General features: G+C 39.1%; 2 protein-coding genes and 1 long non-coding RNA gene across 3 annotated transcripts; 1 reads left to right on the forward strand and 2 right to left on the reverse strand.

The window, feature by feature from the left end:
• Positions 1–46,291: 46,291 nt before the first annotated feature.
• On the reverse strand, positions 46,292–112,597 carry FAM194C (family with sequence similarity 149 member C). The gene is made up of 15 exons (XM_087708213.1): positions 112,000–112,597; positions 108,643–108,750; positions 103,198–103,326; positions 101,283–101,403; positions 98,196–98,387; positions 96,032–96,181; positions 93,367–93,487; positions 91,965–92,096; positions 86,507–86,627; positions 84,219–84,414; positions 80,014–80,326; positions 78,465–78,572; positions 68,468–68,610; positions 50,721–50,768; positions 46,292–47,702 (listed from the first exon to the last, which is right to left on the reverse strand). Exons 1-15 carry the CDS (start codon positions 112,595–112,597, stop codon positions 47,582–47,584), a joined length of 2,601 nt encoding a protein of 866 aa, XP_087564339.1. The 3' UTR covers positions 46,292–47,581.
• A 6,575-nt stretch (positions 112,598–119,172) lies between these two features.
• LOC148047980 (uncharacterized) lies at positions 119,173–120,200 on the forward strand. The gene is made up of 2 exons (XR_015695884.1): positions 119,173–119,382; positions 120,160–120,200. It is a non-coding gene; the product is annotated as an uncharacterized LOC148047980 (long non-coding RNA).
• Positions 120,201–121,574: 1,374 nt separating this feature from the next.
• CCDC174 (coiled-coil domain containing 174) lies at positions 121,575–133,422 on the reverse strand. Its single transcript, XM_087708943.1, has 11 exons — positions 133,264–133,422; positions 132,772–132,876; positions 132,202–132,302; positions 131,328–131,386; positions 129,638–129,818; positions 129,290–129,385; positions 128,329–128,465; positions 126,712–126,806; positions 124,830–124,953; positions 123,873–124,025; positions 121,575–122,039 (listed from the first exon to the last, which is right to left on the reverse strand). The coding sequence occupies exons 1-11, from the start codon at positions 133,303–133,305 to the stop codon at positions 121,714–121,716; spliced, it is 1,419 nt and encodes a 472-aa protein (XP_087565069.1). The 5' UTR covers positions 133,306–133,422; the 3' UTR covers positions 121,575–121,713.
• Between the last annotated feature and the right edge of the window lie 10,757 nt (positions 133,423–144,179).

Here is a 144,179-nt window from a genome sequence, read left to right on the forward strand (position 1 = left end):
TTTTATCAGAAGGGAAAGCTGGGTGTAACTACTTTGAGCTAGATTCTAAATTAACGTTAGCATAAATTTGATAGTGGTAAATATCAGACAAGCAAGGGATGAGGGTAAAATTTACGTTGTTTAAAGTTTATTAGAACAGAAAGCCGGTTGGGATTATCTTAAGATAAATGTAAAAAGAATGTGGAATGATTTATGTTGTTTAAACTTTGTTAGATGGGATTATTTTAAAATAGAAGGTTAACTGACTTTTGCTGAAAGTATTATTTGAATATGTGGAATGATCCATGCTATTTAACTTTTTTTGGAAGGGTAAATTGGTTGAAATCGCTCTGAGTTACATTTTAAACAAATGCTAGTATAAATTTGATAGTGGTAAATATCAGACAAGTAAGGGATGAGGGTAAAATGCATGTGGAATGAACTATGTTATTTGTGGTAAACATCAGACAAGCAAGGGATGAGGGTAAAATTTACGTTGTTTAAAGCTTATTAGAACAGAAAGCCGGTTGGGATTATCTTAAGATAAGTGTAAAAAGAATGCGGAATGATTTATGTTGTTTAAACTTTGTTAGAAGGGATTACTTTAAAATAGAAGGTTAACTGACTCTTGCTGAAAGTATTATTTGAATATGTGGAATGATCCATGCTACTTAACTTTTATTTGAAGGGAAAGTTGGTTGAAACCGCTCTGAGTTATATTTTAAACAAATGCTAATATAAATTTGATAGTGGTAAATATCAGACAAATGAGGGATGAGGGTAAAATGCATGTGGAATGACCTACGTTATTCAAATCCTATTAGAAGAGGAAGTCGGTTGGAATTATCTTAAGATAGAAATTGATTCCTGTGTAAAGTAATATTTGATCTACGCTGTTTAATTTTACTAAGAAGGGGATTTTGAATTACTGTTTGAAAAGGGGGTAAAGAAAGATCATTTACGCTGTTTAAATTTTACTAGAAGGGAAAGTTTGATTACTTGTCTGTAAAGTTATATTTGAATATATGGCATGAACCACGTTGCTTAAATTTTATCGGAAGGGATCATGAGGTTTAGGAAGAGGAACGAGAGAATCTACAGAAGGTTGGGGTAAATAGCAAAGAAGTAAGAGACGAGAATAAAATATAGATAGAATGATTTATACTATTTAAGCATAGATAAAGATGGGGGGCTGAGATCAACACAAAGAGTGGTTTCTTTTTTTTCTTTTTTTTTCTTTTTTCTTTTTTCTCTTTTCTCTTCTCTTTTTTTTTTCTTTTTTCTCTGTTTTTCTTTTTTCTTTTGATATATTACTTTTATTTTTTAATCCATATGTATACAAGATATTTTAGACAGAGGTAGTGCCAGGTGTGGGCCCTGGGAAGTCGGGAGGATTAGGGATGGGGATTTGTGGGGGGTGGGGTGGGGGGGTGTTAACATAGTCTTAATAAGAACAAGAATGTATTTATATACGGTGGTTCTTTTTTTTTTTTCCTTTTTTTTATTTCTTTTTTTTCCTTGGTTCATTTTACTTTGATCAGATCAAACAACACTCGAATAAAGGCATACACCAAGGAGGGAGGTAGAGGGAAAGAAGAGGGAGGAGTAAGGAAGGAGTAAGGGGAATGTAAGGAGGGTGTCCGGGGAGTAAGGGGAGAAGGAAGGTTTGAGGGGAAAGGGAAGTAGGAGGGGAGTGTTAGAGGGAGAAAGGAAAGTTGGAGGGGGTAGATGGGGTGTATGGAGGATGAAAGGGTTAGGTGGGGTTGTGAATGATGAGTTGTGTTTCCTTTTTATTTGTTCGTTTTATTCCCTTTTTCTTTTTTTTCTTTTCTTATAGTAAATACCCTGTATATAAATGATTGCAAATGGAATGTGAAAATTGAATAAAATATATTTAAAAAAAAAAAAAAAAAAGGATACCCTGGATAATGGGGTTAATTTTGCAAGAAATGTTCTATGTATCCTATATATTGGAGGAAGCAGCAAAAACAGTACCTTAGCATTCCATTTAATTATATGGTGTTTCTAATGGCGATAAACAGTGTAATAAAGTATATGAGACAAAAAGGGATGTAGCACCTTGGAGACTAAACAGATGAACTGAGGCATGAATGTCCATATTTTTGTCTTACTTCATTCAATGCTTGAAAAGTTCCAATTTCATGTTTTATTGCCATGAAAAAGAGGTGAATTACTCCACTTCTTCAAGCAGAAACAAAAATTACTTTGCATTTGCAATGAGAGTTCATGGAAGGCTTACACTATGTTAATGCTATTTGCTTTTATTTACAAATATAAAGCATGGCTTTATATTGGGACTTAGTGGATTCTTAAAACATGCAGCCCAACTGCTAATCATATTAAATTACAGTACTCAAGAGAGAAAGCACAACCTCTCTAAGGTTATTTCCACTTTAACTAACTGGAGTTAAACTCCAGTCTTAAGTATTCAGGCTTCTTTAACCAAAATTAAAATTGCAACCGAGAATTCTCTATTCTTCTTACTTGTTAAATGAAGAGAGTTCCAGCCATTAAGGCAGCCTATTGTCTTTTAAACAAATAAATAAATAAGGAAAATACAGTCATGTCCTGATCCACATAAGCATTTTTTACCGGAGATATTATTCAGCAGGTTCTGACCAGTTCTGGAGAGCCGGTAGCGGGAATTTTGAGTAGTTTGACGAACTAGTAAATACCACCTCTGACTGGCCCTCCCCATATCTATTCTCTGCCTCCTGAGTCCCAGCTGATCGGGAGGAAATGGGGATTTTGCAGTAACTTTCCCCTACTACGCCCACCAAGCCATGACCACAGAACCAATAGTAAAAAAAATTGAATCCTACCACTGATTTTTACCATGATAAAATGGCATAATTTATTATGGTTACTCATCTTTTTCCCATTCTTCCTTTTCTGGAATTAAAATATAAAGGGGGGTTCAAGGATTTGCCTTAAAGAAACCCAGAATACACTCTCTTGCAATGCAGTTTGAATCCCAATTGCATTAATGAGTATCTTTTATCTTTAAAGGGATGCTAATCTTACTACAGTGATTATATATTATTTACTATCATTGCAACATTATACATGTTACAAGAGAATGTAGCAAGCACGCTGTCACGAGGATGATCAAGTTATTTAATTTCAAGGCAGAGTTGGCAGATGGAACAATTAATTGCTCAGCCACTATAATGATGATCATGTCAAGGCTGCCATAGTTTACTATGTTTTGGTGCCACGGCGAAGGACATGACAGCATCAGACTTTTTATTATGATTATTGGTGACATCTTGTAGCAATGTCAAAAATGAGGCCATATGGATTGTAATGTTGGAAATTAATCAGCAATATGTCTCTGGTTTATGATGGCCGGAATACCTTGAACCGTGCGGGAAATGTGAAGCCAAAGAGGTGCGGCTTAACTATGTCAAAAGTAAAGGTTAATATTCAAAAGACAGGATAGTTGATTGCTTTGCGCATAATAATTTCCTTGCTTCAATCTTTAGATCTTTTACTTCTCCCCCTCTTTCCTTTCTTCCCACTTTGCTGAAAATCTTTTGAAGCCCTGATTTTGGAGAAAACAGCCAGTGGCTCCTCTTTGCTTTGAGAGGATAATGCTGATGCTATCTCTTTCTCCTTACACCCACTTCCTCTGCCTGTCAGGCTTAATATGTTCCCTGAAGGAAACTGCCATGTACAGAGAGGAGCAATTGTGTATGACCTGATTCCTTCGTTGCAAATGAGTTACTATTTCCCAGGTAGTTTTTCCCTCACTCCATTCCCATTGGGGAAGCTGCCTTTTGGGTCATGCTTGAAAGAATTCCTGGCACACTGATAAATCTTCTGGAAGGTTGTTGCCATCCAGCCTATGTTCTTTGTAGCTACCAGGTGTTTGTGGGGGGGACAAAAGCAGATGAATGAAACTACATATATCTGACCTGAAGGCAAAACAAGTCCAGCATCACTGTAACAGAGACAGTGGATCACATCGGGGTTGCCAAGCCTTTCCGATGATACTGTAATTATGACATTTCAAATGCTGCTGCCATTAAAGCAATCCACAGAGAAGAGCAGGACAAAGGTTTTCATTTCCTTTTATCTCAGTTTCTTCTTTGTAAGTTCTGTTTCTCCCATTACACTTCCACTGACAGGCCTTTGTTCAGCAAAGTTTGCATTTTTAGGGAGGTCTGTGTGTGTGTGGCTTTTTCCTTTTGACATGAAGTTTTACTTAATGTGTACATTTTAATACTTTTATCCCCTAGCAACTTGCTCCTGGCAAAGTCTGTTTCCCCACAGAGTGCTGCTTTGAATACTGTTTTTATTCATGCACATCTCTGTTAGCATACAGATCTTTGTCAGCATTTCTTTAATTAGTATCGCAAAATCTGAGGAAAGTGCATTTCAGAGGGTTTGTGTATAAATTCCACTGTGCAAAATTAGGAAGTTTCAAAATCACAGGTCAGCTGAAAGCACCCTCTTTCCTTTTGCCATCTCACTATCGGTGGACAAGAACCCTTAGTCCTTGTGCCAGTTTGCTTCTCTACTCTGAAGTTTCTCATAGGTTGTCACTTTCAATTAGTTGGAGCTCCGCACTGCTACCTAAAGTAGCTTTCCCCAACTTGGCAGCTTTTAGGTTTGTAGACTTCATTTCTCACCATTCCTGACTCTAGCATGGCCATCACTGAGAATTCTGGGATTTGAACTCCAGTTAGCTGAGATCTTTAGAAGGCCAGATCCTCTTTAGAAGGCCAGATCCTGAAGATGAAACTCAAATACTTTGGCCACCAAATGAGAAAGAAGGACTGGAGAAAAGCCTAATGCTGGGAAAGATTGAGGGCAAAAGAAGTCGGGGACAACAGATAATGATGTGCCTGGATGGAGTCATTGGAGCTGTAGGCGTGAGCTTAAACAGAGTCCAGAGGATGGTAGAGGGCAGGAAGACCTGAAGGAACATTGTCCATGGGTTTGCAATGAGTCAGACATGACTTCGCAACTAACAACAACAACTAGCTGAGATCACTTTGGAGAAAAGCAACCTAAAGCAACAAATTGCCCTTATATTAGCAATTATTAACTCCTTTGTTCTAGTTCTAATTTCAAATTGACTATATGGACAATCTATAGCTTTGATCATGATCCTGTCTTCACATTATATGTTAGATTTAGCAGGCTACTCTTTCCAATATAACATTGAAGAGAACAGGTGGGGAGAGGAGTAGAAGATTATATTATCATTTTACGTGTTGCTGATAACAAAGTGTTGAGCTGCCATTGCTTAATGAGCCTATAAACGCATACATGTTTTGTAATGTTTGGGCATATGGCTTCCAATTTATTATTGCCCAGAACATTTGGAAAACTCCAGGCTATCTTGCACTGTCCCAACAGATGGACATATTGGGGGCTAAGCTCATGCTTATGTGAAAGAATCCAAGCACCTTCATCTTCCGAAAATGCATTGGTTGGAAACAGTTTCTTCTAGGAGCAGGAAACCATGCTTGTCAAAGCTTGTAGTTCAGGCAACTGCTACAAAGTATGTTAAAAACTCAGGCCTTCATCCCACCATCCAGATGGTGGGATGAACTCACTGCTGTTTCAGGAGTTTTACTGAGTTTTGCTATGGGGAAAGCTTTGGAAGGTAAAAGGCTTTTGATTTTTTTATATTGCTGGTCTCCACTGCTGCAGCAATACTAATCCACCATCACAAAAACAAGCAGCATTTGTTTTCTCCAGCATGTGGTGTTATTTTGTTGGCAACAACACTGGCTGTAAAGAAAATCATGGAGGTTGTTAAGGTTTTGTGAGGCTACCAATGTTTCCCCTAAATGTACTAGAATGGTATTGGTGGCCTACATTGCCATCCTGGTTGGTTCCTTAATTAAATTGGACCTTAGCATTCTAGGGCAAAGATATAGAATATTTTAGAAAAGCGCAACTGCGAGATCAAAAGACTGGACATTAAGGCTTGAAAAGAGAAGATTGAGCGGGAATATGATAGTAGATAGCAGTCCTCAAATATCCAAAAGGATATCATGCACAAGCTGTACCATGAGACCTTTCTCCTTTTAGGTTGGGCTCAAGGGATCAGGTGGGATTGCTGTTGCTGTACCAACCTCCCTGCTACATGGCAGCTTCCCTACCTGAGCTCCTGGACCTCACCCCAGGGTTGGCGGTGGGGTTCCCCAGGATTATAGTGCTGGAGGACCTCAACCTGCCATCTCTGGGTAGCCGGAGATTTCATAGAAACCACGACATCCGTGAGCCGATCCCAGATCATCTAGGGCCCAATTAGGAATAGTAGTCACTCACCCAGTTTGGTGTTCTTGTCGGAGCAATGCCTTTGTGACCTGGAATTGGTGGACTTGTCTTTGTTGTCCTGTCATGGTCAGATCACAGTCTGGTGACAATTGGTTTCTTGAGAGCTCCCTATTTTTATAGTCATATAAGCAGAATATAACAGACCTCCCTGTTTTTATATTTGTGTAAGTCTCCATGGGTGAGTAGGCAGCAATCTAAATTTTCCTTTAAAAAAAAAAGCTCAAAGCCTGTTTCCCACAGTTCCACATGTAGCACACTTCAGCTACACTAAGGCAGAGGTGGGTTCCTACCAGTTCGGACTGGTTTGGCTGAACTGGTAGTGGTTTGTCGGCTTGGGTCACCAGAACTGGCAGCGACTCAGGCCTGCCACGTCTCTGAACCGGTTCCCCAGTTGGCGCGGCATGGTTTGTTTTTTTTTCATTTTTAAATGTTCAGTGCATGTGCAGACCTATTTATGGGCAACTGAGCATGTGCGCGAGTGAAGTGAGCATGCACAAAAGTGTGCGCGCACTGAACCAGCAGTAATACCGGCAGCAACCCACCCTAGCACTAAGGCATATTTTAACTGCTATATTTATGTAATAGAATTCTTCCTCACACTCAAAGCAGTTCATCAAACTAACAGTAGGCTTTCACACACTAGAAGTATTCAGGCAGAGATCTTGAGGATGTGAGTTCTCCCGCTCACAGAGGCTTTGACTCAATGATTCAACAGCCTTTCCAGCTGTATGATTCTATCATTTGTTAGAGGCCCCATTTCCTTGAGGTTAATCGTGTCTGTGGCACCAGTGGATGGGGCCACCAATTTTCTCTTTTGCCACCACTATTCGCTCTGCCTTTTGCTTAGCTTAGCCTTAACTCCTATTCATTTTCATCCAATATTTATGAAAGGGTTAGTTGTAAAAGTTTTAGTCTGCCTACTGAAAAGTAAGTTTTGTTAAATTCTGTAAGAACATCTTCCCAAATACAATGACATAGGATTTCAATTGTAAAGTTTTGGGTGAGAATGTTTGCCCCATAACAGCGTATTGAGCATGGGGGTGTCTTTAATGACCATTTGAAAACTGCAGTTGTTACAAAAGGCAATGGTCTGTGAACTAATTGACACTACACAACATGAACATATTAAACCTTGCTGAAGACACAGCCACCAATAGTGTCCAGATGAAATTTAAAATGCTGCTATTAACCTACAAAGCCCTGTATGGATTGCTGCCAAGGTAGCAACAGGGCCCTCTCCTTCAACCAGGGTCAACCCATTTGACACAAAGATCTCAAGGAAAAATGGTTGATAACCCCTAACTCACAGGGTAGTAGAAAGGCCAAAGCAAGAAGGAAGTGTTCTCTATTATGTTGCTTGTATTGTAAAATAACTCACCGATGGGAATTAGACTTGCCCTAACCTTTGCAACCCTCCAGAAATGGGTGAAAAGTGAGCTTTTCCAAAGGGCTTTTTTAATTAGTGGAGATAGTGTCTTAGGTAGTACATTTTTTTGACTATGGTTTAAGATACTTTCAAATATTTGTCTGATTGTGATATACCACTGATAGAAAAGAATGTTTGTAGCTCAGGGTTCAATTGTGGGGTCTGTGGTGCTCTCTGAGCTTGGTAGCTTTCTTACAGATATTTCATTACCAAACTTGGTACCGTGTTTCCCCCAAAATAAGACAGAGTCTTATTTTCTTTTGACCCCCAAAATAAGCGCTTGGCCTTATTTCCGGGGAGGATTATTTTTGAGGTGCAGGAGGCCCCTTATCCTCGGCCCATGGCTCATGGCTCAGCTGATCCAGAGAAGGCCAGAAGTTCTGTCTATGTTTCTGCCACTCTCTTGCCAGCCCTAGCATCGCTGGGCCTGCCACTCTTTTTGAGGCTGCCACTAAGAGAAGAAACGTGGTAGCTAGGATTTGCAGGAACAACCTCCGCGAGGCCATTCTGTGTGAATGGCAGGTGCATGTGTGGCACGTGGGGCATGTTCCCCCCTTCCCCCCAGGAAATGGTGGGAACCAGCTGTGCATGCAGTTAAGGGCTTATTTTCAGGGGTGGGCTTATTTTAGCGCATGTGCTTAAAAGCCCAATTGGGCTTATTATCCGGGGAGGCCTTATTTTCGGGAAAACAGGGTAACTATCCTCAGTGCTGGAAGGGAGGCATTGATGTTACCTGGTTTGATAATGAAATGTCTTGAAGAAAACCACTAAGTTCAGAGAGAGCATCAATAGCCCCACTGTACCAGTGTGTTTCCAATTGCAATTTGTAATCTTTCTATGACCCAGGAGCTGGGTGTTTATGAGAATAAAGCAGAGAATGATTGCTGAAAGTCTCCATTGGGAGATGCAATGCAAAGGAATGGAAAGGGGAGGGCATAACCTGTGAGGAGTCTCCTCCTTTTTGGCATGTCGTGTCCTTCAAGGCAAGAGTAGCTTCCACTCTCATAGCCCTCTGAAGATGGCTATTTTGGAGAGCCTTGAGAGACTGAGTAATTATAATTCATTAACCCAGGTAAAAAGCTGTTGCTCTTCTTATACATGAACTAATTTATTACAAACTGTTTATTAACCATGGCAGAACAAAAAGCTAGCAAGTAGATTGGTACTCTGATAAGTGGACCAAAAGTGGTATGTGATGGAAATATCATGTCTCTTAGACTAAATAGAATGCTTTGTGAATGCTTCAGCGTAGCCCAGGGAGTAAGTCAAGGACCGTGATGTTCACTTGGTTATTTACTGCATTTAGTATGAATAAATATATGGTGATTGTGTTGACCTAAAAACTGTGGTTGGGTATTTGAATGTATGTGTGTACTGAAGTATGCAGATGATGCCAAAGTTTTGCCTAAGGACCTTAATGATAAGCAATGAAGGTAGATAGACCATAAGATGCAATGACGAATATGAATCAGAAAATAAAAATATCAAAACTCAAAGCATTTGTGCTTAGAAGGAGAAATAGAGTGGATTGCACATTACATACTTTGATAGATTATGTGGAAATGGGTAAATGCTAAAATAGGCAACTATTGGGTTAAAAAGTAGTGGTGAGAATTGGACCTTTTGAGAGGAACAAAGGTTTATTCAAAGAAGCTAGGAATAAAACTGTACTTGTGTATATCTGGATATACAGTATGAAAGGAAGAGTTCAATGCACATTTAATGCAGTGGGAATGAGGTATCAACTCTCAAAACGACTCTAGCTGAAGCCATATTTTTCTTTCTTTGTTTCTTAGTTTCTATATTTATGGGGGAGAAGGGGGACTTATGGAATGTGGAATGTTTTCCTCCAATGTGCCAAATAACAATGATAAGGCTCCCGAGAACCATAGCCAAATCAGCATGCCTAGCAATGGTAGGAAGGGGTGCTGAGAAGTTTATCACCTACTTGGTTGGCTAACATAACCTGAAACACAAGGGGGGGGGGGTTGGATAGTATCTATCCTTTAATTATACCAAAAACATGGGAATTAGTGTTGGTTTTTACCTCTGACCGTGCTGATATGATGTATCCAATAAAGAAGGATTTTTGAGGAAGCTAAGGCCCCATAGTCTTGAATTGTTTGGGAGCATTACTCAGAACCATGACATGGAGTACAGAAGAAGAATGTGTAGTAAAAACAACTGATGTAGTGTGATGAATGAATGCAGGTCCAAAACAGGAATGAAACAAGGAAGTATGCTCAGATAATTAACATGCAACTACATATCTGAAAGAAGAGTGAGTTATTTCAAAGAAAGGAGAGAGATTAAAAAAGATGTAGTTTGGAGAAGTTGATGAAATTCCAAAAGTGAAAGAGATGAGAATTTTAATGAACAAAAGGGAATATATGAGTTGACATATGGATGTATAGTGCCAATTATATTTCCTTTACCTTTCTGATCTCATGGCTCTTGACTCCCCACTGCTTTGAAAATGGTACTCATCCCAAAGGAGAGTAGCACAGGAAGTAGATATGCATATGCAAACTTATCAATGTAGCTTGGGGAGTATTTGTGTGAAATATTAAATCCACATTTTCAGAGACAAGGTTTATTATTTATTTTTCCAAGGAACTATGAAGGGCATTTTCCCTTGGTGTGACAGAGATCTGTCCTTGTGTGGTCATTACTACTTGTTAATTAAATTGGCAGGTTCTGAGTTAATGTTGCATGTTTCATCCATCCACAGCAATAAAACATATTTATTTGCTCACCTTCTGCCCTATCAAAAGGTAAGCCTCGCCCATATACAGAGAACACCATGGGCTAGAATTGCTCCACATTTATATGGCTGAGAAGGGTTCTGTTTTACAAATCACTGCATTCTAATTTGATGTGTTGGACAATTGCCAGAAGTCACACTGCCAACAAGCTGCTTAATTTATAAGGGAGGAAATGGCTTGTAGGATGATTGTGAAAAATAACCTTAGTAATAACCTCCCTTCTGCTGGAGGTCAGCCTATTGCTTTCTAATAAAGACTCTCCATTTTCCACAGATCTTTCAATGCACAGTTTAAGGCATCTTCGTTTTCTGATTTCTGGTTCACAGAGACAATCCTACAGCATCAAGGAATATTATGATGTGCAAATCAGTCAGCAAATTCCAGAGGCAGCGTGTTCTTAACATCTGATTTCTTCTATGCTTTCTTATGAAGGTTGATCACGTGTTCAAAGGCAAATATCCAGTGTTAATGAGCAAACTGATGTGGTAAAATCTCCAGAATGCTAATCAAAGCAAAGCATTAAAATAAAGATTTTTTAAAACATGGTCATTGGCCATTAATTATCCTGCTAAAATGATGATAAATGGGAAGCTGTGAATTTGCTCAGGGTGGGATAGGGGCTGCAGAGTTTTAAAATATTTGCATATTTCATTGTTGCAGGGATAAAACCACATGCCATAACATCCATTCAACTGGCATTGACTATCCTTGTCCCCAAAGTCCAACCTTCTTCAACAAGGAAAAAGAAATGTGGAATCAGCCCTGAGAAAACACAAGACTTCTAAAGTATTATAATGTTTGCATTCCTTCCTTCTCCTCTTTTCCACCCTTTGTCCAACTGGTTGAAATGTATTTATTCATTCATTTGTTTTCATCTTTTTAGATTGCCCAATCTAACTCACAATGGAGAATATCCCATAATAACATTCTCATTTGGAAACAGTCCTAACCTTTAGCTGGAAACTCTCAGAATGGAGGCTGCATATGTCCATATGGATTAATTACAATACAATACAATAGCAGAGTTGGAAGGGACATTGAAGGTCTTCTAGTCCAACCCCCTGCCTAGGCAGAAACCCTATACCATTTCAGACAAATGGCTATCCAACATCTTCTTAAAAACTTCCAGTGTTGGGGCATTTACAACTTCTGGAGGCAAGTTGTTCCACTGATTAATTGTTCTAACTGTCAGGAAATTTCTCCTCAGTTCTAAGTTGCTTCTCTCTTTGATTAGTTTCCACCCATTGCTTCTTGTTTTACCCTCAGGTGCCTTGGAGAATAGTTTGACTATTCTTTGTGGCAACCCCTGAGATATTGGAACACTGCTATCATGTCTCCCCTAATCCTTCTTTCTATTAAACTAGACATACCCAGTTCCCATTCTTCATATGTTTCAGTCTCTAGTCTCCTAATCATCTTTCTTCCTTTTCTCTGAACTCTTTCTAGAGTCTCCACATCTTTTCTACATCGTGGCGACCAACACTGAATGCAGTATTCCAAGTGTGGCTTTACCAAGGCATTATAAAGTGGTATTAAAACTTCACGTGATCTTGATTCTATCCCTCTGTTTATGCAGCCTAGAACTGTGTTGGCTTTTTTGGCAGCTGCTGCACACTGCTGGCTCACATTTAAATGGTTGTCCACTAGGACTCCAAGATCCCTCTCACAGTTACTACTATTGAGCAAGGTATCACCTATACTGTACCTGTGCATTTCATTTTTCTTGCCTAAATGTAGAACCTTACTCTTTTCACCATTGAATTTCATTGTTCATTAATTGTTTTCACTTTCTTAAAAAAACAACAATAGATGTAAGCTTTAGTCTTCATGATTGGGAAAATATATTGAAAGACCTGAATTGTATCTAGATTTACTCATATTAATTGGATTTAAAGGTGGATATGATTAAATCAATAGGCTGCTTACATTTTAATCATGAGAATCCAAGTCAGGAACTGTAAAATAAGTTTTTGGAGGGTTCTTTCCATCAGATTGTATCATTGCAGTTGGCCATTCCCTAAGTCCATCTACTCCTTCTCTTTTCTATCTGAAACATGGACTGTATTATCCACTGCCTGAGCTAGAAAAGAATTCCATATGCTCCTCAATTGTTCCCAACAATGGAAATCTCCCTTGGCTTGGAATTCTGGTATGATTAAAAAATTATGAATTGATACATTAAAAATGGAGTTTCTAGAGTTTCTAAGGATAAATAACTTGGTGCTCTCCAGATGTTTTAGACTTTAATGGGAGGCAATTATAGAACTTGCAAAATAAACCATCAGGCTGCCTTGCATTATTGCATTCCCAATGGGTATTTCCCCCATTTCTACCCCTACTCTGTGCTTTGTGCTCCTTGCTCATTCTATTTTTCTGTCTGCTGTCTTTTTTGCCACGTGCCAAAAATGGCTCTGACTTTATAGTGAATTAATGAAGCTTCTTTGATGATTTTATCAACTGACTGTTCACCAACTGACTCAGAGTGTCTAATAAGGGTTAAAAACGTCCAGTAGCAAAGAAAATAATAACAATAAAACATAATAAAACATATTGCGCCAGTGACAAGTACACTACTCACATTGCACATAGCTGGTCCATCTAACTACCTGGCCCAGTGCCTCTGGCAAATTAAAGCTGCCATTTAAAGCTGCCAGTCACAGTTCAGAAGTAATGTTTCTGAACTGCCCTCTGGTCTCTCCGTCAGAGCTTTGTTCACTAATATCTACTGATTTTTTTTTTGCCATATAAACTCACATCTGGCTACTTTATTTCTGTGTTTTAAGGACATCTCTGCAATTTTTCTTTTGAGATGGGTCTCTGATAGTTTGGATACCTATTGAGGAGAAAGACAAGACAGATCTAATTTTAGTTATGTCTGTTGTTCTCATGTACCCTAGAGATCCTTTTACAATTTCCCCACAGTCATTAGATTAGAGGATATTATAGCTCAAGTTCTTTCACAAATATGTTCATCATGTAGGATTATTAGGGGGGGTCAAACTGCAAAGGAGCAGCAATGTTTTTAATCGTTTCTGAATAATTTGTCAGGTAATTCATTGGTTTATTTTCTGGTAGTTTGCATTTCAACCTGAGTTTGTCCTCTTCCAGAAACAGAAAAACCCTGTGGTGGTGGTGGTTGAATCATCTGATTCAAATGTTTCTCCCAAATTTCAACTTGAATTCCATCTGTTGCTACTTGATACTTACAAGACAACCTCTTTTTAAATCAAAGTCACATAATTTGCTTTTTCTTGGCCTGATTTTTTTTTCTTCTCCCTTAGTCCTTATTGTTGTTGGTCTCAAAGGTGGCCTTTAACTGCAGTCCAAGCTTTTAAAAAAATGACTGGATAAAGCACCAGAAAATGAACAGATAAAAAAGACTCAGATGGTCACAGCAATTGTCCTCAGCTGCATAAAGTTCTTCGTTGCTTTTTCAAGAGGAGCTTCTTCCATTTTTTCCCCAAAATTAGAGTGACCTATTCATCACAGACAGATACACCATGGGATTTCCAACGGATGGATTGAGAAAACTAATTTTCTCCATCTAAAGTGACCTTTTGTAATAGTTACACAGCTGGATCCAGGGAGTGTTTAGTAGTAAGAAGGAACAGGTTTTTCCCTTTCAAAAATCACACTGGGTTAAAAATCAAATGGTTCTACACCTATCAATGTAGAAAGCTCTTTTCTTCCTGTTGCAAAATTAGATTTCTCTCTTCTTCTAGCCTTGTATTGTTAGGAGATAGTTACATACAAAATGTATCATGATAGCTTTGCTTTGATGCAGTTTTTATGGTTGGTCACACAATATCCCAGATATTTCAACAGGATTTGGAGTTCTTGCCCACTTATCAAATCTTTCCCAAGGACCAGGGCTGTCCGATCTTTGAAAATCTCCAGTGCTGACATCTTCATGATTCTTTCACAACTTAATAGCTCTGGCAGTCAAGAAATTCCTCATGTTTTGACTGTGAAATGTTCACCAGCCATCATGAGCACTGTTTGCCTTCAGTTATACTTGCAATGATATTAAAGATCGGATTTACCAGTTATCTCCCAGCAAAAAGAAATGAGTTCAGGTGTCATTGCTATTGGGCTTTCTTATAACAATTGGCAGTGTTTGGTTAGTATGCTTAACCAAATCAGTTATAGTCCTGGCCTATTGTGTGAACTTGGAAGCTGAGGTAACTCCAGATTAAGAAGGAATTTTACTCTACACTCCCACTCATACTTCCCTTGTACCAAATGATGGAATATTTGCATAGTTTTACCTCAACTTAACACAGGCTTCTGAATCAGAACAAGAAAATTGATTGACCCTTTGTTCCATTCTCTGGCATAGAGATGAGGCTTGAAATGGTCTCGCAAAATGAAAGAACTCCAGTATGTCCAGTGTTCCCTCTTTTTCTCTTTCTTCATACTCCTCCTTTGCATATACAGTGCACTTGTAAAACAGGGATGAGAAAGGGAGCAAGGAAGACACGTCTTCAATATTATAAGTTAAATTTGTTTATTTTTTGTTTCTTTTTTTTCAAAGGGAAAAGGGAAAAAAGCTTGGCAGCTACTTTAGCTGTCTGAGATGGCTGCTTCTCAATATAGTCAGGGCAACCCTTATATACTTCTGTTTTCTGGTGCTGGGCCACTAGTTAAATGAACTAATCATGATTCAGCCTCAGACCAAATCAGGCATGTCATATAAGATTCCAGTTCTCTTGGAGTGTGCTTTAAAAATGGTGTGCAATATTCATTTCAAGCCGGAAAGTCCAGAATACATTTTAAAAAATCCACCTTGGATTTCTGTGGATAAGTATGTGTGAGAGGAGCCAATAACACTTGATGCTGCCACAGCACAGATGGCATCATTGAAATCCACACAGTCAGATTTTCTCACCAAAACATCCCATCCTGTTTGTTTGTCGATTAATCTATCACCCGCTCCTCTCAGACATAGATACCCACTACACACATACCTTGGTTTCGACATTTAAAAAAGGACAGTTACTTTAAAAAATAAAAGAACTCGCATTAGGGAAATTTATATTTTAAAAGCCAGCTCTGGGAAAATTAAATTGCATAAAAAAATAATGACACCAGAGAAATTTGCATTAAAATGGTTTCCTGGGGAATTTATTTTCAAGATTACATTTATCAGGGGTGATTGCCAAAGCACTGTATCTTAGGGGAAACTGCATATACAAAAATAGATGCGGATTTTACTGTTGTAACAAATATCTTTGGGTTTTTATTTTTATTTTTTGTGTGAAAAAAGGATACCTAGGATGCTATTTTCAACAACTGAGAGGCTGTCCCTGTAAAAGAGTTAAAATGACTAGTCTTGGCTGCATTTCATTTTATATAGCTCCACTGGAAACAATGAAGGTGTCCGCATCTTCCTATATCCGCTGATCATCTCTGCATCTGGTGGTAGGAAATGAAACAACTCTGACCAGGACAGTCTCGCTCTGGATATATCATAATGACAGAAACCTTCTGAAACTGACTTTGAAGTGTCAGAATTTTAATAAGATTTAGCTTGTCATTCCACAAGGCTGTGTTTCTAACTTCCTAAACTTTTTTTTATTTTCTCCTCCACTGTTTCTTTTTATTCCCTTCAACCCAAGTGCATGTGTATGAAAATGTGCCAGATCTATCCAGGGTTGTAGAGGAAATCATTCGAGAAAATGTGTTAGGTTCTAGGAGACACCATTGGGCAACAATGCAAAAAGTGGCCGACTCTTCATTCTAAGCCCCTTCCTTTCCTCATAGTCACATGGTCTAGTTGGGAACATATGCAGCACTCATTCATACAAAGCACACTCAGACTCAACACAAGGAGATAGGACAAAAACACATCCAGAGAGGTATGATCAGTGCAGCTACCATGATTAGGCCTTCACACACTCACACTCTCTCACACACACACAAATACTGTATATGCACCTGCCATGGTTAGATTATCGTTCACTCTTATACACACATTGTCAGAGCATAGACCATGATTAATTCTTGGAGAGAAAGAGCACATACAATTGGGCCATGAGCCATGGTGGCACAGTGGTTAGAATGCAGTATTTCAGGCTAACTCTGTCCACTGCCGGGAGTTTCATCCTGACTGACTCAAGTTGACTTATCCTTCCATTCTTCTGTTCCAAGGTCAATAAAATGTGGATCCAGATTGTTGGAGGCAATATGCCGACTCTGTAAACTGCTTAGAGAGTGCTATAAAGCAATATGAAGTGGTACATAAGTCTAAGCACCATTGCTATGATACAATACCTCCTATTGATAAAGGAAACTATTTGTATCTCAGAGTTGAAATGAGGGGTCCTTGGTGCTCTCTGAGCTTGGTTGTTTTCTTATAGACATTTCATTATCCAAACTAACATCATCAGTGCTATGAAATATCACCAAGGACCCCTCAATGCCTCTTACGGCCACTAGTGGCAAAGGGATTGGAAAGAACTTCAGAAGTGGTGCTCTGTAGGCTTTCCCTGCCTTGTTATTTTGTAGGTAAACATGCATGTTAGAATCATACAGCTGGAAAGAAATATTTAGGCCACATTCATCCAGCCTGTGGCCTACAGGTCTATGCAGCCTTGGACAGCTTGCAATGTGACTCCACAAGATCATAAACATTTAGCATTATTACAGTATGTGATTTCTAGCACTATTTATATACTGTACATCAACTATGCTATATATTTTATATGAAGCCCAAGACAATTCCTCTTCACTTATTGTGGCCCAGGTAAGCCAAAAGGTTGGACACCCAGGATTTAGGCCACTCCTTTGCTCCAAAGAAGAATGTCAGACTTGGAAGCCATCTTTGACATTTGGGCTTTCAGGCCTGCCACATTTTCTACTGTGGGAAAATGGGAGGGGGAATTATATGGAGTATGAGTGATATATAGTCAAATAACATTCTTTTCCAGAGAGTCAAAGCCACCTTGCCTTGCAGCTGCAATAAGGTGACTGGGAGGCATCTCCAGCTTTGGATGGTGCCTAATTGGGCCATGTGATGGACATGTGGGTGCTGGGCAGGGACTTGAACTTTCTTTTGGGTGGGAAAAACCTACAAACTTTCAGATTCAGGTTTTCCCAGATGTGCCAATATGACATCTCTAATAAAATGGAGCTTTGGGAAAACTCAAGCCTCGCAGCCTTCTTTCATTGGGGGTGTTACTTGGAACCCTGACAAAGAATCCAAATTAAAATATCCTATCCAGAGGTGGTTTCTCCCGGTTCGACTTGCATCGGGCAAACTGGTAGTAGTGGTGGTGGGAGGCTCTGCCCACCCGTCTCGATGCTTCTGTGCAGAAGCATCATGCACACGTGTGAGCGAACCAGTAGTAAAAAAAAAAATGGAAACCCACCACTGATCCTGTCTACTAGTCTATGCTTGAACATACCCAGTGGGGTATGTTCACTGGGTAGTTGGTTCCATTGGCAAAATGCTGCAACTTTTAGAACAATGTCCTTAATATTAAACTAGGATTTGCTTTCCTATAGCTTAGCTATGTCATTTTGGGCTTTGACCTTCTTCTGTATGATATCCTTTTAGGAATTTTGAAAATGCTATCCTGTTCCCTTTAGTCTTTCCTGCATCAAGAAAAACATTCCCGGTTCCTTCAAGCTGTCTTAGCATGGCTTAATTTCTAGCAGCCTGGTCAGCTTTTTGCCTTTCTCTGACATTGTTTCAGTTTGTCTGAATTCTTCATGTCTGCCCACTACTGGACATCATATTTAGGGTGGGACCTGATTAATGTAGAATGCAATGAAACCATTCCTTTCTGTTATTTAGAATTTTGATGTCTTTTCATACAGCCTAATTTGCACTGGCTTTTTTTTTTTTTTACCATCACTTCATGGTGCTGACTCAAATTCAGTTTGTAATTAACAAGTACAGTATGTCAAGATGTTTTTTTCTGTAAATACCATTGTGGGAATACATACAGTATTCCCCATTCCCCATTTTAATTCTTCTTCCACGGAGTACAATTCTGTGAACTTTCAGTCTGTTGTTATTACCTTCTTCTCTAAAATTTCAAGCTCATTTTGGATAATATTTTTGTCTTCCTGAGCTTCTGGTAGCATCTAGCTGACCTTGGCTGATCTTGAAAGATCAGACATAGTTAGTACTTGGAGGAGGGAATCACCAGGAAATATCAGAATTGTAGGTTAGATTTTCTAGAAAAAGGCAATGGTATATGAATTTCTGCATCAGGAAAACTACGTAGACATTTGGCTGTGTGAAATTTTCAAAAGTCCTTTGCAATATGTGAGAATATGTACAAATCTCCTCTTTCAAACTATTCTAGCAGCTAGTTGATTTGCAAGACTTGTGTGGTACTTTGTAAACTACTCAGCTATCTTTTCATTTGCATGGAAAATGTAATTCTCATTTTTTTTTGCTGTTACTTTGCATATTGGGAAGGCTTTACATAGCCTGAATTGATATGTCAGAAAGTCACCAGGACTGAATTCAACTTTTGTAGAATCTGCAATTTTGGTTAAGATCCTCTCCACTTCCTCATCCAAGTAATTAATAAAAACATTGAAGAGTATGATGTCCAAGGCTCCTCATTCCAGTTTAATAAGGAACCATTGATCAGTGTTTTTTGACTGAATTTCAAGCCAGCTAGGCATCTACTTAATTATCATGCTGTCCGGCCCACGCTCAATTACCTTACTAATCAGAATGTCATGGGCACTTTGTCAAATGCATTGCTGACATCAAAATATATGATATTTACAGCATTCCCACAATCTATCAAGAATGTTACTTGAAATAGAAAATCAAGTCAGGCTGAAAAGTTTTGTTCTTGAAAAAAAACATTCTTTTTTTCAGGGGCTTATAGTTCAATTGATTTTTAATTTACTTTAGTATTTTCCCTTGATAACTGTATCAGGTTTAGATAACCCATAAATCCCTGGATTTTTCTCTTCCCCAACCCCATCCCATTGAAAATCAGAACAATATTCATGACTTATTTCAACTTACTTAAAAATAATACATAAAAATTGACTAATTAGCAAGTTTCTTCAGAAGTCAAGAATGCAATTTATCTGAATATTAAAATTCATTCAAAGGTAACTGATATTCCCTGGCATGCTGCAGTCATTCTTGGGATTCAACTCCGCCCTGCTTACAATGGATTCGTTACAACTGGTCTCAGATGAAAATATACAGAGATAGGGAAAGCAAGGTCTGCTGATTGAAAGTCAGTATTCATCTGTAAAGGTAATTCCTACACCAGGAATCTTTTAGAGCAGGGTTTCCCAAACTTGGTTACTTTAAAATATGTGAACTTCAACTCCTAGAATCTGAATTTTGGAAGTATCGAGAAATCAAACAATCTATATTATTGGTATAAGGAGATTGAAGACCTCAGTCACTTTCAGGAACTGAGTGTGAAACAAATCATGAGACCCTCAAGTTAAACTAAAGTGGAAAAGCAAAAACAATCAGTTCCCACACTATGATCTTGAGGATATTAATTGATTATGTGCAATCAAGGTGCTGACAACTCTTCGTAACCACAAACATCTTACACAAGATGATTGATCTCCATCCTGGCCTCTCGGGTCTTTGATGCTGTACCCATCACTGCTGTACCTGTGTCTTTGCTGTTGGACTCTGTTCTTTCCTTCTTCACCATAATGGACTGCACAAAGGAACTAAGTAACATGATAACCTAAGCCTGGTTATTTGTGCCTTAACTCAGAATTCTGGCTTAATTTGTTTTATGATCCAGGCATTTCTTTTCTTGGTATTGTAGGAAGTTAGCATCCACCCCTCTCCTGGAAGAATGAAATATCCTAGGAAATATTAAAAAAGGCAGAATATTATATTTCCCTGGATAAAAAAATGGAGAAACATGTTTTAGGCAGGAAACAGACTCACTCTTGATAGCCCCCACCTTTGTCAATGGGCCATTAAAGGCCTGAGCCAGTGTATTCTACATAACAAAGATCTTTCAGGCAGAAACTCACCACATGGCATCTGGGAACTCAACCAAGCTTGGGACTCAAAAGACAGACAGCCTGCAAAGGTAACTAAGACCTCCACCCCTAGGAGTCTGACAAGCAATCAGAATACATTTTTTTGCACAGGAACAGGAAACAGAGAGGTGGGGGCCGAACAGAGGGCATAAAAAATCTCAGGCTCAGCAAGGCCCTTTCCCTTTTTTTCCTTCACTCAACATCTTTGAGGCATGGATCTCAAACCACATAGTCCTGTCCACCATTAAAACCATCTTTCCAAGCGGCCTCTGTGTTTCCAGTGTCTTTCCCCCCTCTTGGAGCTGAACCCAGAAGGACATTTCTTCCAACAGTATTCATAGGATTCTTCTCATATGTCAGTGTCAATACTCTTTCATTTCTACCTGTTGAAGTCCAACTTTTGCTCCCATAGAGTGTGGGAGGGAAAATAGGGGAGATTTTCCATAGAGGGAAAATGATTGCCTGCACAATTTGGATCTTTGTAGGTAGGTTCACATCTCAATATCTTCTCAAAGACCTTCATCACTATAAAGTGCTAGTCTTTGGAATATTTCTTGACTGATCATTCCTTTATTATTAACAGTCAATCCTAAAAGGTCAGAGTTATTCACCTCTTCAAAAATCTTCATTGTCAATTCTAAGGCTGTTTGCTGCACCTAGTGTCATTAATTTAGTCTTAGAGGAATAATGCACGTCTGGCAACACATGACTGAGATGTATAAAATCATGATAAAGTCTCTCCCATCTTATTCAGCTTATTGAAATCTATTACCTATTGCACACCTTGCTCAGGCTGTATTTAAGAAAGCTGTGGCCAAGGTTAAACATAGTGCATTTGATTTAGATTTACAAAATGATATGTCTAAAACATAATTTCACCCTTGATGTCCTTATGTGCACTCCTTATATTATCTTCAAAAAATCTTTATTACATTTCCACAGAGAAGAACCTTTATTCTGGTGAGATTTTAACCTTACCCTCAAAGGTGAGGGAGGAAATATTTCAAACTTCCTCTTATCAAGAACATTCCAGCTACAGAGCCAACCTCCTTTGCTTCTCTGACTTGCACTGTGTACCACACCTCATGCCTAATATTAATCTCCCCGGTAAGGGACTAGTTTAGAGAAAAGTCTAAGAAAGTTGTGTAAAGATTTATACCATAGCAACTATGATTGCAACATGATTGCTACCTAGAATTAGGTATATCCACAATATTGCCACATTGTCTTATGGTGTTCAGCAAGTTTTTGTTACTTTCTACTAGTATTCTTACTAATGCCACTATATTTTCATTTTCTCCTTTTCTTTTGATACTCACTTCTTAATCTTCTGCTATTTGTTTTATCCGCTTTGTTTAATTTCTAATTGTTCCTTTGACTCATGACTATAAGATGCTAAAATATAAGCTATTATTTACAACCCATGGTGTCAGGGCTCAGGCAACATGTAAAGCCAAAACTAGACAAATCATATAATGGCATAAAAAGATAAAGGTTCCCCTCACACCAGGGGTGGGTTCCTGCCAGTTCTAACTGGTTCGGTAGAAGAGGTTCATCAAATCTACCGTACCGGTTAGAAGAGGTTCCACCAGTGGACCTGGAAGTAAGTTCCAGAACGCCTGCCCCGGTCCTGTTGCTTGTTCACCCCGCCCATTCCATCGCAGCTCGCTCGCTCCCCCGCCCATCCACACTAAACTAGCCCAGCTTGCCGCTCACTGATTGGCTGGAGTCCAGCCAATCAGTGAGCAGGCTGGAGTCAACCCACTCAGCTCTAACACCCATTTAAAAGCGCGGTGCCAATGGCCAACATTCCTCTTTTGAAAAGAGTCTTTCCCACTCCCGAGCTGCTGTCGCATCACGCTTCACCTCCCTTTGCTTCACCTTCCAGCAGCTTGCTGCTTCCCTCAGGTAAGCAACTAAGCACGAGAGGGTGCGGCGGCAGTGGAAGTCTAGTGCACATCAGCTTGCAGCTTTTGCGGGGGAAGGTCCTCAGGCCTTCCCTCATGAAAGCCACGAGCTGGCATATGCCGCGTGGCCGAAAGGGTATATGCCAGCATGCAGCCAAAAGGGGGTGGGCGGTGGTCGTGCAGCAGGAGGCTAGCGTATGCCAGTTCGTGGCTTTCGCAAGAGAAGGCCTTCAGGCCTTCCCTTGTGAAAGACATAAGCTGGCGTATGGCGCATGGCCGAAAGGGGGTTTCCTGCTCCCCCCCGCCCTCCAGTCCCCAGCCTCGCCTGGCTGGCTAAGCCTACCAGGCGGCTGGCCTAGCTGACCCGGTTGTCCCTTGTCCCTTCAGTTCAGCTTACCTGCTGCCTTGTCACCTGCCTGCTCCCTGCTGCATCCATCACATCGGAGAGCTGCTGATTCTGCCTGCTGGTATGTTTTTTAAAGAATATTTTATTTATTGTATATAGAATTTTAAAATTATTTTATTTAAAAGTATTCAGTATAGAATTTTTTAAAATGGTTTATTTTAATTTATTGTTATAGAACCTTTCTTTTAAATTGTCTTAGACTATTTAAAAAAAGATTCTATCAACAATAAATTAAAAAAACATTTTTAAAAAATCTATACTCAATACTTTTAAATGTATTGGGTATAGAATTTTTTAAAATTGTTTTATTTAAAAGTATTGAGTATAGAATTTTTTAAAATGGTTTATTTTAATTTATTGGGTGTAGAATACTTTTAACCGATTTTATTTTAAATTATTGTGTGTAGAATACTTTAAAATGGTTTTACTTTAAATTATTGTGTGTAGACTGCTTTAAAATGGTTTTATTTTAAATTATTGTTGGTAGAATCTTTTTTTAAATTGTCTTAGACTATTTATTAGACATTTAAAAGTATTGTGGATTTTTAAATGATTTATTTTAATTTATTGTGTATAGAATATTTTAATGGTTTTATTTTAATTTATTGTGTATAGAATATTTTAATGGTTTTTAAGGATTTTTAAAAAATTATTTATAGAATATCTTTTTAAAAAAATATTTTAGGGAATTTTTATTTATTGTTTATAGAATATGTTTATTACAAGAAATGTTATTCCTTTTTGCAAATGTTTTATTTGTGATGCAATATGTTGCCTTTAAGTGTGCAAGTTGGTATATGGTTTATGTGTCTCAAAGTGGCTGCTGTTCTATAGGCAGGCCAGGTTGGTGCAAGGAAGCTTTGTCAAATTTTGTGTGTTTCTGTGTGATACATGGTTGTTTAGGTAATTGTGAGGTGGTTCCTGGTTCTGTGAGCTTCCTGGCACTGTCCTTTATAATTTCCCACAATGCCTTGATGGTTTTTATTCCAGTGATTTTGTCTTTCCTGTCCTTAGGGTTAGGGAAAAAATCTGCAATCTTTTTGGGGAAAATTGTTATTTTGGGGTGTTTTCCTGGCACTGTCATAGTTTGTGTGTGTGTGTGTGTGTGTATGTGTGTGTGTGTTTGTGTGTGTGTGTGTAATGTCCCACAGGTATCTTACACATTAATAATGATCAAGTACTAATAATATTTCCTTATACATTTTTGTGACCTTTCTTTACATAATTGGTGTTTTCTTTCATACTTTTAGATTTCTAATTTCTGTTTGTTAGTTAGCAATTGATAAAACAAATCCCACATGAAAAAATATTCAAAGCCTTCTTGATTTTAATTGTCAATTTATTCATTCCTGCACATTCTAATATTTTACTCATTTTCATATCTTTGTTTTTCCGCTGTTGTGCAAACACAATTCCAGCAGCTGTTAACATGTGTAAAATTAAATATGCATTGTATTCCCTTTGAAATACACAACAAAATATTACTGGTTTTAAATCCATATCTTGCTTTACCATTGCTTCTAACCATGACATCGCTAACTCTTGAATAGCTACTTGGTCTGTCCTAAGTACTGAACCTAATTCATATACTCCTGTTTTTTGAACTGAGGAATAAATTTCAGAAAATTTTTGAAACCCACCACTGCCTCACACATATGTGCTAGTCATTCCTGACTCTAGGGGGAGGTTCTCATCTCCGTTTCAAAGACAAAGAGTCTGCGCTTTCCGAAGACGTCTCCATGGTCATGTGGTTGGCATGACTAAATGGCGAAGGCGCATGGAACATTGTTACCTTCCCACCAAAGGTGGTCCCTATTTTTCTACTTGCATTTGTACGTGCTTTCGAACTTCTAGGTTGGCAGAAGCTGGTACAAGTAACAGAAGCTCAACCTATTATGCGGTTCTAGGTATTCAAACCACCGAACTGCTGTCCTTTCAATCGGCAAGCTCAGCAGCTTAGTCACTGAGCCACCGCGTCCCATCATAAATAATCATACTTCACCCCTTCTGTGCTGTGGCTATCGGAAACAACTCTAGGAAGAAAGGGAGGCTTTAAAATAGCCACCATTAAAATAATTTGGAGAGCCAGTTTGGTGTGGTCATTAAGCCATAAGGCTAGAAACTGTAAGTTCTTGAGTTTTAGTCCTGCCTTAGGCACAAAACCAACTGTGTAACCTTGGGCCAGTCATGCTCTCTCAGCCCGAGGAAGGAGGCAATGGCAAACCACTTCTAAAAACCTTGCTGACAAATACTAATGGTATTTGTTCAGGTGGTCTTTGAGAATCAGGCACAATTGAACAGAATGTGGGGGGGGGGACGATCATTGGAGCCTATTTTTAAATTTTCAAGTAGAAAACTTTATATAATGAGAAATTAGAGGCTTTCCCATTTTTGCTTGGAAAGACTAGTATTCTTGTGAGAAGGAGATCACAGATTGCCAAATGAGGTATTACCATAATGGATAGTATTAGCCATAAAACATAATTAAGCATGTGATTAAAAGCATTTGTATCATGCAGTCCCTGATAAACGTAGCATCATTCTGGAATACAAATGGAATAGATCTGGTGACCTCCACCCAGAAAAAGGGGTGTGGGGAGTGGCGGCAGCAGAAGATATTAAAAGACGCTTCCCCACTGGAGCCGTTTCCCTTAAATGGTGAGAGAAAAATATGATATTTGAAATATGTCTATTGAGATATTGGCTGCATACCTCTCTAAGTTTCTGCAAAACTGACGAAGCAGTATCCTGTCTTGGCAATTGTGCAATGTAAAAATGAGAAAGAAAAACAGTAGCAACAAGAAGTTATGTCTAATTTGGACAACTTAATTTCATATCTGAGATTCTAGCCCCTGCTAATGTTTGTCCCCATATTCAAAATGGCTGCCCCCTCCTCACTCATACCTGAAGGAAAACTAGGGGTTAATGTATTTTCCTGTAATTTCAGAGTGGCTGATATTTTTTCAGCAGACACACCTATAGAACATGTCCCAGGCTTTTTCCTATTCTCCAAAGCCAACCAAGATTTTCCCCATTCCCATTCAAGCACAAATTTTACGTTAACCTCATCACAAAACCACCGAAGGAGCTGTTGATATGTTTGTCTATGATTAGAACTTCCTTCTGCAACGTGCGTTGAATTCATAATACCAATCAATGAAATATTTAAGAGGCTGCATTGAGTGGAGTCAGTGGTGGCTGGAGATTATTTTAGTTGGCCCTAGTGTGCACTTCACAAGCTTTATTTTTGCTTTTCTGAAGTGAGCTTAGTCTGTCCTGAGGGACCAAAAAGATCACAGCAGGTTGCGCCGATCATTAGGAAACAGAGTGCAAGAAACATACGTTGGTTTCCATGGAGCTCAAGTCTACTCAGTGCCTTGTTTTTTTTGTTTTTGTTTTTTTACTTCTAGTCTGGTTTATTCTAATACCAAAATCAATATATGTCGTGTATGGTTAGCTTCTCTCAAGATTTCTAATCCTTTTTTGGATACATTTGCTTTTAATAACGTCTACAGATAGATTTGTACGATTTTCTGAATTTTGAAACCTAAAGGCTTAATGACCTAGGAAAACTCAAAATGAGGCAGAGTTTTCAAATGCCTGCAGGATCATGTGGCAATGAAGGGTTCTGTAAAATTTTCTCTCTTTTCTTTCTTTCTTCTCTGTGTATTTTCTTAATTTTTCTTAATTTTTCTTAATTTTTTTTTACTTTTGACCCTTTTTTGTTTTTCTTTTCTTTCATCTTACTTTATATTATTTCATGTTTATCTTTTGGTTTTGTAAAAGCTTGACATTTTTTTAAAAAAAATATGGTACTGAGAAAGAATGAGTCTTCTTTCGAATGAGCGATGGCTTCCTGCAACCCTCTGCCAGCAAAAACGGAGCTTGCGGCCCTCCCGAGCTCCATTTTTGGTGGTAGAGCAGTGATGGGTTTCAAATTTTTTTTACTACGGATGCGCAGAAGTGTCCAGGCAGGTGGGCGGAGCCTCCCACTACAGCCGCTGCTACCGGTTCACCCGATCCGGGCCAAACAAGGAGCAACCCACTTCTGTAGCAGAGGCACCGTGGGCCAGTTCTTCGCCCCCTGTGAGCCAGATCTAAGCATCCCATGGGCCAGATCCAGCCTGGAGGCCTTTGGTTTGATACCCCTGCTATTTATTTATTTATTTATTTATTTATTTATTTATTTATTTATTCATTCATTCATTCATTCATTCATTCATTCATTCATTCATCAATCCATCCATTCATTCATACATTCATCCATCCATCCATCCATCCATCCATTCATTCATTCATTCATTCAATTTATAAGGCATCCTTTTCACTGTTGACCAACATATGAAGAAGCTGTTGCCTAAGCAAAAGGGCTGAAGCGTTTTTTAAGTTCCAAATCCAAATAACGTTCAGAAGTGGCTCAAACAGATGCCTCTCTAATTGACTGAATTATAGGAAGGGAAATGTACAGTATAATCACAGAATTTGCAAGATTCTGTTATTATAGACAATCTCAATAAATGTAACGTTAGCCTTTCTGCGGAGCTGATTTCATGATCTGCTCTTCTTACTGGAGCTGACAGATACGCATAGCTTAGAAGCCAAAGAGAATGTTCATACACAAATTAACCACATATACTTTCTTTGCTAATAATGTATAAATAGCCCAATTAACATCTTAAGAAATGTGAGAGAAGTTGAACAAATGTATCAGTTAAAGCAGTGATGGCGAACCTATGACACGCGTGTCAGTGCTGACACGCGTAGCCATTTGGGGTGACACGCACAGGATTTCATGCGATTCATCCTCAGCTCCTGCACGGCCGCCGAGGATGAAAGAATCTGTGCTGGAGGAACGGGGGGGGGGAACGACGTGTGATCTCCCCCGCCCACACTCACTTACTGTATTGCCGCTGCCCCTTTCTGAGCGCAGGGGCTGCTGGTAAGGCGTGTGTGCCGTGCGCACACACGTCATCAGCGCGGCAAGGGAGGACCCGCAGGAGAGGAGCGCGGGAACAGTGCGCTGTTTATTTATGAAAGGCTCTACAAATTTAAACTCTGCAAGTTTGAGCATTGCTCACTCCATAGCTCAGCATGCAAAAGCGCTTAATGAGGGAGAATTTATTAAAGAAACTCTCCTAAGATGTGCGCCAGTTCTATTTCACGATATGCAGAATAAAGATGCAATTATTAAGAGAATATCTGAGTTCTCTTGGGGCAGGCTGGAGCGGCATGTTGATGAGGACGTGGAGCTGGAAGCAGCCGACTCCACAGCCCTGGTTCACGGCACCCCAAACAAGTTCAATAATATCAAGGGCAACATACGAAATCGACTGATGAACAAAGAAGTTACTAAGCAGGTATGTTAAATAATTTGTTTTTGGTTTATTAAATACAATTATATATTGCAATTATACATTTTTGTAGTTTAAACTATAAATTGCGCAAAATTATGTTTTTGTCGAAGTGACACACAACGCGAGTTATGCTGGATTTTTTGCCGATTTTTGACACACCACGCCAAAAAGGTTGCCCATCACTGAGTTAAAGGCTTTCTTTCTAGGAAGGAAGAAGATATGAATTAGACATGATCTTTCCTAATTCATTTTCTTTGCAAATAAATGAAATGAATGGATACAATTATATGATCATTGTATGCTAGATATGTTTAGCATGAATTACTAACACAAAAATTGTGGGCTATAGAGTTAGGCATCTATAATATATACTTAGGTAGGCAGCTACAGAAAAGTATTCAAGAAATGACAATATTATGCAAGGAAGTAGAGTAAAAAAATCATTGTTATTGCAAATATACTGATTTTTCATTCATGAAAATCACATATTCAGGTCGTACCTGCACTTACTATCCTATCACACATTAGTCATTATGCAATCCTATGCATTAATATACATTTTGGAATGCATTTTTCCATAATCATCCACAGAATGGGATTAAAAAAATATTGATCTGCAACGTATTTGACTGCTTTCTGAAATATGAACACAGGTAACTAAGAAACAGGGAAAGGCAAGGTGAAAAGATCAATTAAAATGCAGTTTTGACATATTCTTTTTAAAACACACACACAGTTTTTCAATAGACAGAGCATTATTATTCAGCTTGTGCTTTAATTGCAAGTTCTTTATAATGTCAGATCTCAAAGGGCAACTCCCTTAATCTTACCTGGAGGCCTGAACTGAAAAAAAAGTGGGTGGGTGGGTTTCATATGACACATATAAACAGCACAAGCATATCTAATAGAATGAAGGTGCTGAAAAGGTTGCTTCTCAGTCTTCCCCTATTCGTTCTTTTCTTCTTGTTTCTCCCCCTTTCCAATTTTTCCTAGCTTTCTCCAATTGCTCTTCTGAATCTTCCATCCTCCAAATAATGAAAACATTTTGAATGATAGCTAGTAGGTTACAGTCTGAACAGTCTCCTTTATCCTATAGGTTTTTACAAAGAAAACAGTTTATTTGATAAATAACAAAATATGATTCATAAAAATATCATTGTTAATCACCAGGAGCCAAGAGGTAGAAGAGGCAGCACCTCTGTAAAGTTTTCCTGAAATTTCTTTATTATATAGCTCATGGTGAGAAATAAGGCTTCTGTTAATTTGGGGGGGGGGGGACAGGTTGCCTTCAAGTCAGTCTAGTCTTCATTCCTGGCAAAGGCCTGGGGAACTCCCTGAAGTTTTCTTGGCAAGGTTTTTCAGAAATAGTTTGCCATTGCCTCCTTCCTAGGGCTGAGAGAAAGTGACTGGCCCAAGGCAAGAAGCAGTGGATGGAAACTAATCAAAGAGAGAAGCAACCTGAAATGAAGGAGAAATTTTCTCAGAGTGAGGAACAATTAACCAGTGGAATGGCTTGCCTTCAGAAGTTGTGAGTGCTTCATCACTGGAAGTCTTTAAGAAAAGACTGGATAGTCACACTGAAATAGTATAGGGTCTCCTGCTTGAACAAGGGGTTGGACTAGGAGGTCCCTTACAGCTCTCTTATGATTAAGATCACCCAGGCAGGATTATAATTCATGATATTCTGGGGACCTTGAATGTCTAAACCAGGGGTGAAATCCTTCTGATTCGGCTGATCTGGTAGGGACAATTGTCCTTGGTTCTGCAAACTGGTAGTAAAACAAAAGCTTCCAAGGATCATGCAGCTCAGCTGTGAGCTGTGTGATTGTCAGAAGCTCTTTTTTCTGCTTTTTAAAGCATTTTTCCCTACCAGCAGGGAAAAATGCTTTAAAAAGCTTAAAAAAAATAGCTGAAAGTAAAAAAAAAAGTTGGCCATACCCATCCAGTCACATGACATACCCCACCAAACTACACCCACAGAACTGTGGGAGGGAGAGGGATTAGATTTCACCACTGGTATAAACCAAACTGGCTCTCTTCTATTATACTGTTTTTACCCTAAGCTGTAGTTCCCACATCTTATTCATTGACACAGAGAAATGAGTATCTGTGTGAATACACTTCCAGAATCACAGGTTTCCTGTTTATTTATTAAATTTATATACAATACAATACAATAGCAGAGTTGGAAGGGACCTTGGAGGTCTTCTAGTCCAACCACATACCTAGGCAGGAAACCCTATACCATTTCAGACAAATGGCTATCCAACATCTTCTTAAAGACTTCCAGTGTTGGGGCATTCACAACTTCTGGAGGCAAGTTGTTCCACTGATTAATTGTTCTAACTGTCAGGAAATTTCTCCTCAGTTCTAAGTTGCTTCTCTCCTTGATTAGTTTCCACCCATTGCTTCTTGTTCTGCCCTCAGGTGCTTTGGAGAATAGTTTGACTCCTTCTTCTTTGTGGCAACCCCTGAGATATTGGAACACTGCTATCATGTCTCCCCTAGTCCTTTTTTTCATTAAACTAGACATACCCAGTTCCTGCAACCATTCCTCATATGTTTTAGCCTCAAGTCCCCTAATCATCTTTGTTGCTCTTCTCTGCACTCTTTCTAGAGTCTCCACATCTTTTTTACATCGTGGCGACCAACACTGAATGCAGTATTCCAAGTGTGGCTTTACCAAGGCATTATAAAGTGGTATTAACACTTCATGTGATCTTGATTCTATCCCTCTGTTTATGCAGCCTAGAACTGTGTTGGCTTTTTTGGCAGCTGCTGCACACTGCTGGCTCATATTTAAATGGTTGTCCACTAGGACTCCAAGATCCCTCTCACAGTTATTACTATTGAGCAAGGTACCACCTATACTGTACCTGTGCATTTTGTTTTTCTTGCCTAAATGTAGAACCTTACTCTTTTCACCATTGAATTTCATTTTATTAGATAGTGCCAATGTTCAAGTTTCTCAAGATCCTTCTGTATCTTAAGCCTATCTTTTGGAGTGTTGGCTATTCCTGCCATCTTGGTGTCATCTGCAAATTTGATGAGTTCCCCATTTTTTCCCTCATACAAATAATTGATGATGATGTTGAAGAGTACTGGGCCCAAAACAGAGCCTTGGGGTACTCCACTGCATCCCTCCCTCCATGCAGTTCCATTGAGGACTACAAGTTGAGTGCAGTTGGTCAGCCAGTTACAAATCCATCTGAAGGTGATGCTGTCCAATCCACATTCTTCTACTTTATCTAGTAGTAGGTTATGGTCTACCTTATCAAATGCCTTACTGAAGTCCAAGTAAACTATATCGATGGCATTCCTCTGGTCCACAAATTTGGTAACTTTGTCAAAGAATGCAATAAGATTAGTCTGGCATGATCTGTTTTTGACAAACCCATGTTGGCTTTTGGCTATTACTTTGTTTACTTCTAGGTGTTCACTAATTCATTGCTTGATTATCTTTTCCAGAATCTTCCCTGGTATTGAGGTCAGGCTGATAGTCTATAGTTTCCTGGATCTATTTTTTTTCCTTTTTTGAAGATGGGAACTACATCAGCTTTTTTCTGTCCTCTGGCAGTTCCCCGGTTCTCCAGGATCTCTGGAAGATATAGTTCAGTGGTTCTGAGATATCGTCTGCCAGTTCATTCAGAACCCTGGGGTGTAATCCATCCGGTCTTGGTGATTTGAACTTGTCTAGGGTAGACAGGTGCTCACTTACCATTTTCTTCCCTATTTCAACTTGTGTTTCTAATCTCATTTTTTTGGTGCTGTTTTTGATAGGTTGAACTGTTTTTTCCCTTTATGTAAAGACGGATGCAAAAAATGAATTAAATAGTTCTGCTTTCTCCCTGTTGCTTGTCACTTTCTTCCAGCAATGGACCAATTGTTTCCTTAACTTTTTTCTTGTTTTTAACATGTTGGAAGAAGCTTTTTTGTTATTTTTTACTTTTGTGGCAAGCGTTTCTTCATTGTGAGCCTTAGCTTTCCTCACTTCATCTTTACAGGCTCGGGCTATTTGCTGATATTCTGCCTTAGTTATTTTTCTTCTTCATTGGTATTGTGCTAGACTGGGCTTTTGTAATCTCATTTTTCAAAATTTCCCAAGCTTCTTGAGTTGTTTTCCCCTTGAGGATTCTCATCCATGAAATCCTTCCCAAGCTCTCTTTAAGTTTATTGAAATTAGCTCTCTTAAAGTCCAATACTCTAGTTTGACTTTGTTCTACTACTTGTGTTTGCATAATGCTGAATTCCAGTATTGCATGATCGCTTGCCCCCAAGGTTCCTGTAGCTTCAACACCTTCTATCATTTCCTCTCTGTTAGTGAGAATTAAGTCAAATATGGCTGATCCCCTTGTTTCCTTCTCTACCTTTTGGGAAACAAAGTTGTCTGCTAGGTTTGTTAGGAACCTGTTGGATCTTCCATTTGGTGCAGAGTTTGTTTTCCAGTTGATGTCAGGGTAGTTAAAATCCCCAATTACTATTGTGGTGTGCTTCTTACATACCTTGGTCTATTTATTTTAAATAATTTAAATCCTTCTAGCTGTATGTTCCATTTGTGGGTTTCATCCCACCAAGTTTCTGTAATGGCAACAATATTGTATCTGCCCTCGTTTACTTGAATTTCTAATTCACCATTAGAAGCTACACATCTCACCAATAAGACATCTCTGAGTTGTCTGGGTGGTTTACAAAATGATAATAAAGATAAATATAGAAAAAATTTAAATGTAAAAAGTTACATAAGAGTTAAGACCAAGGAGATAGATGGCAATTTAGCAATTTTAGCAATTTAATAAATTTGTATGCCGCCCAATCCCGTAGGACTCTGGGCGGCTTACAGAAAGATAAAAATAAAAGTTAAAAAGTAACATGAGATACAATTTAAAAACAACACACCATACATTCCAATTTAAGTAGGGCTGGACCATGTTCAACAGCCCCAGGCCTGCCGGAACAGCCAGGTTTTAGTAGCTTTTCGGAAGGTCGAGAGAGTGGGAAGGGTCCGGATCTCTACGGGTAGATCGTTCCACAGGGTCGGAGCAGCTACAGAGAAGGTCCTCCCCTGAGGAGCTGCCAGCCAGCATTGTCCAGTCGACGGCACTCGGAGAAGGCCCAACCTGTGAGATCTTATTGGTCGTTGGGAGGTATGTGGCAGGAGGCGGTCTCTCAGATATCCAGGTCCTAAGCCATGTAGGGCTTTAAAAGTAATGATTAGCACCTTGAAGCGCGTTCGGAGACCAATAGGAAGCCAGTGCAGCTCGCGGAGGATTGGTGTAACATGGGTGTACCTAGGTACACCTGATATCGCTCGCGCGGCTGCATTCTGGACCAACTGAAGTCTCTGAACACTTTTCAGGGGCACTTTTCAGATGGCATGGAAGTGAGGTCTTCTTATTATGTCAACCATCCCCATCAGGACCCAGGCCAACTGGTAAAGCCAGTGAAACGCCAGGAGGGTGAGAGCAGATCTCAGCACCAACAGTAGACTATTCCACAGTGTGAGGGTCTCAGCAGAAAAAGCTCTTCTCCTTGACTCTGTCAGCCAAAATTCCTTAGCAGACAGGATCTGCAGCTCTGGACTGACCATGGAAGGCTAATCCCATTGGGGTGAGATAGCTCCTCAGATTCCCCATTGTTATTTTTGGTGACTAACATTAAGTATCAGAGGTTCATGTGTTCCTGAGAGCTATTTTGTCATTGTTTCCCATGTACTGTGATGAATAAAGGTAAAGGTGCCCCTCACACATATGTGCTAGTTGTTCCTGACTCTAGGGGGCAGTGCTCATCTCTGTTTCAAAGCCTAAGAGCCAACGCCATCCAAAGACATCCAAAGAGCCAAGGTGGCACAGTGGTTAAATGCAGCACTGCAGGCTACTGCTAGATCAGCAGTTCAGCGGTTCAAATCTCACCGGCTCAGGGTTGACTCAGCCTTCCATCCTTCCGAGGTGGGTAAAATGAGGACCCAGATTGTTGGGGGCAATATGCTGACTCTCTGTAAACCGCTTAGAGAGGGCTGAAAGCCCTATGAAGCGGTATATAAGTCTACTGCTATTGGTCATGTGGCTGGCATGACTAAGTGCCGAAGGCGCACAGAACACTGTTACCTTCCCACCAAAGGTAGTTCCTATTTTTCCACTTGCATTTTTACATGCTTTCGAACTGCTAGGTTGGCAGAAGCTGGAACAAGTAACAGGAACTCACTCCATTATGCGACGCTAGGGATTTGAACCGTCAAACTGCCAACCTTTCTGATTGACAAGCTCAGCATCTTAGCCCCTGAGCCACTGTGTCCTGGCTGTGATGAATAGCCCAGCCTAAAGAAATACTCCAGCTCTGCTCTCATACTGAAAGATGAAAACATTTTCCCTTTTATTTGAGGCATGCTAACCACTGTCCACAGATTCTACAGCCTATCCACACTCTCTGCTAACCACAATAGTTAACAATAGCTATATGTCAATTGACAGTGCAATATAATTTCAATTAAAAATGCAGTAAAACAACCATAATGTCAAATTAAAATATGTAAAATAAAACAGAACCAGTTTATAGCAAATAAACCAGTGCTATTTTACATCCTCCATCAGCTCTCCATAATCATTTAAATGCTACCTACCCAGTAGAGTTACATTCATCTAGTTTATTCTTTCTTTTTTCCATTCTTCCTCCTCCTTTCCTCCTCTGTATTCCATGTTCATTAAAATTTCATAGGTAGCTTTATGCGCTCTGGCTGAGAACAGCATCCGGTCAATGTGTATTAGAGATAGAATGGGGAGAGCCAGTGAGAGACGGGCGGATCTCAAGTGGAAGGCATTTATGCAACAAATAACCTTTCTTGGGACAGCTCAGGAGGGAATTAGCTATTTATCCTTTAAATTTTTTATGCCTTGCAGCATTGTCTGTGTGAGGAATCGGAACAGAGGCTCTGACAATAACCTCCAATGCAAAGCCAGTCTGATGATGTAAGGACTCATCCAGTTTGCAGGAACCTGAGGGCCACTGAGATATTTTTAAGTCAGATGTGACTAAATTGGACTTTCCCAGCTAGTATTTATTGGTGCGTATGGTGAAGATCACTGTTTCCATTGGTTAAATATTATTTTGATCTTCAACAGGATTCTCTGCACAACTAAGTCCCACATTGAGGCTCTCATTTTGACTCCCAAGTCTGGCTATTGCAAGGTACAATTTTCAAGATATCTGAATATAGGTAGTCCTTGAATTATGACCATAATTGAGCCCAACATTTCTGTTGTTATTTGTTAAATGAGTTTTGTCTCATTTTATGACCTTTCTTGCCCCAGTTGTTAAGTGAATTACTCAGTGGATAGGTTAGTAATATGGTTGTTAAGTGAATCCATGTTCTCCATTGACTTTGCTTGTCAGAAGGTCGTAAAAGGGGATCAAATGACCCCGGGACATAGCACAGATCATAAATATGAACCAGTTGCCAAGCATCTGAATTTTGATCACATGATCATGGGGATGCTGTAAAGGTCGTAAATGCGAAAAACAGCCATAAGTCACTTTTATCAGTGTCGTTGAACCCTCACTAAACGAACTGTTGTAAGTCAAGGACTACATGTATTTGGTCACATCCAGAACATGAATTTGCCCAATCTAGGTAAATAGGATTAAAGTGGACCATTACTACTATAGTTTCTTTTTCAGACATTTCTCTAATTTTCCATGTGTAGATCAGTTTTAGCTTCTCAATCTGGGGAGCAATAGCTTATCATAGAACTAATTTGTTTTGGATGATTGCTGTGACTACTAATAGAAAGGGTTGGTTCCATTTATATCTTTATTGGTTGACTAAAATAATTTCCTAGACTTTTTATTTGTTCTTATAACTCAAACTATATGAAAAGTTGCCCATTGTGAGTGAAGGTTTTCTTTCTTCTAAGTAGAAGGCTAGTATGCCATTGTCTCTGGCTTTCTGGTTTGGCTCTTCAGGCATTTGGGAGTTGGATAAGTTTTGCTTCTACTACCACTGCTTGACACTTCTGTATTTGGAGGTTCCTTGCTCAATAGTAGTAACTGTGAGACGGGTCTTGGAGTCCTAGTAGACAACCATTTAAATATGAGCCAGCAGTATACAGCAGCTGCCAAAAAAAGCCAACACAGTTCTAGGCTACATAAACAGAGCGATATAATCAAGATCATATGAAGTGTTAATACCACTTTATAATGCCTTGGTAAGGCCACACGGAATACTGCATTCAGGTTTGGTCGCCATGATATAAAAAAGATGTGGAGACTCTAGAAAGAGTGCAGAGAAGAGCAACAAAGATGATTAGAGGACTTGAGGCTAAAACATATGAAGAACGGATGCAGGAATTGGGTATGTCTAGTTTAATGAAAAGAAGGCGTAGACATGATAGCAGAATTCCAATATCTCAGGGGTTGCCAGGGACTCAAACTATTTTCCAAGGCACCTGAGGGTAGAACAAGAAACAATGGGTGGAATCTAATCAAGGAGAGAATCAACTTAGACCTAAGAAAAAATTTCCTGGCAGTTAGAACAATAAATCAGTGGAACAACTTGCCTCCAGAAGTTGTAAATGCTCCGAAACTGGAAGTTTTTAAGAAGAGATTGGATAACCATTTGTCTGAAGTGGTGGCCAGAAGCAGGGCAGAATTCCCTTCAAATAATCTAAAAGATAGGATTGATGAAGTGATAAAACTCATCAATGGACTACTCAGTCATCATATTTTTTAAACCACTTTCTCCTTTATTCATATATGGCAAGAAAGAAACTCTGTGCAGAAAGCACTAAAAAGTCTATCAAATCCGGTTAACAGCGGCTAGAATTGTATTTGCAAAAAATTGGAAAAATGAGAAAACACGAACTCAAGGAGGAAGTTATTCAGAAAATAATGGAATTTGCCAAAATGAGCAAATTGATGTTTGAAATCAGAAAAAAAGAAGATAAACAATTATATAAGATATCGGACTTATTTTATCAATGGTTAGATTAAAAAATATGGAAATGAAATATACTAGAGAATCTTACAATACAAAGATAATGGAATGATACAGAATACAATATAAAGATGTACTACCATTGGATGGATTTAGGATGATGTAATGAAATGTCATAATATAAATTAATTCAAAATTCAGAATATCTCGCATAAAATGAAGTAATATTAGATATAGTCAAATAAATGATTTATTTGTTATAAATTTATTATTTAGCTGATAAGGAGGAGAACCTTGTGGCTTAGTGGTTAACACAACTGCTTAATATGTAATACAGCACAGGTTCAAATCCCAGTAAGGGTATATGGCTAGCTGATGAGAGCTAAATAGCTTGAAATAGATTTATACTAGTCTCCCTTTATTTATTTATTTATCAGCACAAATTATATATATAAAAAAACTATTTAAAAAAGTCTATCAAATCCATGAATTACCTTTGAATTGTTTCCAAAACGTTCTGAAGGTGCCTGATTCCATCTGACAATTCAGTCTGAAAATCTGATTCGTGTGTGTGTGTGTGTGTTAATCAATCAAATCTCCTTTGTTCTTATCTATATATATGGATATCTCTAAGAAAGATTTCAGATTCCTTTAAGCTTCTAGCTGAGCCTTGAATGGGTAAAATGTTTCAAGGAACAAAGAAGGGTGCTGTATTTATTTAATTTTGCCAGTAGCTTTCCAAATCTCTTCTTGTGCACACTGCCAACTATTTATATGTTGTCATTTCTTCTTAGTGTACTAGCTAAATTGTAAGTTAAGTGGGTTATTGCAACCCTAGGGTACCATTCAACACAACATTTTTCTGTGCACGTTCCATTAAGATGAATAGGAATTATGCAAGTGCATTAATCTTTATATTAAAGTAATTATCATTCCTACAAATACGCCTGACAAGTTATAGCACTGCATATTATCATTCCAAAGCCTATATTTACTGTAATATAAGAATCTTCCACAAATCCAGAGCTTTCATAAGAGACAATAAATCTCCTAGCTCTCAAACGGGCCCAGGAACGTACAAACATAGTTCATGTTTAAAAAATTATTTCATCACATATGTGTTTTTGCTTCTGCCTCAATATTTTAAGCCTTGATGCTTTTGCTGATTGTATAGGAAGTTACGAAAGCCACAAAATCTAACCACTAACCACAAAATCAGAGCAAAGTGCAACCAATCAATTCTTCATGACCAGATACAGGTTCTACCTGAATGAAAACTAAGAAACTAATAGCAACAAGGATGGAGATTGCTTTGATTAGCGAAATGCGGGGGGTGGGGTGGTGGATCTTCTACCAATTCTCATTGAATTTGATGAAAAAAATGTGTTTTAAAAATATATTTTTATAAAAATAATTATGATCCAAAATTATGGCTACTGCATTGTCTGAGTAATGTCCTTTTTATCTTCTTTCTGATAGGTGTGGCCTTAAAATCAAATATTGTCCAACTTCTTAAGTGTCTTTTTATTGTTTTCACAACAGCATTCATTCAAATATTTTGAATAAATCGCCTGCCTTTTTCCTTCCTTTGTCCCTCAACAGCTTAGATTTACATTCCAGATTCCATCAATCAACCTCAACCCAATCTCTTCAAATCTGTGATCTGAAAAATCACATCATTTGTCTGCGGTGAAATTTTTAAAAGCATGTCATTGTTGATTGTATAGCATTGCTTGCATATATTTTTGAAAATAAAGACTTGTTGAAACAATATTGCAATTTTAAAAAAACAGTCTTTCTGAAAAAAATAATTTCATATACACATAGGCTAAGGGGTTTGGGGGGCGTTGTTGCTGTTTTGTTTTGTTGTTTTGCTGTTTTTCACTATAATTTTTGCAGCAAATGCCAAGGAAATTAAAAAGTTAATTTGATGTTAAATGATTCTCCCGCCTCCCCCATTGTTCTTCTTTCCAGTTGTTCATGATCTCCTTTGCCTGTTCAGATATTGGGTGATCCTATCCAAAATATGTGTGCATTTTTCACTGTGCAATAGGCCATAATTGATTCAAACTGAAGATGCAAATCCAATAGCGATGTCCGTTTTGCTCAGCGAATTCATGGAGAGCTAACCCTAACCCTAAGTGCAATATTCCCCAAAGGGATTTCCCCGTGTATTTTGCCAGGAAATGTATATAAGGTGGGCTAAAAAGATGTGCTCCCTCCTAACCATACTGATGGGCTCCAAATCCAATGGCGGTGCCCATTTTGCTCTGCGAATTCATGGAGAGCTAACCCTAACCCTAAGTGGAATTTTCCCCAATGGCATTCCCCATGTATTTTACTAGGAAATATACATAAGTCTGGTTAAAAAGTCGTGCTCCCTCCTAACCATACTGATGGGCTCCAAATCCAATAGAGATGTCCGTTTTGCTCTGCGAATTCATGGAGAGCTAACCCTAACCCTAAATGGAATTTTCCCCAAAGGCATTTCCCCGTGTATTTTACTAGGAAATATACAAAAATCTGGTTAAAAAGTCATGCTCCCTCCTAACCATACTGATGGGCTCCAAATCCAATGGCGATGTCCATTTTGCTCTGCGAATTCATGGAGAGCTAACCCTAACCCTAAGTGGAATTTACCCCAAAGACATTTCCCCGTGCATTTTGCCAGGAAATGTATATAAGGCCGGCTAAAAAGTCGTGCTCCCTCCTAACCATACTGATGATCTCCAAATCCAATGGAAATGTCCATTTTGCTCTGCGAATTCATGGAGAGCTAACCCTAACCCTAAGTGGAATTTTCCCAATTGCATTCCCCATGTATTTTACTAGGAAATATACATAAGTCTGGTTAAAAAGTTGTGCTCCCTCCTAACCATACTGATGGGCTCCAAATCCAATATCGATGTTGGTTTTGCTCTGCGAATTCATGGAGACCTAACCCTAACCCTAAGTGGAATTTTCCCCAAAGGCATTTCCCCGTGTATTTTGCCAGGAAATGTATATAAGGCCGTCTAAAAAGTCGGGCTCCCTCCTAACCATATTGATGGGCTCCAAATCCAATGGCGATGTCCATTTTGCTCTGCAAATTCATGGAGAGCTAACCCTAACCCTAAGTGGAATTTTCCCCAAAGGCATTTCCCTGTGTATTTTACTAGGAAATATACATGTCTCGTTAAAAAGTCATGCTCCCTCCTACCCATACTGATGGGCTCCAAATCCAATGGCGATGTCCATTTTGCTCTGCGAATTCATGGGGAGCTAACCCTAACCCTAAGTGGAATTTTCCCCATTGGCATTCCCCATGTATTTTACTAGGAAATATATATAAGTCTGGTTAAAAAGTCGTGCTCCCTCCTACCCATACTGATGGGCTCCAAATCCAATGGCGATGTCTGTTTTGCTCTGCGAATTCATGGAGAGCTAACCCTAACCCTAAGTGGAATTTTCCCCAAAGGCATTTCCCCGTGTATTTTACTAGGAAATATACATAAGTCTCATTAAAAAGTCGTGCTCCCTCCTAACCATACTGATGGGCTCCAAATCCAATAGCGATGTCCGTTTTGCTCTGCGAATTCATGGAGAGCTAACCCTAACCCTAAGTGGAATTTTCCCCAAGTGCATTTTCCCATGTATTTTGCCAAGAAATGTACCTAAGGCGGGCTAAAAAGGCGTTCCCCCTCCTAACCATACTGATGGGCTCTGAATCCAGTGGCGATGTCCATATTGCTCTGCGAATTCATGGAGAGCTAACGCTTATCCTAAGTGAAATTTTCCCCAGTGATATTTCCCGCATGTATTTCCCGAGGAAATGTACATAAAGCCGGCTCAAAGGCATGATTCTCCGTAACAATACTGATTCCACTTAGAGTTAGGGTTAGCTCTACATATATTCGCAGAGCAAAACGGACATCACCATTGGATTTGGAGCCTGTCCGTATGGTTAGGAGGGAGCACGCCTTTTCAGTCAGCCTTATGTACATTTTCTTGCAAAATACAAGGGGAAATGCCATTGGGGAAAACTCCACTTAGGTTAAGGGTTAATTTTCCATGAATTTGCAGAACAAATTGGACATCACCATTGGATTCCAAGCCCGTCTGTATGGTTAGGAGGGAGCACACCTTTTGAGATGTTGTTATGTACATTTCCTGTCAAAATAAATGGGGAAATGCCATTGTGGAAAAGCCATTTAGGGTTAGGGTTTGGTCTCCATGAATTTCCAGTGCAAAATGGACATCACCATTGTTTTCGGAGCCCATCAGTATGGTTGAGAGGGAGCACACCTTTCGAGCTGGCCTTATGTACATTTCCTGTCAAAATACATGAGGATATATAATGTACTAATACAGATGGATTCGGAAATGGAATTAGTTAAAGATTGTATGATAAAGTGGGCTCAAAATATTGAAGAACCAATAATGTTGGACACATGGGAAAGAATATGGGTAAGAAATGTGAAATTCACACAAGCACAAAACCTGAGAGAAAATTTTTATAAGATGTTTTATAGATGGCACTTAGATCCTAGAAAGCTGGCTTCTATGTATCCGAATGTACAGCCTAAATGTTGGAGATGTGGTTCTCTCGATGCTACATATTTTCATATATGGTGGACTTGTCAAAAGGTTAAGGCATTTTGGATAAAAATGTGGTGGATTATGCAAAATATCTTTAAAAGAAGGATAAAGTTTACTCCTCAGTTATTTTTACTAGGTATATGTACTGACTTTACAGCGGTAGAGACTAATTTGGTTCTGCACCTAATAACGGCAGCAAGACTGTTGGTGGCGCAATACTGGAAGAAGGAAGACTTGCCTACAACTCAAGAATGGACATTGAAAGTTACAAACCTAGCCGAGATGGCTAAAATATCAGCATATCTTAAAGACCATTCAAATGAGAGATATAAACAAGACTGGAAAAAATGGATTGACTATACACAAAACAAATATGGGACTAAGAAATTACAGATAGCCTATGCTTAAGATTAGGAACAATCTAAACTGCTCAAAGTTAGTGTAACAGGAAGAAGCTGAGTTAAATGCAGAGATGTTATTAACTTCTTTCTTTTTTATTTCCTTTGTCTTAATATATTTTAGACTGTGTTTGTTAAAAATCTATACCGTGTATGGGCTCTGGGAAGTCCGGGGGGGGGGGGGGGGGAAGGGAGGTGGGGTGTTAGGGGGGAGGGGGGATATATAGTATGTGTTAGATTTTAAAGTAACGTGACTGCACTTGTATACTGTTGCTCTTTAATTCCACTGTAAAAATAGGATAAGCTGAATGTATTAATAGATAGTAGAAATACACCGAAGGGAGGAGTAGAGGGATAGAAGAAAGAGAGAGGGTGGGAGAGAGGACTGGAGGGAGGGTGAGAAGGAAGGGAGGGAGTGTACCGGGAGAGGGGAGTGGTAGAGGGGGAGGGGAAGTAGGGTAGAGGGGAATGATGGAGGGAAGATGGAAAGTTGGAGGGGGCGAAAGAAAGGGTGTATAGAGGGTCGAAGAGGTACATTGGATTTCTATTTTGGGGGGTTTTGTTGACAAGAGGAATGGCTGTGTTTATTGTTTAAAGTTATATGACCCCGGTTATGCATAGTATATATGTGACTGTACGAAAATGAAAATGGAAAATAAAAAACACATTTACCAAAAAAAAAAAAATACATGGGGAAATGCCATTGGGGAAAATCCATTTAGGTTTAGGTCTCCCTGAATTTGCAGAGGAAGCAGCATGACTTTTGAGCCAGCCTTATATACATTTCCTCTTAAAATACATGGGGAAATGCCATTGGGGAAAAATTCCATGTAGGGTTAGGGTTATCTCTCCATGAATTCACAGAGCAAAACGGACATCGCCAATGGATTCGGAGCCCGTCAGTATGGTTAGGAGGGAGCACGCCTTTTGAGCTGGCCTTATGTACATCTCCTGGCAAAATACATGGGCAAATGCCATTGGGGAAAATCCATTTAGGGTTAGGGTTTGCTCTCCCTGAATTTGCAGAGCAAAACGGACATCGTCATTGGATTCGGAGCCCATCAGTATGGTTAGGAGGGGGAACACAGCCTTATGTACATTTCCCTCTACAATTAATTCATATCCCAGGCACAGTGTTTGAGTTTGGTTTTAAACGAGCAAGTTTTTAGTCATTAGCAGGATTGTCACATTCAGCTGCGTTTCATTTGCTTTTGTATTTGTTTTAATTGTCTGATTCTAGCAGGAGCAACCTGCATATAGTGGTTCATTCTAAAGCCTAAAATAAAGGTAGTTTGGTATGATGTGTGAATCTGTCCCACTGAAATTATTCCATAATGTTGATTTGAGAATGGTTAAGAGCACAAGATTGCCAACGTCTGATGAGAGATATGGAAGAAGAAGAGGAGGAGGAGGAGGGGGGGGGAAGGGGAGGACAACACAAAGTAGCCAAAATGAATTTTAATGCACTGAGAAGAAAAACACTAGTTGGAAGGAGGGAAACCAAGAAGTAGTAAAATATTTGGAAAAAGAATTTTAAAGAAGACATAGTTGTTTATCCAGCAGCTAAAACAAATAACTAAATTAACTCAACAATTGCATCAATTCAGCAAACATCTTTTAGATGCTTTTTCTGTTGTCAGAAATGAGGGCTAAAATTAGTTATACACCATAGACTTTTTAATGAATTAATTCATGCTGTCTTTGCAGAAACCATATGGCCAGGCCAAGATCCAGATGGATTTGGACTGCTGAGGTAGTAAGTTACAATCACTCTGCCAGAATGAGGTCCCAATTACAAAGACTAAGTTACCAGGTAGAACAGGTTGTAGAAGTCCCTGCTAGGGAAAAGGGATGTGGCATTCCACTGCCATGGTTAATATATTCTGTCCCCCCTTCCCTAATAGCAGCATATGGAAAAAATTGTAATGCCATTTCTTCCACATTCATCCCTTGGGTTCATGAAGCATTTTCTGTTCACTGTAAGCCTTTTTAATATGAGCGATTTATCTCTGATAGCCTAATTTTTGTTACCATATATATTCATGGATAAACTGAATTTTAGGTTCCAAAATACACCCACCCACCCACCAAGTGGGTCATTTTATTCACAAATAGACTTACCAATGTGAATATAGTTGAGTTTTCCACCAGCTTTTTAAAAGTACCCATATACCCCACATATACTTGTGGATAAGTCTATCTGTGGATAAATCCAAAAATTTCACCTGCAGATAAAAATTAAAACATACAAAATTTTTGAGGGTTGGCTTATCTGTAAGTATTGCATTTTCATGCTATTTTGATTTAAAAATTGAGGGTTTGCTCATTTGCAGATGGGCTTATCTTCAAGTATATACAGTCCTCCACTAAGGGTGGGCAGGCAGGCACTGATGAAAGCCCCAAAATGCACAAAGCCGCAGCTTCTGATTTGTGGATCAGTTGAGGTTAAGACTTCAAGCATGTTCTACCATGGACAGCTCCCCACCCAACCTGAGCACATATCAGTATGTGGGTAAATTCACCATTTCATGAACAGGAGAAACTTGACACAAATCTCAGTTTATGTGGTGGCAACTTCTTCCCAGTCGGTTAATGATGGAAAACAAGTCCAGAAGATACTTGTTTATGAACATTTTAAGTTCTGACATCATCCTAAACAATATCTAGTTCGGTTCTGACTTTGTATATTTTTCTCGATCTATCCTTTGTGGTTTGTATACTATGTTTATGGTTTAATATGTGAACTCGTCTCAGCAATTTTTTAAATAATCTCTGTGTATTTTTTTTATTGTATAATGATAGCATAACTGAATGTCTCAGAAATATCTGGATGACCAAAAGTCATAATTGATAAATTTGGTGTAGTTTATTTTGTATGCATAGCATTATTCTTCTGTTTTTCTCTCACAATAGCCCTTTACATTTAGTCATGGTGGAAGATAATGACTGGTTCAAAATCTTCCAAAACTTTATGGTTGAGTGAGGATTTGTATTTGGATCTTCCTTGATCAGCCCCCTAACCTGCACACTGCAATGTCCTTCTAATAGTAGTCTGCCTTAGCAAGGTCATTCTAGTATTGCCATCAGGCATGTCTTAGTCTGTAGGATTTGATGATGGGCTTCTAAGAGAAAGCAATGCAAAATAAAGCAAACATACATATTCTCCCATGATCTAATACAGCCATATAGTCTTCTTGCTAATTTTATTTCTTTACAGAATTCACATGTCAAATTCATGCAGTGTTTTCTAGATAATGAGAATGTGCCTATCTGGGAGAAGACAGAAAACAAGTCTAGTAAAATGTCACTTTAACTCTGGCAATTTTCAGACCCATATTAATTTATGACAGCCTCTAGGGGACATTTGGTTTCGAAGCTATTACATCCAACACTTGCTTGCTTTATTGAAAGGTGATGAACTGAAAAACAAAATAGAAAAACCCAACAACTCCCCATACACATAAATCTCTAGGGTTTGGGGTGGGGGGAGAGAAATCAAAACCATACTAATTTACAACGTAACAGAAAATGTGAATGTAATTAAATGGAAATATTATAAAAAATATTTTTCTGCCTGCCATTGTACAAATAATCATCTTTATTGTAGAACGTACTGAAGATGAAATGTTTCTTTCCAAAAACTAAGTTCTTTTGTTTATTTATTCAATTTCTATTGACATCCAACTCAACCTAGTGACTATGGGAAGTTTTGGAAGTATAGTGAATCAATTGTAACATAATCTATACCTTTCACTTTGAATTTAAACTGGAGATTTTTAATCAGAAAAAACTCTTTGGCACATTCAAGTCAGGAAGATACTAAAACTGTCCTACCCCTTTCTGGATAACTTGGTATACCAGTTTCTTGTTAAATAAGTTATTTGCTAGATCTGACTTCAGTTGATCTCTAAAAAAATTCATCCTATTGTTAATATGAGGTCATGATCTCTTCTACTTCAATGAACATCTTCCCTAGTAACAAATTAGTTTGACTAAATGTAACGTGATAATTGACATTGCCTACTGGATAATTTGTATATCTATTGTTTCTGATGGTTAAGATGCCAGCATTGATCAAAGGATTTGGATAAACACATTAATACCCTTTTACTTTCTAGACATTACTACATAAAGAGTAAATTCAATGATATGTTGCATGCTATTATTTGTTCCATGTATGATATTGCTAATGAGAAATGAGATATGGAGGAGAAATTGAACCTACACAGTGGCCAATATCAGATTATATATTTATTTATCACATACTGTATGTACTTTAGCATAGATTTCTTACACTATATACTTGTTTAAGGTGAAAGGTGAGTCATAATCTCACTTTATTATCAGATAGAAGTACAAGGTCTCCATTGGGTGTCACAGCTGAGTCTGGTCAAATCTAGCCCTCATATCTGAGTCAGGGATGCAGCATTGTGGCCTTCCAAATATTGTTCAACTCCCATCAGCCTTAGTCAGTTCTACTTATATTTAGGATGTGGACAGTTGCTGCTGCATGATGTACAGAAGGCTATAGGTGTCCAGAATTTAGCAGGGGATTTTAAGATTCCAAGTGAAAACTGTAGTTTTAGTATTGTATATACTAATGCCTAGAATGTCTCAGGTTTCAGTCAGAATTCCGTTTTTCTTCTTCAGTTCTGTTCTAAGCATCTATATGGATGTGATTGTTCTTTACTAGATATTTTCCCATGTTAATCTGATCTCTTAAAAAACACCAGTGTTTCACAAATTTTGAAAACATATTGCTTTTGAAAAGATTAAGGCTTCTTGCTGGAAGATCAATGTATAAGGAAGGATGGTATTTTTTTCCAAGTGCTGGACATCATTGTATGGTTTTGAAGGAGGTTGTGGGTGCCAAAAACTAAAATAATAATAATAATCCATGTCTTAATTTCACTCTTACTATTTCATATCATCTGTCAAATGCTTAAACAACCCTTCAAGCAAAATAACCCCTTAATATATAAAAAATATTGGTATTCTTTCTATATTGCTGCTAGAAATCCCATAAGAGCTCATATAAGAATACCATGAATGTGGTGGTGGTGATAATTTAACTAATTCCATTTTCAATTATCTCTAATGGCCTTTCATTTCATTTGTTTATTTGCTGTATCCCATCTTAGCTGTCCTTTCCTCTCTGCCCTATCAACTCACCAAACTTGCTATGCTTCCTGCACATCAGTCCGACCACAACTATTGTTTTCTTTCCAAAGTCTTGAGATGTTTTATTTCTGTAGAACAAGGTAAGGAGATCTGCAATATTTGCTGGGAATGGATCTCCAGATGTTTTAGAAAGATAAGATGTTTTATGGAAAGAAAGAAGTTCCTTTATGGGACGGATGATGATAATAAGGCAGATACTTTTGGGATGTGGTTTGCTGTATAATGGACGCAATCCACTTGGCTATATCTGTATTGAGCATCTGCAACGGCATTAGATTCAGACCACCATGAATATTTGTGCTAAATAAACAAACAAATAACAATAACCTTCCAATCTCATTATACTATTTCTTTGTTTTCTTCTTTCCACGGCCAGCACTTTTTTTCTTCTCTTCTACTTCTATCTTCTCTTCAACAACAGGCTCTTGCTCTTCTTCACATTCCTTAATACTGGTAACATAAAGACTGGATATGGAGAAAAATCAAAGAGAAGTTTGCACTGTAGATTGATTAGCAAAGTCATAGATAATCACAACTCATATGGACACTAACATCCATTTAAAGACCATACTCTGTACGGAGCTTAGCAGAGCTTTTTATTAGATACCAGAATTTCTTCTCCTAATCATTCTAGGGGTCAATCCACTGATGTGCAAAGATTTTTAAACATTGGGGAATGGAGGGAGGAGAAACCACATTAAAATAGTATGTATTATATCCAAGTATTAAAGTGGAAGGGAAGGGAGAAAGGAAGGAAGTGAAAGAAACTCTGAAATTCCATAAATCTATGGATATGGTAAAATGACAACTAAGAAAGAAATCACAAGCTAGAATTTCAGAATATTTTTTAAAACCGGGGGGGGGGGGGATAAATAGAAACTTTGTTTTAAAAACAAAGAAAGTTATAAAAAATAGATATGCAATGACTGATTAAATGTTTTTAAAATGGAAGCTGGATGGGCTACATTTCAATTAACAAGTGATAATAATGCCCTTTAAAGCTTGTGAAAAGCCAAAGTGTTCTATTTGATAGCCTCTTTCAACAAATGCCTGTCTCAGCAGCAAAATGCCTTATGAAAAGCAGGTAGATACAAATTTAATTTGCATAATTTACTATGAATGCATAACCTGAGTTTTGCTAGAAAGTGCAAGCGACACTATATTCAAAGGGCATTCAGCAGATTTAAGTCGGAAGTTCTATACATTTAGCTTGGAAAAAAAGTCCATTAATTTAATAGAATTGCTTTCTGAGAATCTAATTATGGATACAGTATATTTCAGATTATTACACTTCCAAAAGCAATTCTTAGGTCAAGAATGATCAAACTTTCAGGTACCACTGAAACTGAAATACTTAAGCATCAAAATAATTTTGAAGATTACTGCATCGCTTATTTCTGTGAAAAATTCTGAGGGAAACAAATGGACTTGTTCTGACTTCCCATAGCTTCTTGTGGCCACAATCCTGGAAGCTGTTAAGTAGTATTTCATATGTAACATAAACATTTGGTGTTTCAAATTGGAATGTTTTGGTTCAGGATCCTAAACAAAGGATATTCTTATTGCCATTAACACTATTCACCATTTGCCTGTTTAGTTTAGTTTTCGATTTATGGACATTTTTATTATTTATTTATTAAACTTGTATGCCATCTCACTCTTTAAGGTGACCGGGCGGTTTACAATATAAGAAGTGACAGAAAAGGTTCGTCTCTTGATAGGGTCTGAGGGGGCCCCTTCTGTCAGAATGAGTGGGGAGAACCAGTTCCCTTGGGGAAAGGCGGTTCCTCAGATATCCTGGACTCATGCCATAGAACAGGAGGTGCAGAACAATGGTCCCTTTATGACTTGTGGACTTCAACTCCCAGAATTCCTGAGCCAGCATTGGCACCACAAGTCATAAAAAGGCCATTGTTCCCCACCTCTGCCATAGAGTGTTTTAAAAGTGATGATCAACAACTTGAATTGAACCTTTTTATGATTCTTAGTGACTCTATAAAGAATTGAGAAGCATATATATTTAAAAATATATACATACACATTAAAATAAAATAAAAATAAATAAATAAATAAATAAAATAAAATATTTTTAATTTCCTTTGAAAGCAAATACAACCTATTGGTTTCAAAGATGGGCCAATTTTTGGGGGAGAAATTCTCAAACAGGGCGTGAATTTGAATGACTGTTCCTACTTAGCATCTGCTCTACAGGGCACGCTATATTGCCTCTGTACCAGAGATTTCTCAGGAAAGGCAGTATTTGATTCAGCTTGCTACAATTTGGTCACTGGTTAAGAAACACATCTCTAGGAATGTGACGCATCTTATCTTCTTTTTAGCCACTTGAATGATTGCTCTTCGATCCCTCTAGTTAATTCATTGAAAAGATTCACCCTTTATCCTCTCCCTTAAACAATCTCAACAACAATGTGCCAACTGTGGCAGTCCTATTTACTAATGCCATATATGCATTCAGTATTAAATACATCGATTGGATTTTGTCATCTGTGTGTGATCTTCAGACTCTCTGCATCTAATTGTCAGCTTCATTCTGAACTGAACTGACTTTTCAGAAAAGTCAGGAAGAGCAAAGAAGGAAAAGATGGATAAGAAAAAAAAATTATGGAAAGCTGCTTTAAAAAAAAATCTTTTCAATTGTCATTAATTAAAAGGTAGTAAATACCAACAAAGAAAAAAGGGGTATAAAAATACTACACCCTATATCCACCCACCTCTACACTGTAGAATTAAAGGACCTTTTAGGTCCTTTTAGACAAAGAGTGTCAAACTTGCATCATCATGGCGGCATCATGTGACATATCGTGACTTTTCCCCCTTCTGCTAAACTGTGCATGGGTGTAGCCAGCACATGACACATCTGGCCCATGGGCCGCGAGTTTGACAGCCCTGTTTTAGACTATAGACTGTAATTTAGGTCCTTTTCTCTTCTATGTAGCATAGTAAGAGGCAACCTGGTGCATCTAGATATTCTGGGCTATTCCTTTCCTGCACCTCCTGCGTGAGCCAATAAAACTCAAGGCCTAAAATCATCTGGAGGTTGTCTGATTGCCTGCACTGTCTAATGTGATGCTTGTTCTACTTTTTTTCCTTTTAAGCCAGTGCAAAACCTCCTTGTTCACAAAACAGATGAAATGTGTGTGTTTTTTCCTAATGTCAGATGGTCTCAAGGGGGAGCTGAAGCAAAACAATTTTTGTTCCCGGAAACCACTGCAACCTGTCAAAGTATCATATATTGAGCTAGAACGACAATAGGTTTCTTGGCATCAGGAAACGTATATTGATTAAAAATCTCTTAGTTATACACATTTGTCACTATGTTTATATTATATATTTATCTATTAATATTATGTATTGATAAATTTATAAGCTACTTCAGTCCAGGCTAGTCTCAGCATTATATAAAACCCACAGCCACAACCAATGCCATAATGTTAATTTCCCATGCTATTTAATCACACTGACCTTTCTAAACTTTGATAAGAGGGTTTCTTCGGAGGTTCAGCAATAGGACTGGGGAAAAAGAACAAATCTCTTTTGAGGAACGTGCAAAGTCATTTTGTTCCACCCATTATACATTCCTGCAATGAACTGCTCAAATGCTTATTAAGTATCTCGCCTTAAAACAAAGTTGCAAATAGCACAAACTAAGAATACATAAACAAAGCAGCTGGGATTGCCATGCAGCAGAGTGTTTAAGACGGCAGCACCTTCTGGTTCTTATAATTGGAAAACGATTGGGACTCGTGTTCCAGCACCCAATGCTCTGGCATCACTATACCCCTTGCCATCCCTGGGGATACCATAGGTTCAAGTGTTCCATTTAAGACTAAGAACATCTAGATTCAAGTCCACAGTCAACTCTGGATGGTCCCTTTAGGTCTGATAGCTCAAACAGCTTCTAAGAAAGGGCAAGGGGTAGAATGGGGAAAATATGCTCAACCCCTCCCCATTGTCATGGATACCATAAGTACGTATACATCAAGAAGAAGAGAATGAAAGCTTGAACATTAATGCACTTGGGGGTGGGGTTGTAGAAAATGAATTAATTTTCCTCTGTTGTTATCACACTCTTTCTCTCACACACAGCTCACCAACATTTTATCAGTTGTAATATTTTTTCTATGAAATGTTGTAGCAGTGAGAATACTGGACTGGAATCCCAAAACCAAGGACCTACTTGACCACAGAACACAGTAAGTGACAGATCAGTCATTTTTCTCAACCCATCCTATCTCATAGAGTACGAACACAAATTACTATAAGCTCCTTAGAAGAAAGGTAGCATGTGGGACATTAATATTGTATTTTATTCCATTCCTATCTCCATTTTAACTTCACAACAATGCTGCAAATTACATTAGGTGGAATTACTATTAAATTTTAATTTTTTAATTTTAATTTTGTCTGTATCCCCCCCTTCCCTGGTTGAGTTGTGAGCCGCCCTGAGTCCCCTTCGGGGGAAAAGGGCAGCATATAAATAAAATCAACATTCAACATTCAACATTACATGAATGCTCCCTCAACTCCATAGATGAAGACTAAAGATCTGAACTCAAACCCAACGACTGAATCACTATCTTGCTCTGCATTCCCCCATAATAACTTCAGAATTAAGTAACACGTATCCATTATTAAAACTATTCCAAAATCAGAGTCCATGAGAAAGAAGATCTACTCCAAAAGCAACATATGTACAATGAATTACAACTTGATACTCATACTAGAAAAATATCCCTGTCCCTACTGTAATTACATGTCACATTTTTTCCACTTAGATCACAGGCTAAATGTTCCCACAATATATGTTTTAAAAACCTGTATTGCTTTTAAGTGCCAAGAGATGAAGAATCCAAGTCTACAAAGAGTTAAATAATTTTACCAGAGAACATTTGTGAAAATCGTACCTCGCCTGCTAAAGATTTCAGAGAAGTAAAACAACTTTATCATGTGAAATTCATGGCTTGATCACTTAATTATTTTTTAATTTGAAAATTTAATCAACACAAGGACTAGGAAATAGATGATCTACAGTAAACATTATTTTAATTAGCTAGAATGAATGACAATAGGTTGTTGCTTGGTTCCTTTCTGCTCTAGCCACGTAAACACAGAAATTGGATTGCTAAGAGTCAAATGCTTATAACTTCCCATATATAAGATTTCAAGTTTCCTTTAGTTTGGGAATTCTAAAAATCTTACAAACTACTGACATTTTTTCTGAAATTCTGATAGCTTCACATAAAAGTGGAGGTAGTTTTTTATCATGTGCTAAGATGTGTGCGCAGTGGTGAAATTCAAATAATTTAACAACCGGTCCTCTGCCCCAATGATTTCTTCCAATAACCAGTTCACCAAACTTCTCAGAAAGTCAACAACTAGTTCTCCCGAAATGGTGCGAACTGGCTGAATCCCACCACTGTATGGTATCTGCACCAGAGGTGGGTTCCTACCGGCTTGGACTGGTTCAGCCAAGTAGGTAGTAACTTGGCTGGCCATACTCCTGAACTGGTTCTATCAGTGGAGCCATAGGCGGCACCATCTTGTTTTTTGCTTCTGCACATGTGCAGAAGCCATTTTTTATTACTGTGCATGTGCGCATAGCATGCATCAAGCACACAAAGCACGTCCCTGAGCGAACCGGCAGAAAACTGAAGCCGGAATCCACCCCTGATCTGTACATGTGCATCATGGCATGGATTTGTATGCTGATGCTTGAAAAGGCTACCACTCCCCAAATTAAAGTCAGAGAATGCAAGAGTTAAAATGAACCTTGGTGATCATTTAGTGGATCATTTAATTTGGACCTTTGGCCCAAATTAAATGATGCTTTTATTTTGCAAAGTTTAGTTCTATATAGTTATGAAATGGGATGGTCGTATCCAACAAAGGATATATTTCCTGCAGATGTGAAGGTTGCAGAGCAGGTCAGATTTTTGTTCAACACGTGCAATGATAATTGCAGAAAGTCATTGAAATTCTTGTTTCCAAACAGATGTAGATTCTCTGTTCCAAGCAGCATAAATAAGTCTTTTTCTGTTAGGATGGTCTATCTATATCAGCAAACTAGATGAGCTGCATAGGGCAATGAGTTAAGTAGAGCACCAAATATTTTTTGGGGAAAAATCCAAATAAAATAAGTTACAACTTTTGTGGTGATGTGGATACTAATTGCATGGTTTGTCTAGGGCAGATATTTCAAACTCTATTTCACTGAGGGTTGTGTTTGATCTCAGGGGGACGGGATGGACATGGCCAGGGTGGGTGTGGTCACTTTAACATCACTCCTGTGGTAGCCAAGTACTAAGGCTTGACTTCCCTCAGATCCTAGCTCACCCTCATTATAATATCCTTCTTTCCTTCCTTCCTTCCTCTCTTCTTCTTCTTTTTCCTTCTCTCTTCCTTCTTCCTTCCCCTCTTTCCTTCTTTTTCTTTTTCTTTCCTTTTTCCCTTTCTCCTTTCCTGTCCCTTCTTGCATGCTCAAATGCAAAAGGAGAAACATTTCTCCTTTTGTTTTTAGCTTGTCTTGCTAGTCCTCTACCATCAAAAATGGACACACACTGCTCCATTTTTGCTGGCAGAGAGCTGCAAGAGGGCTGTGCAGGCTGGATTCATGGCCCTTCAGTTTGACACCCCTGGTCTAGGGCATCTAGCCTAGTGCAACTACTGTTTCTTTGAATTCACTCAACTAGTTCTGATCAAGGAAAAAATAAAATAGAAACTGTTATCTACCATCATAGGAAGCCGCTGGGCATTCAGGTAAAAACACACTTACATAGCAAGACCTTTGTTTATCCTTGTATTTGCTATTTCCCAATTAAAATGGAGAGAGCATAATCAACACTCCTTTTCTCCCTTCAGATTTGTGCCTCTGTGACTGCAATGAATGAATGAAAGTAGAGGAATTGCATCTTGATCTAAAGAGACATCATCAATTTCTTTTTCTCATCCCTGCACAAAATCTAAGGAAGATTTAGTTTACAGTTGGGCCAGATAAGGACCAGAACAAATCCCAGAGGGTCAGCAAAGTAATTCACTCCTATGACCCATCTTCTCTAAACCTCAGGGGCCTTGCTGTAGAAAAGAAAATGCCTTTCACAAAGACCAGCTTATTGGATGCTTTGTTAAGTGAAGTTATGGCTATAGCAGCAAATACACCCTGGCAATAAAAGCATGGTATTTTGCTCTTTATTCATGTGGTTTTGAGACAGAGGTTGACACAAAACATTTAGTTTTGAATTTTACCAGCATGAACTTGGCTCTCACTGAGGAGGTCATTAACAGTAAAAAGAATAAAAGACCCCAGATTTTCTGTGTATTCGTACTATAGTGAGATGAATTTGTAAGAGAAAAAGTATGGGTTTTTTTCCAAGTATTTCTTAGGTTCCTTTGCTTTAAGGTGGATTTACATTTATATGTGTGTGTGTGTATACCTACCTACCTACCTACCTACCTACCTACCTACCTACACACACACACACACACTCATCATCATCAGTATCACCAAACATTCCTTCACAAATACATCTATTATTATGAACAAGCCAAAAGGTATCACATGGTATTCAGTCTAATCAGGAATACAGAAGCAAGCTACATCTGTTCAAATATACAAAATCAAACATGCAAGAGAAAGGAATGGCTTTGTTTATAGGACAAAGAGCAAATGCCATATCTATGGCTATTGTGCATTAGAAATACTGAAAACTAAAATGCCAAGAACCCTCGCTTATTTATGAAAATGATATCGAAAAATGAAACGTCAAGGCCAACTGAAACCCAAGATTTGTAGTCCTTAAAATCTATCCCTTATATTAAAAATTGAAAAGAACCCACCATTCCATACAGACAGTGGTGGGATTCAAATAATGTAACAACCGGTTCTCTGCCCTAATGATTTCTTCAAACAACAAGTTCACCAAACTGCTCAGAAAGTTAACAACCGGTTCTCCCAAAGTGGTGCAAATTGGTTGAATCCCACCATTGCATACAGACCCTATGATTAAAAATATTGCTTCTTTTCCTTCTTGACTACACTAACCTTCTTCCCTGGTCTCCATTTGTTTCTTGGGGTTATTTTACTCTGTATAAAATTATTCACTCACTACTCAAAACATGTGACAGTCAGCCTATTTCCTCACTCTGTTCATCAATGAATTTAAAGTTCTCCATTTGCTTTTGATTTTAGGCCACTTTTTGCTAATCCTCCTCCTCTAAGTTCAAGGTTTAATCTGTGTTTTCATCCCATTTGAAATGAAGTCAATGCTAGTATTTGACCAGAAATGCAATCCCACCCAGAAGATCTCAATTGCAAGAGATGGAACCATCCTGTCACCCAGCAAGTTCCCACAGAAGTTTTTATCCCTATTCCTCCTTATCGCTTTTCAAAGGGAGACTACACTGTGCTGCCCAGATTTGTTTCAATCAAGAAAGAGAGCTAGGTTCTGCCAGCCATGTGATCTACTTCTGTTACCCCTGGGTTGATGACATGAAGGATAGAGTTTCCTGCCATTTCACCCTTTTTTCTATGCCCATGACTTGTCACACTGCACTACAAAAAAGATATTGAGACTCTAGATAAAGTGCAGAGAAGAGCAACCAGGATGATTAGGGGATTGGAGACTAAATATTTGAAAAACAGTTACAGGAACTAGGCATGGTTGGTCTAGAGAAGAGAAGGACCAGGGGAGACATGATAGCAGTGTTCCAATAATTGCAGGGCTGCCATAGAGAGGAGGGGGTCATGTTATTTTCCAAGGCACCTGAAGGCCATACAAAGAATAATGGATGGAAACTGACCAAGGAGAGATTCAACCTAGAAATAAGGAGGAACTTTCTGACAATGAGAGCAATCAACCAATGGAACAGCTTGCCTTCAGAGGTTGTGGGGGCTTCATTACTTGAACTTTTAAGAAGAGATTGGACTGCCATTTGTCAGAAATGGTGCAGGGTCTCCTGCTTGAGCAGAGGGGGGGTGTTGGACCAGATGACCTATAAGGTCCCTTCCAACTCTGTTAATCTGTTAAAAGATGTAATTTTTGGGACATGGGTTTAATGCTTTTTCAGAATAATGCTAGACCCACGGTCAGAAAACAGCCCAAATGACACATCACAGGTGCAGAGACGTTCCATAACCATATTAGTCAGGCAACAGATGGCTATATCTACTGTTCCAAACACCCAAATACTCACCTAACCACCTCCAAATTCATTTTGTTTTCCTGCTGGCAGGCATGTTAGATGGGAGGAGAAATATAGCTGGTGAAACACTGTATTGAATCAGTAATTACAACATGACTTGCTAGCTTCATTACTATGGCCAGGTGGAATTGGCAACCAGGGCAGCAACTGATATATTGGATCAGGGACTGAAAGATAGCATTTTAACATCATTATCTGGCTGTGCCCCTTATACAGTCACTGCTTGGCATAATATTTGCATAATAACAGAAACATTTCCATCTAGAAAATCCATTTTAATCAAGGCTGGATGAGAAAGAATAATGAGTAAGTACACTAGTAATGTGAAAACTTAACTGTGTTAATCCATTGTGATGGATTTACTGAATATTACATCGGGAACTTTCTTTATATCATTCATAATATCTTAAGAGTGTTGTTACTGTTCTTTGTATTAGAAAGATATATTCTTCACAGAAAAGGAAGTATTAAGAGAAAGGTGCATCAGAAAATACAATACGACTTGTAAAAATGGAACAACTAAGACAAGAAAGACAAATCTAAGGCTCATGAACCATCAGTTTTCCCTAAATACTTTCTTTTATGGTTCGTAGACTTAACACTTTTTTTTCTCATCTCAAGATAAATAACACAGCTTTGCAAGAAAACTAATTTCGAAGGGATAAAGTGAAGAGGAGCACTTCATTATAGTAGGCTGGGATTATGGCTTTGTCTAATGAAATGATCAGCAGGACCTATTATGAAGACCATCTGAACACAGTTTTCTTGTTAAGGCCCAATGCCATCTTGTCATTTCCTCTTATTTTAGCCTCATTCTTTTTCATTCTTAGTCATTTGGGAGTGGAAAGGTAAATTAAATCATCAACACTTACCTAACTGCAGATTGCAATTTTAAAGTATTTACTGGAACTGCTAAATATGCATCATACTTATCCAAGGTGCATCACTGTGCTGAGACATTTAGTTTATTGTGTCATATCAACAAAACAGGCTCAAGAAAAGGTAGTCTTTGACTTACAACCATTTGCTTAGTGACTATTCAAAGTTGCAACAGTGAATAAAAATGACTTATGACTGTTTTTCCCACTTATGACTGTTGTAGCATCCCCCTGATCACATGATCAAAATTCAGATGCTTGGCAACTGACTCATAAATATCATAAATATGTTGCAGTGTTCTTGAGCCATGTGAGCACCTTTTGTGACCTTCTGACCAGCAAAGTCAATGCGGAAGCCAGGTTCACTTAACAACTGAGTTTTTGGGGGCTTAGACAACTTGTGGTCTAAGTCAAGATCAACCTGTACGCAACTGGAGGAATAGAATTTGAAAAATGAGGGCTCTTTCTCTTATGTGTAGATAAAAATGCATGCACCACTCTTATGCTCAAAATCCTTTTCCTCGAATTGCCTTTAAAATAATAGCCACAGGACTTTGATTACACATAGATTCTCATAAGGTGGCAATTATACCTAAGGATTCTCTTCCTTTACTGAACAGTACTTCCATTTTTCAAACTCTAGGAACGAAACAGGTAGGACTCCCCATCATGTATAAATATGGTTTCTCAGCCAATTCCCCAGGGGTGGCTTTTACTTACCTTCCCTACTGGTTTGCAAATGTCCACGCATGCACCTGACCTTCCGTGCATGTCCTTTGCTAAAGAAAGTCCCTAAATAGGATGAAATAGAGGCAGGGCAGATGGGCAAGCCCAGCCGCGATTTCCACTAGCAGTTCGGGTGAACTGGTCCGAACCGGCAGAATATCACCTCTGCAACTCCCCCTTTCTGCCTCTCCTCCCAGTACAACAGTTGGCTAGAAAATAAATGCCATGAGCAGATTATGAGCAGGGGTGGGTTCCGGCTTCTTTTACTGCTGGTTCGCTTAGGGACACACTTCAGGAGCGTGTGTGCTTTGCATGCACATGCACAGTAGTGAAAAAATCAAAAAAATAAGATGGCGCCTTCTATGGTGCCGCTGATAGAACCGGTTCGGGGGCGTGGGTGGCCATGTTACTATCTACTTGGCTGAACTGGGGCAATCCGGCAGGAATCCACCTCTGATTATGAGGGTCAACAAATGCACACCTTGTAATTCAGGAAAATGATTTTAATGAACTCAGTAACAATAACTATAAGAAAAAGCCTAATAGGAATTATGCAGGAGTTCTTTAAAAAGGAGAGTCAAAAAGGAGAGAATCATAAGCAATTTCCCAAATGTAAAACTGTAATAGAAGTTATTATGGTTGTACAAACATTTTAGTGACAATGTAGGTGTTGGAAAGAAGAACAAATTGGTAAGAAAGCGTACAGGCCAGCAGTCATGTTATCAGGAAAGTGGAAAGCCCAATGAGTTTTAGACTAAGGACACAGAAAATAACAAAAGCAATCTTCTTCTGAAACATTCAAAATAAAGGAGGGAAGCATACCAGCTGCTGCAACTTCACCTGTATAGTAGCTGAGCTAGCAATAAATTAGCTCAGCTCCCAGCTACAGCTAATCAGGCAAACCCAAAGCTGATTTTGAACTGACGCAAAATCTCTGTGAAGTCCTCTCAGTCTTCCCTGAAAAGAGGATATGCATTTCCTTGGGCAAATTTGAAGTGCTGGTTGAAGGGGTTGAGTACAATTCAGCTGGTAGTGCCGGCAGCGGAAGGCTTGGCAAGGCATTAGCACCGCCGGCAGGAGGCTCCACCCACCTGTCCAGATGTCATCATGTCCCAGTTTTGACCCTCTGCGCATGCACAGAAGGCTTTGTGCATGTGCATATGATGGCGACTGCGAGCACATTTGCAAGCCAGTAGGGAAGGTAAGTGAATTTCACCCCGGTACGAACTTAAGCATGGAAGAAAAACATGATGAAAATATCTGCTGACCTTGAATGAATTCAATACTATAAAACCAGGTGGATTTTATCCTACATGATCTCACTATCACAAGACCTACTGACCACACAAAGCCCTTATAAGCAGAAGAACCCCAATATGGCAGTGGTCCCCAACCTTTTTATCGCCGCGGACCAGTCAGCCTTTGATAATTTTACCGTGGCCCGCTGAGCGCGCGCAGGGGTGGGGGGGCGAAAATGGGGGAATACAAACATACTTTTTAAATCCACCTTCCCAATTCAACACCTGAATCATATCCCACCTTCCATTTTGTATGTAGATTTTAAGGAATAAACAGCTGAATTAATCAAGGTCAAAGATAAAAAGAGCAAGGGCAAAATTAAATAAGCCAGAGGATAGCAATGTAAAAAGAATACAGTATTAAGCCCATTCACTCTATCTAAGCCCCCCCCCCCAACCTCACAAGGTTGTCGTGGGGGAAATAGGGGGTGGGAGTATTAGGTATCTTCACTACCATATATAAAAGGAGATACTATCTTAAATAACAAAGTGGGCCCCCACCTCCAAAATATACTAAAAGAAAAAAGATTCCATGTGCTCAACTATTTTTTTTTTAAATCATCACTATATTATGGACTACAGACATATATATATATATATATATATATATATATATATATATATATATATATATATATATATATATATATATATATATATATATATATATATACACACATACATACATACATACATACATACATACATGCATGCATACATGCATATATACATACCGTACGTATGTACGTACGTATATATATAATGTCCAAATAACAGGAAAAGCGCTTCAAGGACCAAAGTATATTCCTTTTTTGCAGCCTTAAGAGAACTCTAGTTTTTTGAGGCTCAGAACCAGGCATTCTCGTGGGCTGCAAAAAGGAAACGCGACCCGGGAGCGCAGCCTCCAAGAGTCCATATCGCCAATAACTACGCGTGGGGGGAAAGGAAATGTGTTTTGTGAGGAAGAGAAAGAGCGCGCTTCACCGATGCCCGTTGGCGAAATTTTGGAAGAGAGGCAAGAGACTTCAGGCACCGAGCCCCCACCCCTGGCTGCGGCAATTGGAGCGGGCGGGAGGCAGGGAAGGGGTGGGCAATAGCGCTGCAATAGTGGCAGCGGCGGCCTGAATCTGGCGCCAAAATCGCGCACCCCCCATCTCCCCTCAAAAGACCCCCCCTGCCCTTGGCTGCCCGACGTTCTCTCTCTCTCTCTCCCGCCGTTCCTTCTCACAAGCCAAGGCCGGGCGGGAAAAAGAAGAGAGCGGCCTCCAAGGGCTCCGCTTCCAGCGCATGGTCCGCCCCCTCCTCGCCTCGCTTCCAGGTGAGCCGACTGAGGCAAGAAAGGAGAAAGAGGCGGAGGCGTTCACTGAGGGGACGGCTGACTTGGGGAGGGGGCGGAGGTGGTGTAGTAGCGGGGGATTCTTCCTCCTCGCCTCACTTGCTCCTGTGCTTCCGCGCAGCTCCCCCCCTCCAGCGACGGCGCTGCATGAGTGAAGAGTCGGCCGTTGCATGGCCCCCGGCCGCTGCGCGGCCCGGTGCCAGGTACTCCACAGCCCGGCACCGGTCCACGGACCGGGGGTTGGGGATCACTGCAATATGGATATCCCCTAAATTCTGCTGAAGATGTTATCTAATCTGATAACAAAACATTTGGAAACCGACCCACAAGCTTAGAGAACCAACCTCCACCCTTAATTTACTCAAATATACAGTGGCCAGATCAGCAACTTTCTTTAATATTGTAGGATAAAATCCACAAAACCTAGCTGGTGCAAAAAGATGAGACATAGTGCCTTTGTGGTATTGCTTTTCTGTCAAATGCTATGATTTTCATACTGTAATTACAGCAGTTTAAATGCTATCCCATTTTTAAGAGACACTAACTTCATGCAGGGGAAGTCTCCAAAAGGAATTTGTGTCAAAGTTTATTTTAACAACCTCCAAACTGCCCACAACAAAGACTCAAATATCTTGGGCCTGGCTATGATTTACAAACAATGTTGCTGTTCTTTCCATTATTTGCTTTTATTAAAAAAATTCTAGCATGTGTCACCACACTCAGTTATTCATAGCAATGGATAGAGATGTTGACCATTCAGAAGCATGAATGTAATTTAGGGATGTGCAATGTCAGTTCCCCAATTATTTATTCTGGATGATTATGCAGATGAAGAGAACGTTGGGAAATTACTTATAATAAATTCACAGCCAATAATCCATCAAATCCATCAAACAAAATATATACCACATATGCCCAGATCCTTAGGGTTTGGGGGATTAAAATTTCTATTATCAAGGTGATTTTGTTTCTCTTTAATTCAGCTATTCCAGAATAATTAAGATCACAAACACACATCTCTTTCTACATAGACAGGAAAAAAAGCTAAATTCCAGCACACCAGAAAGGTATATTCGCTCTATGACAATTTGAGGTTGACATTTTCTTGAAGTCCACCATTAATTTTAAAAAGATTTCTAGTAGACTTGCTAGCATCCACCTACATAACACACAATCTCCCTCCTTCCCTCTCTCTCTCATCTAATGATTATGGAATTATAAATTAGAGTATGTAACTGGATCCAAGTTTCATATTAGCTGCAAATTAGCTAACTTCATTGTGGTTTCTGTTTGTTCATTTGCCTGCAATGATTACAGTGCTCTTGCAACTGGGAAACTTATATTATCTTAGTGCTATGGATCTGGAATGTATCTTTAAAAGTTAAAATGGTCCAGATCAATGCCTCCAGCAAGAAAGGACTATATAAACATCCATATCCAATATTCTAATAGTATGGATGTATCTTGAGGTAGTCATAATAGCAGTAGCATTTAGACTTATATACCGCTTCACAGTACTTTTACAGCTCTCTCTAAGTGGTTTACTAGAATCGATATATTGATCTCAACAATCTGGGTTCTCTTAAGGAGGTTTACATAAAACATAGCATTGGGATGGAAATCTCTAATAAGAGAAAATATACTGAAACACCCCATGGTTAAGTAAAAAGTGAAAAAATTCAGGGGATAAAACATACCAGCTAATTTGAGGGAAATTGAAAACCTAGGAAGAGGGGAATGAAATAGAATAATTTACAGGATGACATGATTAATCTGAACATGTTTATCATTTAGTCATCGCCTTGGGTTTTGCCTATTTTATTTCCAATTAAATGTTTGTGGGTGCATCTCTCCTAACTCCTGTGATCTGCCTTGTTTTAGCAAGAAGGATATTAATTATGCACCAGAAACATTGAATCGTCTAAGCAAACAACAGGTTGTGGAATATATTTATTTCTTAAAGCTGCCCTCCCTGTAACAGATTCAACCACCTTCAACTTTTCCTGAAAGGTGATGTGAGAGATTTGTCTTGCTGACCTTTGAATGCACATACTTTACCTTCTGCTGCTTTCTAGAATTCCTTTGCTATGTCAAGTGCACACTATCTATCAGGTCTGAATCCTGCCCTGAATCTCAGGCAGCTCACATTGGAAAGCAGCAAATGTAGCTGCTGCATTTACATGTGCTTCAGAGTCACTGGTCAAAGGGAGACCATTACTCTCAACCTAAGTTGGGCCATGTTAATGAAGAGGGATTCACAAGATGCTAATTGATTACTCTGATTTTTTCCTACTCCTCTTGGGTTTTGTTTTGTTTTTTAAAAATCCTTAACACACTTCTCTTTGATGGATCATATAATTGAAGTTATATCCGATTCTCAGCTCAATAAAAGCATTAACTTCCAAAAACATTAACTTAAATCCTGCAAGTCATTCACTGTTGCTCTCCCATTGCCAGTTCTGTTTCATTAGTATCTCTACAAAGGAGGAAGCATAAATGATCGTAGTAAGAAGTGAAACAATTCAGGGGATAAAACATACCAGCTAATTTGAGGGAAACCCTATATATATGCAAATTTTCCCAACAACTCTTTATTCATTCTTTGTCCTACACAGATATGGATACTTATGGCCATCTCTAATTTCGGCCAAGTGCTTGGCTCCAGGATCCATTCCATACACAAAGTCTGTTCCAGTTTAAGTTCAGAATCATTCCTTCTTCCTACATCCCTGTAAACTGAATTGATTAACTTGGTGCTACAGAAGAAAATCAGCAGAGATAGTTTGCAGCATTTCTTCCTGAGCTGAGAATTGGCAAATTGAGGCTAAATCAGTACTGGGTTCCTCCTGGTTCGGACCAGTTCAGCCGAACCAGTGGTGGTTTGATGGCCTGGGTTGCTGGAACCGGCAGTGACCCAGACCTGCCACACCCCCAAACCAGTTTTCCTATGGTGGCACCATCTTGATTTTCGGTTCAGCACGTGCGCAGAACAATTTTCATTGCACATTTTTTTATATTTTTTTTCACATTTTGTGCATGCACAGACCTGTTTAGAGCAAATGTGCACATGTACGGAGCGCATATCTGAGCAAAGTGAGTGTGCGCATGCAAACTGTTTGCGTGCACTGAACTGGCAGTAACACCGGGAGCAACCCACCCCTGGGCTAAATCATGGTTGGAAGTGTCTATGCCAGGTTAATGTGTGCTGTATTAAACTGAGGCCCCTGCCATACTTCAACTGGCACTTCTTAAATTAGCATTACAAACCAAAATGTCAAAACATTTGATAATGGTCATCAGATTCAGTGCCTAGAAGGAAATTTACAAACTCTACTTTATACTAAGTAGATCATTCTAGCATCTCTGTGAGTGGTACAGTGGCCTAGAGGAGCTCTTGCCTCATAATCAGGAGGCTGTGAGTTCAATCCTAGGTAGAGGCAGTTATTTCTCTCTCTGGGAACACTGAGAATATATCTGCTGAATATAACTCCACATGGGTGACAGGAAGGGCATCCAGCCAATAAACACTCAGCTCCACTCAGTTGCCCAGACTCCACCTCGCAAGGGATTATGGGGTTGTTAAAAGAGGGGGATGATTCTAGCATCTATGTTGTGTATTTGACTACTTAAATTACTTTTAGAAACAAGATCAGTCTGGTAGCATCTGTTTTTAAATGTTAACCAGCCAACCAGATTCTCAGCCCTAAAAGTTTTTATTTAAAAAGCTTTGAGAACTAGTAACTTATTAAAATGCCAGCAAGAAAAGCCATCAATTCCGCCCTCCTTTTTTTTTTTTTTTTTTGCACTGAGACTATTGCACAGAGAGAATGAATATGTGGCAACCAAGGGTACTGAAATGCTTCCTGGTTTCCTAGTTATTTAGATGTCCTCCATCAATAAATGTTAGCAAAATCACAAGCAAGTTCCGGTGACACATAAAATGCTTCCTCTTTTCTCTAGTTCACACTGAGGAATCTTGTTATCAGCAGAGAATTTACTGATTCCTGGAATTTTTGACTCAGTCAGTAATAACAATCATAAGAGTTAGTAATAACAACATTCTACTAAAAAAATAAAAACAGAACTCATATGACTCACAGCATCATGCCCACAAACTAACCTTTTTCCTGAGTTCTGTGTGTCCTGCCTACAAATACCTACTTTCCAGTATATGAGATCAACACTATATTCAGAGTGAATGGAACAAAATGGTGGGGCTCCTCTCTTAATTATGAAGTTCTCACTTTTCAAATTCCTATGTGACATCAGTTTCAGACAGCACTTGTTGCCATCTGATTAATACTGTACTAAGCAGGGGCGTGCAGTCAGGAGAGGCAGGGCCTCACCAGTGTCATGAGGAAAAGAAAATTAAATTAAAAGGAAAAAGGCTAAGGTAGTTGCTGCCAGAATGACTCTGCATAGTGCTAACTGCAGGGGGAGGCGAGAGAACTACGGGCCTCCTTTGCATAAGGAATTTTTCGCCTTTAAAAAAAATTCCTTATGCAAAGGAGGCACGTGGTTGTCTGCCTCCTGGTCTGGGAGCAGCAGGTCTTGCCTAAGTTGCCTTTTTTTTTTTACATTTTCATCATGGTGGACAAGAGGAGAGTTGAAATGATCCTCTGACACAGCTGGAAAAGGTGGGTCCGAGGGAGGAGGCAGGGTGGAGAAATTCAAAATTCCAATCTTCTATCCCCTATAATATGCAGCTATAAAGTGATATTTGATGTTTGACCGAGTATATAAGTGTAGTAATATGGGACATCATTTTGAAATGGTCAGTTTCCTATAGAAAATTATAGTTATTCTTGAACACTTCCCAAAATTCACTGCAACATGTATGGTTCACCAGTTGAAACAGAAATATTTAAAGTGGTAAAAAGAAGCTGACTTCTTCAAATGAGGGGCCTGGATGAGGCTGGAGCGAGAGCCGCGGAGGCGAAAGGCGAAGAGGGGGGGTCGTGTTCCAAGAGGCCCCTCCCCTTTTTGCACTCCACAAGCCAGGCCCACAGCGGCACGAGGCTCAGCTCTGCTTCTATCACCCCGCCCTCCACTTCAGAGAAGCCGGCCGTGGGCGAGTCTCCGCAGCCCCGGTTCCGTCTCCAAGCAGCCCCGGGAGGAAATGAGCCAGCCCTGCTTCTCTCCCCGGACTTTCCAGGAGCGGAGGACCCGCATTCCACTCCCCCTTCCAAGCCCTGAGTGGCCAGCCTTTCGCCTCTGCGGCTCTTGCTCCAGCCTCGTCCGGGCTCCTCCTTGGCTGGCCTGCCGGAGCTCTGGGAGAAACAGTGCTCATCTCCGTTTCAAAGACAAAGAGCCAGCACTGTCTGAAGATGCCTCCGTGGTTATGTGGCCAGCATGACTAGACATCAAAGGTGCATGGAACAATGTTACCTTCCCACCAAAGGTGGTTCCTATTTTTCTACTTGCATTTTTACGTGCTTTCAAACTGCTAGGTTGGCAGAAGCTGAGACAAGTAACTCTATTACACGGTTCTAGGGATTCAAACTACAGAACTGGTGACTTTTCTGATCAACAAGCTCAGCGTCTTAGCCACTGACCCACTGACCCACCACGTCCCTTGAAGTATTTATCCCTAAAGAAACATTAAGTATTGAAAGGGAACTCAATAAACACACAAAAAAATTTGCTTGCAGCAGATAAGAGACAAGTTTAGGGGTTTTCCCACTGTCTTGTTCCCCTTTTATTTCCTTACCCATAAAATCTCTGTTGTTTGACCACAGTGAGGAAAACTCTTTGGCTTCTCTTTCTTTCTCAGATACATTTTATATTTCTAAGTTAAAGCTCCTGCCATTTAAATGTGATTTTTGTAGATGACAAAGCTAACCTAAATGTTAATTACATTGCAGGTGCCCCATCAAGTTGGATCAGGGGGGCAAAGGAATGGTATTGGTATGAAAGAGAGTAAGAACGTGGGTGAGGGACACCTAAAACGCTGTCTCATCATCCTGACTATATCAACATGGGGATGGTTGTGCGAAACTATCCTGCTCAATGAAAATAATAAGATAGCTGTGCTATTAGAGTGATACTACGGTAGTGAGGCAAGCACAAGACTTTTTTGATCTCTATTTTAGAAGGATGCCTTCCTCAGGAATGCACTATTTCCATGGCTATGTTGACCCCACTAGGTTAATATTCTATATAGGGGTGGGGGGAACAGATTGTGGAAGGTTTATAGGCAATTTCTCTCACAATCAAGGGGAAATGGCAAGTCACTATATCCAGGGATTGGAGGGAGGGAAGCCAGCCTGCAGCAGATTTGCCAGTTAAATAGGAGCAGATACCTGTCCTTAACTGCATCTTCCCCAGGTTCAGGGGTATCCATGGAGGTAAAATAAAAGTCAAAATGACAGCTGCAACTGCAACTTTACCCCATATGCTTTGCTTTTCTCTATCTTAGTCATACATAGTAGTGAGATATTAAAGAATCCAGGGCTGCCGTGGCTCACGTGGTAAGATGTTGAGCCTGCGCTCTGTTGAAGTCAGCAGCTCGATTCCCATGAGCAAATAAACCGCATAGGGACAGGAAAGGAGCCTTCCCTGATTGCCTACTGGCATTAAGTCACCTTTGGGTGAGATAACACTGCCCAAAAAATTGCTTTCACAGAGGCAGGCAGCCACCTTGATGATCCCTGGCTAACACATGCCATATGCTTAAAATAATGAATTAATTAATTAACGAATCAAATTGAATAGTAGTTTGGATATGAAGGTTATAAGCATTAGTACCCAAGAAAAAATGTGTTGCAAATAATCTCTTACATTCCATGAGTGTTGAAAAGTTGTACGGCTGCTGGTGTAACTGGTATAATTGGTGTAGTTTGAAAATAAGGATACGGGTTGTCTCATGAACTGTGCACATTGCTTTTTACTTTTTATTTATTGTATCTCACCCTTATACTCACTGGAGAAGAGCCTAATGCTGGGAAAGATTGAGGGCAAAAGAGGAAAGGGACAACAGAGAATGAGATGGCTGGATGGAGTCACTGAAGCAGTAGGTGTGAGCTTAAATGGACTCCAGAGGATGGTAGAAGACAGGAAGGCCTGGATGAACGTTGTCCATGAGGTCATGATGGGTTGAACACGACTTCACAACTAACAACATCATCCTTATTGTTTTTACAAATAATTCAAGGTGGCGAACATATCCCACACTTCCTCCTCCTCCTATTTTCCCCACAACCAGAACCTTCTAAAGTCGGCTGGACTAAGAGAGAGTGACTGTTTCAAGGTTACTCAGATGGCTTTCATGGCTAAAGCAGGACTCACAGTCGTTTGATTTCTAGCCGGGTGTCTTAAACAATGTATATGAATATTGTTTCTGCGCCATGTGACTATAACAATGCAATTATTATTCCCTAGGCAAAGAGGAAATGCAGCCAGAGTAGATATAAAAGGTATAGGGGGATCACTTCAAGAAGTCTGCTTGGGAAAAAGATTTGACAAAATTGTAAATTAAATGACGCAAAAAGTAACAATAGGAATATTCTTATAAATTAAGTTCCGAATATGTTCAGAGTCCAATTTTTTAAACCATTAACCATAACAAAAATGAATATGCTAGCAAATTACTACTACTGTTATTTCCCCTCCTCCTCTTCTACTCCTGGTAACTCACCCCACAGTGAGTTTATGGAATTTCATTCCTTCATTGCAACACATTCTTGTCAAATTAATGTTGTAAACACACATCTCAGCATGATAATTTCCTTCCCTCTCCCCATTCTTACTTTCCTCCTCAATTTTCTGTTTTACCTAAATTTGAAGCTCTGTGGCAGGAAGTGACCTCTTTTGCAGTCAAGGCAAACTTGGTTGATCTGTTTCATCAGGTCCTTCTTACTGAAGCTGTATCCGTTGAAAACACAGCTCCCAAAGAGCAGCTTCCCTCCGGCATACATCTGTTGACAAACAGACAGGAAAGAGAGGAACAAAAATGCTTTGCAACCAAAAAAATAATAATAATAAAGTTGAGTTTGAAGACTTGGACCAAATGGTTTCCTTTTCCTGTTTTGTATTGGAGCTTTAAATGTTTTCACTCAGACATAAAGGTCTCTGACAGCTGTGTGTGTGTGTGTGTGTGTGCGCGCGCATACACACACAGAGTCTTCCTTTACGTCATTTAATACTACTAATGCTGAGTATTTTAATACTACTTTAAAACTCATACAAGCTACATCAACATTCTCAAGAAATAAATTTAACTTTTATATTTTAAAATGATCCGTTCACTTCGCTAGTTAAAAGGGGGCATTGGTTCTATTTTATCAATTCAATCCTAATTGTGACTATTCAGAAATCAGCTCCATTTAGTTCAGTAACACTTACTTTCAGGGAAGGTTATGTGATTCAGTAAAACTATACAATGTCAGTTGAATGTAAGATGTGAAGTACGGCTAATAAACAAACAGAGAGCCTGACTGTAAACTTATATTTCAATACCAAGGATCAGTTGCTGATATAAAACAGCCTTTCCATATGTTTGAACCACCTCTATTTTTACTTTGCAAGCAACTGGATCGAATGCTGACTACTTAAAACTATTCTTTGAAAAGAGTTATCCTATTGTAGAAGATTGCTCTTTCAATTAATCAAGGTATGCAGACTGTACCAGGACTATAGTTCTATGCCTTTAAAATGCACAAATAACAAGATATACTGCATATACATATATACATACACACATGCATACATACGCATACATACACACATACCCTATTAGAAGTTCTTATTACTATAGAGAGTTCAGTTTGTCTTGTCATCTGACCATCGTTGGTAGGATAAGTAAAAAATACCCAGTTTTTTGTGTTACTGTATTATCCATCTTTGTTATCACATGTAATAGTACATTTCATATCATGGACGTGTTGCTGAGATTTGGGATTCAGTACAATCCATTGCTGATAGTTGTCATGTCCTCTGGTCTTAAAAAAAATCTGCCCCAGCACTCTAAGCAGTATTGGGAACCTAAGTCTAGCTGACACAGTAATTTTCTACAATGACTCATCTGTAACAAAATTCTGAGGTGTTATGGGAAATTACAGTGGTGGTACAGTGAGAGCAGAATTCCAGTTGTACAGAGGGACACTTGTCAAAGGAAATTTCCTGCCCTGTAGAGCAATATTTTACAGTAATTTATCAGAGAAATAATCATATATCCTAAAGAATGGTAATAGGCTCCTTTAATTGAAAAGGCATAAGTTATGGGGCATTGTAAAAGTCTTATAGATGATTCTGATTGGGTAAAAGAAAGAGTTATACTGCAGCACAAGAAAGACCTTTCAGATTTCCTTTTCCTGTGCAGAATCAGAATAATGTATGCCTGTCACTACCACATCCGTGTGTGTTTACTTTGTCTCTTGAATATCTGCATAATACGTGTATAATGTGCAATGCTACAAAATAGATAAAAAGCAATTGAAAGAGTAGATAGTGAGGTTCAAAGAATGGGTGGGCATAAAATCAGAACAAAGGAGAGAGTAGAAAAGCCGATTGGCCAGGAAGGCATAAAACAGTGTGGTACACCTATTTGAATCATCACAATGAAGTGGAGAGTAGAAGGCATAAAGTGGGGAAAGGGTGGAGGTGCAGAAGTAAGGAGAGAAAAGTAGGAGACATTTGGGAAAACAAGATTGAGAGCAGGGAGAAAGGTTTGTAGGGGTGAGGTTATAGGGGAACGTGTGGGGGGGGGGGAGTGTAAGGAGACTCATTGGAAATGAGTAACTGGCAACCACTTGCTCACCCTGTTGATTTCACACAAGGAAGAAGCAGTGCATTTTGCAGCCAAAGAACTTGGCTATTTTCACTGCTCAGTGACACTGCTGGCTCTCTTCAGAGAGCCAGCAGTTCCCTCTAGTGGGCTTCAGATATAAATATGAAAGACAAATAGCTGCAAGACTTGTGAAACCAATCCTTTTTACAATCCCTCTCAAAAAATGTTATTAAAACTATGTTTGTTCAGGCAGCAGTGAAAGTGCCAAAGGTAATATCTATAATTTTCCCAGATTTCTGAAGAAATGATTTCATCCCTATTGCTAGTAAGATTTTACAATTTATTAATAATCAATAGCTCTCTGGAAAGTTTAGGTCTGACAGAATCAGTTGTGAAAACAAAAATGTAACTTCCTTCACTTGATCTTAATCATCTTACTTCTTTATTCCAACAGACCTAAACTTCAGCATTCTAAAACACCATTTCTAAAATTCCGCAACATTAAGATGTGTGGACTTCAGCTCCTATAATTCTCCTAGCCAGCATGCTGGCTGACCTGTATTTGACATTCTTTAATGCTGCAATCCTTCAATCTTGGGTAAAAGGTGAGTCAAAACCAACCTCCCCCAGTCTGATGTCTTCAGCATCTGTCAGATTACAACTCTCACTGCTGTAAGCCATGGAAGTCAAGGAATAGCTATTTCCTGAAATGAATTCAGAACTCCAGGATAAAACAAATTGAATTCTAACATCCTGAATGAAAGAAATTGTGGGTATCGTTCTTGAAAAATCACTGAGAAGGGGTGAAATTCTAGAGGATGGGAGGAAGCCAGATAGTTACCCTACTTTTTTTAAGATAATCAAAGCCAGTGTGAATTGAGAAAATTATAAAGCAGATAAAAAAACAATCATTATACTGTACAAATGTCTTTAAAACAATGTGATGATTACTAGACGTTAGAGTATAGTTATCAATAATAAATCTTGCGCTAGATTAATTTTTTGTTAATTTTTAAATGAGGAACTTTCTTAGTACCGTAGATTGTGGGAACAATAGCATTCGTCAAAACAGTGACATTCTAATTAATACACTACTTAAATATGAATTTGGTGGCATGGCAATTCAATGGATCGAAGAAAATATCTGTAACTCAGAGTTGAATGTGAAATTCTTTATCTTTTCTGAACTTGGTTTTTGCTTGCAGATGTTTCATTGCTTAACTAGGAAATACCATCAATGTGAAACACCAATATCGTTTGGAATGCAACAAGGTCAGTCTTCATCAGTCTTCGATTCTTCTATTAAATTAGGGCTGGGTACAATAGTTAAACTAATATCTTTCAACAATAAAAGATTCTAAAGATATTTCATCTGTGGACCTTATCCTGTCTGTCTCTTTCTTATGTTGTTTTTTTTAAATCTTGACTTCAGATTTAATTGTAAAGCTGTGAACTTACATGAGTTAGGTAATAATAATAACAATAACAACAACAACCACCTGGCTATCAAAACTACACAGCTATGGATGAAGCATGTAACAGTGATACCCATTGTCATTGGGACACTTGGCACCATGTCCAAGAATTTTACAAGATATATCAACAAATTGCAGCTTCCTGCAATAACACCAGCGGAACTGCAAAAAACTGTGCTACTCGGAACATCTTATATTTTAAGAAGGTACGTGGTTGATACCTAGGACGCTGGCAGCAAACCGTATCAACCATTAGCACCAGTCACTGGTATTTGTAATGCATTTTTGAATGTTCAGTTGACTGAGTTTCATGTTTAATGAATAAAGTATATAATAAATAGTCAATGGTATTTGTAATGCATTTTTGAATGTTCAGGCTGAGTTTCATGTTTAATGAATAAAGTATATAATAATAAAAAATCAGGTTTTTTTTCCTGCTGTAGTGATAGTCTAACTATACCAGTGGTCCCCAACTTTTGCGGCCTGGCTGGGGAGGAAAGGGGGGAAGCTGGGCCACATGCGTAAATGGCAGGCCAGGGTCTATAAACAGGCCAGGATACCACAGTCTGCATGGTACACAGAAAAACAGATTGCCTCGGATGGGTAAAGAAATGAGACAAGGATGTACAATCTCCCCTTATTTATTCAATCCTTATGCTCAGTTTATATTAAGAGAAGCTTAATTGGAAGATGAGTGTGATTTTAACACTCGAGGATAAAAAATCAATAACCTGTGTTATGCTGATAACACTACTGTGAAATGAAAATATGCTGCTAACTCTGTAATGAAAATTAAAGAACATAGCGAAAAAAGGGATTGAATTAAAATATATAGAAGGCCAACTAATCTAAACAGATACGCAACCAGCCTCAGAATTGTTCATGAGAATATTAAAGTGGTGAATAGCTTTTACCATTTACAATTCACTATAAACAGTAAAGGAACCAGCACTCAAGATATATGAAATAGAGTAACACTTGATAAGATAGCAGTGAAGGCCTTGGAAAACATATTCAAACACCAGGATGTGGCCGTACCTACAAAAATCCGAATTATGCAGATCATGGTATTCCCATGACCCTATATAGAAGTGAAAGCCAGACTTGAAGAAGCAGGATAGAAAATTATTAATGTTTTTGAACTTTGGTGTTGGATAATACTTCTAACAATACCTGGACAGGTAAGGAAATAAATATATAATAAAAAAATCACTCCAGAATTTTTATTCAAGGGATGTATGACCAGGATCAAGGTATCATATTTTGGAGATAGTAAGTGAAGATGTTTAATAGCTCTTTGGAGAAGTCTATAAATCTGAGAAAGATGGAAGGACAAAAAAGAAGAGGACAACCAGCAACAAGGTAGATGGAGTCAATTACAGTGGCAATGGCTACACTGTTAGAAGACCTCAAAGGACCAAGTTGGAGAAAGATCATCCTAGAGAAAATATATCTATGTGATCCCTAACAGTTGACACTGATATGACAACACATAATCAAAGTTACTGTAGTCAATCTTTATGTGTTTGGATTTCTCTCTTGAAAGAGTTCAAGTTGACATTTAGAGGAAGAAAAGGGAAGCTGAAATGCCTGATTACCCCATAGGGAAATTATATTTTCATCTTACTGATTTTTTTTGTGCCAATAACATTGCTGGAGTCACTTTATGAATTGTCAAAGGTGTAGATGGGGGATGATACAAGGAAGCAACTTAACTGTGTTTGAGGAATTGACATATTTACCAAACTTTTTATTACTGAAGATATATCTCCAAATTGTTTAAATTCTTGGAAATTCTGCTTTTGTGTAAGCAGGTTGTAACTTTATAACTCATTTTTAAAAGAGTTTAACTATGATTTGGGTTTAATATTGTTTGGCATTAAGGATTTTTATGACATTAGCAGAAGAAAAAATCTAGGATTTATGGTATGCATGTCTCTCTGTGTTTAAATAATAAATAACTACATTTTAATTCATGGAAAAGCACTTTAAACTTTCAGTCCAAAGCAATTTTAACTAGGAGCATCTCCTCAACACATTACCAGGAGTTATTTCCATGTAATCATGCAGGCTGTTAGTTAATTTTGCCCACTGTAGAAAGCTGAATTGTTCTTCTAAGTTTGAATGATTACTATTGCTTGCTAGTGGCTATTCCAACAGCCTGAACAGAACACCCTGTGTTTCAATGGCTGAACAAGCAATCATTGGTTAACATCAAGGGACAGATGTCTTGACTTTTGCAAAATCAGCACTGATGAACCTTGAGTTTGCAGCTAACTTTGCTCAGTTCAGGATCATTTGAAAATCCCTTTGTGCAGCAGTTTTGCTCTCAAACCAGACACTGCATCATTATTTTGATCACCTTGTAGGATGCTTGTGTAGTTTTCAGCAGAATGATTTATTATTCTCTGAATGCTAAAGTCTGCTAGAGCCAGCAAGGCAACCTCTCATAAGCTGGCTAGCTTGCTGGTATGCCTATTGATATATAGTGAACAGAAATTAATTAATCTGCCATAATTAATTTGTTGCTGTGTACTATGGTTGGCAATTGACTCTGTGTACTTAATTTATGGATAAAGATATTACCAGTAACTGCTTTCGCTATTTTTTAAATGCAGGATGGACAAATTTAAGTCCATGATACACTCAGTAAGTTTTTGAAGTGACTTTTTTTCCAGTTAATGCTAATTATAACCATAAGCAATGGTTATATGCAATATTTTGAATATGATTGGGCAGAGTTCAGATTTGTTAATTCGATTTTGTTTTATGTTAGACTGCCAGAAAACATTCCCAAAGATTTCCATCCTTTCACAGACAAAACTATTCCAGGTACTCCCATGGTATTTTAATTTCAGCAGCACGTCTACTATTGTTGAACAACTGGATGTTAGATGTCCTTGCTAATCTATGTCATATCCCAGCCTGGCTTTTTCTCCACACCTAAATGGCCATGTAAACATTTCATACATGCTATTTTCATATCAAGACTACACTCACCAGACAAGAAAAGTCCTTCACTCTCACATCTTTAGAAAGATATTTTCACTGAAAACCATGAAAGATAATATAGAACCTTGTGTTGCTAGCCTGACCTCCACATTATTAATTGTCCCTGTCACATACACTATTATGGCTGAATTTCCATATGTTAATGATATTTATTTAAAAATCAAGTCACATAATTCAAAAAAGATATGTAAATAAGGGGTCCTTAGTGCTCTCTGAGGTTGCTTGTTTTCTTGCAGACGTTTCATTACCTTAACTAAGTAACATCATCAGTGCTAATAAGGAGTGCTGTTCGCTGTCAGTTTATATTCTGGTGACTTGCCCATCAGTGTTCGTGGTGGTGGTCTTGTAAAGAAACAGGCTAAACTCTTAAAAAGCTGTTGCAGTTTAAAATTCAAGGTAATTAAAATTGGGAAATGGGACTACAGGCATCTATGAAAAAGCTGAAAAATAACACTGTCAGTAGAAATATAAAAGTAACCCACCATGAAATTCTATGGAAGCAGATTTTTAAGGACTGGCAGAATGAACTCTAATGTATATTGGACAGCCACAGCACTGAATGGATCCAGTAGCATTTGTTTTTCTTTTTTAGTAAAAAAAATTCTCGCTAGAAAAAAAATGTGTAAAAAAAGCCTAGAAAGCATAAATTTCTGAAAGCTGCTTTCAAAAACATATCTTGGGAGTGAAAAAATGTAAGATGTAAAATAATAGTAATAAAAATATGTGTTAAATTACGCATTAAAAAGTTAAGAGCTAAAACTTATATCAAAAATAATAAGTGTTAGGGAAAGTCACACACTAAACTTCCATAAGGTAAACTGGATAAATGTGGATTTAAAAAGGAGCTGATAAATAATGACCTTCACAGGTCTAGATGTTATTTTAATATAATCCTTGCAATATTTAATTCTGAAAGTGAAATCCATCTGTACATTTTATAATTTGATCTATTAGTTTCTTTCCAAATAGGTGTGAGGGTTGTTGTTGTTTTGCTAAAATAAACAGAAACAGATTAACAGTTGGAAGGGACCTTGTAGGTCATCTAGTCCAACCTCCATCCCCGCCCAAGCAGGAGACCCTACACCATTTCTGACAGATGGCAGTCCAATCTCTTCTTGAAAGCCTTCCGCAATGAGGCTCCCACAACTTGCAAAGACAAACTGTTCCATTGGTTAATTGTTCTCACTGTCAGAAAATGTGTCCTTATTTCTAGGTTGATTCTCCTTGTTCAGTTTCCATCCATTATTCCTTGTCTGGCCTTCGGGTACCTTGGAAAATAGCTTGACCCTATATAACAGTTCTTTCAAGGAACACAAATCCTTTCCTCATTTTCAAAAATATCAGCTGCATTTCCCTCATAACATTTCAATACCAAGTGGTACCCAATAGCTTCTGATATGCTGAAAGTAAAATGCTGTTTCTACAGCAGCAGAATCCTTAGAAATGCTGAATATGCCCTACCCAAGGCATTACCCCTCCAGACTGAGGGATTCACAGGCAATTAAAAAAAAAAGCAGTACTGGAACACAAAAAGACTGTGTTCACTAGAAGTCTCTGTTTTATCTGAGTAGGTGCCTCTGTCAATGAACGTGAACCATGAATAACTCCCTTTGTGTGCCAAAGACCCTAAAATAAGTTTAATGTACTCCAGGCATAACTAGAACCCTGTATTATTTAGCACAACTGTGTGATTTTGGCACATGGCATGAGATTCGGGGCAGTGAATAGGATTCCAATCTCAGACATTCACTTACTGCATGTTTATATATATGAAGAAGACCTTTTCTTGATGCTTCAATTTTCCTGTAGTTTAAACTGAGATCAGGATGTTAATTTCACAGATCAGGAAAATAGATTAAATCAGAAAGAGACTGAGAATTAAGTCTTTTCTTAAAAAGGAAATAAATAAGTCAAATTTTTCACAACTTATGTGTGAATGTTAAAAGTCTGTAGAGATTCTCAGTCATCCAGGTCATGGTTGTCCTAAAGGTGCTTTTTCAGGAAACAACTGGATTTCCTTGTTTTTTCTTTTGAAGATGTTTTGTTTCTCATCCAAGAAGCTTGTTTAGCTCTAAGATGATTAGAGCTTTAAAAGCTGAAGAAGCTTCTTGGATGAGAAGCAGTGATGGGTTGCAGGCGGTACGCCCTGGTACGGGCATACCGGTGCCTGGCCAGAGCACTGGATACTGTTCCGGTACGGTGCTCCAGAGCGCCCACCTGCCTGCCCGTTGTCCTTACCTGTCCTTAAAGTCTTCGGCGCTTCCGCACATGGCTTATACATTGCCTAAACGGTGCTCCACCAAGCAGCTGGAGCGTCACAGAGGCGTCGCTGAAGGGTAAGTCACATGTGCATGCTACGTGCATGTGTGCACATGCTGTGCACGTTCATGTGGAGGATGCTGGGCCCCGTTGCAACCGTACTGGCTGCAACGGAATCCGGAACCCACCATTGATGAGAAGCGAAATGTCTTCCAAAAAACAAGAAACTCTAGTTGCCTCCTGAAAAAGCACCTTTGGGATAAACCTGGTTAATTAACAATATTGAATCAGTGAGACAAATGTATCATCATATGGAATTATTTTTTTTAATTTAATCACAAAAAACATGACCTATCTAAATGTTAATTGCAACATCAGAGAAGTTTTGTTGAGACTTTGGAGTAAAGGAATAAAGGGAAATTTCTTCACACTCACCAACCCCTTGTTCCCAAAGTTAACTACAATTCTCCATGTGTTTTCTTTATAACAAAAGAAGTATTGCATACTATTGTCAGAAATGCAATTAGTGTCTGCCTCAGCAAGAGAGTACAGCACCTGACTGACTTTGTCTAGATAGTAATTTTAAAGAGCTGAACCAAGACTGAGCTTGGTTAATTCTTGCCCAACAGGATATCACAAAATCTCTGAAAACTAGACCAGGAAGTTTAAAAAAAAACATCCCAGAAGAATTCTTTTTTACCATTTAAGAAAGCAGCCAAGGTGCTGTTTGTTGCTTTGAGCCTACATGGTAGTAATAAGGACAGTACAGGAGAATTATTTCTATATACTTGTTGCACCTGTGACATAATAGTCAGAAGCATTTAGATAAGCCCAGACTCTATTAGCAAAAACCTGGCCAGAAGGTCAGTCAATAAAGCATATTCATATCACTCGAACCTGCTCTGAGCTGCAATCTCAAGTTTTGTTTCTTAAATTGTGGCTCTCAAGAGTGGACAGGTTTGAAGAAATCTCTGCCACATGTAAACCTCATCATTGCTCACCTGGTTGATTCAAACTGCCAGAAAGGGAACAAATATCCAAGTCTAGACAGTAGAGTTTAAAGTTAAAGAAATATATTTGGCTGTTTCTATCACTGTCCATTCGCAGAATGCATGGTACTTTCTCAATGTTTTAGACTCTCAACACTCATATCTTCTGATCAGCACATGCAGTTGTGGATTATAAAGTTATCTGGAAAGTATCGGGTTATGGAAAATTGCCTCAATGCATTATTAGGAAAGAATGAAATGAAATGAAAAGGTCAATAGGCTTTGCAAGAAACCCATCAAATACTTGCCACCACCATTCCAGGAACGACACCATGTTTCTGCACCAGAAGAGGAGGCGTTTTATTCAGTGGATTCTCTAGATCATATTTCAGGAAACGGTAGGAATCATGCTTGCTCTGTAAAGGCAGTAAATTATTATATCATTTTATGGAAATGTCCTGGGTGCTTGTCTCATAAACATTTTTTCTCAAATGGAGAAACAATGCTTCACTATGCAGACAGGGTGAATTGGATATTGCTAAAGCTCTTTCTGATTACAGGTGGGAGACTTATTTTTCTGTCTCCATCACCTCAGTCAAAACTTGTCAGATTTACATTCTGGCTGTGTGCATGGTCAGAGCCTAAAACTGGTGGAAGTGGATAGTTTGTCAAATCTAAAGTCCATGGATACCGAATCCTTTTTTCACTGTATTCCTATGTGAGAAATTAAGATGGCAGCTAAAACTAGTTGCCAGATCAAAAGTTAAAGCTATGGAAAAAGAACCCCAAAAATAAAAACCAAAACATGGATACAATTAAAATCCCAGATAGCCCATCATTTTTCCTCTTAAAAAAAACAGAAGCTGAGGTCAGATGTCTGAAATAAACATAAAAAGTAACTGGAGATAATTATCTCATCTGCCCTTAAAATATAATCTTTTTGTTATGTTAATGTATTTTAAGAGGATGATGAAATTCTCTGGGGAGACATCTATAACTGTTTAATGACCATAACAGCTAAATTAAACTTTGATATTCAGAACAAATATAAACCCCAAGATCCTGAGTTCAAACAAGAGTCAGCAAAATGGCCACTGTCAGAAAAAAAATGGTGGAGCAGATAATTCTTGCCTTCATCTGCTAAGTCAATTCTACTTTAATTAACAGTGATAACAAGATATTTATAATATATAATTTACAACAAATCCCACCAATTTTGTTTTGTGGGGAAAAAAACCAAATGAGAAAATGGATTCAGTGGAGGAGTGTATATTCCTTTTTTCATAATCTGACAGCTAATCAGATTTGTTGTGAATAAATTATGGAAATAAAATAAAATTCTGTGATTTAATAATCTTTCATAATTTACAATGCAATATTATGAACATTTATTCCATGATAATTTCTGTCATGGCTGTTAAGATCTGGCTTATACTGTGTATGTAGTAAACAGCTGATCCTTTTATTTATTCTTGTTTTCTTTATTGTACACATACATGGCCTCAATCTGGGTTGAAACCATTATAATTCAGATGGGAGAGGCTGCTTTATCACATTTATTTTATTTTTGAAACTTTTTGCTCCTCCCACTGTCCATCTTACAGGAGTTAAAAGAAAACAAAATTCTCTACTAATGAAAAACAAATCATGTAAATTTGATTAAATAAATAAACAGGCTGCTTCTAATTCTTTTCCGAATCACAAAATAATAAGCCTGAGCCAAATTCTGTGATTAATGAACTCCCTATTCTTAAATTACTATTTCAGCTCCATAAAATAGAAATAGTGATTATCTAGCTAAAAAGTATGAACCTGCTTTGGGAAAACCCATGTATAAAGCATCAACATTTAGTTTACCTGAATACAAGGTGAGGGACGGCCATGCTGCAACTTTATGTACAGCTGTTCAACAGACCACTCAAAGAAAGGAGAGAAGGAATGTTTTTGTGGTGACAACACACATATCACAATGACTTGTTGAGGGTGTCTTGGGGCAGTGATAAACTTTTCAAATTCCAAATCTGTAATTAATGGGATTTTTACTACACATTTGCAACCTAAGCCGTCATTAGTTTTGGTCAGAACTTTGCGCAGCACAATTGGACACTCCATAGGAAAAATTGCCCACGGTTCAGGGGTAGGGCTTACATCTGGTCTCTCTTCTTTGGCTCTGTGTGAAGCAAGCAAAGAGGTTAGAAAGAAAAGAATGAGAAAAAAGGAATGGAAAATTAAACAGGTAGATAATATTTGAAGCACAAGACCTGGAAAGCACTCATGTCAATGCTGTGTGCATTTTTTAATTCTCTATTCAAAGTATTAATCCGTATTAGAGGTACAGTATATGTGGAACATAGTAAATGAAAAGCAGTTGGTATCTAGACTCTACTCAAATCTTACCTGGACCCTGATTTTTTTTAGCTTCAAATTAGACCCCCCTCCTACTGTCATTAAGACATCTACCATTCTTGTTACCTCTTCTGGTATTTTCTTTACAATGATTATCTGGCTAGTTAAGTGGGATTATGCAATGCTACATAGTCAAGAGGGATTTATAACAAAAGAAAGAGACATTGAAGCTTATATAGAGAAGATACTGGGACATTTGTTCTGTGCATTTGCTTTAGGAAAAAAATTAGGGAAAGAATCCTGTCATTTCACAAAATGCCTGTAAAAGACTAGCTTTGCTACAATGACTGTTTCGATGTACAGGTAGTTCTTGACTTATGATTAATCAAAATTATAACAGACTTCATACTTACTGTATGACCTAGATTTGAGATTCTGATGGCCAAGCCTCCCTGCTGCATGGTCACATGATCACATTTGGGTGCTTGGCAACCTGCCTGCATTTGCAGTCATTTGCTGCACCTTCCAGTCACATGACCACAATTTACAATGGTTTTTTTGGTCGGAAACCACAGTTTACTTTCAGTTTCTCACAAAAAATGCCCATTAGAAACAATGGATTCCTTAATAATAAATTCACTTCATGACTGCCACAAAATAAAGCATAGAATTGGCCATGGCCATGTGGTGACTTCCTTAATGACTGCCATGACTTTTGACCATAATTCCAGGCTCAATTATGGTAGTAAGTTGAGGACTACCTGTGCTATAATGGAGGGTTACCTTTGAAAATAGACCAAATATATCAGTGGGTTCAGACCAGTGGTGGGTTTCAAAAATTTTTAGAACCTTTTCTGTAGGTGTGGCCTGCATTGTGGGAGTGGCTTGCTGCCCATGTGACTGGGTGGGAGGGGCTTGCCAGCCATGTAACCGAGTAGGAGTGGTTTGGCAGTCATGTCACTGGGTGGGCGTGGCCAACTTGTAAAATGTGGTGAAACTCACTTAACAATGCTCGTGCTTAGCAACCAAAATGTTGTCTTAAAGCTGTCAAGTTACAAGACCCTTGCACTCCAACCTTTTAGAAAAAAAACCCAGGGATGTTCAAACTTGACAGCTTTAAAACTTTAAGGTTTAGATAGGACTCTTAGAGGCGGGCGGGGCAATTGGTGAGCCAGCCAATCAGTGAGCAGCAGGCAGGGCAAGTGTGGTGCAGACAGGCGGGAGGGGGGGAGCTGGAACCAGTTCTAAATGGCATGATAGATTTGTGGAACCTCTTCTATAGAAGAGGTTAGAACTGGCAGGAACCCACCCCTGGTTCAGACTCAGTCAATCAAATTTCTTTTCTACTGGAATCAAATTTCAGGTTATTAAATAGCTAGGACTACGGAATATGATATGAGCATATGCAACCCATATTTTCCATATGAACTTGCTGCCAAACTGTTTCCATGTTAAATTCAAAATGATGGTATTAATGTTTCAAGTCCTAAATGGTTGGACTTATATCCTTTAAAGTAATTCTTCCTTCTACAATAACTTTGGATATTTTACCCTGATGCCCATACTGAATAAGGGTAGCCATGGCTGACAGACAAGGCCTTATCTGTCTTTGAAATATTCTGCCCAGAGAATCAACATCAGACAAAGCTTTCCCCTTTCTTGATATTTTTTTAATATTAAGCTATTTTAGAGGTTTTTAAAATTGCTTTACTTTTATCAGTGCTTGTGTTGCTCATATTTTATATACTGGTCTTATTACTTTTCGGAATCTAATATAGACCCCAAGCAGTTATAAAATGATTGGATATAAAAACAGTTCTACCACTCACTAATTCAAGTCAAATTTTATAGTGATAATTATCAGCGAGAGGTAATGTAATGGATAGGTCATATTATGTTTAAGTTTTCACTATGACTTTATTTTTATAGTATTAAATTATTGTAACCATCCAGGGCATATTTATTATAAAGTGTAGCATAAAACATATTGCCCTTCAACCATACCACTCCAGTAATTACAAAAATAGTCATAGCTAAAAAAACAAAACTTATGCTCTTACTGACCAATATCTTAGAACTGTCAGGCAGCTTTAGGGCTTACAAAAGGGAAATAAAAGTTATATGAGGCATTTCTAGGGAGAAAATGCCCTATAATTAGGATGCCATTAGTGAAAAGGTTCGCTGAAACCCCGAAGACAACAACCACAACAGATTCACTCTTATCCACTCTTATCTTAAGCCACAACTCTGCCTTATTTTGGACTGCTTGCCAATGCACAATGACTCCAGAGCTAAACTGAACAGGGCACTTTTTATTTTTCTGAACACTGTCTCTTCTCTCTTTCCATTTTTAATTCAATGTGAGAAGCTGCCAGAGAAAAGGCAGATGAATCTAAATTAATTAAGAGTCGTGATGGTGCAGTGGTTAGAGTGCAGTATTGCAGGCTGTTTCTGATGACTGCGGGCTGCTTGCAATTTGCCAGTTCCAATCTTACCAGGCTCAAGGTTGACTCAGCCTTCCATCCTTCTGAGGTTGGTAAAATGAGGATCCAAATTGTTGGGGGCGATATGCTGACTCTGTAAACTGCTTAGAGAGGACTGTAAAGCACTGTGAAGCAGTATATAAGTGCTATTGCTATTGCTATTAATGCCTTGCTGTAAAGTCAAAGGGTTGTATGTGGTCCTAAGTCCTAAGAAAATAGTTTGTAAAATTCTACTCTAGTATTTGTAGTTTCTTTTTATTTTCATTGATCTGATCTATCTAATTTGGAGTACTTATCCACTTTTGAATTTGTCTACTTATACATTACAAGCTTAAGACCAGGATATGTTGCTGCTCTCAATGTTGCTTCAAAGGATAAAAAGATATTCCTTTCCCATAACATATACAATCAGATCAGAATTGGAAGATTTCTTCAATGTCCAGTGAATAGATAACATTTTCCACTACACTACGTAGCAGCAGGCTGGCTTAGAGGACAACATGCAGGTGATATAGAAATGACACATCTGTCTTTCAGCAGCTCACCATCATTTTGCAATTCAATGGCACTAATATCAATATGTATAACTTGAGTAAAGCAAAATATATATAGCTCGATCTGTCTGTCTATATGCCAGTTTGCTCAGAAACATGGAAAGAAATAAAAAAAGAGGCTCAGCAGGAAGGATGGATCCAATTACAGTGAAAATGGGTAACTATTGAAAGGTCTGAAAGATCAGGTCGGTGACAGATGATCTTACAGAAAATCTATGTGGCTTTTAAAATTCAATGGCAACTTGATGGCACGTAATCAAGGCAAGTTAGGTGCAGAAGTAAATAAAGCAGCAAGCCACAGGTACAAAGTAAGCAAGCACGGTCACCGTTGATATGTCTTCTGAGGAGCATGAAAAGCACCTGAAGTCCAGATGCACCTCTGAGACATTTTTAGTAACATCTGCAGAATCCAGCACTTTTGTCATTGAGACAAAAGCAGCATCTCACCATTGCAGTACAAACTTGCCCCCCACTCCCTTGTAAATGCCTGCCACATCAAGACACAAAAGGTACAAAAAGAATGGAACATCATGATGCTTCTTGTATTATTTGGCCCTTGTCACCCTCTCAATTAGCCTTTTGTGATTGACTCCAGTGTTTCTTTTTTACAAGGAGCATATTGTTATCCCACCTATTTAATCTTGTTTTTTCAGAGAATTCCCTCCTCCAAAAGACTTACCGTGAGGGAGGCCTAAATTTTCTTTTAATTGGGCGATAACTAGTTGGCCTGACAGCTCGTTTCTCTTTTGGTTTTGAAGCTGAAGCCATAGCTTCTTCTCTTAGCTTTCGATTCCAGGTCTGTAGTGGCGAGTCTGCTTTTTTACACTTCACAGGTTGTGTCCGAAACTCAGGTGGATAGTCTATGCAGCATATCCCTGCCAATCAACAGATCATCGGGCAGATTATCAAGATTATATTACATTTTAAAAATTATTGTAAAGGTAATAACAATCTGATAAAAATAACAATGGTAGCAATAATGATCAATTACTTTTTAAGATATACAGGGTAGTATAGAGGTTAGTAAAAGTAAATAATCCTTTGCATGTTATTACCACAAAAGATTGTTCTTTTAAAAGTCCTTCTCGAGCTTTCAAAGAATTTGATTGTGCTTTCTCTGATCTAAACTCATCTTGGCAAATAGTTAAGTACCATATTTTCCCAGCTATATGAATACAAAGAAGCTAATTTTGTATAAATGTCTTCCTGGATATATACCTCTACATAACAATATATACCTATATATAAAATGCTGCACGCATGTGTTACATATCTAACACATGTATAAGAGTCTACTAACCAAGTTCCAGACATCCATGCTTGTGACACAAGGATGCCAGTCACTGAATATACTAAGTGAATGTCAATCTCTCTATCTAGTCTAATGCTATATACAACAGTTCTTACTAAATTGATGCCTTCCATATGACCATACAGGATACGGCCGCTTGGCATTTCAATCACCTAAGGCAGGGGTCTCCAAAACTTGGTCCATGGACCAGTATTAATCCATGGCCCTTTGGAACCGGGTTGTGCAAGATGCAGGTGAGCGTGTGAAGCTTCATTTGCTCATGCACAGGATTAGATTGCTTGTGCAAAACCATCCTCTCCCTCCCATCGCTACCACTGCTGGTTTATGGAGCCAAAAAGGTTGGGGATCGCTGACACAGTATAAGGGACACCTAATAAAGAAATGCTGGTCTATAAGAGCCGAGGTGGCGCAGTGGTTAAATGCAGCACTGCAGGCTACTTCATCTGACTGCAGTTCTGCAGTTCGGCTGTTCAAATCTCACCGGCTCAGGGTTGACTCAGCCTTCCATCCTTCCGAGGTGGGTAAAATGAGGACCCGGATTGTTGTTGGGGGCAATATGCTGACTCTGTATACCGCTTAGAGAGGGCTGAAAGCCCTATGAAGCGGTATATAAGTCTAACTGCTATTGCTATTGCTATTGAGAAGTAATAGCTTCAGGACTTTATGAGTTATACCAAGAAATGCTAAAGAATGATTTTAGACTTTAGATGTTTATGTCAATCTATGCTGTAACATTGAACTGTGGTCCCACCCCAAACAGCAAAGTATGCTTTCGAGTACAAAGAATATTCGTATACCAGATATTTGCAAAAACTCCTTAAAACAATGATGTTTTTCTGGGATAATCTGGGATGTGGTTTAAGGAGTTGCAAGCAGGTTCACCATCATGTATACGCTCAAGATGTACCTTATATAAGGTGCATTTCTAACTTTTCACAATAAATATTATTTCTAGGAAAATATGCCTACAACTGTCTTATTATCAAAGTTATAACAATTACATAAGCAGGATTTCCACTGTTCTTGCCAGAAAGATCTGAGAGACAATGCATCCTAACTCTCAAGAAAAATATTTTAGCAAGAAGGAATCTAGCTTGTCCATTGGATAAAGAAGCTATAGATGTATATTATCTATCATCCATATGAGAAAGAACATTAACATCTCATCTAGTATTCTTTTTCCCACTTTCCTTCCTTACAATGCTTATTTATATTCTATGTGAAAACTAGGTTGGTCCTGCAATTAATGTTTACAAGCCTTTTCCAGCTGAAGGAGGAGGACTACAAAAATATCTACTTTTTTAGTCATTCTTACTTCCTGCAGCAACAATACAAATGTTATAAGAACAATTCAAGCACAAAACCCTGAAGGAATCTGTTTAGTAGTTCTCAATGTTACTTCAGATAAACAGTTTGGAATGCAGAATTTGACCCCTGGTCATATTTCTTCACAACATTTATCTGTGTCATTTTATCATTTCTGAAATTTTGAAAATTAAGATAATTTCATATTTGTACCCTTATTCATTTCATTTCAAATTTAATTTTTATCACCACTCTGTGTTATTATGAAGGAGGGTGTATATATTTGTATGAGACAGCACATGACTATACACATTAATTAATAAAGCATAAATTCAGCATAATGACAATACCTGAAATCATCAAAACACTGTTTATAAATTGCTTTATAGTTTTCTCAAACCTCCTCTTAATGTCAATAAGGCTTCTTCTCCAATGTTCTTTCTCATTAGCTTCAATGTTTTTTAAAGTCAACTTTGGAAAGGAAAAAGGGACATGAGAATTATTTTTAAAAATACTGCATTATGGCATCTGGAAATCTAAGCAGCCATCATTGTACAATAGCAGAATTGGGTGACTTTTCAGACCAAGGTTTGGATTGCATTCATTTTTTCTTAGCTATGACATCATATGAGGTAAGACTCACCCATGAAGAGAGAAGAGAGAGAAGAGAAGAGAAAAGTCAATTTATTTCCTTACGTTAATAAGAAAATATTCTAACCACTGCACCAACACGGCTTTTAGTAGTACTATTAATTGATCATTAAAAGACTTAATTTACTTTCCCTATAGATCCAAAGTTATCTCTCTAATTCCTGGTGCTGGACTAAATTAAATAATTCTGTGCTAGAAGAAGCGTGAAAGAGTCTTGCCTATTTTGTGCAATAAATCTGTGACAAACAATAGCAAAAGAACTGTTATGCAGCTGTCACACTGAGCAAAAAGGTATCTGTTCTGAAATCCTTATTGAGTTTTAAAAAAATCACCTTTATTTACATTCTTCAAAAAACAAAACCCTATAAACTGTGTGCTTCAGCTACAAACTGTCTAGTATAGGAACAGGGAAACTTCTCTTTTTTTAAATAGCAGCTTGCTTGATAGCAGCGTTTTCCCTCCACTGAAAAGGTGTATTCAGGAGCAGTGGCGGGATATGACTGGTACGCCCCGGTACGGGCGTACTGGTACCGGCTGGGACCATTCCGGTACGGTGCTCTGGAGGGCCCGCCCGCCCACTGTCCTTACTTGTATTTGAGCCAATCGGGGCTTCCACACATGCACATGGAGCATACGGCGCCTGCATGACGCGTCACTGAGCAGCTGGCGCGTCACAGACAGTAAGTAAGCATGCGCGTGCTGCAAGCGTACATGTGGTGGACGCCCGGCCCCATTGCACTGTACTGGTTGCACCAGGATCCAGAACCCACCACTGATCAGGAGTGAAATGGTACCGGTTTGCATCAGTTCGCCTGAGCTGGTAGTAAAAAATGCTACTGGTTTGCCCAAACAATCAGCTGTGTGCTGCTGATTGTCACGCAGCTGATTGTCGGAACTACCGGTTCACGCGAACCGGTAGCATTTCTTTACTACTGGTTTGGGCGAATGACACACACGTGCGCAAAGCGCATGTGCACATCGAAGCAAACTGGTAGCAAAGCAAACTGGTAGCAGACTTCAGAGCATTTCACCCCTGGTGTACATATTTGGAGGGTCGAGACCAATTTTCAAGGAGAAAAGTCTCTCATAAACATCCCACACCTTTTCTTTCACTGTACTTTTTAGTAAGGAACAAGAGAGAGGATTAGAAGATAGTAAGAATGGGGAAAAATGGAAAGAGCTATTACGGGGCCACTTGCACACGCATACATTGCCTACGTACGGATTTCATCTTCAAACCATTGTTCATTTCATTGCTCGGACCCATAGCTTTTCTTTGTTTCTGCTTAACAAAAACCATTTAAAATGTATGTTTTGTAGTGTGTCTGTTTGCATGTCTGGGTGGGGGATAAATATAAAAGCAGTAGGAGATGGAGAAGGAAATGACAAGCGACGATGACTTCTTAATCTAAAGAATGGGCCAATTAGCACCACGTGGCTGATAAATATGTCATTCAGCCGCCCTGTGAAGGCAACCAGTGGAGTCATAAAACATTTTAATGCAAAGGTTGTCTTTCCACAAAAGTGCATTCACAGTATAAATATTTGGGGGGAAGGGACGTAGCAATTTCCTTCTGGAAAGAAAGTTGTCCTTACTGCCGGTTTCGACAAAATTCCTGGGAGTGTTCTTTCAAAGGTCAATGGAACTCCAGGGAAGCAATTTGAAAAGAGCCAAGTGCAGTGTGCAGTGTGTGTATGGAGGAGTTTTAAGGGGAGAAGGGAACAAGATAGAATGTGGTATAATTTGTCTATAGCTTTTACTGCAGAATTTAATTTTGCCGGTAAGCAGAAAAACTGGGTATAAGGTTATAAGGGTATGATACTGTAATGCAATGTGTTTTATTCAAGCATTTGGAGAGAGAAATCACTTATGATACCCAGCCATGCTTTTTATTATCTGTTAGCGTTACTGCCCTCTTCATTTCGAAAACTTGATGTAGTATACACAGTACAGGCAGTCCTCAACTTATGAACACAACCGAGCCTGAAATGCCTGTTAACATTTGTTAATTTTGAATTTTGCCTCATTTTATTATCTTTCTTAACACAGTTGTTAAGGGAATCATTGCAATTCTTAAATTAGTAATATAGTTGTTAAGTGAATCTGGCTTTTTCACTGACTTTCCTTGTCAGAAGGTTGCAAAAGGTGATCGCATGACCCCGGGACGGTCAGTATGAATATTTTTTAAAAAATCTTTAGATATTTTATTGTGCATACAGTAAGGATCTTTCTTAAATAACAACTTTATTTCCAAGATGGGTCTATGAGATCACATCCTATTCTACCAAATGCACCAATTGAGCACCTTGACAAAATATGCACAACAGCATATAGTAAGAGTTGATGGAAAGTTAAGTTAAAAGTTGATGGAAAAAAATTTTTACTTCCCAAAATCAAAGCCACCAGTATCACTGTCTTTCAACAGAAAAGAACTTGGAACATGGAAGCAGCAAAAAGCAACTGAATATACAGTTGGGATAAGGTCAGAAAGAATAAAAATAAATTGGACCACTTTTTAAAGTTTCCACGTGAGCAATATAGAGGAAAAATGCATTTCTCTATGGAGAAATAGTGGTACTTTCAAACTTTCAAATGCCCACTGCCGCTATATACAAAACTTTCAAAAGTCCACTGCCACTTGTTTCAGTGATGTCAACTGTTCTCTCTTTTGAGAGAGAAATTTCACACTTTTAATGCAGAATGTTCTTCTACTGAAGTTAATATTATAGGAACATCAGAAGATATGGGGACATCAGCTCCTGAACTGAGATTTTGTAAAGAGCAATGTTCAAATCAGGCTTTGAACTTATATATCTATAGTTTATAATAGTATATACAAATCTGTCACCTATATAGCTTTTTCACATATCCACAATTTATTGATTTTTTTATAAGGACAGTGCAAAAAACTCCAAAGGAATCCCAATTATGTGTTTTAGAAATGATAAGAAAAAAACATATTGGCAACATTCAGCAATAAGACTTGTGGATTTTACAGTTGGCATATATATGACACACATAATACTTAACTTACAGTTATCACATGGTCTAAGTTTGAGCAAGATTTGACTGTGATAACAAACCTAACTTTTAAAATCCCCATTTATTCCAGCCTGTCTTCCAAAATTGAAATGGCTGACAACCGTATGAATTTTGATTACACGACGATGGGACTGTTGCAATAGTCCTAAGTGTGAAAAAATGGTTGTGACTCACTTTCTCAGTGCTGCTGTAACTTTGAACAATCACCAGGTGAATTGTTGTTAAGTCGAGGTCTGCCTGCACTCTTCCCTCCCCCCCTTTCCCTACAAACCCATCGTGTGAGATAGGCTGGCTGAGAAATACAACATGGCCTAAAGTCACCCAAGGACCATTCATAACTGACGGTGAATTTGAACTAGAATGTGTTCTGATCCAGCCTTAACAAGTAAAGATAAGCTGCTTACTCACGAGTAAAAACAAACCCCTTTTCAAACAGGGTAGGAACAGTTTTTTTTTATTCACGTGGATAAACAAAAAGCAAACGTAATTAGTCCCAACATACCTGGTTCCGGCCAAGGAATCTGAATTTGCTTGCTGTGTACTAGAAAGCGAACGGTTGTCTGGGACAACAGGCCACTCCCAAACCCCTAATTTTTATTTCCCAGGCAGGGAGGGGCTGGCTGGCGTCCACTTCTGCTTTTCCCTGAAAGCCAGCTCACTGCTTTCCTCTCCTTTCCTCTCTGCACATACGTGCATCTGGGATGGGGCCTATCTGTTCCTCCCCTTCACTCAGCTCAGGCCCCAAAGACAGCTGCCTCTCCACCTGGGGGAGGACGGAAGGCCCCTGCTGGGCCTGCGTCTCTGATGCTGTTTCCTTATCAGAGCCTTCCAAAGCCTACGAAGCTGGCCCAGGTTTCTCCCTCCACTTCCTCCTTGTCTCACTCTGCAGCTAGCTCTGTTGGCAGCCAATGGGCCACAACAGACTCTTCCCAATGCTACTGAAGGAGTACATGAATCAATTATTGGCTATTTGCTTTTATCATGAATTGCTTATGTTACTATATAATTGTTACTGATTAAACCAACATTTGCTCTTTGCTTCTGATATGTTATACTGCTAGAAATTATTTATCAAGAATTAAGCTTCTGCTTATATTATTGTATGTTGTCAGAAGTTAGTTGCTTTCTAGCCCAACAAGTTGTAACCTTAATACTGGATGGCATTACTGCAAATGTTATCTCACTGCTGCGTCTCGCTTTTATTCTTGGCTTCAAAGCTAGACACCTTCTTGAAATCATAGAAAAAATTGTTACAGGGGAATATCAGGCCGCATAGATAAAGGAACCAAACTAGGGAGTTTTCCTGGCTCATAAATCCTTAAAGCAGTGGTTATCGACTTTCCCAATGCCGTGACCCTTTAATACAGTTCCACATGTTGTGGTGACCCCCAACCATAAAATTGGTGTCTTGGTTCCTAAGACCATCGAAAATATGTGTTTTCCAATGGTCTTAGGCGACCCCTGTGAAAGGTTCGTTCGACCCCCAAAGGGGTCCCGACCCACAGGTTGAGAACCACTGCCTTAAAGCATTCTGCCTGGAAAAACAACTTGGCAAATGGGGGCTACCACCCCCTACACAAGGCTATAGGAATACTCCATAGATAAGGTAGACAGAGACAGGAGCTTGAACAAAAGAATGCTTTAAAGGTCACATTGGTAATGACTCTTTGTCTCTGATTGGATAAACTTTGTTTCTATCTGCCTAAAATGTATATAATACTCTGAGCCACTCTTGCAGGGGGTGGCTATTCCTTTCATGCAATTGTTTGTATGTTTTGAATATAGTTTTGTCACCCAGACTTTGCTATGGCCATAAATAAAAGCTGATACTTTTTGCAAGCCTCGTCTCAAGTCTCACTCTCTTTGGCATTTCAGTGGCTTGGGGAAACTGCTGGAACCTAACACTACCTCAATGCTTTCTCAACTTTACCACACTGGCTATCTCCTAGTGGGTCATGAGACACACAACATGGCAAGCACAAATTCTTCTGACTTTTAATTAGGGTTACAGAATGCAGAGAGATCTCTTTATTGTGCCAGCCCTTTATTGGAAATCAGCCCTCTGTTTAAAAACAACAACAACAATAAACACTGGGGGGGGGGGTGCTTAGTACCTGCTTATCAGCCTTGCATACATGCAGACATCCAGGTCTTATCAAAGATAAGGTGATGGTTTCATTCAAGGCAGCAAAAGTAATGGTCATGGAATTTTGGCTGAGAACCTTTAATTTTAAATGTTCATTTATCTAAGAAATAAAAACAAAACAAAAGATAAATCAGAGTCATGGGGCAGATCCAATCAGAACTGATATTTTCCCACTGTTTTCATGTCTGACAGTCTTTTTAACTGGACTAGCAAAGATGCAGATAGGCTGAAACTAACACATGGGTATACATCCACAGCAAACACAATCTGAGACAAATGGAAACTCTGAGTCTATACCAGAGGTGGTATTCAGCCAGTTCTGGAGAACCGGTAGCGGAAATTTTGAGAGTGGGGAGGGAATGGGGACTTTGCAGTATCCTTCCCTTGCCACACCCACAAAGCCACGCCCACAGAACCGGTAGTAAAAAAAAATAGAATCCCACCACTGATCTACTAGATATTATATTAATTATATTGAGGGTGGTTTTACCTGGCCAACTTTGTCTAGACTGGAAACCTAAGCAGCAGTGTACCTGGTTAGTATTTCAGTGGGGAAAATCTAGGAAATATATTTTAGACTGAGATGATAATGATGATGATCTACATCCTGAAAAGGAGAAAGTGGCAAACTCCTTCTAAACTACTGTGAAGAAATTGCACTGCTGTGTTCACGTGGTTAACCAGGAATGGACCATGGCTTGAGAAAATGTTAAAACTTTTTAATTAATGGATGACAATGACTGTGAAGACGTTCTTTACAGTGTACAAAAAGCTCTCATTGATATCAATAGAGGCTTTGAAATAAAAACAATAATTTCTCTTCTCAATTTCATATTCATATTAGAAATGTCAGGAAGCAAAAGTAAACATCACATAATCCTACGGAGCACTTTGCTTTTTTATCACTACTTGTACCATGGGTAGCATTGGGAAAGGAAGAATAAATCTCTGGCTCCCATAGGCCTGCAAAAATCCAAATGAGAACTAATTAGCAGCAAAAAATGAGGATGTTCTGTAACTCTGGTCACCTAGGAAAACCATTTTATTTCACTGTAACCTACTGTCTGCCTGTTTTGTCAATGGATTTTTTATAAGAGTGTAATCCTTGTGAACATGTATTACCATATGTTATTACCTTATGTATGATAAGTACACATATTTTAAAAACACGTTTCAGTGCCTGGTGGCAATGCATGAGGGTATAAAATGTGAAAGTAGTTACCACAAGGAATCAATCTGAATACATCTCTCTGGTATTTGTAGAACCTGAACCCAACTGAAGAAATGACTGACCTAAAATTGTAGAGTAATTGTTAAAAAGTGCCCAAAACAATGGTGGTGTCTCATTAAGCAAGAGTCCAAATTCATACCTGAAAATCTAATGACTGAAGAACTTCTTTTCGGGAATACCAGCTCCAGCGGTGGGTTAAATGGCCATATTTGTCTCTAACTATCCCACCTTCCTGATTCATCAGTAACGCCACAGAAAAGCTGAGTAAGGGGGAAAACAGTCAAGTCACAGCAAATAATACTGTAAGGTTGCTGCTGAAGATGTTAACTAGTAATATTTTTGGCTTTTCTCATTGCAAAAATATTATAAGCATAATAAATATTGAGGAATTCAGTGGTCCTAAGCCCAGAGTTCTGCCTCAGTGGACTGCTCTATCATACTGTATTTTTTATCCATTTAATGTCCGTACAATGCAACATAGCTATGATCAAGGGTGTTGGTTCCTACACATGGTAATACCAAAATGGCAAAACATAAGAGGTGGTATCATGACACAAGCTCTGCCCTTTTGTATAGGTGATGTGATTACCCGCAAATTCATATGGCCGTGATGGCAAACCTATGACACTCATGCCGGAAGTGGCATGCAGAGCCATCTCTCCAGGACGCCAGCCATTGCCCATTGCTCTTCTGGGTTCTGATGTGCACAGCTGGCCTTCTTGCCCGGGGGAAAAGCAGCTCACAGGCATGCATGGAAACCAGAAAAGCAGCTCTGTGGCATGCATGGGGACGCCAGAAATCTGAGCTTCTGGTTTCCAGTGCACTCATGCACGCCAGCCAGTTAGCCTTCATGTTCACATGCATGCCAGAAACTAGAAGACCAGGTGACCAGCACACATATGCACTCTGAAAACTGGAAGCTCAGCTTCCCAGCATGCACATGCGTGCCAAGGAGCTGCTCTTCCAGTTTCCAGTGCTCCCCTGCACATGTGCGGTCCTGTTTTGCCACTCGGTGCCAAAAAGGTTCACCAACACTGTCATATGGGATGAAGTTTGCATTATGATGTATATTGCTCCCCTATCTACTGTACCTCATGATAAAATTATACCATGGTAGCTGAGTTCTTGCAAATATGAAGACTACACAGTATACATATTTTAATATTGTTGCATAATAATGAATCTTGCTGGATAAAATTGCAGTTAAAGTAACATATTTCTAGTTGAAATTACCATATTTTTGGAGTATAAGACACATCGGAGTATAAGACGCAATAAGATTTTTAAGAGTCAAATTTAAAAAAAAGTTTTTGCACTCTGCAGACTTCCCCAAAACAGCCCGTTTTTTGCAAAAGGGGGGGAACCCCCCCCCAAAAAGGCATGAATAGCCTTTTGGAGGCTCCTGTAGAGTTTTCCTGGGGGCTGAGGGGCCAAAAACGAGCAAAAAACAGCCATTTTTTTTGTGCAAAAACTGGCTCACTTTTTGTCAAAAAATGGGCATGCATAGCCTTTAGGAGACTTATAGATTGTTCCTGGGGGGAGGCAAAACTGAGCAAAAAATGGTCCATTTTTCACTCATTTTTGCCCTCCCCAGTCCCCAGGAACACTCTGAAAGCCTCCTAAAGGCTTTGCACAGCCATTTTGGTGAAGGGGATGGGGTCTCAAGTGGCAAAAAATGCTGTATTCAGTGTATAAGACACACCCAGATTTTCACCCTCTTTTTTTTGAGGGAAAAAGGTGCATCTTATACTCTGAAAAATACAGTAGATCTTAATAGATGTTTCCATCTGTTCAAAAGAACAAGTGTCATGAATACAGATGCTCAACTCAAAATGAGTTTGAGTCCTTGAACATCAATGCATTCCTCAGACTTTTAACTTACCTAACACCACCTAATGTTATATCTCCTTGAAGAAGCAGGATTTCCACTGGTGTACTACCCAACTCCCATTTCTTCTCTGTGGGCTTTCCCAAATTCCCTCAACTGTTTGTATTCAGTGCTCTTTATTTCCCAGGAAATGTCTCATGCCATCACTTCAGGCCAAATTTTATGTTGGTCTCACAGAGTCCACCTCTGAAATGTATTCCAATTGCTCATCACTTTGTTGACCTTTTTCTCTCCTAGTTACACCATGTGGCATTGTCATTAATTACACCCAGTGGGGTTAAGCTTTTAACATAGGTCATTAATAGCTTGCCATATCACATGCTCTTTAAAGCCAGAGACTTGGGATATCTAATTACTTCACTTAGAACAAGAGTGTGGATGAGAATCATAACAATAAAATAGCCAGATTAAATGGATCTAGTTGACCTGATTTTAAAAGTCCCATAACACTGATTAGTTATGTCACCTTGTACTGGTCTATTTTCTGATTATTCATCTGTACAACTGAAATAATTTCCCTCTTACATGATATTTTTCCATTAATGAATGGATTTCGACAGGCATTCATTAATAACTTTATATTTTTGTGGTTACTATTAATGAAATTGTGCAGCCACAATGTGTAGAATGTACTGGACAGAAAAAGATCCTGTGAAGAAATCACATAGATTTATGATATCCCGGATGACCATACATTTCTCTTACAGGAAACTTGGCTAGTCCCAAGAGAACTTACATAATTTGTACGAAAATATGAAAATATTTGTTTCAACCATTGGTTTGATGGAATTGGTCTATTAATTCATTAATATTTCTTTTGATTTAATAATTCAACTATCACTTATCAATTAATGGATGCCTTCTCTGTTGCATTTCTATCCACCTCAAACTATTAGGATCAATTAATGAGACTCACCTTGATTTAAAGGAGTAAGACAGACATGAGTGGCCTGGGGAAAATATGCCTAAAAGTCCTTGAGTTGGAACATCCTGAAACAGAAAGGTGATTGTCTTTGCAATGCAGCATGTGGGAAATTGGAAAACTGCAATATTTCCGGACGGATAACTTTGAATTAGGTCAAGTAATAGCACACATGAAAATGATGCTTACTTAGCTATTCATTCAGACAGTATGGGAAATTCTTGGGCCCTTTGAAGTTGCAAAGTGATACTATTCTCAATATGAGTCTAATAAAATAATGTGAAAGGATTAAAAAAATGTTTAAAAAACACTGTGCTATAGATCTTCCTCAAGTGCAAACCTTGGATGACTTCTTGCTGAACTTCCCACATTGGGAATGCTCAGTCACAGAGGGCAATGAATGTAACTGACATCCGTTGATATTTCAGATCAAACGTGGTGACACAGTTCCTTCATAGCTTGGAATTATTTCATAATGCTTGGAGGAGAGACTTGTATATGGAATTTTTCCTAGAGTTGCCCCTGTGCTTGTGGTGCTCAGAAATCATCTGAAAGGAAGAGAGTTTCCCGGGAGAAAGGGAAGAATTGGAAACTTCTCTGCATCAGCAAAAACACTTTCATGCAACCCTGATGCAATCACATTCATGGGCAACTTCCAGTTATCACCCCATGCCCTTAAGACTATTGCACTTATCTACATGCTGAACCTGGTCAACCTACAAGTAGTGAAATCTTTTCTAGATTACTGCATAATATTTTCTAATGGAGCCCCGTACGGCTCATTCTGTCCTATAGCCTGCCTGAGAGACTATTTCCCTCTCACATTTTCATAACCTATGACATCACAGCAAATGAATCTATTAGCCAAAATATGGAACGCTAATAAGGGGGTTATAAAGGCTGTCCATCCAGACCTTTGTTTAAATCATGTTGTTAAAAGAGAAAGTGTCATTTGAGCCATCATAGTGATGTGAAAAAAATGTGCTGCCTTTTTAAAAATTCCCAGTTTAGTGACAAGATCAAATGCAGCATGTTCTTCTGTGAAATAGTTCCAAATAAGTCATAGCCAAGTGGATGTCAAGGAAATTAAAAAGGGGGAAGGAGGGAGAGAGAGAATGCAAAGGATTTGTAGAGTTTAATTCTAGACTCCTGTTGCGTGAAACAGAATGGATAATATTTAGTCATGGGAGTGCCAGCACAGACTCACAGCTTGTTCCAACATACCCTTTAAGACTGAACTACACATGACTTTAGTGGCACTAATAACTATCACTTTCTTGGGTTTAGAAAATTAAACTCCAGGTAGTTACAAGGGTGGTGGTAGAGTTGGGTTACTGGATTTGGATGGTAAAAGTTGAGATGACCACCAATTCTTCCCCTCTGGTTCTGGGACACTATCTTCCAGGTCCATTCTGCTTTTGCAGCAGGGAAATTGGGTCCTTTTGATTTTGATTTTGATTTTGATTCTATTCTGGACTGAGCAGCTGTCCCCCCTCACTTCTTCCATTGCTCCGCCACATCTGGTAGCAGATCCACAAAAGAAGTGGGGAACCAGCTTTTTCAAACCCCTGTGGTCAGAGACCACAGGGGTTTGAATAATCCAATCAGTTCCTTCAACCAATACCCGAGGAAGAGGCAGACCAGGACTATTAAGGTGTAATTAAGAGTAAGAATTATCTTAATTGCATAGCATGCACAACTCTGGGCAGGTGTTTGGCCTTAATGCTCTTTCAGAAATATTACAGTTTTGAAAAATAGAACAGTTCTGAGTGTACTAATTGTACCTGATAAATAAATCCAGGTGATCTGGTACATTTTAGATAAGGTACATACCAATATCTTGAGAGTCAAGTGAAACTGATTTAGGACTGCTCCAATTTGAGGTACTTTTAAATGATAGATATTTAAAGCATTACACCCTAGTAGAGCAGTCATGACTAGGCCACAACCTCAGAACAAGGTGAGAAGTTCCTATTCAATGAAGGCTTTGAAATAGCAGCACTCAAATGCCTGGAAGTCATATGAAGATGGCAGCTAGACCAAGAGAACAAATGGATGAGCAGCTGTCCACATGCCTTCAACACTGCATACTTCTAACAGGCTTTTTAGTAAGTGTAACAATAACCCACCAATTTTCTCCCTGGCAAAATAAGGATACTAAATCAGTGATGTTCCATTAGGAATGGAAAAGAATAACTTTTTCATTTTTGAACGTCTGATCTCAGCGGCTAATTGAGACAGGGAAGCTCTTCTCAAGGCCTGAGATGGTGACTTGTGCACAGTTGCATAATTCTTCAGTATTAGGGGTCTCACGTGGCCCTTTGCTCTGGCTACAGACTTCTCATGTTCTCTAAAAGAAAAAGAAATAATGGTACTGCTTCATGTTAGATATAGTGATAAGGAGTAAGAATCAGAACTTCAAATAACACCATATTGAGCAAGTTAAGAGTTTTGAGGGTATTTTGTTTAACAACAACAACACTCCTGCTCTGGAGATTAGCTCTGGCAGAGAGTAGAATCTGAGCTTTTTAGGAAATTAAAGACTGAAACACAGTTCATATACCTTCCTGTGCACAGAGCCAGATGCAAAGGGCAAATTGTGATACAGGGACATGCATGTAGTATTTCCTGGAAACACTTTAAAGCAGCAATATATTTTTCTCCATTTGCATCACTGTACTTCACCACTAATGTACACTTTTGGGGAAACATGAATTGGTTTAAGGTGTTCCTGAAGGATGCTATATGCACACTCCACATGATCCAAATCTTCTTTTGTCCTTTCAATTTGGATCACTACATGATGCTATTATTTACATGTCTAAGGCCCAAGCTATAATCCGATGACAATTAATAGGCTTTAAAGACAGATATGAAAGTTGCTTGCATAATTACATATGGAAGTTAAACTGACGCTATGTGTCAGCACTGAAAGGCAAGGAAAAGAGAGCATCTGTTACTTGATCAGAAGCTGAAAATATAAAATAATAATTCCAATATTATTTTTTTAGTTTGACAGTCATAGAAAATGGAGATTAAGTAGAAATTCTCTCCTAACATACACAGCCACCAGAGCAATAAACTGTAATTAGCTAACTGTAATAGTAATTGGAAAGAGATAAAAGGAATTTCCATATTACATCATTTCTATTCCCCAATCTCTTGGAAACAAGTCAAAAGCATCTGTGATCAATTCATTTCTGTGGATTTCAAAATTGAAAGGTGAGTCAATCAATACTATCCCCTTACTATGACTTGTAATTCCTTATGTTTGTATTTAAAAGCCCCTGTAAGCTGGGACAATAACAGGATAGGATGCTGGCAATGTTGCAACCCTATGCTTTTCTTAGTATTTTTTTTAATGGTTGAAAGGTATGTGATGGTTAGAAAGGGAGAAATCACCCTAGATCAATATTTGAATGATTGGGACAATAACTCAGCAGATTGTAGAGGCACTTGGAAATTTCATAGCAATTATTGTGACAGGTTCAGGGTAGAAATCATAGCAATAATTCTCTGAGGGGCAAACTACTGAGTTCTTTGAATGACTGGAAGTTTTACAATGACTCAAACTCCCATTTTTGCAGGCCCTTATATAGAACTTCAAGATGTTTTAATAGTTAAATGAGGTATTTTTGAGAGGAAAAACTGCTCCCACCTCTCCCTAAAAACCTCTTATGTGTCCAAAACTGGCCCCAAAGTTCCATTTTTAGATTGATTTGGGGCTGCATGTGTGTATTTACTGCTACAATCAAGTATACTTTCTTCTGTGTTTAGGGGGGATAAGTATGAGAATTTGACAGTTCACCTCTCAGAGGCTTTGCACTCTGTTCACATGTCAATCATTTCTGCAAAATGTCAAAAAAACAGCCAAAGTTAAGATGTAATAATATTTTTTTTAAAAAAAATCTCCTTTGGAGACAGCTACCTGCTTCCATCCCACCCTCACTTTGGAATTAATCTGTTATGTTGACCAAATTAATTGGCCCATTTTTCAGGCCTGGGAGAATGCACGTGGACCACAGACCTCCCAGTCCTGTTCTAAGCCCTAATCTTGCAGAAAAAGAACTATAAAACAAGATGTTGACATTTTTCTGGATCCCTTACAGTGGCAGTAATAATCCTCCTCACCCCTGTATCTAGAAGAATGAGAAAGGAAATTACTATCATCTACATATATATGAAAATGTCAGTACTTCTCATTGACAGTTTTGACTTTTAAAAACATATTTCAACATATGCATATTTGACTTACATCTTAACAACAGTGATAGATAAAGGGTATATGATATAATAAATATCACACACTATTTACTTTTGTAGTCTACTGTGTAATTTAAATAAATGTAAGTACAACCTTTATGAGGACCCGGATTGTTGGGGGGCAATATGCTAACTCTGTAAACCGCTTAGAGAGGGCTGAAAGTCCTATGAAGCGGTATATAAGTCTAACTGCTATTGCTATTGCTATTTTATATGTGGCATCCCTGCATTGAACATTACCTGAAGTAGTTAAAATTAAGAATCAGGTGCAAATGATTAGCACATTTAGATTTATATACAACTTCACAGTGCTTTCCAGCCCTCTCTTAAGTGGTTTACAGAAACAGAATATTGCTCCCAACAATCTGAGTCCTCATTTTATTGACCTCAGAAGGATGGGAGACTGAGTCAACCTTGAGCCTGGTGAGATTCAAACTGCCAAAGAGAGCCGGCAGTCAGCTGAAGAAGCCTGCAGTACTGCTCCACCATGACATTCTTATTAGACTGTCATTTTTAAGGAAGTGGGAAGAAACCATCTTATTGAAACTTCAAACATTTGGTTTGCTCCAGATTAAACAAGTCAATATAAATGCACAAATATTTGTAAGCATATCTGCAAGAAAGCAGCCTTGCTTATTTCTTTGCCTCATACTAACAGGGATCCTCTCCACTCCAGGCCATCCATGCTCCATAAATTACATTGCTTTATCATATAATATATAAGATATAAGTGCTGCAACCTGCTGATGGGCCATGTGATTTGACCACAAGTTGTTTCACTATTTCCTTCTAAGCGTTTCTCTGCCTTCAAATATGTTATTTCCATATTGCTTCATGGATGATGCATACTGTGTCAGTTTAGATACAAAATTATTATACAACTGAAGCATTTATATGAGACTGAAATATGTGAAAGGCACTGGTGCTTGTTTGTTGTAGAAATAATGCATTTTCTTTTCTAATCGTTTGAAAAAAAGCTCACATTTGGCGGCATATTTCACGGAGCTTCCCCCTTGCTTCAGGACATGGATCAAATCTGTCAGATAAAATGGACTCCTTGTTTTGACCAATGCTGCTGCCACCACCTTTGATTTTAAGCTGACCTATAAGATATATTGAAAAATACAGATTTTTTTTTAAAAAAAACCTCTTCAGAGTTATTCTCTAAATTAAGGTTTCCCAATCTTGACAACTTTAAGAGGTGTGCATTTCATGCTGGTTGGGGAATTCTGGGAATTAGAATAGAATAGAATAACAGAGTTGGAAGGGACCTTGGAGGTCTTCTAGTCCAACCCCCTGCTCAGGCAGGAAACCCTACACCACTTTAGACAAATGGTTATCCAACATCTTCTTAAAAACTTCCAGTGTTGGAGCATCCACAACTTCTGGAGGCAAGTTGTTCCACTGATTAACTGTCAGAAAATTTCTCCTCAGTTCTAATTTGCTTCTCTCCTTGATTAGTTTCCACCCATTGCTTCTTGTTCTACCCTCAGGTGCCTCGGAGAACAGTTTGACTCCCTCTTCTTTGTGGCAACCCCTGAGATATTGGAACACTGCTATCATATCTCCTCTAGTCCTTCTTTTCATTAAACTAGACATACCCAGTTCCTGCAAACGTTCTTCATATGTTTTAGTCTCCAGTCCCCTAATCATCTTTGTTGCTCTTCTCTGCACTCTTTCTAGAGTCTCCACATCTTTTCTACATTGTGGCGGCCAAAACTGGATGCAGTATTCCAAGTGTGGCCTTACCAAGGCATTATAAAGTGGTATTAACACTTCACATGATTTTGATTCTATCCCTCTGTTTATGCAGCCTAGAACTGAATTGAAGTCCACTGGTCCTAAAATTACCAAAGTTGACAAACCTTGCTTTAAACAGATCATAAAATCATATTGTCACCAAATACTTTTTTCTATCAAACCTTTATCAGATTTAATTTAGTAACTAACCATCTTCTTAAAAAGTTAAAGGAAACAAACAGAAAATAGAATTAACAGGGCTTGTTGTGCTTATCGTTTATTATTCTATATTGTTTATTAGGACTTTTAGTGTATCTGTAAAAATCATATTTAATAATTTTTTCAGGTTAACCTGTGGCTGCTGAAGATGTTCATGAGGCCACATACAGGAGATTCAGCAACAACAATGTGTCAGGTACCTTCAGGCAATCAATGCACTTTTTTTAATATTCTTGCAATGCTTGTTAAAAATGCTTGTTACTCACTTGCACCTGCTAGTGAGTAACAAGCTGTTGATGCTGTTGATCCCTTTCCTGGTGGATCCCACTGAATTCGTGGTCCTCAGCAGTGTTATTTGGGGACTGGTGAAGTCTTCCCCAAAGCCTTTGATCCTAAAGATTATTTTCTGACTTTCTGGCTAATGTTAATATTTTCCTTTTTGGGGCCCTATTCTATTTACAATCCTGCTCTTTCAAACTCACTGAGTATGCTATTACAAAGAATAGCTGGTATTAAGGATGACAGGATAGCTGCCAGGTTGCAAAAAAAAAAAAAATCCCCAAGAAAGACATGCTGTGTTTCTTCTAAGCAGTTTCCCTTATTGTTCTTCACCTACAGACAGAAATCTTGTCGAATTAAAGCAAATTACTTTCAACATTAAATATATACTCTGAAAAACATCTAGGGAGGAGCTATCTTGATTCTCTTCCTCCCAACCAAACTATCTAAACTTCACTGTCTCTTGCTCCTCCCTCCTGGGAACCCAGGCAAAGTTCCATCACAACAGCTGTCAAAAGCTATCTCTCTGCCCATTGATCTTGAATGCATATTTTAAAAATGGCATTCGGATATCTCTCCTGCATATCTCTTATTTTACCTCTTCCCACTTGGAGTACCGTGTTATATTTCTACTCAGCAATCTTTGCAATGGTCCTTACCTGAGCTCTTTTGTGGTTTGACCTCTTTGAATGACAATGAAAAGCAAAGGCAGGACAATGACATTTGCTGTATGAGTTGGGTAGTGGAAGTTATAGGAATTGCTGGCGCCGTTTGGACTGTACTACGCCCTCCTGTAGGTAGAAAAGATACTGTGGGTCATAATTGCAAAATACATTATTTTTGAAATAAAAAGTGTGCTCTGGTACCATTGCTATTAATGAAAAGAGAAAGAAAATCCAAAAAAGGAAGTGTTGGATTCCTAAATTCATAGGAATGATTCAAGAAACTTAAATCTTTTGTAGATATGTGGTTTAAGCAGGAAACCAGAAGATTAATCAGAATAGCATTGATCCTGATTATTTATTTTCTGGGGGCATGACATCAAACATTTCCTTCTATTAAACAAAAAAGGTTTTGAGATAATTCAGTGCAGTAATGAATGACAAAAGCTAAAGTTCTGTGTTTACTTGTAATTTTAGAATTAATTACACATAGTACCTTTCAGCTCCCTAAACAATTACATCATTACCATAATTTTAGCCATTGTCTATGATGAAGGCCTCTTCCATGTGTTTCCAACCAATACAGTCCCAAGTTTTCTTTTGCCAATTAGGCCCGCAATACAGAATGAGAGCCAGTTTGGTGCAGTAGTTAAGGCACCAGGCTAGAAATTGGGAAACTATGAGTTCCAGTCCTGCTCTAGTCCTATCTTAGGCATAAAGCCAGCTAGGTGGCCTTGGGCCAGTCAGTTCCTCTCAGCTCTAGGAAAAAGGCAACGGCAAATCACTTCTACAAAACCTTGCTAAGAAAACTGCAGGGACTTGTCCAGGTGGTCCCTAAGAATTGGACAGACTTGAATGGGAAATAAACAAAACAGAATAGCCTTTCAAAAGCCAAATTAAACGTGTTGCCATAATTAAATGTGTTCCTCCTAAAAATCTGCTAATGGATTATATTCCCCAGAGCCAGAAAATGTATGCGTTCCCTTAACAGCCCATTAAGATTTTAGCCACTACTGTGGTGCTAACTTTGCTAAGATAGCAAAATGACTTTTGGAACAATATTTACTCCAAAATAGCTCCCTGCGAATTCAGTGAAGCTTACTTTTAAGTAAGGGAATAAAAGAAAGCTTGCAATCTTAAAGTTACACTGACAGTCCCACACCTGGGTATATTTTCCACTGAATTCAATGAGATTTATTTCACAGTAGACACATATAGAATGGCCTAGTCAGGTTACAATTCTAGGCATAATTAAATGAAAGTGTGCCAATGATGTTACAGTGATTTTTCTGAAAATACAGCCACAGGACTGTCCTTCAGGATAGCACATTTTTCAATGTGAAAGTTAGGTTCATATATTTTCAAAATTATCCTCTCTCATACAAAAGAATCATGGGTACTTTCAGAACCTGAAAAGCATGCCTTCAGTGTTTGATGCTGTGCGAGCTACTTGACTCTGGTGTAGAAATCAACTTTGACCTGACAGCTAAATTTTCAATTAAAGTAGAGGGGAGTTGGATGCCATCTTGCCCAAACTCATATTCTGTGTAAAAGAACTGAAATCTTTAGTATCTAAGGAGAAAGCTTCCTAACTTCTGCTTGAAGGTATTCCACTGAAAAGTGATACTATTATTCTAGAGCAAAAATCCAGATCCAAGGTTAGCAGACTGAGAATATTTTCCAATGCAAGGAAAATACAGTAAGGGAAAGAAAACATATGGGAGTAAGGGAAAATAAGTTAAGTAAACATATGCTCATTAGGTACAGAATTTAAAATAGAGTAACTACATAGAAATTGTTAAATTGGGTTAATGGAAGAGGCAGACTCAGGCTAACAGTAACAACAACTCTTTGTTAGTGCAAACTATGTACAATCCAGCAACCTTTTGTTTGATAGCATTCCCTTTTATATAGGGTGCCATCAAACATCTTAGCCAATCACCATTCAGTATTTCCCCACTGGATCAGAGAACCTTGGTGGAATCTACCATGCTGGCTGTCAGTATGTAACAGAAACAACTTGCAACACAACTAAATAACAGGTTCCATCAGCCTACTGCAAGGGTGTCAAACCCGCGTCATCATGGCGGCGTCACATGACATATTGGGACTTTTTCCCCCTGGGGCAGGGCCAGCACATGATGCATCTGGCCCACGGGTTTGAGACACCTGGCCTACTGCATTCACACATCGTGCTAAGAACCAAGTCGCTATTTTTAATGCTTATATATTCACATAAAAGAATTGTATTTTACAGTATTAAAAATAGTGACTTAGTTCATAAGAGCTGCTAAGCTATAAGCCAGGGCCAGATACCCTGAACCTCAAAGGCCCAAACATTTGGTGAATATTGTAGAAACATCTAAAAATTGCTGGGAAAGTAGTAACTGTTAATGTGATAGAAGGTAGGCAGAGATAGAAGGGGGGGGGGGGAGGATCAAATACATGATTACTGCAGGGAGCAAGCATAACACTTCTATTAAGTTTTAATTAAAGAAAGAGAAAGCACAACTTTCTTTTAGGGCTGGTACCTACAGCCTTCTTTGGGGAGCACAACCTCTTTCACGTCCAATGTAGCCCTTGCCATGGAAATACCCCTGAATGCCTCCATAAATCCTGGCTGCTAGATCACATTGTCTGGGATCATATTGGGATGTAATGCAAAAGTGATAGCAATTAGGTTGCCCCTCATATTTAAATCCTATAATACTGTCCTATAAGTTCATGTTTTGGAAACAATAGAGGAGTTGACTCTCTTCTCTGTGAGAGGGCTCTGAGAGTCTTCTCTCAGTCTTGTCCCCCTCCTCCGGCAGACTTTTTCTTCTCTAGGTTTAATCTTAAAGGGGAAGAGCTGCAACATGTGGGTTGCCACCTGAAAATGCCAGAAAATTTCAAGCTAGAAGGACAAAATCATTTTAAAGAATTGAAAGTCTCCCATGAAGGTTTTCTATGTCATTACTTCTTTCTCTATTTAATTGGGGCTCAAAGAAAATCCTCAAGTATCTGAAGTGAAATTGCAGTGGTGGGTTCCTACCGTTTAGGACCGGTTCGGCCAACCAGTAGTGGTATGGCGACCTGGATCGCTGGAACCAGGAGTGATCCAGGCCTGCCATGCCCCCAAACCGGTTCCCTGGTCTCCTCTGCCATCGACGTCATGTTTCTGTGCATGTGCAGAACAGTTTTTAGTCAACTGCGCATGCGCAGCAACGCAAAACACCCTCTCAGCCAACCGGTAGTAAATCGATTAGAAACGCACCATTGAATTGGCTTAGGAATTTCTGTGAAAGTGAATCTCCCCTTCCTAGGAAGTCCCCTGCTTTGCATTGTCACGTAGCCATTTCAGGCTGACAGCAGAAATTTACTAAAAGAGAGGTAGGCAGAAAATGGAGCTGAGAGCTCACTAAAGCTTACTTATGTTTTCCATGAATGAAATACAGGTATGACTTACTAGTGGGCTCTTGAGATAGAAATCAAACTTGGAAATAGATATTGACTCTGCCAGCATTATTTCCCTAGTTTAATTCTGAGGAGATGGAATTTGAAGAAACGATGGTCTCATAAAGACACATTAACACCAGCAGGTCATTCTACAGAGATGGCTAAATTGACTGCTTTGGTCAAAGAAAAAAACCATAAATACTTTTGTTTCTATTTGAAAACTGCTTCTGGACTTTGTGCTCGAGGTGGTAAAAATGAAATGTTGAATTTGGGTTTCACTGATTAGATTTGTTGTTATAGAAATGGGTAGTTTATACTATTATATAAAAGTAAAAAGTTGAGGTTTGATGTTATTGTCTTATTCTACTGCATCAGAGGGAGTCGGAAGTCAACACCATTTTTTTTTCTTTTTTCCCTTCTTTTCTACACTTCTCCGTTCCCCTTTCCTCCCTTATTTTTGCTACTTTGCTTTTTTATTTTTGTATTTTATATTATAAACTAATAAAAACTGTAAACTGAAAAAAATAATAGGCCATACTTCAAACTGGAAAGGAAGTAAAATGCCAGGTATAAAAAGCCGAATTTTACCTACAAAAATGGAGGGTCAAAGTATAACACAAACCCACACCCCAAAAGGTACCCTCTTACCACAAAAGAATTTTTATTTTACAAATGGTCAGAGTAACATGGCACACCACATTACCAGGGCAATCCTGCAAAATGTGCCTGTGGCATAGCATATTTTTTATTTTATTTTATGCAACTGTTTCATTTATGAATAATTTTTCACCTCATTGCACCTTTGGCATTTGTGATAAGCTCCAGCTTTAAGGACAAGGCAGAAGCCCAAAAACATAAGGAGAGGAGACTGGAGCTACAGATAGAATCAAATAAATGTGTATTGTTGTGCTGTAGGTGCGTCCATGTGTGTCCATGCGTGATAATCCAGGCTACAGTTGGATAAATCTATTAGACATGAAGAGATTTAGCCTTATTTGACATACCTAACAAAAATAGTTGAGTCAAAACTTCGAGAGAGCATGTATGAAGGTTGGGGAGAACAGGGGATTGTGGTGATGGGGCCGGGGTGGGGGAAGCCACACATAATTCCCTCATGTTAATCCTCCAAGTGTCTTCTTTTTAGGTATTATGACTGTCTGATAGTCACACATAAACCAGTCTTCTGTGGCTTGCCTTTAACTACCTCTATAAAGCTATCCGCTACAGGGCATCCAAAGTGAATTGCCTGTCTCTGAATTTATTTTAAAAGTGGGAAAAGAATTATTCTGCTTAGAACTGTAGTGACACCGAGGGAGGTGAGGATTAACCTTCCCCTTCCAGGGCATTCCAAACTGCATTTACGGCATTTGAAAGCGCTCTAAGGAAACACTCCAAATTATCTTGTCTTTTCTCATTATCTAGGCCCTGGCAAATCCATTACACATTCCTAGTGTTTATGTGAAGGATCATTAAAATGTCACCCCTCCTCAGCAGTGAGACAATATAGACCATTTCCTCTGTGGAGTATTTTGTAACCTCATTTTGCACAATGTGCACCATTGTGAGGCTTTACTATCAATCTGTGTTCCTGAATCACTAGAGTTTAGCTTTCGGAGGAGCATAGCAAAGCTGGGCAGGGCACGAAAGTTTTAAAACTGATGACAATAACAAGCTGACTGCACCTGCCAACCAGTTAAAGAATCAGAACTCTTCTGGGGGTTTTGAGAGATATCTTGGTACCATTTGTACTATCATTTCCAACTCAGGTTCAGTGGTGGGATTCAAATAATGTAACAACCGGTACTCTGCCCTAATGATTTCTTCCAACAACCAGTTCACCAAACTGCTCAGAAAGTTAACAACCGGTTCTCCCAAAGTGGTGCGAACTGGCTGAATCCCACCACTGCTCAAGTTTCTAGAAAGGAAAGTACTGAACTACAACAGAAATAGCAGGTGATAAATTCCAGGGGTCCAAATGCATTGTGAGTCCATTTCTTCTCTGACCTTTCCTTCTGGGTTCTTTCATAAGCTCCGCTGCTTCCTCCCGGGTTTTGGGGCTTAGCTGTTGACCAGTTTCCAGGAATCGTTTTGCAAGCTCGTCAGCATTGGGACCTAAGAATGAAAGAACGACCATATATTCCAGTGATCATTCAGATCTTACAAACAGAAATCTACACAGAAAAGCATAATCAGCATAATGAAATCTAGTTTGTTGTAATGGTGAAGGTGCTGGCCAAGAAACCAGGAGAGGGTGAATTCTATGCCTCCCTTAAGCATGAAAGCTGGCTGACTTTGGGCCAGTCATTTTTCTCAGCCCAAGATGACAGTTGTTCTGAGGAAAAGAGGAGGTAGGAGTACCTTCAATTGTATGTGTTTGTGTATATATGAATATGAATGAATGAATCTCGAATCTTTCTTCTTCTCCCCCACGCCCCAATATGTAAAAAAGGATGTATGGATGTATGTTCAAGTATAACTCTGGAACGCCTCAAGCAATTTTAACCAAACTTGGTACACAGGTTACTTACCCTCTGGAAAAAAAATACTGTTGGAGTAAGACACTCCTAACACCACTTTGGGGGAGGGGTGTATCTGTGTGTGTATCTGTGTGTGTCTGTGTGTGCCTCTGTGTGTGTGTGCTCCAGCATAACTCTGGAATGCCTCTAGCAATATCAACAAAACTTGGTATAAAGATGACTTATTCTCTGGAAAAAATACTGTGGGGGGCAACACACTCTTAATATCCCTCGGGGAGGGGGAGTGTCCGTATGTTTCTGTGTGTTCCAGCATAATTCTGGAATACCTGGAACAATTTTAACGAAACTTGGTACACAGATGACTTACTCTCTGGAAAAAAAATACTGTGGAGGGTAAGACACTCTAGCACCTCTTGGTGTGTGGTGATGTGTGTGTGTGTGTGTGTGTGTGTGTGTGTGTGTGTGTGTGTGTGTGGTGGGCTGCAAATATTTTTACTACTGGTTTGGGTGCGCTCCCGAGCACACACAATGCTTCTACGCCAGGGCTGGGTTTCAACCGGTTCGCACCGGTCCCTGCGATCCGGTTGGTCGCCGAACCCAGAAGTAAGTAACTTCTGGGAACGGCGAAGCCCCCCCCCCGCGCCCGCGCGCGCCCGCACACCCGCGCCCGCTCCTTACCCGGTTTTTTTGAATTTCGCGCTTTCCACGCATGCGCAGAACGCCTGCGCGATCCTCCAGGAGCAGCTGGAGCATCGCGCAGACGCTAATACGCATGCACGTGCCGTGTGCGTGCACACGCGCGCCGTGTGCGTGCGCGAGGACGCCGCGTGCGTGCACACGCGCGCCGCGTGCGTGCACACGCGCGCCGCGTGCGTGCACACGCGCGCCGCGTGCGTGCGCGAGGATGCCGCCGGCCTCGTTCCAACCGATCCGGTTGGAACGGGGCGAGAAACCCACCCCTGTTCTACGCATGCGCAGAAGCCTCTAGATGGGTGGGAGGGGCCTCCCACCGCTGCTACTACCAGTTTGGCCAAACAGGGCTGGACCAGGAGCAACCCAACACTGCTGTGTGTATTCCAGCATAACTCTGAAATGAAAAGGAATGAATTATATCTAGTGTCGAATTACAGTACTTTTCACAGGATAGTATTCTGTTAGGATATAGCCTGTTGTGCCTTAAATGGCTTCTACTGTACAGCACAATGGTTGCCATGGCTTCACAATACTCCACAAGGGGCTCCCACTGGATAAAGGGGATTGGTTCTTTAAAACAAACAAACAAACAAACAAACAAACAAACAAACAAACAAACCCCTAAGCCCTCAGCTTCAAGCAAAGAGGGCAAGTTGTTGGGGAAGGTGCCTGCTAATGCAGATAATCACCTTAAAGGCTGTTACCTGTAGAATTTTTCCCAAGCTGTTGGCCAGGGCAATTAGATATCTAATTCTCACCACAGTGAGCAATGGCTTTTCCTGTCTAATACAGGATTGGGATAAATAAATACCGAGGATAAATAAATACCCTCAGCTAGTGTGTGTGTGTGTGTGTGTGTGTCTGTGTGTACACGCATCTATATCTATACCTACTTTCCTATCTATCTATATTGTGTGTGTACATGCATATGCATATGTATCTCAATATAATTTCTTGCTTCAAGAACAAATATTGTTGTTTTTACTTTCCTTAATAAACCAAGTTCCTAACCCTCATTACTGAGGACTATTGATGAATATGCTACAGAGGGTCTTTCCTGAGGCAACCAAAAATTATTCTGAAACTATCTGTTATATTTATTATTTTTTTACCCTAGTGTGTGTGTATCTGTGTCTCTATGTCTCTGAACGTGTCATTATGTGGGTCTGTGTCTGTATTTCTATGTCTCTCTCTATATATATATCTATCTCTATATATATCAGTCTGTCTGTCTGTCTGTCTATCCTGTGGTATCACCTGCACAACAGACAAGGGGTAGAGCTTCCTTTGTGAGATTCATTTTGTAATTCTGATGACACTATCAATTTTTGCAAGGAATCCCACAGTGGGCATAATAATTACAAGATATGATATAATCAGATTTGATTTCAAAATAAGATTACTGAACTTGCAAAACCTATTCAGAGTAAAGCCAATGTTTCTTACATCATTCTGAGTTGGTGCCAGAGTAAGAGACATAGCTGCCAAATTAACCTTGCATTTACCTTCATACAACAGTGTTGTTACTATTTGCTATGCTGTTGTCATTATTAACTCATCTCTCCACTCCTAGAATTTTTTTTTATCCGAATCCCAAAATGTTGCACAGGGCTCCTGAAAAAAATTTCCAGTCCACATTCCAGTATGATCTGAACTAGCTCCTTCAACATGAATCCTGTGTGTGTGTGTGTGTGTGTGTGTGTGTATTAGTATTAGTATAGTCTTTATTGTCATTGTACAAAATAAATACAACGAAATTGGTTTTAGCCTCACTGGTGCAAAATTATAGCAGAAACAAAAAAAGAAAGAAAAAGAAAAAAACTAGCCATACGTTTCCGCATGTGCATGGAGTGATTGTGGTTGTATTTAAAAGTCCGACAGCCCAAGGATAGAAACTATTTTTAAACCTATTTGTTTGGCTGGCTATACTCTGATGTCTTCTGCCCGATGGTAGAAGTGCAAAGAGACACTGTATGTATGTATAATTCATGTTTTAACAGCACTCCTTGTCATTAGTAACAGCTCTTATTTCCCCTCTAACTGCATGGAACTATCGACACTTGATGCCCTGCTTTTAGTCCTCCCACATATACCAAAGCCGATGAACCTCTTGGCTGCATAGGTTCAAGTTCTCCAAATAGAATTCCATCGGTTATGGCAGACAAACAAACTCTTAACTAAGGAGTCTCACCAGCAACGGAATCAATCATTATCTTCATCTTTAACTTCAGAAGTTCTGTCAGGAGATGTATAGACCGTTTTTGGAATTTCATGAGCATCGGCTGACTTTCAAGGGAAACCATATAATTAGCTGTCCTCGCTGAGGGTGCAGCACCCACCTTTTGAATTCTTGATACAGTTGCCTGGGCCAGCTCAGCCTCGTCATAGGGGAGGAATTTGACAATTGGACAATATAAACCAGCGAAAGATTTTCTTGGTGCTATCTCTATGAGCTCGTCCCAGGTAAACTCAAATATGTTCCTGACACCTCGTGGCACATGGAAGCCCATTTTTTGCCATGTGATAAGCATGCGTACCATATGAGCCAAGAGCTTTGGGGCCTTGGCTTTCATTTGCTCAAAATCAAGGTTTTTATATTCATCCGTCTTTTGCTCATCTTTCAGCTCATCTTTTGGCTCAGCTTTTTGTTCACCTTTTGCTTCAGCCTTCGGTTCACTTTTCGGTTCAGATTTTGGCTCACTCTTAAGATCGTTCTTATGTTCAGATTTATGTTCATCCTTTAGATCAGCCTTTGGACTACTTTTTATGTCAGACTTTTGGTCATTCATATCACCAGTTTATTCATTTCATCATTGATGTAACAACATCTAAATAAGGAGAACAATGTATAAGAAATATTTCTGTGCCGTCACCTTTAGGAATAACATATCATTTCATAAGTGAATGGTGTGCTAATCTGTCTCTTTTAAAATGTGTTCATTCTTTAATATCCTATCTTCAGTATAAAGAATTCAAGAGTACAAAGAAAATTCCCCAAATGGTCTTAGTTGAGTTGAGTTTATTTATAGGCCGCCCTTTTCCCTGAGGGGACTCAGGGCGGCTAACAACTTGTATGGGAGGGGAAGACATACAATAACATAAAAACACAATGTATAATTAAAATCAAGCAACATTCATACAACATTCGGGTGGGGGCGGATTATGGTCTTTACCCCCAGGCCCCCAGGCCTGGCGGTCTTCCTTCCATACTGGGCATATCCAGATTGCTTCGCATCAACCAGAGTGCTCCACATCTTCAAAATATACCATATTGGGAACTACATGGAATTCATTACTTGCTCAGAGATTCAGCATTAGCCAAACTACAATAAGGAGGTTTTAAAGAGGTAAGGATTGGAGTAGAACAGAGTTTTTAAGATATAAAGGAGTGAGTCAGTAAAGTTTTACTAAGAAAAAAACAACCTGAGTATAAGAAGAATTTAGGAAAAGAAGAATGCCATAACTAAGGGATATGTGTTCTGGACAGATGCAAATATCCCGCAGTGTAGGCAAAAACACCCATCTAAACTAACACAGGTTCAGACCAAGATTGATTGTAATCTGGGTACAGAGTAAAAACAAGACCTTTTCATATACAGTTCATTGTTCTGTCCCCAGCATAATATAATAATATTAATTCAGTCAAAAGAATCAGCAATGTTGTGGTGGCTTCTAACAAATGCTGACTTTTTACACTCTTGATTACCAGATCTGGATGGCAAAAATCCAGATGACCATGAGGTGGCAGTAGAGAGTTACGATTGTCAGCAGCTCTTTGCTACTAATGGGCATTACCCAGGCTTGTAGAAACATCTTAGACAAAACTGATTGTAGTAAAGCCTGGAGACTGACTCTTGGGCAAGGAGCTTGAAGAAGAAGATATGCAATGGTTAAGAAAGGAAGTCGCTCCAAGAAATAAAATGCAGTTTTAGAAAGGCCTTAACTCTGCTTACCAAAAGCAGCCCTTTTTCTTTTAATTGCCTTTGTGTTCATAGTGAGAAGTACCAAGAAAGTCCACGTTTAAGTATGACAGATAAATTACCATTGATTTAATTAAGAAATAAAAACTGAAGAATTTTCTTAATTAGAAAGTATATTTTCAACTGGAACTAATAACCTGTCAGTCTAAGCTTTATGTCAGTTGGGTTTCTATGGCAGACTAGAGTTGATCACCTCAGGAGTGAAATGGCTAAATAAATCCAGCCTCCCACCCAGAAATTTCTGCTCTATGGTTAGGGCTCATTTTGTCTAGCCTTTCTAAAGACCCTACATGTGACCATCTGTTCTCTAGACCAGGGGTCCCCAACCCCTGGTCTGTGGATGGGCACCAGTCCACAGCATGCCAACAACTGGCTCACACAAACAAGCGAAGCCCCATCTGCAGGATACAGGCAGCACACAAAACCACTCCCCCTCCGGTCTGCGGAAAAACCTCTCCCCAGAGAACTAATCCCTGGTGCCCAGAAGGCTGAGCACTGTTGCAGTAGAATATCTGAGGACCTAAGCCAATCATTTTTTCCATGTCATGGGACTTGATGTGAAAATAAAGAATAGTGTAGGTAGGATCATGTGTGTGCACAGCTCAGTGGACCAAACTCATACAGCAAATAGTGGCAAGCGTGTGCATACGCAGGCAATAGAAGTAGAAACAAATCATTCATGGTGCCCAAAGACACTTTAGGATAAGTGTTGTGGCCCAGCAGGAGCCGTTAGAGCTGCAAACAGGCTCCGATAGCGAGGGACCCTATGAGTCGGCTCTGGAAGATGTGGAGGACCCTGGACAGGGTTCAGGCTCCGAGCAGGGACCAGAGGGGCTGGTTGGCCACCAAGAGGCGCCAGAGGCATGGAGCAGTGGTGAAAGCCAAAGAGAGTTTGTCCCTGATGTCAAGCCCTGGAGCAGTGGGGAGGAGCTAAGGGAGTTGGTCCCGGATGCCAGGCAAAGAAGGGCAGATAAGCGCCGACAACAACTACGCAGATACAGAAGATAATTGGGGCCAGGTGGTTGTGATTAAGCTCCTCCCAAGAAAGTTTATAAGAAGAGACTTTGGGAGGAGGCTTTTTGCAGGACACAACTATTATACTAAAGCTGGAGAAGCTCTTGTGTGTATTTCTTATCTGTGGAAGTCTGGGTTGCTGCCAAAGTCTTGTCGGTGTGTTAATTTACTGTGAATAAATTGTCTAGCAGTAATCTTGTGTCGGCATGACTCACCGTACGGACAGAGGTCAGAACAGATAACTATCTATAAACTGAGCACAACTCACTTTAAATGTCTTGAATCACATTCCAAAAGCAATTGCTTGGATACCCCTTTTCAATGCTGTGGAGAGGATACACAATGCTAGAAAGAAACTTTAGATGAATTAGTTCCAAGATCACATCTGCTAAAAGGACGAAATGAGGGAACTTTAAATGTTTCAGTCATCCATATGGACTAACACAGAACTAAGAATCACAGTGACTCAGTGACTGAAAGATGTAGATGACCTTTGCTCCAGCAGTTTGAGTGGTGGAGTGAGTACCCATCACTTGCCTCAGTTTCTGCCCACCTAGCATTTCAAAAACATCATACATGCAAGTAGATTACTAGGTACCACTTCAGTGGAAATGCGGCAGCGTTTTTGCGGACAGTGGGACCCTACTAGTGCAGGATCTGCCCAGATACGATGCCATTGGTGGTGAGAGAAGCCCTAGATGATGCTCCTGTGGTACACACTCTGGGATAGCGTGCAAGCACAAACTAAACACTTTGGCAGCCAAATAACTACAGTACTTTGTATTAACACTCTAGTCTCCTGGCTAATTGTAACATTGCCATATGCTAAATAAATAATCACTGATTATTTGATACCAATAAGGAACATAACAGAATAACCAGCAGACACAATGGGATCATCTGTTCTTTTCAGCTTCTATAACAAGAGCAGGGATAGTTGCATTTTCAACTGTGTGCTTTTAGAAGATTAAGCAAGAGGAGAAGCATTCACCCACACAAGGGTCGTAGTCAACAAAATAGTCAATGAAAACAAACCTAAGGAAAATCTCCAGGATTTCACATTAAATCTGAAATTTCAGTGAAGGAGACTTTGAATTATTTACCTGTTATGAGAATGATGTTTGAATAATCACAGCATTAGGCAGGTGATATGGCAGCATCTTGCATTCCATATGCCAGTATTCATTCTTCTGTCATAATAGCAGAGAACCTTATCATTCTAGTGTGAGGGGAGAAAATATTCATTGGAAGGTTGCAGGTAATAAGCCTAGGAGTGAGCTTGCAGGCTAGGACCTGTGGTTGGGACCCGGTGGAATATTGTCTCCCCTGAGAACTGGCCATTCTCTTGTAGGAAGGTTGCGCCCTCGGTTTGGTCCGGGTCGTGCCTGAGGAGTAGTGTGGAAGCTCCCCATTAGCCATGAGGCGGTACTGGGAAGTGTTCAGTGTTGATTTGTTCCATTTATTTAAAAATGTTTATTTGCCTTGTTTTTATTTGCCCTTGGGTTTTTAAAATCTTCCCTGTTTGCCTTGGCAGCAAATTGTACCTGTTTTATTTTGGCCTTGGCCTTGTTCCTCCCCTTTTTGAATTTTATTTGGCCTCAGCCTTTCTGGAGTTGCACTTTGCATATTAATTTTATGTGTCTATATTGCGATTGTATATGTGTTTGGTCTTGCTGCTGTTGTTACCCCTGCAACTTTGTTGGGGTTTTTAAGACACTGTATGTATGTGTTTGCATTGATATAGTGAAGTGTTTCTTGTTATTGTATGAGCTGGCTGGGTCCTTATTCACCCTGCCTTTTCTTCCTTGGTGGTCATGTGTATGCGTGGGTTTTGTGCTTGTCACATTAATACTGCTGAGTGTGTTTCTTTCTATGGCTCCTGTGATGAGATTTCTGAACATGTGCCTCTGGATTATTTTGCTACAACTTTTCTCGTGATGAAGGCTATGCCTCAATGTACTTGGAGCATGCCTCTGTCAGAGTCCTTTTTGCCTTTTCTCATTATCTATCATCTCTCTGTTGATTCCCTTACTTAATTGGAGAAAACTTAACCTTGCTGTTAGGAGTGAGTTTTCCATTCCTTCTTTTCTCTGAATTACTATTTTTCATCCTGGGTGATTTTCCTTCAGCACTATGATTAAATTTACCTGACCCTGTTTTCCTTTCATGCCGCCCCTTTTTCAGGTAGATAAGGGTCAGCTTGTTTGCTGGAAGGAAGCGATGTTTTACTTCTTGTGCCTGCTACCTTCCCCATAGATAAGGGTCGGCTCTCTTGCAGAGGTGGCACATCTTTTTCCTTAATTTTTCTTTAGGAAGGAATTGATCTTTTCCATACATAACAGTGGTGGGTTGCAGGTGGTACGCCCCGGTACAGGCATACTGGAGCCTGCCTGGAGCACCGGGTACGACTCCGGTACGGTGCTCCGGAGGGCCCACCTACCCGCACTCCTTACCTGTCTTTAAAGTCTTTGGCACTTCCGTGCATGCGGATCACCTGCGCGACGCTCCATTGAGCAGCTGGTGCATCGCGGAGGCTCGTGGAGACATCGCTGGATGGCAAGATACATGCGCGTGCTGCACACGTCCATGTGGATGGCGCCAGGCCCGTTCCAACCATACCAGTTGAAGCGGGATCTGGAACCCACCACCAATACATAAGGACTGCCTCTGTTGGCAGGATTCAATTGCCTTCCATTTCCCTGAGATGGCTGGTTCCCTCGGCTGTCTTAGTGGAGGAAAACCAAAAGAAAAAAAGAAGAAATGAAACCTAATGCAGAGTACCTTTCCTTAGACCAACAAGCACATACTGATACGAATGCACTGAGGGCTCTCTGCAAAAAGAGGAAGTCACTGCAAAAAGTCTGCAAAAAGATGGGAATATGTGAAAAAAGGTATAAAAATGAAGGCTTGTGATCATGTCAACGCCGTTGATGGTAGCTGCTCCTCACTGGACATAGCTGCTACCTCCGACCCGTGTTTCAACTCGAAACTATAAGTACAGTCTTACTGAAGTACTAATGCAAATCTCTGGCATTTTTCATGTTTGAACTAACTATGAAAAAATAAACTTTTGATTCAAAGCTGAATTGTGGTTGCATGTTTTGCATCTCTATTTTTAGTATTTCAAATTTTATAACACTAAGTTGGTTGGTTGGTTGGTTTATTTTTTTGGTACAGAGTTTTCATCACCTGAAGGCTAGTTAGGGTTCATATGGTTTTATGGTGAAAATGAAGAATTGGTTTTGGAACTTCTATCAGCCGTTTCTAGCACATGGGGCAGTCTCCCTGCTGCTTCAAATTAAAATTAGAGATAAATGCAAAGGCGTGCAGCATCATTATGGCTGGGTATATGCAATTCAGATAGCCATAAGGCTTTCATTAATGTGAATGTGTTTTCAAACTCTTTCCACCTAATGGAGTGACTACTCAACCAGCCATCTGGGGGGAAAATCCAGAGGTAGCATTTGTTGAGCCTGTACTTTAGTGATGAGGGCAGAGTGTATGTGCAAATAGCTTTCTTTTCATTCTACAATCCCCTCTGAAACAGTACTTTTTTGGTTTCCCATGCTCTAATGAAATCCTAATGGAAGATATCATGTAGAGTGTCGTCCCATTGAGGTTGGGGGGGGGGGGGAGGTTGGCAGCAGCCCTGCTGTTACTACTAAAGAGGAATTATGTCCTTGAGGAATTCTTGAAATTTATTGTTCCTCATAAATTTGGTGGAGAATTTCCAGGGAACATTTGTGCCCAGTAGACACGTACTTTGAATGATAAGTTTCAGACTGTTTACCAGTATCTTTGGGTGATAAGGCAGGGAATAAAAGAATTGCTTAAAATAGCAATAGTAGTAGCATTTATATACCACTCCACAGTGCCTTTACAGCACTCTCTGAGTGGTTTACAAAGTCAGCATATTGCCTCAACAATCTGGGTCCTCATTTTACCAACCTCAGAAGGATGGAAGACTGAGTCAACCTTTAGCTGGTCAGGATCGATCTCCTGGCTGTGGGCAGAGTTTGCCTGCAATATGACATTCTAACTACTGTGCCACCAAGACTCATAAAATCTTGGAAAGCTAGCACCGGTCAGGTTAGATACATTTCAGGTTAAGATTGATGTCCCAACACAGTATAGGAGAGGTGTCTCCAACCTTGGCAACTTTAAAGCTTGTGGACATCAACTCCCAGAATTGGGAGGCTGGCTGAGGAATTCTGGGAGTTGAAGTCCACAAGTCTTAAAGTTGCTAAAGTTGGAGACCCCTGGCATAGGATAGCTCCATCTGTATAAAAATAGTTTGGGAAAATGCTGTAAAAAGACAGAAGTGCACATTTTGCATGCTGACAATCTAAAACATTTCTACGTAGGTTAAGACTGTGAAGAACTTCTGCTGATGAATTTCACCTACCACAAGACCTCTCTGCAAATAATGTGTGAGTTTCAAGTGAGTCTTGGTTCCTGGCAACTACACAAACAAGAACCTGCAGTTTTCTTGACACCATTTTTCAGGAGTGATTTTCTTTTGCCTCTTTCCTAGCGTAGAGAAAGAATGAATAGCCCCAAATCAACTGGCTGCCTTCCAGGTAAAAATAGAATTTAAGTTTCCTCACTTTTAATCCCTTATCAATTATTATCTAATCCCTCACTGGAAAAGGACTCACTGGAGAAGAGCCTAATGCTAGGAAAGATTGAGGGCAAAAAAAGAGGACAACAGAGAACAAGGTGGCTGGCTGGAGTCACTGAAGCATTTAAGCAGTGAGCTTAAATGGACTCCAGAGGATGGTAGAGGACCGGAATGCCTGGATGAATGTTGTCCATGGGTCACAATGGGTTGGACACGACTTCACAACTAATAAATCCCTTATCTTACTGTTCTTAAAAATAAATTCCCCCCATGGATAATAGCTACTCTAAATTATTAAAATTCCACATAAGATGATAATTTAAAAAAAACACCATTCTATTTTGTGGATATTCAATGATTATAAGCAGCTTGTGCCACCTACTGGACAATTTTGAAGAATGCCATGTTTAACAGATGACAAAAGGAATTGTACTTAACTGACTTTGTTCCTGAAGAAAAATGTGAGACAAGTTTCCTATTAAAATCTTGCATTCTATACTTCACCAATAACAATTTAGTTTACTCTCACTTTTGAAGATAGACATTTTTAATTACAGTAACTGTCGTAAATAAAAATCAGGCAAGGCATTAGCTTTGTTGATGGTTTATTTCTTAAAGCCAGTACAAGTTTATTAACTCATTTTTTTCCCTAAGGAGCACATTACTGAAGAAATAGCATTTTACTTCCTTACTTCAAGGCATCTCATTAAATAATACAACTTTTTATCTTTTGTAGAAAAAATGGAACCTTCAAAACTGGAAAACACATCACCAAACCAGAGGACATTTAAATATGCACTTAAGTAACACAAAATTAATTTAGAATAATGGGCTGCTCTGTAATAATAATCTGGAAGGTCAACAAAACTAATCCGTGAATGTTAAACTTGTTTAACATTGGAAGAATTTCAAAGAACTGGAGAAAAAAATTGGAATTTTGTTATTATATATGTTGACATCAGCAAGACTATTGTATGCGCAGAAATGGAAGGACACTTCGATTCCTACTATGGAAGAATGGTTGCAGAAATTGATGGAGTTGGCTGAAATAGCAAAACTGACTACCTTGACTAAAGAAAAGAACAGAAGTACTTTTGTTTCCACATGGAAACCGCTTCTAAACTTTGTGCTTGATGTGGAAAAGAATAAAACTTTGATTTTGTATTTTACAGATTAGATTGATTATAGAAATGACTTGTTCATACTATGAACAAGAAAAAAGTTGGAAAAGCAAAAAGTGTGATCTGTAGTTAATGCCTTATTCTACTGTAACAGTCAGAAGTCAATGCTTTTTCTTTCCCTATCCTTCATCACTTTTCTTCCCCCTCATTGTCCTCTTAGTTGCTTTTGTATTTTACAATACCTTATAACTTAATTTAAAAATGTGATATAAAAAACACTGGAAGAATTTCAGACAACTGATGGAAAATAAAGAGAAATCAAAAATTGCCATTTAAAGGAATTCTGTTTATAGCATGTCATATGTGAATGTTTGATTATAAAGAATATACACAGAAGGAATGCCCGTAACAAAAATATATCACATATAGTAGGATTTAAACTTACTTTCTTAAAAGAGGAAATCTGAGGAAATATAATCCATATCAGAAATGGCTTCCATCTGAAATTTTTCAGCTCCTGCAGTCTTTTAGTACCGACAGGTTAAATGAAAAAAAAAACTGATGGTGGTATGGGACCCCATGGAGTGTCATGGTTATGTTGTTAGACCAAGACTGTGGAGAATCATGCTCATTCTTAGTATCAAGAGCTTACCAGTCACTCTCAGCACAATCTATTGACAAAGATGTCATTAGGAAAAATTGAAGGATATCTTGAGTTTAGAATATGAATTTAGCAAATTAAATGTTAATAACCCCCTTTCAAAATGATGACACTTTTTAACCCAGTACCTTCCAGTGTTCCTTCTGAGCTTTACATGTTAAAAAAAATGCAGTCCTAAGCTGCAAAGGTTGCTCTGCTTGACTCCCAAATAACTGGACAAATGGTGAAGGATGTGTAGTGTAAGTCTTCTCTGTAGCTCTAGCATAGCTTTTTTTCATTAATTAAATGAGGATTATTATTAAAATGGTAAAACCTGATCGTATCCAAGCTTTGGTGTACCTAAAGAAATGAAATTCCAGACAAAGACAGTATCTTTGAAGTGAATTCTTTAATACTAGAAGTGATAGGGGAGAAGGGAACTGCAGGAAAGTTCCCCTACTCACTGAAACTATCCTTAATTTGTTTTAATCATTGGGGAACAAATTGTTTTCCTAACGGCATACGACGTTCATGTGACTTGCTTATAGTAGGAGAGCATATCATCCAAACTTTGGTAAGCCGGTTCTTGGTTTGACGTCCTCATCTCAGGTGCCTGAGTGGGTATGAAGTCATTGTTCCATGAGTTATTGTGAGTCTCCGCTGATGTAGATGGCAGGTTGCCTGTAAAACTGTCTTCTGTACTTACATAGGAGGATTTAGATTTGCTCCGATTTTGATTATTCCAATCGTAAAATTTATTTTGATTGTTAAAGTAAGCAGAAGGTGGTGCAAACTCTGGATCTCTTTCGTTCCTGAGTTCATTCTGCTTCTTTGACCAAAGTCCAAAAGTGAATTCTATTAATGGGAAGAGAAAGAAATGTCAAGTTCAGCTTGCTTTTCCATATTTAATTCAACTCAAGCTCTATGAAACTTTATAAAAGAATAGAATAGATAACAGTTGGAAGGGACTTTGGAAGTCTTCTAGTCCAAACCCATCTAGGCAGGAAACCCTATACAACTTCAGACAAATTGCTATCTAACATCATCTTAAAGACTTCCAGTATTGGAGCATTCACAACTTCTGGAGGCAAGCTGTTCCACTGATTAATTGTTCTGTCAGGAAATTTCTCCTCAGTTCTAAGTTGCTTCTCTCCTTGATTAGTTTTCACCCATTGCTTCTTGTCCTGCCCTCAGGTGCCTTGGAGAATAGTTTGACTCCCTCTTCTTTGTGGCAGTCCCTGAGATATTGGAACACTGCTATCATGTCACCCCTAGTCCTTCTTTTCATCAAGCTAGACATACCCAATTCCAGCAACCGTTCTTCATATGGTTTAGTCTCCAGTCCCCTAATTGTCTTTGTTGCTCTTCTCTGCACTTTTTCTAGAGTCTCCACAGCTTTTCTACACCGTGGTAACCAAAATTGAATGCAGTATTCCAAGTGTGGCCTTGCCTAGGCATTATAAAGTGGTATTAACACTTCATGTGATCTTGATTCTATCCCTCCGTTTATGCAGCCTAGAACTGTGTTGGCTTTTTTGGCAGCTGCTGCACACTTCTGGCTCATATTTAAATGGTTCCACTAGGACTCCAAGATCCCTCTCACAGTTACTACTATTGAGCAAGGTACCACCTATACTGTACCTGTGCATTTTGTTTTTGTTGCCTAGTAAAAGGATTACTTCTTTTTTAAAAAAAACCTTATAACAACAACCTGTTTTACTTCTGTTTAGGAAATCCCATTTTGCTTACCTTAATAGAATCTTTAAAAAAAAATTAACCGCTCACCCACGTTATTCACATTGGGTGCCATCTACAATACAAATGGTCCTCAACTTACGATCACAAATGGGCCCAAAATGTATGTTTCTAAGTGAGAAATGTGTTAAGTGATTTTTGTCCCCATTTTTCTGATCTTTCTTGCCACAGTTATTAAGCGAATCCCTGCACTTGTTAAGTTAGTAACAAAGTTATTAATTGAATCTGGCTTCCCCATTGACTTTGCTTGTCAGAAAGTGGCAAAAAATAGCCACAAGACCCTGGGACACACAACCGTGAACCAATTGTCAGCATCCAAATGTAAATCACGTGACCATGGGGATGCTGCAATGACCGTATCTACGTCACTTTTTTTAGGGCTGTTGTAACTTCAAATAGTCACTAAAGAGTTGTTGCCAAGGTCTACCTCTATCATTTAGTAATCTGTGGAAGGCTGTGAAAGAGAAGCAGTTTACATGCAGCTGTAACCTTTCCATTATGTCTGGATGAACAGACTTATTTTTCTGTATTATGTTGGGATGTGGGAATTTCTCACCTGAAATGCTGGTGACACAACCAGAGTTTAAGTTAAGAATGAGGAAGTTCTGCTTAGTCATGGGTTGTAACACGTTAAGAGAATTACAGAACTTCCATCTTGTTTATGGATTACAGAAAGTTGGCAAACTTTAAAACTTAAAACTGTTGGAAAACTTTAAAACTTAAAACTGTCTCAATACCACCTCCCCTCCAAATCAAGGGAAAAAACCAATGTTGAAATCATTATGTTGGTGTGTGACAAAGCACTATCAGGGTTTTTTGGGGAATTTAAAAGTTAGTGCTGGGGGTTCCATGAGTCAAACTACCATGGCTTGAACTAAAGGATTCTTGACATGCTGACAATCCAGAACATTTGTATACACTGCAGCTTCCTACCTTTGCCTCTATCCCATTCACGAACATAGGGCACACCCGGCTTTGTATCTCTCCTCTCCTGAATGATAACTTCTACTTTTCTACTTTCTGTAGAAACTCTGGGAAGTTCAACGGGCTTGCTTGAAGGTAGGACTGGTATTGCTTCTTCCTCCTCTGTTATGAAGAACAACATATAGATTTTAGGCACCGCATACAATAAATGGATGTGATATGATATTGCAGTACTTTATGATATTGTACAGTAAGTGTATTTATGGAATGATTTCCTCACAGTTAACATGTCACTGAGATATTAACTGTTGCCTCCTCAAAAAAAAAAGTTATTACAAAGTAAGCTACAAGCTGTAAATAAATAAATAAATCCCTACATTTCAGTGGATACCAGAAAGCAGAACAAAGGTTATGACTGGCAACAGAGCCTATAATGACTGTATTGTAATATAGTTGAAGCAACAAGCAATAAGAAAAATATTTCATACTCTTCCTTTCATCAATTTCGCCAGCTTTTCAAAACTTTATCAGTAATAAAAATATTAGTGGGGAACATAAACCATCCAAATTGATGTAATAAAAGCATAATTTTCTGAATATCTGAAAAATTATTTTGGAGTTTATGAACAGAGGCCGCTGTGGATTATTGCTATGTCTGAACTAGAAAAATCAAATCTGGTCCTAAACCACCATCCTGCTTCTTTAATGCACGTGCATGAAGAATGGTTGGTGATTGTATCATAATAGCACTATTGTGTATTGCATAGCTTCACTGAAATCACAATATGACTTCCTCCAAAACTGCAACTCTTTTCCGGTTGAGACTGTGAAACCATTAGAAATAAATTACAATACAGTATAGTCAAATTGGTGGTTGTTAGTGAATAAGAGAGATATTGTCCTCTAATCAAATATGTAAATCTTCCAAAACTGCTTTTAAATTTAAAGAAAATAATTCAAAATTACCTCCATTTTCCTTCGTATCGCCATCTTTTAAGCGCTTTTTCGCTCGAATTTTAGACAACCTGGCTTCCAAATTGGCTTTACGTTTTTCCTTTAAATGTTCACGCTTTGCTCTCTGACCGATGGTCTGGAGAAGGGCAACACAATAGAAATTCATTTCCTCTTCAAATGTTCACAGATAATATTTCTTTTAACACTTTTCTGCCATACTTTTGAGATTCAAGCTTTAATTTTACCATTACTATGATGTAACTAAACTATATTTCCTGGGTAAACAAACCAATTGCATTGGATGGCATTTTTCACTGCATCAACATAACTGACAAGCATTTCTTAAAAAAGAAATTAATACAGTATTTCAATAACAAAGATGTGATATTTTAATACTATAATTTATTCCCATACTTAGGTTTAAGCATCAAACTGTTATCAATTTTTTAAAATTGAATTCTTTAGTACTGAACTTATTATGCATATTAGATGTACTATACATGTTCTATAGGGGTTATCGTGATGTCTGCAGTGCTACTAGTTGATTCAACCACAACTACTGCTGTTTACAGGTAGTCCTTGACTTACAACAGTGATTGTTCAAAGCTACATCATCACTGAAAAGTGACTTATGAGCATTTTTCACACAGCCACTGCAGCATCCCCATGGTCACATGATCAAAATTCAGATGCTTGGCAAGTGACTCATTTACTTTTCCAGTGTCCAGGGGTCATGTGATGACAAGCAATGTCAATGGGGAAATCAGATTCACTTACCACCTGTGTTACTAACTTACCGACTTCAGTGACTTAACAATTGTGGCAAGAAAAGTCATAAAATGGGGCAAAACTCAACGTAACAAATGTTTTGCTTAGCAGCAGAAATGTTGGGCTTAATTGTGGTTGTAAGTTGAAGACTACCTGTAATTAGGTTGAAACTTTGAGGGAATTTTTTCCCCTCAATAATCCAGATGATTTCCCATCAACGAAGGTAATAGAAGCATGAAAAACTGGAGGGAGATTTATTGTATTTTTTGGAGTATGAGACACACCTCCCCCCCCCCCAAAGAGCATGGAAATGTTGATGTGTCTTATACACCGAATATAGCCATTTTTGGCCTCCTGAAGCCCCGCCCCCACATCCCATTTTTGCAAAAAGTGGGCAGAAAATGAGTTATTTTCGCACAAGTGGAGTGTTTTTGCCTTCCCCCAGCCCCCCAAAGCACTCTGCAGGCTTCAGCAGGGCAGGGGGAAGAAAAAAAAATGCCTCAGTTTTTGCAAAAAAACCTGGCCCATTTTCCATCCATTTTTTGCAAAAACTGAGACATTTTTGCCTCCCCCCAGCCCTGCTGAAGCCTGCAGATTGCTCCTGGGGGGGGGGGGGGAGACAAAAATATTTTTTTCTTACTTACCTCTTGGAAATCTTGGTGCATCTTATACACCGGTATGTCTTATAGTCCAAAAAATACAGTTGATTTCCTTCCAAATAAACCTATTTGGGTCTCTCCTGTTTTGCCCATATTATTGAACAGCCATTTTAAAAGCGGGAGAATCATAATACCTCCCTTCTGCAATTCAGAGCGCAAGTCTATAAATGCCTTCCCTGGTCCATCAGCTACCAAATGTGGCTCTTGGATGGGGGGGGGGGGGGACACCACTTCTTTATGTTATTCAGAGACCCAGTTCACCAAGAATAGAGGACACAAGCATCTGAGAAAGGCTCCAGTATTTCACAGTGTACGTTTAGGGATGGAGAACATACTGCTCTACAAATTATGTTGAATTACAATTACCAACAGCCTAGTCAACATGTCCATTACTGAGGGATGCTGGGGATGCACATTTCAGAACATCAGGAAATTTCCCACACTTGGTAGACTGTTAAACATCGTACCTGTTCTCTTAGCATTTCTAAAGTGTCCATTTGTTTTTTTCTCAAAGTCTGCTCACGGGCAAAGGCAAAGTAACCAACACCAAGTTGTCGGGCCTCTGAAAGAAAGAAATTTTGTATCATATTAAGAGTTCATCATACACTGTATATGTCTTCAGACAACACTGGCTCCCTTGACTTAGATGAGCACCGCACCCTAGAGTCAGACATGACTGAATAGGGAACCTTTATGTTTTAGACAGACTTGTATTGGCCCACATTTATCATTCCTCAAGTCCTGCCATAACTATGAAAACCAGCTCAGTGACTTTGGGCTAGCCACTCTCTCTCAGTCCAACACACCTCAGAGAGTGGTGGTTGTGATAAAAATGGGAGGAGGAGGGTATGTTGAATATGTTCATCACTTTGTAAAAATTATAAACAAACAAACAAACAAATCATAGTAACTTACAACATTGAAACTTTAACCTTTTACCTTTGTATTTGCATCTTCTGTTTTTAGTTGCTCCTTAGAGTGAGACTTAGGACTTCTATTCTTTGATTAAGCACAGAGTAGAGGGCAATAGACTTATCGAGAATACAAATTTGACTAGCCCCCTAAACTTGCTACAGGTAATCCTTGAGTTACAACTGCCACTGGGTCTGGGATTGCCGTTGCTAAGTGCTGTGGTGATAAAGCATGATATCACGAGACCACAATGCTTAGCAATGACAATCCAGGCAGTCCCAGTTACCACCATAACTTAAAAGATTTGGGTTGTTAAGTGGGAAGAAAAGGCAGACCCAGATGAAAAGTGCAGGAGTGGGTAGGGGAGCCCAGGAGCAGGCCATGTGTGAGTTGAAAGAGGGTGGGGGTGGAGTGATGAGGAAAGCTGAGGAGAGCAGAGGGGTGTGTATGAATGCATAGAGGACAGAGGAGAAGGAGGATGCTGATGGGTGAGAGCAAAGATAGGTCAGGGAAGACTTACCCAAGTGACCTGTGATCTTCCCTGCCAGCTTCCCTATTGATTTTGCTTGTGGGAAGCTGTCAGAAAAGGTCACAAATCGTGACTGGATGATTGTGGGACGCTGCAATGTTAGTATGAACTGGTTGCCAAGTGCCTAAATTTCATTCATTGACTGTGGGGGATCCTGCAAGACAGGAACTTCGAGAACCAATCACAAGTCTCTTTGTTCAGTGCGGTCATAACTTCAGTCATTGAACAAATGGTCGTAACTTGAGGACTACATGTATTTTTTTCCCTCCAGTTTTTTGGGCAAAATTTTCAGAAATGGTTGCTATGGTCTTCTTCCAAGAACTGAGAGAGAGGAGCTGGCCCAAATCACCCAGCTGGCTTTGTGCATAAGATGGGATTAGAACTCACAAATCTCCCAGTTTCTTGGCTGGTGCCTTTAAACCAGGACACCAAACTATTTTTTCCACTAAAGAGTGGAATAGGGTAGTTTTATATATAAAACTCTAATTACAAAGAGTGATTAATATAACAGCCCAACAAGTCTGCATCGGAACTATCATTCTTTATAAAAACCTATTTTAACCAAGTAAAAGAGAAATTTAGCTTGACGTAAAATTGTGTGATATTTTTCAAATCAGATTTGAATCATAAAAAGTCAGCCTACCATTTTCTCGAATATCTTCATAATGAATTGGCCCCATAGGTTTATTCAGCGCTTCTTCTTCTTCTCTTTCCCATTCCTGTCGCTGAAGCTCTCTTCTCATGTCTTCTGACTGTAGAGTCTTTTTTTCATTCCCTGGCCTACATGAATAATTAAAAAAAAACATTAAGAATTGGAAAGTGGGATATGAGAGAACATCCTAAACTTTATAGCTGTTCCCCAATATTGAGTCTTACAGAACAGAATAGATCCCAATAGTCTTGGTTTGCATAATACTGTGTAGGTGTGAAACAATTAAAAGAACACTCAACTAATTTTAGTTAGGCAAAATATTTTTTTAGAAATAAAAATGCCATTACTGAAAATATAAATCTATGGAGATATGTTCCTTCCAGTCCTCAACAAGCACAGGCTTGTAAAACTGTATTCTTTAATGTGTTTACAGTATTACAATTGTATTACAATGCATATGACTTTGGATAACATTCAGTATATAATCATCTGTTGATAGAATAACATGAGCAGACCACATTCTGCCTTACTACTGCCCATATTTACCTCAAAAACCTATTCTGGAGGATTAAAAGTTGCTTAAGCAAGTTTTTGGAATATACAGACGGCTACAGAAAGAGGAACAAAGTGAAATCCCACCTCAAGTGTATTTTCACAGATTTATATGTCTCCCTGTGTGTGATCAGAAGCTAACATGTGATTGCAGTCAAAAGAGAGGCTTATTTTTGGATTTAGCAAAGTCCCCTCATTTAAGTCAACATTGTAAAGGCACAAATAGCATAGTTAACACAAAGGATTTCAGATATAGACTAGTTTACTACAAAGACTACAAAACTATTACCTCTGGTAAGAGAAGAAAACCATATCATTTTAGCATCCATTTCTGTCTCTCTTCCCTATAAAATTGGGTGGTTGTTTTTTTACATAAGTGTTTTTCTACAATAAAGTTTACCTCTCATCCTGGTTCAGTTTATCCCTTTCTAGCAAAAAGGGCAAATCTTTCTTCATACATCTTCTTGAACGGCCTAAATAATCCACATATTCAACCCTACAATGAAAAACAAAATTAACTTTGATGAGTAAATTAATTTCAAATTTTTCAAAAGCATAACAATTTAACATGATTATTTCTGTCAAATAGAATAACAAGCAGACTAGTTGAGCTTATAAATTAACTTCCAAGGACTAGCAGTGCAAATATATTATAATGAAGATACAATATAAACTGAAGTCAGATTATTTCATTTGATTTCAGTGGTTATGCAATACAAAATAGTGCTATTATGATACAATCACCAACCATTCTTCATCTGGGTTCTGTGGCGGTGGGATCTCTGCTTCGGATAATCTCTCTCCTTCCCCATTTTCATCCCCCATTGCTTTTCTGGCAGTTTCACTGGCACATAGTTCTTGTACTTCTCTCCGTTTGTCAATTATCTTCTGAGTGAAATCCACAAGATATAACTCTTCAGTTTCTTCATCTATGACGATGAAAACCAATTTTAATGACAAGTCTACTGAACCCGCAAGCAACGGCACAGCAGCAATGAAGCAACTACAAATTTGTCCATTTTGAATACCATGAAAATCATGGATCCTGGATACATTCTGTAAGTTAAGCTGATTTGATCTACCTTGATTCAATAATTGTTGCCCTATGATGGATGCAATATTTTGCCCAGTTAAAGGTTACATAGAACTTTTACTTATATAACGTCATTAATGAGACATATCTAGTTGAGCATATAAGTACCTGATTCATAAATGATTTTAACATACTTTTATCTTAGATACAGCAATGTCAAGTTTTAACACCAAATAAAAAGTTCCTAAATTATCCTTTTCCAGTTGTTGCTGTTGCTTTACAGAAAGGTAATACAAATATAATTCTTGAGAGAATCCAATGCCACACAAAAAAATTTTTCACACACTTATTCCTTCTCCTAATCCTTGTTTTTTTGGAGGCCCCTTCCAATCTTCTGGAGCACATTTTGAGATTACAATGACTACGAACACACGTAAGAGCCATGCATATCTAGAAATTTCCTATTGCACTATTTCCGGAATAGAACTTCTGAATGTACTTGAAAGGAGGCATATGGGCTAGAACTAGGTAATCCCCAACCCACTTGTCCTCATTGCTTTAAAATGAACTGTTTAATAAAAATTTGTCACGTTAGCGTGCCTTCAGCCAATGGAAAAGAATGCCAAATTTATTCGGGACCTAAGAGACATTCAAGCAATGCTGAAACAGAAACATTGTATTCTATGACAACATGGAGGATTACCACGGGGGGGGGGGGAGCCCTTTTTGCTAAGTACAATTGAATTAGCACTTCTGCACAATTAAAGAAGTAGAGGAAAATGGAATATTTCAAACTATAAAGAACGTTGAGTATGTAATGAATTGAGCCTGAACTGTTGAGAAAAGTGACTATATGATGCTCATGGAAAAATGTTTTTCTCCCAAAGTTATCATCTGTTATGCCATTATCCACTGTTGCTTGGCTGGAATGGAACCCCCACAAAGAAAAAGCCACCAGTACTGGCCAAGTTCTTTGCAGGAAGAGGACAAAGGCATCTACTTTGACAAATGGCAGCAGCAGTACTTGTCTACAGCAGTACTTTTCAACCTCAGCAGCTTTTAAGATGTGTGGACTTCAGTTCCCAGAATTCCCTAGCCATTGATCTTCAGAAGTAGAAACATAAGCTTTCTCTTTAGGCACTGCAGTTTTCCAGAACTTAATGTTAAAGTAACTTAGAACAAATTTTTCCCACTGTTTTATATCATCATCAGGGACAAAATTAGTTATTTCAGTAAGGAAGGTTATGACAGCTGCATACACATCATACGCTTTTACTGCTTCCTTAGACGTGCCTATTTTGAAATAAGAATTACTGAGTGCTTATTACTAGTAACAGCATTTTACAGTAAAGTCTTTATCAAAAAATGTTTCACATAAAATCCTAAGAAAACTAAAGGTATTCACCTGGAAAATCTCCCTTAGTCATTTTTTCATACAGATGTGCTTTCTCTTCCAGTTTTTGCCTAAAAACAGTAACACACCATTTTTATTAATTAAATTTCTTAACTGCCCATCCCCCTTTTCATTATTATTTCATAGCAGTGAATTTTTGTCATACAAAATATGAGACAATATACCGGTAACTAAAGACCACTATATGCTGTCAAGATTGCCTTCTCTCGAAGTAGTTTTTAAAGGCCATGTTTTCATTCTTGGGAACATGACCGAAGCATCATATGTGTGCCTGTACATTCTCTACATGCTCAAAAGATATGCACACTTTTGATAATGGTTCAGAATGATTGTCTGGAAGTAATTTTGAAAATAAATTCAGCAATGAATGCTTCCCAAAATGCTCTACAATTTATCAAAATTTACTATGAAAAGCAGCATTGCTAACATTGTTTAAAACCATATTCAATGACTGGGGATGGGGATGGGACCTGGTCCCTTGCATATGTATTTTCATTTGATCACAGACACTATCTTGTTCCTTTCTCTCTATAATACCATTACTGCTAACGAAATTACAGCTAAATGCCCTCATAATAGCATAGCTATCTAGTCATTATCAAGTCTTACCTAATATCTAGTTTAAAAAGAGTGTCTTCAAGATTTTCCAAATGCTAAGAGAAAAAGGGGCATTTCTTTGGGTTCTTTCTCCTTTTGGGGGGACAGGGTCTACCTTGATGCTCTTATCAGCATATTCTGGATAGGTTCATAATGTAGCACAATCCTACATCATATTTTTAGGATTTATAGATAAGCTACATCCTATTTTCTTTATAATCTTATTTACAATATTTAGTAAAGTCTGCTTTTCTTAGAAATGAAACACCTTGATTTATCTAGCGTTTGCTGCTCCTCTATCTTCTGCTCAACGTCTTTTTCAGCTCGATCTGAAACCCCTTTGTTCTGCTTAGTCCAAATGGTTGGTTTCTGTAATAATAAATTTTCAAACAAGTTATTTGGCTATTTTTTACTCTAACTCACAGATGACCTACAGAGCTTTTACAATTTGCATCAAAAAACAGAATTGAAATAAATGTTGTATGTTAGTGCAAAAAACAAAGCTGAATATATTATTTATGGTAGGCATAAAATAAAACAAAAGATAGGGCCAAGAATAAATTACCTATTTCATTTAGAATGTGGTTTTATTTAGTGAATGTGGATAGAATACAAAACCAGTACAAAAAATATAATGAATTGGTTTAATCATGTAATCTCTGAGTCCCCCCAGGGAAAAGGGCGGCATACAAATAAAGCATCTCAATCTGGTTTAATCATGTAGGAAGAATGACTGAAGGAAACATATGAAGGAGGAGTGAATGCATTTAGAATAACGGGAGGACTAAGAATATTATGCTTGAATCCCTAAACAAAGATTAATACTTAAACTCTGTACCTTATTTACTGTTTTGGGCTTAACATAGACTCCGGCATCTTTCAGAAGTTTCTCTTTCTTGAATTCTTCCTGTTTTCGGAATAGTTCAGCTTTCAAATCTACCAGCTAGAATAGGAATAACGAAAGGAGAAAAAACAAAACAAACCTTTAGACAACGGACTCTGAACGTTTTTAAGAAGAGAGGAGGTGGGGAAGGAGGGTAGAAAACCAAGATTTAATTAATGCAAGATTTGCGGTGTAGACATTACAAACAATAAGCGTCTTAAAACATTACACCTCCGTAGTTCCCTTTTCACTTTGGAGGGGAAAAAACAATCTCTAAAGACGAGAGATAAACTATTACCCTGGGGAACGATGGCCCTTTTATGACTTGTGGACTCCCAGAATTCCTGAGCCACCATGGTGGCTCATAAAAGGGAGTCATTGTTCCCCACCTCTGCCCTAAAACGACAATCGCTCGGAAATGCCGCCAGTTTCCCCTTTGCTGCTTACCGAACTAAGTGTTATATCCAGAGGCTTTTTTTTCCGGTCCATAATTCTCCGGGAACGGGGAGCCGTTCGCCAGCAGGCCCACCGCAAAGCAGGAAGAGTCACAGCCAAACGAAGATTTCGATCGCTCGAAAAACAAGACTCTCCAGCACCACTTCCGGCTTCAAGACGTAAAGCAAAACTAAGCTCTCAACTTCCGGTGGCGTTACTGCATATCACGACAGTACCCGATTTGGAACGAAAGGAGGAGCCGTATTACGGCCTAGGGTTGACACCCACCCCCCTCCGCTTCTCCCGTGAATTCTTTGGCGGCAAATCCCATCATTAATCAGGACCTTGGAGGTCATCTAGGGGTGACGTGATAGCAGTATTCCAGTATTTGAGGGGCTGCCACAAAGAAGAGGAGAGTCAGCTTATTCTCCAAAGCACCGGAGGGCAGGACAGGAAACGATGGATGGAAACTAATCAAGGAGAGAATTAAGAAGAAACGTCCTAACAGTGAGGACAATTAACCAGTGGAATAGCTTGCCTTCAGACATTGTAGGTGCTTCATCACTGGAGGTTTTTAAGAAGAATCACTGGACAGTCACTTATCTGAAAAAGTATAGTTCTTGTTTGAGCAAGGGGCTGGACTAGAAGACCACCAATGTCCCTTCCAGATTCCATTCTATTTTATTCTATTCATTTTTTTTTTGCTGCAATTGGAAAGTACTTTGTCACTGGCTTAGTCCTGGATGTTTTCTGATTTTCTAGCCTATCCTCTAATTCCGGGATTACTTAGTGGTCTCCCATCCAGGTACTTTCAGCTGTTTAGTTTTTTTCCCAATATGAGCCAAGGCTATTAATTATGGTCCACTGCTGACAATATTTCCACTTGGAAATAATTCCCATTTGTATCAATGGCCCTGGTATGACAAGCTGCGAATTGCAGTATTTATGTCTCAAACATTTGTTTTTTTGTTTACTGCTGAGTTCTATAAATTTTGTCCTGGGTCTAATGATCCAAAAAAAGATTGGGCTAGGGCTACTATATTTGAGTTACAGAAATAGATATGTATCTCTCTCTTGCCCTCTTGTAGTCCTGAATTTTGTGGCTCAGAAATGGTACGCTCAATAAAGTTCAAAGTATAAATCACATTCAGACTTTTTGCAAACCTGGTGCCTTCTAAGTGTGCAGGACAGAACTGGCTCCGAAATAATCATTTTCTCTTGCTTCTGCACCCCAAATCCTTCTAACATCCATGGGTGGCAAAATATGAGGGAGAGAACTTGTGGAGTGGTGAGGAATGGCACCTTTGTTGCCAGTTCTCCAGTCCTACAGTTATATTGTCTGTGGGTCTGCCAGAAATTGGCAACGTCACAGACATTATCCATTCCACCACCTGTGCCCTCCCTCCACTTCTGTATGGAAAAGATCTTTCTTCTGCTTCCTTATCAAATCAGAATGTGTTGGAACTGTGGTCAGCATAATATTCGGCCAGCTCTGGATGACACCTTGTGCTATGTGGAAAAGCTTAGTGAGTGGCTACTAAGCAAGCTGTTTTTCTTCCTATAAAACTTTTTTTCTTTTGGGAGCATTTTTAAAAATCTTTTATTTTCTTCTTGACCCTTTGTGGTGTTATTTCGCCTATATATGGCTTGATACTTAGCAAACTTTTTTGATACAATTGCAGTGATCTCCATCTTGAAGCTTTTCTAGTGTATTGCACCACACCATACATATCCCAGAATTCCCAACCCTGGAAAATATGGACTGTGTAGTCCAATAGAATTAAAGTGTGCCACCATTGGAAGCCTGCTATAAATTTGATGAATGTATTTCTATGGGAATGTAGAGATACTTCTCTCAGAATTCTGTTTACCTTTCAGAAAGCTATATCATTTAAGTATCATATCATCCTTTTAGCACTATTATAGAGATTACAGGATGCGATGGCTCAGGGGCTAAGTGGCTGAGCTTGTCGATCAGAAGGTCGGCAGTTCAGCAGTTCAAATCCCTAGCGTAGTGTAATGGGATGAACACCCATTTCTTGTCCAGCTTCTGCCAACCTAGTAGTTCAAAAGCAGGTAAAAATGCAAGTAGAAAACTAGGGACCACTTTTGTGGGAAGATAACAGTGCACCTTCGGCATTGAGTCATGCTGGCCACATGACCATGGAGACGTCTTTGGACAGCGTTGGCTCTTTGGCTTAGAAACGGAGATGATCACTGCCCCTAGAGCCGGAAACTACTAGTATGCATGTGTGGGGCAATCTTTACCTATAGAAATAAAGAATAGCAAGCAAAATATAACACAGAATATTGTACTCATTCACATATGATCCCTTCAGGGTATTCCTTTATTTTTCCTCTTTTTCCGTTCTTCTACCAAGAGAAGTTTCTATTTTATTTTTTCAGATTGATTCTGTGAACTGCTGTACTAGCTGATAACTCACACTGGATTGTAATTAAAAGTTCACTGTACCCTTAATGGCTGTGTTGAGATGCAGCTTGAATCCTTAAGGAGTAGTTCTCAAAAGCACTGCAATGCTGGTGTTTTCCTGCAGCAGAGCTTCATAACACTTGGGCTTTAAAAAAGGCTTCAAAAGACTAGCCTGGATTAAAAAAAAAACCTCTGGTAGACAACTTTCAGGTGTTTCTAGATAATCTGATGTCCTTCTTAGTAATATAAGATTGAAGTGCTGGGTCAGTTCAAAGGTTTGCAGAAACAGCAGCAATCAATCATATATCCTTCACAAACCTACAAGGAAATCACATCCTGTGACAAAGAAAAATCCTGGTGATTTCATGGATACATCCATGCAGTTTCTTTAGCAGGAGTAGGGAACATCTCCCAGGATTTTTTATTTTTTTTATTTTACATTTGAGTCTAGCTCACATCCACATAGGAGGAAAGATTAACCACAGCTTGATGGAGATACAGACGTGTTGACTTTAGCATTCTATTATTCAGCCACCCAGAGCCTAGCTGGCTTTTCAGATCTTGGAGTCAATATCTGTCCAAAGATCCATCACTTGAGAAGATGCTTCCAAAGTATTTGAAGCTGTTTATGTTTGTCAGCTGAGCCGCAGTGGCACAGTGGTTAGAATTCAGTACAGCAGGCTACCACTCCAAACTTGATTGCAGAAAATACTATTTCAGTAACAGAGTTGTCAATGTGTGGAATGGACTACCTGACACTGTGGTTTCTTCCCCAAGCCCCCAAAACTTTAACCTTAGACTGTCTACTGTCGACCTCACCCAATTCCTAAGAAGTCTAAGGGGCGTGCATAAGCGCACCAGTGTGCCTACTGTTCCTGTCTTAATATTCCCTTGTATTCATATACATTTCATTTATTCATAATCATGTTTATACTTATATCTGTTATCTAGTTCATGCTTGACAAAATAAAATAAATAAAAATAAAATAAATACTTCTGCTGATCACCAGCTGCCAGCAGTTTGGCAGATTGAATCTCAACAGGCTCAAGGTTGACCAACCTTCCATCCTTCTGAGGTGGATAAAATGAGGACCCAGATTGTTGGGTGAGATAGGCTGATTCTGAAAACTGCTTAGAGAGGATGAGTTGGTTGCTGACAGGGATTATCCAAATTGTCTGCTCCAGATCTGCTTACAAATAGAAACTGTCTTCATCTTGACTTACAAGACAATGGCGATATACCCGTACTTGGTGAAAGGAAAGTGAAACGCCATAATACATTCATTTATTCTAGTGAGTAGAGATGTCATTCAGCAGAGCAGTTTTGATTGGAAAAAATACTCTCTGAATTCTGTTATCAATCTCTGGGTTTCTTTCTCCAAAAGAACCTATGTCCACTCACTGCTTCCTGTAGTGAACCATCATCAGCAAGCTCAGTCTCACTAAATGCAGTGATGACAATGTGTTAATGATGAATTTCATCTGTTATGGGTGCTGCTGTGATGACAGGCATGCCTCCTTCAATATCCAAGAAAGAAAAATCTCCACTCCATTTGAATAAAGATAAAGTACTTTTACTAGATATAAATTGAAAGCAGCAAAAAGGAAAGCAAGATCTGAGCTAAAAAGGCGCGAACAAGTACATATCAAATGATTGCCCATCCCCCACCCTCCAATTACCCCACCCCAGTGTCCAATCTGCAACTCCCTAAGGTGGGGTGCATCTTCAAAGGGCCTCATCAGGTTGGTATGCGAGATGGTTGGCCTTGACCAAGTCCAAACATCAACCATCCACATGCGCAGAGGATGGTGAGAACAAAACTCCCTTTACCAGTACCATGCCCCCACCCCTGTTTCTATGGCAGCCGATAGCAAGCAAGCGAAGCAGAGGCTGGCATATGAGTTCAGCCCTTGACACCTTGTCTCTATCCAGCAAGATGATAACAGTTCTGGGCTCTGAAAATGAGTTTTCTTTGATTTGTATTTCCTGGTGCATGTTGACTGCTAAGGAGATGATCCACCAATCAGCTAATCAGATGCTTTGGGACAGGCAATGTTTTCTATCCCCCTCCCTCATCTGAGGGTGGGCAGTACTACCCTAAAAAGAAAAGCTACCTGGTCACCCTGGATGGTTCTGGATATCTCTGCTACCCAAGAGACAGATTAACAGATTAATAGAGTTGGAAGGGACCTTATAGGCTTACAGACAAATGGCAGTCTAGTCTCTTCTTGAAAGTATAAAGTGATGAAGCTCCCACAACTTCCGAATGCTAACTGTTCCATTGGTTGATTGTTCTCCGTGTCAGAAAGTTACTCCTTATTTCTAGGTTGAATAGTACCGATACAAATAACCACCAGGCCAAAGGCCACATGTTGTATAGGTTTGTGACTGCAACCGCCAGTAGCTCCTTTATATTATGAGCAACAAGGACTGTCAGAATGTCATTCAGCATCAGCAGACTGCAAGACCTAGGTCAAGTCCAGTGTTTTCAAGATGAATGAAAAAATATCCATCAATATACTGCTTGTGGAAACCTGTTCTGAAAAAGGAATCCAGTTTAAAGAAATCATCGTGCCGGCTGCAACAACTTTACTTGAACTGAAAACCCAGGTGCCTGAGGTCACTTTCATCTGTTGCTTCATTTCTATCACCAGAGGATCTGATAAATTAAGTTTGGACTGAGATGAATCATCCAACTGAAAGTTGGAATTTGAGGTAGAATAGCTATTGCACAGGGCAATCCCACTTGCTGAGCAGAAGAGACCTAAACTCACTGGCATGGACAATTGCTACAGCTGGAGATCTCACCTGCTACAGTGGATGACCAGGATGTCTTAATGAGTTGTGCTTATGCTGCTTATGCTTTTTCACAGTAACTGCTGGCCCTGCCTTTTTGACTGCTGGACCATTGAACAGTCTTCATTCAGTCTGCCAAGGCCAGACTTTACATTCTGGAACAGACAATTCCCCACCTCACAGAGGGTTGAAGACCTATCAGCTACCCCACCTCATTTGGTTTGAATGCCAAGATGGTTTAGCAAGGTATGGCCGCTGCACGTGGCATAGCTACTTAGAGTAGGGGTGTCAAACTGGATTTCATTGAGGGGTGTGTCAGGGTTGTGTTTGGCCTTGGGGGGGGTCAGTGGGGGCATGGCCAGTTTGACGTCACATGTCGGGCACGCCTGTGGTGGCTTGAGCACTCTGCCATTGAAAACAGGCTCCTGAGCTTTGTTTTTTTGCTGTGACGGCCTTCTGCAATCCTCTGCCAGCGAAAACGGAGCTTCACAAGCCGGGGCACTGTTTCCAGGGCAGTCCTGTGGGCCAGATCCAGCCCCCAGGCCTTGAGTTTGATACCTCTATAGGCAACAACTAAGTACCAAGTGGGGACCAAAAGTCAAAAAGAACATCACAAGTCCCTCCACAAAAGTCTTACCCCTCCTTGGACACCCAATATAGGCTAATAAAATATTGATCTTATAAACAAGTGAAAAAAATGGTGCTGTTAGCGATTTTTCAAAATAAAGTAGCTGCCGACTTGAATGTTATATTTTTAGCAGAGACCACTAGCTGCAAAGCAAACCTGTTATTTCTGATAGCCACGAGCCATTTAGGAATAATCAATTTAGTGTTTCAATGTGCTATTTTTGCTGTTAGTGAAGAAACACCAAGTTGCATTCATATCCCTATATGGAAGTTCTATTTAAGAGCAAATTGAAAGTTGTTTACTGTTTTCTGGGATTATAAAAGATTTGTCAGAAGGGATTTGAAATATCAGAGTCATTTGGATCTGGAATGTGACAAAAAAATTGGTATCTTAATTTCTCAAGAAATTAATTTTCCTTTCTTCTTCTTGGGGATGATGGAGGCATCGCTAATTTAGAACAAGCAATTTAAAGAAATATTTTTAGCAAACTATAATTTGCTGGAACAAATGCCTACTATTCTGAGAACAATATATGCCACAACATGTCTAAGAGAGAGAAAAATCCTAAAAATAGGCCATCTCTAAAGCCCAAACAGAATAAATGTTTATGTGTATAAGTAAATATTTAAACCTAATGAACAATCCAGTCAACAAGTATCTTGGGAAGGAGGTATGCTTCACAAAAACATTTATTACATTTATCTTATTAATTAAATGGCTCTTGTCCCTGGGCTTGGGTGTCAGCCAGAGGTGATATTCAGCCAGTTCTCTCCGGTTCTCCCGAACTAGTAGTGGTGGCTGCGGGAGGCTCCGTCCATCCATCCTGACGTAATGCATGAGCACTGTGGATGCACAGAAGGCGGTGCGCATGCGGAGATGCAGTGTGTGCAAGCAAAATACACACACACACATTTGCAAACCGGTAGGGAAGGTAAGTGAATCCTACTGCTGGTGCCAGCCCTCCACATTTGGAAACCAAAGAAACACAATCTAACACATTGATTACAAATAATAATCATAATAACAGAAATTTATAAGTTGGAATGCGCTTCCCCTCTCCCTTCCTTTATCTTTGTGAGAACTCACATTTTCAAATTTCTTTTCTCCCCTGGATTTCTTTTATCTGGCCATTGTCAGGATCGTGGCTCTTCTTCCTTGAGGTTATTCCTTCTGCCAATTATATTGGGCCAGACTTGATTCTAAACTAGCTGAAACAAACCTAGTCCAGATAAGACGCTTCGGCGAACACTGAATTGCAAATTCTATATCTTCCAATTAGGTAATCCCCTCTCAGTGTGAACTGCATTTTTCTTCTGGAAAAGAAATTTCTAATCTCTCTCTTTCCTTAGCATATGCACATATGTACATGTGTGTTCATATATTCAAAGTTCACTTATCTGTATATACAACACATGCTTCAAAGGAAAAATTCTCTTCGTCTACCCTGTTCCGTTCTAAGGTTTATAGTACCTCCAATTTTCTCAGCAGAGCTGAAACAGCACAATTGTTCCTATGATCTTTGCTTAGCATAGAAAAGGTTGGCAGTTCAACATCTGGTAGATTTTTTTTAAATGGGATTTTTATTTTCCCGAACATCTCATTTTCCTCCAGGCCTTATTTGTTTCAAAAAGCCATTTTGCTCATTTGCAGAATGATTTTGATGGCCATTGCAACAGTTTTGGAAGGAGTCGAAGAGGGCAAAACAAGGAGCCTCATGCAGAGTTGAACAAATTAAAAATAAATAAAAATGATTTAGGATATGCTGCAACGAATACTTTAGTGATGTGTTGAAAAGTGCAACACTTAGAATGCTCTAAGTGTTGGTATCCAAGAAAACATTTAATGAAAATGAATTCTTAAATGCAGTAAGAATATAGAAAAATGGTAATGCTGCAAATGTATCTGGTGCAATTGGAGAAACGTTAAATTTTAGAAATGGTTTGTTTAGAGCAGGGATGTCAAACTCAAGGTCTGAGGGCCAGATGCAGCCCGCTTGCTGCTTAGATCTGGCCTGCGGGCCTGTCGTGGAAACAGCGAAGGGCTGGCCCACGGTGCCTCTGCCAGTGAAAAGAGAACTCAGGAGGGCCATGTGCAGCCCTCCTGGACAACATTTTGGTTTGCAACAGTCTTGCAGCCCTCTGCCACTGAAAACAGAGCTTGGGGAAGCCACATGTGGTCCTCCTGAGCTCCCTTTTCACTGGCAGAGGGCTGCAGGGGGCCATCATGGCTGAAAATGGAGCTTCAATGAGTGACATTGAACTGGTCATGCCTGCCTGGCCAGCTCACTCGAGATCAAACACAACCCTGATGCAGCCCTCAATGAAATCGAGTTTGACACCCCTGGTTTAGAAGCTGTGATTTGTTTAAATTGTGAAGACTTTATCTAGCCTTTTGAAGCATGCAGTTACAATATTCCATCTGGAGAGAAGGCTCATCAAAAACTACAGATTAGTGTTCTTTGTTGGCAGACCTCTGATAAAATGGCTATGAAATGTGACAGTGAGCAAAATGGGTGAAGTGCAGGTTGCCAAATGCCAGGCAGGGTTTAAACAGACCTACTTTTTGCCCTTCAACAAATCCCTGAGAAATGTGTAAATGTAAGATAGTTGATTTAATGTTATTGACCAAAAGAAAATGTATTGATTTAGAGAAACATATAATAAAGTGAATAGGCTTGAATTATGGAATGCTTTGCATGAATATAGAGCTAATGGTTGGTTGCAACAAATTTAGATAGCTTGTATGCTGTAAGGCAGAGAGGAATAGTTTTGAAAATGAATGCGTTTAAAGATTAGCATAGTTGGTTAGGTATTATTTTATAATACTACAAAGTAAAAACAAAGTTAACGTATATTTTACCGCATCGTAAAGATTCCTTTACATTCAAAACTTATTTTTATATTATGCTATTATTTTATTTTAAATATCTGTACATGCTATTCTTCATGTCCAAAATTCATTTCAAACTACATAGAATAAAAGAAGATTACATCCATTCTCCATTCTGAAAATAAGAAATAAACTGATTAAATAGAGAAGGTGCACCATAAATAAAAAGCTATCGTGAAAAAAAAATGGCCTGTCTTATTTCTCTGCCAATTATAGCCTCTGGCTAGTTTGTGGGCAGAATCTCCAAAAACAATTTTAGACCTTGATTAGTTTCCCATAAAGGCATGTGACTCTGGAGTGGTCATGCTTTTTGGATGAAGAACCTCACTTTGGAGTTTTGAACATCCTTCCCCTGCAATCATTTGGTTTCATTTTAGAATCCATATGAATTTCAGAGGCGTTTTGGTAGAGAAAAAAATTATTCCGGAGGCTGGAACTTTGCTTTTTAATACTTTTAATTAAAAAGACCCTCTCTCCCACTAAATTAAACATCTGGTGTTGCATAGAATTTTGTAGATCACAAGGGAAAGTCACATTGGCACATAGATTCCTGTGAACACTAGTAGAAACCCATGTTTTGAGCTTTAAAAACCAAAACCAGCACTTCTACACTACAATCAAGAAACATTTTGTTCGTGACATGAAGATGCAATTATAAAGTAGTAGAAAGAAAGAAAAACAGCAAGAAAGAAAAATTGAATTAGTAAGCAGTTCATACAGCTGATGGCCCATAAATATATTTTTATTATCTTTCCTTGATTATAGAGAAGCCAAATTTATTACTTTCCATTTAGCTTGATGAGGAAAGTTTGGCAAAACCCCATTTTGACTAAATCATAAAATATTCTCTTTCAGATGAAGCTTATAGATAAATAAATAGTTGACTTACTTCATAACAAATAAGATTATTGGTGTCGGGGGAGGGGACAGGATGCAAGGAAGGGAGAAAGAATTCCTAGCTTACAGTGGTGGGTTTCAAATTTTTTACAACCTACTCTGTAGGTGTGGCCTGATTTGTGGGAGTGGCTTGGCAGTCATGTGACTAGGTGGGAGTGGCTTGGCAGTCATGTGACTAGGTGGGAGTGGCTTGGCAGTCATGTGACCAGGTGGGTGTGGCCAACTTGGAAAATGTGGTGAAACTCACTTAACAACACTCTTGCTTAGCAACCAAAATTTTGGGCTCAATTGTGGTCATAAGTTCCCTTCCTTCCTTCCTTCCCTCCCTCCCTCCCTCCCTCCCTCCCTCCCTCCCTCTTTCTTTCTTTCTTTCTTTCTTTCTTTCTTTCTTTCTTTCTTTTTCTTCCTTCCTTCCTTTCTCTTTCTCTTTCTTTCTCTCTCTTTCTCTTTCTATCTTTGTCTCTCTTTTTTCTCTCCCTCTCCCTCCCTCCATTCCTTCCTTTCTTGTGTGTACCTTCCTTCCTTCCTTCCTTCCTTTCTCTCTCTCTCTCCCCTCCTCTCTCACACATACACATATCTTCCAATTATATTCGTAAACATATTCTATGAACTAAAAGCAGTGCCCAATAAATCCTATGATCATGGCATTTGGTTAACCAAATATGGTTAGTTGTCCTGTTATCTCTTAGCCTTGGTTCCCGCCTTTTTAGCACAGCGACAGAGAGGGCTACTTCCAAACGGCTTTTTTTCCTTTTGCAGAAACCCGATTTTTCAGCCATTCCAGGGGTGTGTGTGACCTGGTGGGTGTCTGAAGGTGTTGGGCATACCACGGAAGGTGGGGGGGGAGCGCTGGCCATCATCCCTGCTTCTATTGCAAGCCGCGGCAGCGGAGCAAGAGAGGCTTCATTTTTGCCAGTCTCCCAGCCGATCCAGTTCCCCTTACACATGTGGTGTGTGTGTGTGTGTGTGTGTGTGTGTGTGTGTGTGTGTGTGTGTGTGACAGCAGCCTCATTTCCAATTGGGGGGGCGGATTCCATGCAGAAGGAGGAAAAATGCATGGATCCTCCCAATTGGAAACGAGGTGGCTGTCAAACAGAAGACAGCAGTGCACATCACGTGGGCTTGTCCAACAGCTGAAGAAGGAACAGGAGGTGAGGATTCAGCTGTTGGACAAGCCCATGTGGCGTGCATGGCTCTCTTCTCTTTGACAGCTGCCTCATTTCCAATGGGGGGGGGAATTCATGCAGAGGGAGGAAAAACCCATGGATTTCTTCCATTGGAAACCA

The sequence above is a fragment of the Thamnophis sirtalis genome, unplaced genomic scaffold (assembly GCF_051295495.1).
Source record: "Thamnophis sirtalis isolate CommonGarterSnake01/CBP01778 unplaced genomic scaffold, rThaSir2_p1.2 scaffold_3, whole genome shotgun sequence".
Classification (NCBI taxonomy): Eukaryota; Metazoa; Chordata; class Lepidosauria; order Squamata; family Natricidae; genus Thamnophis; species Thamnophis sirtalis.

What these genes read in the sequence shown, in the direction of transcription:
- FAM194C (XM_087708213.1), bottom strand. Translation starts at nt 112,597, where the DNA reads ATGAATGACCAAAAGTCTGACATAAAAAGTAGTCCAAAGGCTGATCTA. An exon ending in GAAAGAACCCAGAAGGAAAG is followed by an intron (nt 103,327 to 108,642) that starts GTCAGAGAAGAA and finishes TACCTACAGGAG; the next exon opens with GGCGTAGTACAGTCCAAACG. An exon ending in CAGTGTTTTGATGATTTCAG is followed by an intron (nt 84,415 to 86,506) that starts GTATTGTCATTA and finishes GTTGATTGGCAG; the next exon opens with GGATATGCTGCATAGACTAT.
- CCDC174 (XM_087708943.1), bottom strand. Translation starts at nt 133,305, where the DNA reads ATGGACCGGAAAAAAAAGCCTCTGGATATAACACTTAGTTCG. An exon ending in AAACTGAACCAGGATGAGAG is followed by an intron (nt 128,466 to 129,289) that starts GTAAACTTTATT and finishes TTATTCATGTAG; the next exon opens with GCCAGGGAATGAAAAAAAGA. An exon ending in TGAAGATATTCGAGAAAATG is followed by an intron (nt 126,807 to 128,328) that starts GTAGGCTGACTT and finishes TCTTTCTTTCAG; the next exon opens with AGGCCCGACAACTTGGTGTT.